At 43.1% G+C, this 121,896-nt stretch overlaps 2 protein-coding genes across 4 annotated transcripts; one reads left to right on the top strand and one right to left on the bottom strand.

The window, feature by feature from the left end:
• The first annotated feature begins 22,681 nt into the window (after positions 1 to 22,681).
• On the top strand, positions 22,682 to 92,152 carry nmt2 (N-myristoyltransferase 2). 3 transcript variants are annotated; one of them, XM_068012873.1, is made up of 12 exons: positions 22,682 to 22,823; positions 32,378 to 32,516; positions 36,654 to 36,798; positions 40,158 to 40,276; positions 50,778 to 50,869; positions 50,966 to 51,082; positions 52,534 to 52,704; positions 61,026 to 61,134; positions 61,613 to 61,783; positions 79,517 to 79,684; positions 81,344 to 81,481; positions 90,497 to 92,152. In XM_068012873.1, the coding sequence occupies exons 1-12, from the start codon at positions 22,711 to 22,713 to the stop codon at positions 90,515 to 90,517; spliced, it is 1,503 nt and encodes a 500-aa protein (XP_067868974.1). In that variant the 5' UTR covers positions 22,682 to 22,710; the 3' UTR covers positions 90,518 to 92,152. The 3 variants fall into 3 exon arrangements, with proteins under 3 accessions (XP_067868974.1, XP_067868983.1, XP_067868989.1); XM_068012882.1 differs by having other exon boundaries at positions 32,381 to 32,516; XM_068012888.1 differs by lacking the exon at positions 61,613 to 61,783.
• Positions 92,153 to 105,952: 13,800 nt separating this feature from the next.
• On the bottom strand, positions 105,953 to 114,354 carry rpp38 (ribonuclease P/MRP 38 subunit). The gene is made up of 2 exons (XM_068012902.1): positions 114,247 to 114,354; positions 105,953 to 107,122 (listed from the first exon to the last, which is right to left on the bottom strand). Exon 2 carries the CDS (start codon positions 107,085 to 107,087, stop codon positions 106,143 to 106,145), a length of 945 nt encoding a protein of 314 aa, XP_067869003.1. The 5' UTR covers positions 107,088 to 107,122; positions 114,247 to 114,354; the 3' UTR covers positions 105,953 to 106,142.
• Between the last annotated feature and the right edge of the window lie 7,542 nt (positions 114,355 to 121,896).

A 121,896-nucleotide genomic window follows, 5' to 3' on the forward strand; every position in this document is an offset into this window, starting at 1 on the left:
ATGCGCGATGCCAATATCATCACCCTCTATAAGAACGAGGGTGACCACGGTGACTGCAACAACTACCGTGGAATCTCCCTGCTCAGCATAGTGGGGAAAGTCTTCGCTCGTGTCGCTTTACACAGGCTCCAGAAGCTGGCCGAGCGTGTCTATCCTGGAGGCACAGTGTGGCTTTCGAACAAAGAGATCCACCATTGACATGCTGTTCTCCCTTCGCCAGCTACAGGAGAAATACCGTGAACAACAGATGCCTCTCTACGTTGCTTTCATTGATCTCACCAAAGCCTTTGACCTCGTCAGCAGACGTGGTCTCTTCAGACTACTGGAAAAGATTGGATGCCCACCAAAGCTACTAAGTATCATCACCTCATTCCATGACAATATGAAAGGCACAATTCAGCATAGCGGTGCCTCATCAGACCCCTTTCCAATCCTGAATGGCATGAAACAGGGCTGTGTTCTCGCACCTACACTGTTAGGGATCTTCTTCTCCCTGCTGCTCTCACATGCGTTCAAGTCTTCAGAAGAAGGAATTTTCCTCCACACAAGATCAGGTGGCAGGTTGTTCAACCTTGCCCGTCTAAAAGCGAAGACCAAAGTACGGAAAGTCCTCATCAGGGAATTCCTCTTTGCTGATGATGCTGCATTAACATCTCACACTGAAGAGCATCTGCAGAGACTCATCGACAGGTTTGCGGCTGCCTGCAATGAATTTGGCCTAACCATCAGCCTCAAGAAAACGAACATCATGGGACAGGACGTCAGAAATGCCCCATCTATCAATATCGGTGACCACACTCTGGAAGTGGGTCAAGAGTTCACTTACCTAGGCTCAACTATCACCAGTAACCTGTCTCTCGATGCAGAATTAAACAAGCACATGGGAAAGGCTTCCTCTGCTATGTCCAGACTGGCCAAGAGAATGTGGGAAAATGGCGCACTGACACAGAACACAAAAGTCCAAGTGTATCAAGCCTGTGTCCTCAGTACCTTGCTCTATGGCAGCGAGGCCTGGACAACGTACGTCAGTCAATTCATTCCATCTTCGCTGCCTCCGGAGAATCCTTGGCATCAGGTGGCAGGACCGTATCTCCAACACAGAAGTCCTCGAGGTGGCCAACATCCCCAGCATATACGCCCTACTAAGCCAGCGGCGCTTGAAATGGCTTGGCCATGTGAGCAGCATGGAAGATGGCAGGATCCCCAAGGACACATTGTACAGCGAGCTCGTCACTGGTACCAGACCCACCGGCCGTCCATGTCTCCGCTTTAAAGATGTCTGCAAACGCAACATGAAGTCCTGTGACATTGCTCACAAGTCGTGGGAGCCAGTTGCCAGCGATCGCCAGAGCTGGCGGGAAACCATAAAGGCAGGGCTAAAGCGTGGCGAGTCGAAGAGACTTAGCAGTTGGCAGGAAAAAAGACAGAAGCGCAAGGGGAGAGCCAACTGTGTAACAGCCCCGACAACCAATTTTATCTGCAGCACCTGTGGAAGAGCCTGTCACTCTAGAATTGGCCTTTATAGCCACTCCAGGCACTGCTTCACAAACCACTGACCACTTCCAGGCGCTTACCCATTGTCTCTCGAGACAAGGAGGCCAAAGAAGAAGAAGATTAGAACTAAGTTGTGGACTTTGTGTTTAGAATCATGTTATTAAATGAAATGTATATTGGTATACTGTAGAGGGGAGAAGGTGGAAGACAGTGTTATTTTCACAACCACGCCAGAAGTAGCATTGCTATGAGACCGGATGCCCAATGTGCATTTCAAACTAAGACAGATTCAGTCACAATAAGGATAAACTTGGTAGGCCTCACGAAAGATGATAATGCAAATAAAGATATTCAGAGACCATTCAAGACTTGAATTGACTGCAAACATTGCCCTTTGTGTGACAATGACTGGGCCATCAAGCTGTCTGCAGAGACAATGTACAGAGGATAGGGTCATAAATGCTGTAAACTGATTACTATAAACTAATCAAGAAGAGACAATGTACAGAAGGTGAGGTTAAACCTGACCAATCAAAGGGTTAACTAAAACAAGAAATGCTGGAAATACTCAGCAGGTCTAGCAGCATCTGTGAAGAGAGAAGCAGAGTTAACATTTCAGATCTGTGACCTTTCATCTGAGTATTTCCAGCATTTCTTGTTTTTATTTCATATTTCCAGTATCTGCAGTATTTTGCTTTTAATCAAAGGATTAAGGTGGACAATAATCTAACATGGAAAGAAGGAACCCTCGGAGGGGGCCATAAATGACAGGTGCTGGGACAACTTGGGGTGCACTGATTCTAGAAACCAACCTACAGTCAACAGAACACCTCAAGAAAGAAGACGACGCCACTGCAGCTTGGAAGGCAAGGACCGAGGACACCCTATATCCTGCTGTATAACTACTGCCGTTGGTTAATTATTGCTTGTATATTCATGCTGTACTTAATAAATTCTCTATCTTGATTAAGAAACCAGAGTTTGTACCTTGTGGGTCAAAAGCTAGTTAACAACCCACCTAAACACAAAAATCTTACAGTATGTCAGTGCAGATCAGGGGTGGGGACGTAGACCTCAGACCTGATACTTGCAAAGTGATGCTACATGCTTATTGGAAAATGTTGACAGCTCACTTGTCTAACTCTTTTCAGGCTTTCAGCAGAATAAATGAAAATACAAATTATTGAAGGGAGAACATCAGGTTGGAGCTGAAGAACAGAAAGCATTAAAAGAGGCACGCACGTGCACTCTCTCTCACATACACACACATACATGACAGAAAGATTGAAAGGCAAAGATAGGAATAGAATAAATAGAGAATTAGCAAAAAAGAAATGACACAAACTGAGAATCACAGACAAATAAAACAGAATAAAAAGGGAACTAAATATATATAGAGATAAATAGATAAGGAAACATAATATAAATAAATAAAGGAAAAAAATTGTAAGCAATCGCTGCAGGGAAATCCTCTGACCTTGGCTTTATCATGAGACAATTAGTGAACATTTGGCATAAAATAACAGGAGAGGAGGCAAGATTAGCATGTGAGTTCACAAGCTGTAAGAGTATAGCAGGTGAAATTAAATTGTAATAATATATACAGCAAAGGAAATGGGTGCAATGTTTCCAATATTATGCTGCAACAAAGATAAAAGGTCACTTATATTAGTGGGCTATATAAATTAGTGGGGTATATAAACAACAGTTTTATTTTTGAGAGTACCCAGACTGAATTCTGATTAATCACAACAATTTACCGTTAATGGGCTTTGAGAAGGAATACACCAAAACAGTCATCTCAGATGCTACCTTTATACTGCAGATATTGGTTTGATTCTTTACCTCCTTCTATGTACCGTGTTATACTGGCAGCTGCGCTTCGCTCAGTATTCAGGGAAGTAAAAGCTCTGTGTATGGTTCTGGCCTTAGTAGCTCTTTACTAACATTAAAAGTATAAAATTGATACAGCAGATTACCCAAGATCATTTTAAACTCCTAAATTTAAAAAGATGTCTTTTAACCAATTGCTGTAATAGCGGACCTGGTGCAAAGCCCAAGTTGTGAGACTATCACCTCAAAGTGTTACAGTGATGCAGAAACTGCAACATAACCACTTCAACTCTTTGTAATAAATTTGAAGTCTTCTGTTGGCAAAGTCTACAGTATGAACTTCCTTTTGCTAAGTTTTTATTATCGACCATTGTGGGCAGGAAATGTGAAGAGACTACTTCCCTTGGCAACAGATACTTATTGTCCAAAAGCAATTGAAGGGAGGGAAGAGAAAAATTGGACAAAAGAGGGAGACAGGTGATAACTGACGTGCCCCATTTATATCACAGTCCTGTAATATAACCCAATTCCCCTCGCGCAGATTCTATTGTTTATACCCTGGCTTATTCCCAACAACAGATAATGGCACATATTTGAGACTCAGCATATACAGTTGGCAAACTCATGACTGGAACTTTGGGTGAGAATTCCAGGCCATTTTTGGTGTATTTTCCCTGTATAATTAAGGGAAGGAATTTACTTTCATACAAAAGGGGACAAAAGCCATTTAGAATACAGAATGTTACAGCACAGAAGGAGGCCATTTGGCTCATCTTGCCCGTCCTGGCCCTTTGAAAGAGCAGTCGTGCATAGTCCCACATCTCCGCTTTTTGTCTGTAACCCTATAAGTTTGTCATCCTCAAGTACCTATCCAAATCCCTTTTAAAATTATTTATGGAATCAGCATCCACCACCTTTGTGGGTAGAATGTTGCAGAACGCAACAACTCTGAGTGAAAAATTTCTCCTCATCTTCCCTTTCTATCTTTTTCTAATAATTTTGAATTTTTGATCCACTCGCCAGAGGAAATAGTTTTTCTCTAATTACTCTATCAAAACCACTCATCATCATCTTGCAAACCTTTATTCTTAATCACTTCTTAATCTTCTCAGTTCCAAGGAGAACTGTCCTAACCTTTACGACCTCTTCTCATACGCCAGTTTTCCAACGCAAAATCTATTCCCACTATTCCCCTCACACTTTTTGTCTCTCGCTTACTGAATGAGATAATTTGCATGTACTAAAAGGATAGTCAGTGTTGCTACAGCTCTGAGTTACTTGCTTTTACACTCACGAAAATTAGGGAAAATTAGCCTCAGAATTATAGGGTGCAGCTGTTGCCAGGATGAGATGAGGCAGGCCAAAGTGAGGACTTTATGAGCCTGAAGAGTGCGAAGTGTTTACTAATGCTTTTTGCAGCTATGAATCATATTTTACAGACATTCTGACAGTGTGAGACAACCAAAAGATTTTCACACACCCCTATTCCCAACCCACAGTGAGGGCTTCTCAGAAGCCTATCTTTGTATGCTGTTATGATGGAGGAGAAGAGGAGTTGGGAAACATTTAAGGATGATTGATTCCACCAGATATTACGCCCCTCCCAAAGAATATACAGGAAACACAGGTCACATGAGGACCTTGGTGAGGAGATTTATATAAGAAATAGCAGTACACCAAACTGGCAAATGGGCAGCTCTGCCAGTTACTGCATGAGGATCTGTAGCTACAGCCATCTATCTCTACTGCTTTCTGAATGAAAGATTTGCATTTCTATTGCACCATTCACAACCTCAGGAGATCCCAAAGAGCTTTCAATGTTGTTGTGCTCCTGGTTTGGGCTCTGAGATATCAGGTTCATGGATTCCTCAAATATGCAGAAATTGCAGCATGCTTAATTGAGTCAATGCCAACGAATGAACTGACATTTTTCCAATTACTCAGAAACATTGAAAACAAGTAACGGAAACCTGTACCCAATGCGCAAACACATCAATCAGAAGCTTCCTCCAGGGGTCACTCTACTGTTGGAAAATTCAAGTCCCGTATGACTTATACTTCTGCCTCAGCATGGGAAAAAAGACTGTGGTGGCAGCTGCTTCCATTTCTTGACAGCCATGCTGCCATCTATGTTTTCAACTCAAGCAGGAAAAACTGAGGGCTGAAGACAAGCAAGTGCCATGTTGGAGCACCTGAGCTTAGCGCCCATTGCTGGCCCTGAAACAGACATTGAATAACAGTGCAGCATTGAAACACAAGCCCCCTCTTCTGGTTGAAGACAGAAAAGAACATTCAGCAAAAAAGAACACTCTAGGCTGTGAAATGTTATGTTAAACACATGAAGCACCGCTGTAATACCTAGCACTTAGCAGTAATTTTTAAAATTATTTATTCTTTACTGTAAAATAATTTTGGGAAATAGATGTTCTGCTTTATCTAGTGATAACTATTAATTGCTAGGAAGAGATTATGTGCCATTTTTATACCACATATAAGTAACATTATTTCTACTTTTCTCCTATTCCATGGAAGTAACACCGCCATATTGCAGCTTTTGGACCTGTTTTTGAAACTAATTTGAAGAGAATTTTGCAAGCACAAAGACTCTCAACTTGTATCTTGTAGCAATATGTAGTTTCCATTGCCCTGGGACAAATCTTCTCAGCATAAAATATGTAGCATGAAGTCATACCTTTTCATTTTTACTCAAATAACTTTACAAAATTAGTTTTCTCTGTGTTCATATTTTTCCTTTCCTCTCCTGAAAGGGTGGTTGGGGGGAGGGGACTTCTCTTCACTACAAATTAAGGGGCAAAACAGCTAGGCATGCCTTAGTATTTTGGATGAGTGGGAGTGAAATGCACCTGGACCCAATTTCCCAGTCCCTGGCTCACTCAAATTCTACCAGCAACAAAGATCTACTAGTCAGACACTCATATCTTTTATATAAACATTACCCAAGGTGGCGGCACAGTGGTACACAGTCAGAAAGGAGTGGTCCTGGGAGTCCTCAACATTGACTTCTGATGCCATGAAGTCTCATGGCGTCAGGTAAAACATGGACAAGGAAAACTCTTGCTGGCTGATAACCACATACCACCCTCCCTTGGTTGATGAATCTATACTGCTCCATGTTGAACACTACTTGGAAGACACACTGAGGATAGCAAGGACACTGAATGTATTTTGGGTGGGGGACTTCAATGTTCACCACCAAGAGTGGCTCAATAGCAAAACTATTGATTGAGTAGTCCAAGTCCTGAAGGACATTTCTGCCAGACTAGGCCTGCGGCAGGTAGCGAGAGAACTGACACAAGGGAAAAACCTACTTGACCTTGTCCTCACCAAGCTACCTGTTGCAAATGCACCTGTTCTTTACAGTACTGATAAGAGTGACCACCGCACAGACCTTGTGGGGACAATGTGCCGTCTACACACTGAGGATACCCACCATCATGCTGTGTGACAGTACCACTGTGCTAAATGGTATAGATTCAGAACAGATCTAGCAACTCAAAACTGGACATCCATGAGGTGCTGTGGGCCATCAGCGGCAGAATTGTATTCCACCACAATCTGTAACATCATGGCCTAGCATATCCTTCACTCTTCCATTACCATCAAACCAGAGGACCAAACCTTGTTCAATGAGGATGTAGGAGAATATGCCAGGAGCAGCACCAGGCATACCTAAAAATGAGGTGGCAACTTGGTGAAGCTACAACACAGGACTGCATACATACTAAACAGTGGAAGCAACATGCTACAGATAGAGCTAAGTGATCCCACAACCATGGATCAGATCCAAGCTCTGCAGTCCTGCCACATCCAGTCAAAAATGGTGCTGGACAATTAAACAGCTAATGGGAGGAGGAGGAGACTCCATGAACATCCCCAATCCTCAATGATGGGGAAGACCAGCATGTCAGTGCAAAAGACGAGGCTGAAGCGTTTGTAACCAGCTTCAGCCAGAAATGCTGAGTGAATGATCCATCTTGGCCGCCACCTGAGGTCCCACCATCATAGATATCATTCCTCTGTTAATTCAATTCATTCCACGTGCTATCAAGAAACGGCTGAATGCACTGAATACAGCACAGGTTATGGACCTTGACAACATCCTGGCTCTATTGCTGAAGACCTGTGCTCCAGAGCTAGCTGCACCTCTAGCCAAGCTGTTCCAGTACAGCTACAACACTAGCATCTACCTGGCAAAGTACAAAATTGCCCCAATTTGACCTGACCACAAAAGACCGGACAAATCCAATCTGGCCAATTGCCACCCAATCAGTCTACTCTCAATTATCAGCAAAATGATGGAAGGTGTCATCGACCGTGCTATCAAGCAGCACTAACCCACCAATAACCTGCTCACTGATGCTCAGTTTAGGTTCCGCCAAGACTACTCAGCTTCAGACCTCATTACAGCTTAGTCCAAACATGAACAAAAGATTTGAATTCCAGAGGTGAGTTGAGAGTGACTGCCCTTGACATAGAAAGCAAAAGTGGACTGGAAACAGCTACTTGAAGGTAAATCAGTGTCAGAGCAGTGTGAGGCATTCGAGGAGGAGATAGAAAGGATTCAGAACAAATATGTTCCCTATAAGAAAAAAGGTGGTACTCCTAAATCTAGACCCCACCAGATGTCAAAGCACTTACAGAGCAGGATAAGGCAAAATAAAGAAGCATATGTCAGATGCCAAGAGCTCAATAGTGCAGAAAGCCGAGAGGAGTATAAAAAGTGCAGGAGTGAAAATAAAAAGGAAATTAAGAAAACAAAGAGAGGGCATGAAAAAAATATTGGCAAGTAAAATCAAGGAAAACTCAAAGATGTTTCATAAATACATAAAGGGCAAAAGAATCACTAAGGAAAGAGTAGAGCCAATTAGAGACCAAAAAGGTAATTTGTGTGTGGAGGCGGAAGAAACGGGTATGGTTCTTAATGAATACTTTGCATCTGTTTTCACAAAAGAGAAGGGAGAACCAGACATTGTAGTTAAGGAGGAGGAATGTGAAATATTGGATGGGATAAACATAGCAAGGAAGCAACTATTAAGGTGTTTAGCATCCTTGAAAGTGGATAAATCAGCAGGTTGAGATGAAATGTATCTCAAGATGCTATCATTTCCAATTCACTCTGGTTACTGGCATGCTGGCAGAGGACTGGAGGACTGCTAACGTTGTTTAAAAAGAGAAGAAGGAATAGCCTAAGTAGTTGCAGGCCAGTCAGCCTAACATCCATAATGGGCAAATTATTGGAAAAAATTCTGAGAGACAATATAAATTATCATTTGGAAAGCCGCAGATTAATCAAAGACAGTCAGAATGGATTTGTTAAGCAAAAACAAAAAGTGCTGAAAAAACTCAGCAGTTCTGGCAGCATCTGTGGAGAGAGAAGCAAAGTTAACAATTCAGGTCTGTGACCTTTCATTAGAACTGGCAGAGGTTAGAAAAGAATTAGGTTTTAAGCAAGTGAAGGGGAGCAGGGTGGGGGAGAGAACAAAGGGGAAGGTGTTTGATAGGGCAGAGGGAGATTAAATAACAATGATGTCCCGGGACAAAGGCAAAGCGTGTGTTAATGCTTATGGTGAAAGACAAAGCATTAGTCCAGAGAGACTGTTAATAGCAGAATAATAAGCAGCTACATGACTTCGTGAAAAGCAGCACATGGTTAAAAAATAAAATATTAAAAAAAGACCAGTTATGCTCTGAAGTTATTGAACTCAATGTCCGCAAGACTGTAGAGTGTCTAATCGAAAGATCAGGTGCCACTCCTCGAGCTTGCATTGATGTTCACTAGAACATTGGAGCAGGCCAAAGACAGAAATGTTGGCATGCGAGCAGGGGGGAATGTTGAAATGACAAGTGACTGGAAGCCTGGTTGGATCCAAAATTGACTTCGTGGCAGGAAACAAAGGATAATGGTTGACAGGTGTTTTTGTGACTGGAAGTCTGTTTCCAGTGAGGTTTTGCAGGGCTCAGTACTGGATCCCTCTCTCTACACCTCCATCCCCCACCAGGACGGTTTGAGGGTTCTCCGCTTCTTCCTTGAACAGAGGCCCAACCAGTCCCCATCCACCACCACCCTCCTCCACCTGGCTGAACATGTTCTCACATTGAACAACTTCTCCTTCAACTCCATTCACTTCTTTCAAGTAAAAGGTGTTGCTATGAGTACCCATATGGGTCCGAGTTATGTCTGCCTTTTTGTGGGATATGTCAAAACATTTCTTGTTCCAGTCCTACTCAGGCCCCCACCCCCAACTCTTTTTCTGGTACATTGATGGCTGTACCGGTGCAGTAAAGAAGTCAGTGGAGCAGCACAATTAACAGACATAGGCTGAGAGCGACATATCGAAGGATTAAATGATGGCAACTGATTATGCGTCATTTTTGAAAGTAATTATGATAATATGTGAAAGCTCAAACATGAAAGGTTGAAAAGAGAATGATGCACAGGTCAGGGAGCTCCAATCAAACAACAAACTGCCAGTCAGCAAAATGGTGCAGCATAGGCATGCTGGGCCCATAACAAAGCAGTCAATAAATTGCAACCATTCTCTACTGTAAATCCAGTGAGGTTGGCTTGTGTTTCTTGCCAAAGGGACTCCTGGAGCTTGTATCAAAAACAGCAGAAATGATTTCTTTGCAATGAAAAGCAATTGATTTTGTGATATAGTTTCTATCCACTTGTCACATCTTGTCAATCAGAGTACATTCAGTTACCCTGATTCTCTGAATCCTGCCTCTCATAAATTACCAACCTATGGCACAAGGTTATCTCCAAATCTGTGCATTTTCATTTTTGCCAGTAAGGACTTGTGTGGAACCTTATCAAAAGCCTTCTGGAAATTCATAGAGATAACATCCATAGACATTCCATTACAATACTCATTGCCTCAAAAAATTAACAAGTGTGTCAGCTGTAGCTCAGTTGGTAGCACCTGTGTCTCTGAATCACAAAGTTTGGGGCTCAAGTCCTACTCTAGAGCTTGAGCGCAAAAATCAAGTTTAACACTCCGGGGCAGTAATGAGAGAGCACTGCACTGTTGAAGGTGCTGTCTTTCAGATGAGAAGTTAAACTGAGGCCCCAGGTCCTTGCTCAAGTGGATGTGTAAGATCCTGTGGTACTTTTTGGAGGAAGACCAGGTACTGATCCATATTGTCCTGACCAATATTTATCCCTCAATCAACATTACAAAAACAGATTATTTGGTCATTATCACATTGCTATTTTGGGAGTTTGCTATGCGCATGCTGGCTGCCAGATTAATTGAATTAACTCAGTGGCTACGCTTCAAAAAGTACTTCATTGGCTGTAAAGCGCTCTCAGACTTTTGGGGGTCATGAAAAGGGCTATATAAATGCAAGTCTTTCTTTTCTATTTTTAAACTAGGTTAGACAGACACGACCTATCCTTCACAAATTTATGATCCCTCATCAGTCCGAGAGCTCAGTTACTAGATTACAGTAACTTCCTGTTATGACTGCTGGACTTTGTAACATGATTAATATTTTAAAACTGTGATTTTTAAAAGTTTAAGATGGAATTTGAGAAGTCAGGTGACCTCAGAACAACATAATAAAAGCAAAATACTGCGGATGCTGGAAATCTGAAATAAAAACAAGAAATGCTGGAAATACTCAGCAGGTCTGGCAGCATCTGTAGAGAGAGAAGCAGAGTTAATGTTTCGGGTCAGTGACCCTTCTTCGGAACTGGCAAATATTAGAAATGTCAAAGATTATAAGCAAGTAAAGCGGGGATGGGGCAAGAGATAATGAAGGAGAAGGTGTAGATTGGACAAGGCCACAGAATAGCTGACCAAAATGTTATGGAGCAAAGGCAAGCAATATGTTAATGGTGTGTTGAAATGCAAAGCATTAGCACAGATAGGGTGTTAACAGACTGAAGATTGAACAGCAGCAAGTACAAACATGAAAAAAACAGTGGGTAAGCAAACTGAACAAACTAAGATGAAATGAAATAAACATACAAAAAAATGTAAAAAAGAAAAAATAACTAAAAATAAAAGTAAAATGGGGGGCCCGTCATACTCTGAAATTATTGAACTCAATGTTCAGTCCGGCAGACTGTAGTGTGCCAAATCAGTAAATGAGATGCTGTTTCTCGAGCTTACGTTGATGTTCACTGGAACACTGCAGCAAGCCCAGGATAGAGATGTGAGCATGAGAGCAGGGGGGAGTGTTGAAATGGCAAGCAACCGGAAGCTCAGGGTTCTGCTTGCGGACTGAGCAGAGGTGTTCTGCAAAGCGGTCACCCAGTCTGCATTTGGTCTCCCCAGTGACCTCACAACAACTCTGCTTAAAGACAAGACAGAAATCTTGGTTACCAGGACAACAGAGAACACAGATCAAAGACTTTTTCTGAAAAACAGAAATTGCAGGGTATTAGCACCTGAAGAACAATGGGTTTCACCCTCCCAGACTTTTGGATCATAAATAAGGAGTCAATGATTCTGAGGATGCAAATGTGCATGGCAGCTGCTAACACCTAAAAACAATGGAAAACCTGGGTGGCGCTGCTGAAACCAGAGTTGTGGACTTGCACATTGGAAAAGGACAATAGACTATTGACTTTTGATTCCAGATAAATTTTCTGAAGGCAGACAAGCTGTGAGAAAGGAAGACAACCAGCGGTGGCAGCTTTAAGGGAGAGAAAGGGAACACCTACTCTTAGGAAAAAAAACTGATACAGCAAAAGGCTGTGAAGACTTGAACCTGTTTTGAAAGTCGAGGTTCGTGGAGAAGTAAAAGACTGACAGGATCACCTTATTCACAGACGTATAAACCGAAAGTGCTTGGAGAAGTGAGCGAAGAGGACAATGACTTTAGAAAGGTCTGGGAGATCCAATCTATTGCAACTGGGAAGAGTTTGGGACTTTTAACTGCAAAGATTTTGTCATCAAAGAAACTGTAATGTAAAAATGTGGTGTGAGATTTTTAAGTATTTTAATAAGTAAAGAAAATATCTTTCTTTGTCATTTGGGGTATCAGCTACTTTCAAAGTTCTATTTAGTTAATAGGGTGTCTTTTAGTTTAGTTGTTGTACTAAGAGTCTTAAAACGTGAAATCTTGTTGTGCAATTCCTAAATTGATCTGGGGGTTCATATCTTGTTTTTAAAGTTAATGATCTCACTGAGATCATAATGAAGTGGATTATAATCCTAGCCCCTTTTTGGGGCTATCCTGGATCAGGTATACTTCTCAAATGATCACTCTCACTTAAGATTGAGGAAGATAGATCTCATAGACACTTGAATGGGTCTGAATAACTTATCTAACTCTCCCCAAAGGAAAAAAAAACAGCTGAGCATATTACCATTCTGCAGATCGCCTTTTGAACAGGTTTTAGCCATATTATAACAACCTGGATATTATAAGGATCCATGGATCTCTCCTCAGCAATGTATCTCCGCACCAAAGAGTGTATGGAGGCAATTTCGAGTTAGTGATACAGAAGATTATGGGAAACAATAGAATTTCTAAATTATATAAAAGTTTATTAAAGAACCGAACATGCAATTCACAATTGGCAGGACTGTTATTCACAATGTTAATAGTTCTAAGAAAAGAAAATATAATCTTGTTTCTAGTATAGAATCCAATTTTTAAATCTAAACATTGTTACAGTAAAATATTTAAGATATCCATCAACATTTAAAGTAACATTTACCTTAAATCCCCGGGTAGAAGGCTACAGTGTTTAGTGAGATACCTGTGTCCCAGTAAAGGGGAGAACTATAGTCGCCTCACCGTAATAGTTGTACCTTTACCGTGAGACCCATTGGAGCAAGTCCAATGAATCTAAAGATCCCTGTGTGGTTCCAATATTTATACTGTTTCTAAGCTGCATAACTATTTTTTTTATGTAAGGGGGTGTTACCTCTTTTGCTTACCCCACTCGAGGGGTATGGGGTCACTTTTCTGTGGGAAACAAAATCCTGGTAACTTTCAGGGATTTTGTTAAATTTTCCAGCACTCACAGCAGTAGGTTTACTGGGTCTTACTGCTACAGTTAAAGTCACAGCCTGCTTTGCTGTGATTTCCATCAGGGCCCCTTCTCCTACACTGGTCTGGTGTGCCTTGATTAATCCTACAGGTTTTCCCTGTAATTTCCAGCAGTCAGCATGAAGGTGACCTGCCTTGTTACAATGGAAACACACAGATCTACAGGTGTCACTCCTGCTCTCAGTACTGTCCTTTTTGGCCTGAGGAGGGGCCCGTTCTTGCCCAGGGCTGTTCGGGCTCTTATCACCCTCTCACCTTTTACCCTTTTTGGGTTTGTGGGGGTGACTAGGGAAGGGTTTCCCTTGGGGTAAGGCTTGTGTACAAGGGTAAATTCAACTGCCAGAATGCAGCTCTTTGAAACTTTTGTTCCTCTACATGGGTTTTAATAGAAAGGGGAAGTGAGTTTTTAAACTCTTCGAGAAGCATTACCCCTTAGAGGTTTTCATAGGTGGGCTGTACCTTAAGTGCCCTTATCCACTGGTCTAAAGCAAGCTGCTTAATTCTTTCAAACGCGAGGAAGTTTGGTCAGGCTGCTTTTGGAGGGTTCAAAATTTCTGGTGGTACGCTTCCAATACTAGCTCATGTGCCCCGAGGATAGCATTTTTAGTCATCTCATAAGCTGATGAACTTTCATCTGGCAACAGTGAATAAACCTCATGGGCTTTTCCTGTTAGCTTGCTTTGTAACAACAGAGTCCAGCTCTCTGCTAGCCATTTCAGCTGTCTTGCATGCTTTTGAAAAGTGACAAAAATGCTTCCACATCCCACTCATTGAACTTTGGAATCAAATGGGAGAACTTTAAGAGTTCAGCAGATGGTCCTGAGCTAGGCATAGCTTTGTCACTAGCCGTGCCTTCACTGGGTGTACAGGGTCTCACCAAACAAAGAGCAATGAACAGTACACAACAGGAACAGGCCATTCGGCCCTCCAAGCCTGCACCGATCTTGATGCCTGCCTAAACTAACACCTTCTGCACTTCCGGGGCCCATATCCCTCCATTCCCTTCCTATTCATATATTTGTCAAGATGTCTGTTAAATGTCGCTATCGTATCTGCTTCCACCACCTCCCCTGGCAGCAAGTTCCAGGCACTCACCACCCTCTATGTAAAAAACTTGCCTCGCACATCCCCTCTAAACTTTGCCCCTCGCACCTTAAACATATGTTCCCTAGTAACTGACTCTTCCACCCTGGGAAAAAGCTTCTGACTATCCACTCTGTCCATGCCGCTCATAACTTTGTAAACCTCTATCATGTCGCCCCTCCACCTCCGTCGTTCCAGTGAAAACAATCCGAGTTTTTCCAACCTCTCCTCATAGCTAATGCCCTCCAGACCAGGCAACATCCTGGTAAACCTCCTCTGTACCCTCTCCAAAGCCTCCACGTCCTTCTGGTAGTGTGGCGACCAGAATTGCACGCAATATTCTATGTGTGGCCTAACTAAGGTTCTGTACAGCTGCAACATGACTTGCCAATTTTTATACTCTATGCCCCGACCGATGAAGGAAAGCATGCCGTATGCCTTCTTGACTACCTTATCCACCTGCGTTGCCACTTTCAGTGACCTGTGGACCTGTACGCCCAGATCTCTTTGCCTGTCAATACTCCTAAGGGTTCTGCCATTTACTGTATACCTCCCATCTGCATTAGACCTTCCAAAATGCATTACCTCACATTTGTCCGGATTAAACTCCATCTGCCATTTCTCCGCCCAAGTCTCCAACCAATCTATATCCTGCTGTATCCTCTGACAATCCTCATCATTATCCGCAACTCCACCAACTTTTGTGTCGTCCGCAAACTTACTAATCAGACCAGCTACATTCTCCTCCAAATCATTTATATATACTACAAACAGCAAAGGTCCCAGCACTGATCCCTGCGGAACACCACTAATCACATCCCTCCATTCAGAAAAACACCCATCCATTGTTACCCTCTGTCTTCTGTGACTGAGCCAGTTCTGTATCCATCTTGCCAGCTCACCTCTGATCCTGTGTGACTTCACCTTTTGCACCAGTCTGCCATGCGGGACCTTGTCAAAGGCTTTACTAAAGTCCATATAGATAACATCCACCGCCCTTCCCTCATCAATCATCTTCGTCACTTCCTCAAAAAACTCAATCAAATTAGTAAGACACGACCTCCCCTTCACAAAACCATGCTGTCTCTCGCTAATAAGTTTGTTTGTTTCCAAATGGGAGTAAATCCTGTTCCGAAGAATCCTCTCTAATTGTTTCCCTACCACTGACATAAGGCTCACCGGTCTATAATTTCCTGGATTATCCTTACCACCCTTCTTAAACAAAGGAACAACATTGGCTATTCTCCAGTCCACTGGGACCTCACCTGTAGCCAATGAGGATGCAAAGATTTCTGTCAAGGCCCCAGCAATTTCTTCCCTTGCCTCCCTCAGTATTCTGGGGTAGATCCCATCAGGCCCTGGGGACTTATCTACCTTAATGCTTTGCAATACACCCAACACCTCCTCCTTTTTGATAATGAGATGACTGAAACTATCTGCACTCCCTTCCCTAGGCTCATCATCCACCAAGTCCTTCTCCTTGGTGAATACTGATGCAAAGTACTCATTTAGCACCTCACCCATTTACACTGGCTCCACACATTGATTCCCTCCTCTGTCCTTGAGTGGGCCAACCCTTTTCCTAGTTACCCTCTTGCTCTTTATATATGTATAAAAAGCCTTGGGATTTTCCTTAATCCTGTTTGCCAATTACTTTTCATGACCCCTTTTAGCCCTCCTAACTCCTTGCTTAAGTTCCTTCCTACTGTCTTTATATTCCTCAAGTGCTTCATCTGTTCCTAGCCTTCCAGCCCTTACAAATGCTTCTTTTTTCTTTTTGACTAGGCTCACAATATCCCGTGTTATCCAAGCTTCCCGAAACTTGCCAAACTTGTCTTTCTTCCTCACAGGAACATGCTGGTCCTGGATTCTAATCAGCTGACGTTTGAAAGACTCCCACATGTCAGATGTTGATTTACCCTCAAACAGCCGCCCCCAATCTAAATTCTTCAGTTCCTGCCTAATATTGTTATAATTAGCCTTCCCCCAATTTAGCACCTTCACCCGAGGACTACTCTTATCCTTATCCACAAGTACCTTAAAACTTATGGAATTATGGTCACTGCTCCCGAAATGCTCTCCCACTGAAACTTCGACCACCTGGCTGGGCTCATTCCCCAATACCAGGTCCAGAATGGCCCCATCCCTAGTTGGACTATCTACATACTGTTTCAAGAAGCCCTCCTGGATGCTCCTCACAAATTCTGCCCCTATCCCAGTCAATATTGGGGAAGTTAAAATCACCCACCACTACAACCCTGTTACCTTTACATCTTTCCAAAATCTGTCTACATATCTGCCTCTCTACCTCCCGTTGGCTGTTGGGAGGCCTGTAGTAAACCCCCAACATTGTGACTGCACCCTTCCTATTCCTGAGCTCCACCCATATTGCCTCGCTGCATGACCTCTCTGAGGTGTCCTCCCGCAGTACAGCTGTGATATTCTCCTTAACCAGTAATGCAACTCCCCCACCCCTTTTACATCCCCCTCTATCCCGCCTGAAGCTTCTAAAGCCTGGAACATTTAGCTGCCAATCCTGCCCTTCCCTCAACCAAGTCTCTGTAATAGCAACAACATCATATTTCCAAGTACTAATCCAAGCTCTAGGTTCATCTGCCTTACCTGTTATACTTCTCGCATTGAAACAAATGCACTTCAGACCACCAGTCCCGCTGTGCTCAGCAACATCTCCCTGCCTGCTCTTCCTCTTAGTCCTACTGGCCTTATTTACTATGTCCTCCTCATTTACTTCACTAGCTGTCCTACTGCTCTGGTTCCCACCCCCCTGCCACACTAGTTTAAACCCTCCCGAGTGACGCTAGCAAACCTTGAAGCCAGGATATTAGTGCCCTTCCAGTTTAGATGCAACCCGTCCTTCTTGTTCAGGTCCCATCTGTTCCTGAAGAGAGCCCAATGGTCCAGATATCTGAAACCCTCCCTTCTACACCAGCTGCTCAGCCACGTGTTTAGCTGCACTATCTTCCTATTTCTAGCCTCACTGGCACGTGGCAACGGGAGTAATCCAGAGATTACAACCCTGGAGGTCCTGTTTTTTAACTTACTACCTAACTCCCCAAACTCCCCCTGCAGGACCTCATCACTCTTCCCGCCTATGTCGTTGGTACCGATGTGTACCACAACCTCTGGCTGTTCACCCTCCCCCTTCAGAATGCCCTCCGTCCGTTCAGAGACATCCTTGACCCTGGCACCAGGGAGGCAACATACCTTCCTGGAGTCTCTTTCACATCCACAGAAGCTCCAATCTGTGCCTCTGACTATATAGTCCCCTATAACTATTGCTCTTCTGCGCTTTGCCCCTCCCTGCTGAACAACAGTGACAGCCGTGGTGCCACTGCTCTGGTTGCTGCTGTTTTCCCCTGATCGGCCATCCCCCCCAACAGTATCCAAAACGGTATACTTGTTAGAGAGGGGGATAGCCACAGGGGATTCCTGCACTGACTGCCTGCCCCTTCTAGTGGTCACCCATCTATCTGCCTGCACCTTGGGTGTAACCACTTCTCTAAAACTCCTGTTTATGACGCTTTCCGCCACCTGCATGCTCCTAAGTGCATCCAGTTACCGCTCCAACCGATCCATGCGGTCTGTGAGGAGCTGCAACTGGGTACACTTCCTGCAGATGTAGTCGCCCGGAACGCTGGAAGCGTCACGGACTTCCCACATCTCACAGGTGAAGCACTTTACCCCTCTAACTGACATTTCTATCACTAATTAGTTAATTGATATAAAATAAATAAATACTTATTAAATCCTTACTAAATTATGATACACTTCACTATGTGGTCCCTAGTGCTAGATTTCTACAATAAATACTAAATGCTATCTAAATACAGTAATCTCCTCCCTCTGGTTTCGTTACTCTACTTATTAATTAGTTAATTAGTGTTTTAATCAATTTTTATCAGTTTTATTTTCAAATTCGGTACAGATTCCCTACCAGCCAATCAGGTCACAGCTTTCCTGTGACGTCACATTTTCAGTTTTTTTCCCACCCGAGGTATCTTACTCTGTATACTCACCGCTCCGGAACTCCGCCCTCCGAGTCTGCTCCGAGAATCCCCGAGGTAAGTTTTTTTTATATACTCACCGCTCCGGAACTCCGCCCTCCGAGTCTGCTCCCGAGTTAATTCAAGCCGCTTTAGTTCTCTTTCCTTCTTCTCCTATTGGAAAGCTCTCTCTTCTTCCCTTTCTACCCTTTTTCCCTTCCTTCCCTTTCTTTTTCCCTTTCTTGACATTCTCTCTGCTCTTTCTTTCTCTGGCATTCCAATTCTAGTCTCCTCTGTTCTAATTGTATTTTTAGCGAACATTATCCTGTCTGTTTCTGACTCTAACCCTGTCTCTGAATCCTCAAGTTCAAGTGAAAAATGGTTTGCCACATGTCTTAGGATTTCAGATTCCTTCGTTTTTGAATGGAAGGTAATACCTAACTGCCCAGCTACATTCCTCAAATCATCAATCGATAGGGCTTTTAACCTGTCCCAAGTTACTTCACCCTGGCTTAGGAAGGTACTGGCCTCGAATGTGGAGAAGTTAGTATTCTAGCAGTGAAAACCACAAGAAAACCTGTATTGAAGTTTTAAAAGTTTTTAATGGGGATCAATTTGCTTTCCCACTTCCAATTACTCGTTTGTTGTTGGGTTATGGTCCCAGACGAGCCCCCACATTTCTGTTATGGCTAAGGTGAGGAGGGGGTCACATTCGCCCCGCTTACCCTTCTTCTTATTTGACTGCAACAGAGTTTATTCCTTTTAAACATTGGTTGTGCTTACCACCTCAGTGAGTGTTTTACCTTTTACCTTTAATGTGATCGTGAAAGAACTAATCGGACAGGTTTTCTTGAGTTTAAACAAGAATGAGGTAAGTTTATTATACTGAACAAGCTAAACCCAATCTAGAAATAATAAAAAAAATACACTACACATTCACACAAATAGATTACAAAGTGTAAAGTAGATTTTTTTGGTTGGATTAAAATCCAGAATAAATAAAAGATAAATACACAGTCTGAGGTTGTATGATTCAGTGGTCTTCAGGCTGGAGTTGTATTCTTGAAGTCTTTGGCTGGTCAAAGTGCAATTTGTGGTTGGCCTGCTTCGCTCAGTGTTTTCTTGGAGGCAGAATTGTAGGTGGCTCTCTTCCCCTGGTCTCTGGCTCTAACAATTTGTAGACTTGGAGGGTCCACCATTGCAGATGGTTTTCAAACTTGATGTTTTCTGGAGAGAGAGAAAGAAAGAAGGGGGGGGGGCACACAACATTCTCTGCTGCTGCAGTCTCAGTTCCTGTTTGTCTCTTTGTGTGTAACAGAACTCCCAGTTTCACACAGCCGTGGGAGATGGTCACATGGTTCTCTAAATCCCCTTTGTTTTTAATGCGGTTCAAAGACTAAAACCCAAAACCTTTTTCAGGTGGTATTGTCAGTGTTTACTCCCTGGAGGGTCATCTCCACTTATGAATGCCTCGAGATGGCTTTTAATGTCCTGCTAACAAGGGTGATCTGGATAATCTACTCAGTTAGCCAAAGCATTGTCCTGGCTGGGCTTCTGGTTAGGCTTCTGCATCCAATTCGATCTCCTGGTATTTCAGTTGCAAATTGCAGTGGCCTTCTTGGTTGACAGCTTTTTTAAAAACGTTAACTGTTGGATTTTTTTTCCATTAAAAGTTTAATGTAAGTTTCCAACTGATGAAATAATATTTCTCATTTGGCATATCGTGTTTTCTTGACAGTTTGTGACACTCTTTGCCCTCAAATTTAATATCAAATTTGAAAATATTTTGATCAATGGTCAAAAGATGCTCCAATACTGTCAGATTGTTAACCGTTTCTGGTTTGTTACTTATCCCTAAATTTGGTATGGCATGTTCCCTTGTTGATTTCAAAACTGTTTAGAAAATTGCCCTAAATACACGCTAGAAACTCACTGTCTTTACAGCTTGAACTGTTCTGCTTCTCCCAATCCATGTGAAAATTAAAATCACCATTATACCTACATTGTTTATGCTTCCTTTTAACACCTCTTGACAACAACCAATTTATCCAGGGCTTAGCTGTACACACAGTGGAAATGTGCAGGATCAGCTCCTCACTTGCACTGAAGTAGACACCTCTGAGTGGCAACAAATTCCAATAGCCATATTATTCTGGGTCTATAGTGTCTTCTCCTCCCCTTAATGTAATAAAATAAGACTTGCAGCTGAAGGCATGGCAGCTAATGATACAGCAGATAAAATCAAGGATGCTTAAGAACCCAGAATTGGAGCAGCACAGATACCACGGAGGCTTGTAGAGCAGGAGGAGATTACAGAGCTGGGGAGGGGCAAGGCCAAGGAGGGATTTAAAAACAAGAATTTTAAAATACAGGCTTTGTTTAACCGGAAGCTGATGTAGACGAGTGTAGGTTAGCAGACTGAGGGGTGATGGGTGAACAAGAGTTAGGACGTGGGCAGCAGAGTTTTGCATGACTTCAGCTTTACACATGATAGAAGTTGAGAGGCCAGCCAGGAATGCATTGGAATAGACATGTTTTGAGGTAACTAAGGCAAAGATGAGGTTTTCAGGAGCAGATGAGCTGAGGCAGGGCAGAGTCGGGCAATATTGCAGAGGTGGAAATGAGCAGTCTTAGTGATGGTGTGGATATGTGGGTTGGAAGCTTCTCCACACAAGATTAGGTGGCAGGTTGTTCAACCTTGCCCATCTAAAAGCGAAGACCAAAGTACGGAAAGTCCTCATCAGGGAACTCCTCTTTGCTGACGATGCTGCATTAACATCTCACACTGAAGAGTGTCTGCAGAGACTCATTGACAGGTTTGCGGCTGCCTGCAATGAATTTGGCCTAACCATCAGCCTCAAGAAAACGAACATCATGGGACATGACGTCAGAAATGCCCCATCTATCAATATCGGCGACCACACTCTGGAAGTGGTTCAAGAGTTCACCTACCTAGGCTCAACTGTCACCAGTAACCTGTCTCTTGATGCAGAATTAAACAAGCGCATGGGAAAGGCTTCCTCTGCTATGTCCAGACTGGCCAAGAGAGTGTGGGAAAATGGCGCACTGACACAGAACACAAAAGTCCAAGTGTATCAGGCCTGTGTCCTCAGTACCTTGCTCTACGGCAGCGAAGCCTGGACAACGTATGTCAGCCAAGAGCGACGTCTCAATTCATTCCATCTTCGCTGCCTCCGGAGAATCCTTGGCATCAGGTGGCAGGACCGTATCTCCAATACAGAAGTCCTCGAGGCAGCCAACATCCCCAGCATATACACCCTACTAAGCCAGCGGCACCTGAGATGGCTTGGCCATGTGAGCCGCATGGAAGATGGCAGGATCCCCAAGGACACATTGTACAGCGAGCTCGTCACTGGTACCAGACCCACCGGCCGTCCATGGCTCCGCTTTAAAGACGTCTGCAAACGCGACATGAAGTGCTGTGACATTGATCACAAGTCGTGGGAGTCAGTTGCCAGCGATCGCCAGAACTGGCGGGCAACCATAAAGGCGGGGCTAAAGCATAGCGAGTCAAAGAGACTTAGCATTTGGCAGGAAAAAGGTCAGAAGCGCAAGGAGAGAGCCAAATGTGTAACAGCCCCGACAACCAATTTTATCTGCAGCGCCTGTGGTCTGTCACTCTAGAATTGGCCTTTCTAGCCACTCCAGGCGCTGCTTCACAAACCACTGACCACCTCCAGGCGCTTACCCATTGTCTCTCGAGACAAGGAGGCTGAAGATTTGGATATGTGGGTTGGAAGCTCATCTTGGGGTCAAATATGACACCAAGATTGAAAAGAGTCTAGTTCAGCCTAAGTTTTCAGCCAGGTTTCCCAGTTTGGATGCGGGAGGTGCAGGTTTCCCGGAAGCTGTGGGTTGGGTGTGGGTTTCTTTGGAGATGATGATTTGGTGCCAGTTGGATGTGGAATGTGTGGGTTGAGTGGCGGTTTCCTGGGAGGAGTGGGTTTCCCAGGAGATGCAGGTTGGGTGCAGGTTTCCCAGGAGGTGCGTGTTTGGTACCAGTTAGATGTGGGAGGTGTAGGTTGGGACGGGGTTTTCCAGTAGATAAATGAGGTACAGGTTTGCCAGGAGCTGTGGGTTATTTGTGCGTTGGGTGCTGGTTTTTTGCAGGCTATGTGTAGGTTATTTGCGAGCTGGGTGCTGTTTTTTTTTTGCAGGCTTGGTGCGGGTTATTTGCGGGTCATTTGCGGGGAGCTGTAGCTGCCGCTCGGAGGCGCTGTTTGCGGCTCCGCTCGGTGGCGGTTGAATGATGGCGGAGGACAGCGAGTCGGCGGCCAGTCAGCAGAGCCTGGAGCTGGACGATCACGACACCTGCGGGATCGACGGAGATAACGAGGAGGAAAATGAGCAAACGCACAGGTACCGACCCCAGCCGGGCGGGGGGACGGGCCTAGGGCCCGCCAGGCAGCAGGCCGGGGATAGGGCGGCAGTTAACGGGCGGCGCGGGGTTTGGGGGGGGGTTCCGAGGCAGCGAGAGCCACCAGGCCAAACCTAAACTCCCGCTGCAAGTTAAACAGCACTGGAGGAGCGGGAGCTGCAGCCCTGGCAGGTAAAGCAGGAGAGGGGCTGAGCCCCTGCACCAGACAGGTAAAACAAAGGGGGAGGTTGGTCAAGACCCTACACCAGGCAGGTTTGACAGGTTAATCAGGAGATGGGGGTCATTACCTGCGGGTTGATCCCCTAGCCTTGCAGGTTTGTCATGTAAATTGGCAGGCGTGCCCCAGGCTGAGTGAGGTTCAATCCTCTACCCGCTGAAGGTTTGGCAGGTAAATTGGGATGAGAGTCAATGCCCTGTGTAGAATTGGCAGGTAAATGGGGTTGATACCTGCCAAAAGGATTGGGCCTCTGGGCTTGGCACATAAATTAGTTTGGGGTTCCTTGCCTGAGGCTTAATCCCCTGCACCATGAAGGTTTGCAGGTAATGGGGATGGGGGCTTGATGGAGTGAGATCAGGAGATCACTTGCACAGCTTATCTGAAAGCTTGAAAGGTTAAAAACATCGATATAGCTTTTCATTTCAACATCTTCCTCTTGTGTCCCAGCCACTGCCTCCAGCCTGCTGTTCGTGTGTTTTTAAATTCTCGAGGTATTATCTGCTTAAAATGTGCGGTTATTTTATGTGAAAATATTTTGTGTCCAATATGGTCATGAAAGTGAACATGAGGCGATCTAACTGGAAACTGACCCCACAAATACAGATAATGTTGCCAAGCAGATGAAGAAGTGGTGGGGGCTAAGAATAGATCCTTGGGAGATTCCAGAGATAAGTGTACGGTAGGGAAGAGAAGCCGTTGCTGGAAATGCTTTGCCTATGATAGGTAATCCAAACTAGGGGAGTTCCACTGAGCTGAGTCATGGAAGAGGATAGTGTCAAACTGGGATCTGCTATCACTGGAATCACTAATTCTGGTACTGCCCTATTAAAAAATATTAGGTTTAATATATTTTATAATTGCATTGTATTCAATATCATTTGAATAGTGTTAGTAATATTACTAATTTTTTCTTTTGCACATATAAACTTCTGATAAGTGAGGCAATTTTTTGCTAATGTAACACTGAACTGCATGCTGGTTTGATTGTTAAATATGATATCTCTAAACTGGGATTAAAATCATGAAAATAAGTTAGCATTCAGAAATTATTTCTTCCACAACTGAATAAGTAAAGCTACAGTGTAGTTATGTATCCAATATTGTATTATTTTGTGTTGGTGAAACTCTTGGTGGAAACGGCACTTACATTTTTTAAAAGTCTACTGTAGTGTGTTCACCATGTACATTTATTTCTTAACTGTAGTCAAATACGTGGTTAGCTTAGTGTTTTGTAGAGAGCTTTGGTCAAAAGTCACAACTGAATTACGTGACCTGGTTGTTAGCTGTATATCGAACACAAAAGATGAAACCCTTTCAATGACTATTGTAAATACACCCTCGATAAGTACAGAATAATAAAAATGCTTGAAAATGTAGGGTTCTGTATTTCATGTGGGTGAGAAGAGCAGGGGGTTGAGAGAGTATGCTTGAAATACTGATTGTTGGGACTAATTAATCTAATCAAGAGGTTTAAGTAATGTCATGAACTACCACAAATAACTGCCATCTGAAAGACAGGATTGAATTCTTGGTTTGAAATTGCCCTTGTTTGTGTCATGCCTACGTTTATATAATTTACATGTTATAGAGTGATTGTTTTTACTTATATTCACTTTTATGAAGGTTGCTGATCCATCCGATTGCGATGCAGAAGGATTCTTGTTCCACAACTTATCAAGAAATAATATGCAATTGAGTGCCGACTTAAATATAGTCAATTAATTATGACTTCTTTGTCACTAAGATTGAGACCATCCTTTGAGCTTCCTCTGCTGCTTTCCTTTGCCCACCAAACCAAACCTCCCGCTAGGCATTTCCTGACCCATGCTTTTTCAACTGTCTCTCTCATGCTATCGTTGAGTTCATCTCTGCTGTGATGTCAAGGAGCTTACAGGGTATGATAAGACAGAAAAGGAAAGCTTATGTCAGACACCAAGAACTCATTACTACAGAAAGCCGAGAGGAGTATAGAATGTGGATGGATGAAATCTAAAGGAAATTAGGAAAGCAAAGAGAGGGCATGAAAGAATATTGGCAAGTAAAATCAAGGATAACCCAAAAATATATTAAGAGGATAATTAAGGAAAGAGTAGGGCTAGTGAAAGACCGAAAAGATAGCCTATGTGTGGAGGTGGAAGATGTGGGTATGGTTTTTAATGAATACTTTGTATCTGTCTTCATAAAAGAGGGAGACGAGGCAGCCATTGTAGTTTAGGAGGAGGAATGTGAAGTATTGGATGTGATAAACATAGGGAGAGAGGAAACATTAAGGGGATTAGCATCCTTGAAAATGGATAAATCACCAGGCCAGATGAAATATACCCCAGGCTGTTAAAAGAAGCCAGGGAGGAAATGCTGGGAGGTCTGACCTTCATTTTCCAGTCTTTGCTGGATACAGGTGTGGTGCCAGAGAATTGGAGGTCTGCTAACATTGTATCTTTGTTTAAAAAGGGAGGGAGGGATAGACTGTATAATTCCAGGTCAGTCAGTCTAACCTTGGTAGTGGGCAAAATATTGGAATCAATTCTCAGACAGGGTAAACTGTCCTTATGCACAGATTAATGAAGGATAGTCAACATGGATTTGTTAAGAGAAAGACTAACTTCCTCAAAAAATTCAATCAAGTAACAAGGAGGATTGATGAGGGTAATGCACTTAAGAGGTCTATATGGATTTTAGCAAGGCTTTTGACAAGTTCTCGCATGGCAAACTGGTTTTAAAAAAAATAAAAGCCCATAGGATCCAGGGGAATGTAGCAAGCTGGACACAAAATTGGCTCAGTGACGGGAAACAAAGGGTGGATGTTGGTGGATGTTTTTGCGATTGGAAAGCTGTTTCCAGTGGAGTTCTGCAGGGCTTTGTTCTAGGTCCCCTGCCTTTTGTGGTATAAACAATTTGGACATCAATGTAGGGAGAATGATCAAGAAGATTGCACACAACAAAAAATTGGTTGTGTGGTTGATAGGAGGATAGCTGTAGTCTGCAGGAAGATATCGACTGGTCAGGTGGGCAGAAAAGTGGGAAATGGAATTTAACCCAGAGAAGTGGGAGGTGATGCATTTGGGGTGGTCAAACAAGGCGAAGGAATACACAATAAATGGGAGGTAACTGAGAGGTGTAGAGGAAATGAGGGACCTTGGAGTGTATGGCCACTGAAGGTAGCAAGACAAGTTGATAAGCTGGTTAAGAAGGCATATGGAATCCTTTCCTTTATTATCCGAGGCATTGAATATAAGAGGGAGGTAATGCTGGAAGTATATAAAACATTAGTTAAGCCACAATTTGAGTACTGTATGCAATTCTGGTCACCTCATCACAGAAAGGATGTAATTGCACTAGAGAGGGTACAGAGGAGATTTACGAAGATGTTGCCAGGACTGGCAAAATGCAGCTATGAGGAAAGATTGGATAGGCTGGTGTTGTTTTCCCTGGAACAGAGGAGGCTGAGGGGAGATTTGATTGAGATATACAAAATTGTGAGGGGCCTGGATAAAGTGGATGTGAAGGATCTATTCACCTTAGCAGAGAGGTCAGTGTTTAAGGGGCACAGATTTAAAGTGATTGGTAGAAGGATTAGAGGGGAGATGAGGAAAAGTTTTTTTTTAAACTCAGAAGGTGGTGAGGGTCTGGAACTCACTGCCTGAAAAGGTGGTAGAGGCAGAAAACCTCATCTCATTTAAAAGTTGCCTGGCTGTGCACCTGAAGTGCAGTAACCTGCAGGGCTGTGGACCAAATGCTGGAAAGTGGGATTTGGCTGGATGGCTCTTTTTTTTGGCTCAAGTAGGCAGAATGGGCCAAGTGGTCTCCTGCTCTCTCGACACCATTGCTGCTAAATGCTGACCACCAAACTTAACTTCCTGGTTAAGATGCTGCCAGACCTGCTGAGTATTTCCAGCATTTCTTGTTTTTATTTCAGATTTCCAGCGTCCGCAGTATTTTGCTTTAATTAACTTCCTGGTCTCCATGCCAGTTGACATTCTAAATGGACCCTCTCAACTTTTCTTCCCCACCCTTTCAAAACCGCTGTCATCACCCCATCCTTAAAAAAAAACCATTCTGTTCTTGCAAACGACCATCTCATTTCCAACTTCCCTTTCCTCTCCATAGTCCTTAAACATGTCACCTCCCAAATCCATACCTCAAACTCCAGGTTCGAATACTACCAGTTTCTGCTCTTGCTACAGCACTGAAATGGCTCTAATCAAAGTCATACAAAACATGCTCTGCGACTCTGACAATGATGCATTATTCTGCTGGTTATCTTTGACCTCCAGCCTTTGATGCAGTCGATGTCACTATCCTCTTTCACAGTTCAGCTCAGTGGAACACCCTTAGTTTGGATGTGCTCTTTGCCCATCATAGCCAAAGCATCTCCAGAAATGGCTTTTCTTTCCTATCCTGCACCACTGTCTCTGGAGTCCCCCAAGTCTTAGCTCCATCCATTTCCTTATCTGCTTGCTACTCTTTGGCAACATCATCTTTATTTGTGGGGCCAGCCTCCATATACGGACAACATTCAGCTGTACCTCTGCATCACATTTTATGCTTTAATACTAATTTAGGTGTAGCTTGTGAACAGTCTTGATGGGACTTAAGTAACACGTGACATAAAATGTCTGTTTCCAGGATAGCTTGCAATGTCAAAGTATAAGGTGCGTAAGTACACAATAGTAACACAGATATTGTACAATATTACTATTTTTGCTGCATCTCTACTTGATTATGTGATTAGCTGATAGTCTTAATGTGCTGATTTTTCAGGAGTATATTAATACTGGCACCTGCATTAACCTTGATTTCAACAATATTTTGATAATTAAGATTCTGTCTGCTAAACATGCCAAGTATGAGGAAACTGATTTGCATTATGGCATTATCCTTTCACTCTGGGACTTGGATCGCGATTCAGCCCAGTCTGATGGGATTCATGTTTCCGCTCCTGTTGGCTGTGAACAACATATTTGAATGATTTCAACCCAGTTCCTAGTAGGCATAGATCTACATCATGAATTGGCACTAATGATTCATTTATACTTGAGGAAGAGGAGCTGTTTATAGGTGATATTTAAAAGCAGTGCCAGTGAGCAGCCATTGCTATAATGTTGGCTTGCATTTTTTTCTGGGAAATTGGCATAGTTGTAGGTGTTCATCCTTAAACATATGTGTAGAGCTCAGCTAGCCAACCATAGTAAAATTTTTAATTGAACAAAGCTGATACAAGAGTTCCAGTACTGACCAATAATAGCTTAGCCAGGACTTTAAATTATGCAAGTAAATTTGTTATTTATTGTAGTACATAGTACATCGATGAAATCTGAAAATGCCAGCCCTTGGCTTTTAAGAAAGTTGAGTCTAATGGCACATCATATATTTTCAGTCTTAGACACCTCCTGTTAGCTCTATCAGATTTCTGCCCCTGCCACAGTACCGAAACGGCTCTTGTCAAAGTCACAAATGACATCCCATGTGACTGTGACAAAGGTAAATTATTCCTCCTTGTCCTTCTCGACTTGTCTGCAGCCTTTGGCATGGTTGACCACACCATCCTCCTCCAACGCCTCTCCACTGTTGTCCAGCTGGGTGGGACTGCTCTTGCCTGATTCCGTTCTTATATTATTATAGCCAATGTATCACTTACAATGGCTTCCACACCTTTACCTCTGGTGTCCCCTAAGGATCTGTCCTTGGCCCCTACCTATTTTTCATCTGCATGCTGCCCCTTGGCGACATCATCTGAAAACACAGCATTAGTTTTCACCTATACACTGATGACACCCATCCCTACCTCACCACCACCTCTCTCGATTCCTCCACTGTTGCTAAATTATCAGACTGCTTATCCAACATCCGGTACTGGATGAGCAGACATTTCTTCCAGTTGAACATTGGGAAGGCTGAAGCCATTGTTTTCAGTCTCCACTAGAAATTTTGTTGCCCAGTTACCAACTCCAACCCTTTCCCTGACAACTGTTGAGACTAAACCAGACTGTTCATAACCTTGTTGTCATATTTGACCCCAGATGAGCTTCCCACTACATATTCGCACCATCACTAAGACCACATATTTCCACCTCTGTAACGTCATCCAGTTTCACCTATCTCAGCTCATCTGCTTCTGAAAACCACATTCATGCCTTTGTTACCACTAGACCTGACTATTCCAACACACTCCTGGCTGGTCTCCCACATTCTATCCTCCGTAAAGTTGAGGTCATCCAAAGCTCTGCTGCCCGTGTCCTAACTCGTACTAAGTCCCTTTCCGCTATTACCCCTGTGCACAACTTGCATTGGCTCCCGATCAAGCAATGTCTTGATTTTAAAGTTTTCGTCCTTGTTTTTAAATTCCTTTCTAGCCTCGCCCCTCCCTCACTCCATAATCTCTTCTAATCCCACAACCCTCCAAGTTATCTGCGCTAATCTCTACTCTCATCAGCATCCCCGATTTTAATCGACCCACCATTTGTGGCTGTACTTTGAGTTGCTTGGGCCCTCAGCTCTGCAATTCCTTCCCTATACCTTTCCTTCTTTAAAACGTTCCTTAAAATCTACCTCTTTGGCCAAGAATTTGGTTATCTGACTTAATATCTCCTTATGTGGCTCAGTGTCATATTTTGTTTTATAGTGCTCCTGTGAAGCACCTAGGGACATTTTATTATGTTAAAACTTATATAAATAAGTTGTTGTTCTATCAACTAGTATTAAACTTTATACCAGTGCATTAATTCTTTTAAAAACTCATTGCTTCTGGCTGTGAGCTTTGTAATATTATGGCACAAATGTGAGAAAAGTTTGGAAGAGGTTGCAGAGCTGGGGTGAGATGTGGCAGTGGAGGGATGTGTAAACAAGGATAAGTATTTTGATAAATTGCATTGGGGATTAGGTAGCTGTGCAAATCTTAGAGGACAGTTTGGAGGTAAATGGGACATGGTACAGGTTAAGATTCAGGGGAAGAGTTTGAGCAAGTTGAAGTTTGTATTGGGTGAAGCTGGCAGAGAGAATGTTGAGAAATGAAGCCTGGAAATGATGAAGTTTCAGTCGCTGCATGGGTGAAGTGGGAAAAGGGATAAGTGATTTTCTGTAAGTGAAAATAGATGATGGTGATGGGATGTGAGATTGGAAGCTCAGATCATGGTTAAAAGTGGCATGAGTTTGTTTATCCCCATTGCGATCAGCCTATGAATCGCTGGGAAGATCTATTAATTGATTAGGTGTGGTGTTTTCTTAGAGACTTGAAATGGTGCATAGTGCTCTTGAGTTTTGGAAGATGATACATTGGCTAATGTATGAAACCTCTTCCACTGTGCTACATATATTGAGTCTAACCTCTGGTGAGAAGGCTGACAGTAATATACTAACAATTTCAGGCAGGAGAAAATCTTCAGTCCATCTATCCCATATATATGTAGTATTCCTAGGGCACGTTTCTAATAACCCTGAATCTGTCTAGTTCCTTCATGAAACCCATTAACATTTCTTGTTCCACCACCCATGAGGTAATCTGTTCCACTCTTCCAGGTTTTTAAAAAAAGTTCCTTTTTTCTTTTTGTATCCTTTATTTTTAAACATGACCCCTTATGCTTAAGATCTATACACGGCACTAAAACTTACTTGGATACAATGCATTTAAAATTATAAAAGTTTGGACATCTCTATCATATGTCCTCTTAGTCACTGTTTTCAAGATAGAGATCCAGGGTCCTTAATTATACATTGCATCATTAAGTTCTGGGATCAACTGCGTAGCCTTTCTTATACCCGCTCCAATAACTGAATGACCCTTTTTGAATAGGAAGACCAAAATTGCACATAGTACTTCAGGCAGGTTCGTATGGTGATGAAAAAAGCATATGGGTTACTTTGGTTTATAAATAGAGGTATAGAATATAAAAGCAAAGAGATTGCTCAAGAACTTTATAAATCACTGGTTAGGCCCCATCTGGAGTATTAATGATTTTAGGCACCACACTTTGGGAAAGATGTAAAGCCCTTGAGATACAGTAGCAGTTTACCAGGATGTTACCAGGGCAGAGAGACTTCATTTATGAGGAGAGATTGGAAAAGTGGGGACTATTCTCCTTAGAACATACAAGATTAAAGGTTGACCCAATAGAGGGCTTCCAGGTGATGAGCAGTTTTGATAAAGTGGTAGAAAAATACTATTTCCTCTGGTGAGTGGGTCAATAACTTTAAAGCAGTGGTAAACAATCTAGAGGAGAGATGAGGAGAAATCTTTTACTCAGAAATTGGTCTGGATCTAGAACGCTCTACCTGAAAAGGTGATGGAAGTTGATTCCTTAAATAATTTTCAAAGGGTGTTGGATCTTGGGTTACAGACAAAAAAAATGGAGATGTGGGACTAAGCACGACTCCTCTTTCAAAGAATCAGTACAGGCACAACAGGCTGAATGGTCCCTTCTGTGCTGTAAGTTTCTGCGATTCTATGATATGGCCTCAACAGGGCCAAATACAGTTTCACAGCTGTATTTATGTGTTGGATCCCTTGCGATGCATCCCAACATTCTGTTTGCTTTTTAGCAGTGTGGAAGCATTGTGCTGATGATTTTAGCAGCCTGTCCATTAAAACCCACATTTCTCTTTCTTGCCTCACTACCTCAAATACATTCCCATTTTGCACGTAACCCACATCAATTTTCTCCCAGCCAAATCACATAATTTTACACTTCCTTGTATTAATCTGTACTATTAAATAGACAGACTCATTTAACAATGAACATCAAGAGGTGGCTTCCAATGAACTATGCACACTTCACTTGTATTGGAGTCAGTACAATGCCACTGAAATATAGAATTGCTTAATTCACAGGCAGAATATATGAATAGAAGTGCAATTCAACTGTTATACTTGGGTTCCCCGTGGAATTTATCCCATTGCCAGTGTGGATTGAGCAGGAAATGTTGGGGAATATGAAGAGATATAATCAAAGATAGGTAGATGGAATACAATTTTATATTTAAGGGAAAATTTGGATAGAAATGTAATTTTGGGAGTATTATACATTTTGGGTTGCACAATTGAAGTATTCAGAAAGGAAATGAACAGTTTTTTTGGCTGTGCAGGAGGAGAGATGAATTTGGTGGCAAGGCAAGATACCAGTGAAAATGGTTGATTTTTGAATCCTGAACGAAGAATACAACAATAGAAACTTGATGGACTAATTAGCCTCATCTCATCCTTGCTTTCATCTGTGTCAATAGAGCATTGATATATGTAATAATGAATTATCATATCACTAAGTTTATAAAATGTACCATTATAATGTCTATTTTTCCCCTTATATTTTCTAAACTTGCTGGCAGAAGTCCTGGAGGGGATACTGGAGCCAGAAAGAAGAAGAAAAAGCAGAAAAAGAAGAAAGAGAAGCCCAGTTCTGCTAGCACCAAGTCAGACTCTGCTTCAGATTCGCAGGAAATCAAAATTCAACAGCCTCCTTCAAAAGTGAAGTCATTTTTTAAAAATTTTACTAATTTGTTTACAATGTGTGCAGAACAAAGAAGAACTCAAACACTCGATTTCTTAAGTAAAAGTACCTATAAATGTGATTTCAACTTTTAGTATGAACGCAGTTTGCTAAACTTCAAAACCGACCAGTGCTTAGAACTGAGATAATTTATCTGCTTCTTGAATCACTGCAGTCCATGTGAGGTAGGTACATCCACAGTGCTGTTGGGGAGGGAGAGCCAGGATTTTGACCCAGCGACATTGAAGGAACGGTGATATATTTCCAAGTCAGGATGATGTGTGACTTGGAGGGGAACTTGCAGGTAGCGGTGTTGTCATGTGCCTGCTGCCCTTGATCATCTAGGCGCTAGAGGTTGGAAGTTTGGAAGGTGAAGTGAAAGAAGCCTTGGTGATTTGCTGCAGTGCATTTTGTAGATGGTACACACTGCTGCCACAATACACTGGTGATGGAGGGAGTGAATGTTTCAGGTGATTAAATATTAAACAAACATAAGGTGATTAAACCAATGTAATTTGTTGTCCCAAATTTTCTGAGTATGTACAGTGACAAGGAAGCTTTTCCACTGCCAACACACATTGGTAGATTTTGGGCACACTGTTCGGATTGGAAAACTGCAAATGTAACACCTCTGTTTAAGAAAGGAGGGAGACAGAAAGCAGGAAACGACAGGCCAGTTAGCCTAAAGTCTGTCATTGGGAAAATGCTAGAATCCATTATTAAAGAGGTAGTAGCAGGACATCTAGAAAATCAATACAAACAAGCAGAGTCAACATGGTTTTGTGAAAGCGAAATCATGCTTGACAAATTTATTAGAGTTCTTTGAGGATGTATTAAGCAGGGTGGATAAAGGAGAACCAGTAGATGTAGTGTATTTGGATTTCCAAAAGGCATTTGGTAAGGTGCCACATAAAAGGTTACTGCACAAGATAAGAGTTTGTGGTAATGGGGGTGATATATTAGCATGGATAGAGGCTGGCTAACTAACAGGAAACAGAGAGTCAGGATAAATGGGTCATTTTCAGGTAGGCAAACTGCAACTAGTGGATGGCTACAGGGATCAGTGCTGGGGCCTCAGCTATTTCCAGTCTATATTAATGACTTGGATGAAGAGACCAAGTGCATTGTAACCAAATTTACTGATGATATGAAGATAGGTAGGAAATCAAGTTGTGAGGAGGATGCAAAGAGTCTGCAAAGGGATATTGATGGGTTAAGTGAGTGGGCAAAAATTTGGAAGATGGAATATAATGTGGGAAAATGTGAAGTTGTCCACTTTGGCAGGAAGAATATAAAAACAGAATATTATTTAAATGGAGAGAGACTGCAAAATGGTGCAGTACAGAAGGACCTGGATGTCCTTGTACCTGAATCGCAAAATGTCAGCATGCAGGTACAGCAAGTAATTAGGAAGACAAATAGAATATTGGCCTTTATTGCAAGGGAGATGGAGTATAAAAGTAGGGACGTCTTGCTACAACTGTACAGGGCATTGATGAGACCGCACCTAGAGTACTGTGTACAGTTGTGGTCACTTTATTTAAGGAGGGATATACTTGCATTGGAAGCAGTTCAGAGAAGGTTCACTAAGCTGATTCCTGGATGAGGGAAGGATTCTCTTATGAGAAAAGGTTGAGCAGGTTGGGCCCATACTCATTGGAGTTTAGAAGATTGCGAGGTGATCTTATTGAAACAAACAAGATCCTAAGGGGGCTTGACAGGGTAGAATCTGAGCGGATGTTCTCCCATTTAAGACGGTGATGAGGAGGAATTTCTTCTCTGAGAGTCATTATTGTTTGGAATTCTCTTCCCCAGCAGGCAGTGGAGGCTGGATCATTGAATATATTCAAGGCAGAGTTAGTTTTTTGATTGACAAGGGAGTCAAACATTATGGGGGCAGGCAGGAAAGTGGAGTTAAGGCCACAATCAGATCAGACATGATCTTATTGAATGGTGGAGCAGTTTCAAAAGGCCAAATGGCCTCCTCCTCCTATTTCTTGTGTTCTTATGTCTGACAGACTTTGGATTTACATACTTGTTTGATTTTCCTTTTGAAAGCCTAAACTTAAGTATTTTTGAACTTGCAGTTGTTCAAAATGCATTTCAGTCGTATCCTAATCCTGAGTTTGGCATTGCAGCAGCCTTTGGGGAGCAAATTAAATCCCAGGTTCCAAAATATATAGCATACCCTCCTATTTCACCTTCCCTCCTTCCCAACACTCAGTTAACTTCGCTGTGTATGGGCATCAGCTGCTGAAATATGCATCTATGAATACTACGGGCCGAATTTTAATCACGCGCCGTGTTCCTTGGCGGCGCACTTTCAACTTGGCGGCCTTCAACACGGAAGGCCCGCCGAGGAGCCCTCCCCCTCGCCCCGATATTTTATGCGGGGGCTCATTTAAATAGTGGGGGCGGAGCGCCCACCCTCGATGCGTGTAGGGGCGGCCTCCGCATCCCCGGCAATGGCATCCGGCGCCACCATGCAGGTGCCGACGCCATTTTTAAAGGGCTTTAAGCCCTTAAAATTACTTTAAATTTTTAAATGGGCAACAATGTTAAATTTTTATTAAACAATAGTATGTGGATGGCCCTTCCCCAACCCTCCAATGGTCATTTCAATGCTCGAAATGCCTTTTTCCCTACTCGAACTTTACCCTCTAAACTTCTAACGTTTGGCCTATAACCCCTTCCCACCATCCCCACATCCAAAAAAATTGATTTCCCCCCCCCACCCGAAATTTTTATTACTCCCCCCTCCCCGCCAGGTTTTCACCTTGGAATTCATTGCAGAGTTCCGAAGGCGCTTGAAGGCCAAACGGAGGCCGTAAAATCAGCGTGGGACCGCAGCTAAGTTCATTTGAATATAATTACTGTCAATTTAAATATCCAGATGAAGGGCCTACCGCCAGGTGGCGGGGGTGGCCGCACCGAGGTCCCCCTTGCTGCTGGTAATATGCGACGGGCCCTTCTCAATGTCACGGGTTGAGGTGGGCCTCTCCCTGCAATATATTACTGGCCCCCATGCTGGGACCGGCGGTGTTGAGGGGCTGGTAAAATTCAGCCCTATGTACGATATCTCTCATTCAGTTTTATAACTTTCCTCCCACTTTCCTCCCCCACTGTGCCGTGGGCGGAACAGTGGCGCAGTGGTTAGCACCGCAGCCTCACAGCTCTAGGAACCCGGGTTCAGTTCTGGGTACTGTCTGTGCGGAGTTTGCAAGTTCTCCCTGTGTCTGCGTGGGTTTTCGCCGGGTGCTCCGGTTTCTTCCCACATCCAAAAGACTTGCAGGTGATAGGTAAATTTGGCCATTGTAAATTGCCCCTAGTGTAGGGAGGTGATAGGGAATATGGGATTACTGTAGGGTTAGTATAAATGGGTGGTTGTTGGTCAGCACAGTCTCGGTGGGCCGAAGGGCCTGTTTCAGTGCTGTATCTCTAAAAATAAAAAATAAAAAAATAATCTCTTTTGAATGGAGCAGAGTCATGTTAAAAATGGTTTCAGAGGCAATAGTGATCTCCCAACTTAGCTAATGTGTTCATTTTTCAATAGTGAGCTTATTAGGACAATGGGACCAAAGTAGTTAAAGTAGTTGTGTGACCATTACCTCACCTAACGTCTGGAGCGAGGGAATAGAGAAAACTGTTGTTGAATAGTGACCAGGAAAGGGAAGAAGGCTTTCGCTCCTGCCATCTCAGGGTTGCTGAGCCATTTATAGTATTCCATTTCTGTTCTGATGAGGACCAGTTAATTCAGATAGAGATTGAATTTGTGGTCTTCCAGATTATTTAGTCCAGTAGAGGATTGGCATTCATGCAAATGTATCTGAATAGGGTTTGATCAAAGTGCATTCTGTGCAGCTCAGTCAGCTCTGTGTTGGCTGTATTGCTGTTTGTTTTCATTGATGATTTAAATGAAGTCATTAATGGAACTATTTATAAATTTGCGATAGCACAAAAATGTATACGGGGTAAGTTAATATAGACAAAATAAGTAGATTGCAGGTTTATTTGGATAACAAGTTGCATTTGTATGGTGCCAATAATGTAGGAAAATGTCCCGAGGCACCACTTTTTTTTAAACGTTTTTTTAAACTGATGTTCTTTCTCACTAGAATCCCTCCATTCCAATGCAAAAACTACAGGACATTCAAAGAGCTATGGAATTGCTTACTGCATGCCAAGGCCCTGGCAAGAATCTGGAGGAGGCAAGTCAACACAGATACCACTTCTGGGACACTCAACCGGTACCCAAACTTAGTACGTTTAACACATATTCTGACTGACTACAGTACATTTAGGAGTCTTCTGTTGTTGCGAAGGGTGCAGTTTCAACTCAGGAACCTTTAGAATAAAAGGAGGATTCCTAAGCAAGTATCACAGAAATGGTCCAGCATTTGGCTGGTTAAAACAAGTTATTTATTTTTTCTTTCATAGGATGTGGGCATCGCTGGCAAGACCAGCATTTGTTGCCCATCCCTAATTGCCGTTGACAACTCAGTGGCTTGCTAGGCCATTTCAGAGGGGAGTTAAGAGTCAACCACATTGCTGTGGGTCTGGAGTCACATGTAGGCCAGACCAGGTAAGGACGACAGATTTCCTTCCCTAAAGGGCATCAGTGAACCAGATGGGTTTTTACAACAATGATAGTTTCATGGCACCATTACTGAGACTAGCTTTCAATTCCAGACTTTTAAAAAATTAATTAATTGAATTTTAAATTCCATCAGCTGTCATGGTGGGATTTGAACGCATGACCCCAGAGACTGGGATTCTGGATACTAGTTAACAACTTAAAGTTACTGGACTATTAATTCAGAGAAAAGGAATACAAATCCCACCATGACAGTTTGAGGATTTGAATTCAGGTTTTAAGAGGTTTTCAAAATCTGAAAATAAAAAGCTGGTGTCGGTAATAGTCACCATGAAGCAGTTGGATTGTTTTAAAAGCCCAAGTGGTTTATTAATGCCCTTTAGGGAAGAAAACCTGCAGGGTTTGGTCTATGTGCAATTCCAGTCTCTCTCCAATGTGGTTGACTCTTAACTCGCCTCTGAAATGGCATAGCAAGCCACTCAGTTACCACCACATCCTCAGGGCAACAATGAATGGGCAGTAAAAGCTGGTATCAATGCCTACGTCTTGAGAATGATTTTTTAAAAGCAAAAATAGTGGCATCTGCTGCAGAAATATGTGGTTTAATGAGGGATAAAATTTTAGTGAAGCAAAAACAAATCAGTGGACTTTCTGTACAATTCATATGATTACTTACATGACTGGACTTTAATCCCAACATCTGTTTGGTTCAAATATGTCGTCGTTCATACTGCATACAGAAGTTCAAAACCCAGGATAATTTAATAGACGAATGACAGGTTTAAAAAAAAACCTTGACTTGCCAGATTTGCCAATTCAGGTTGTTTTTGCAATATTTTGCTGCATCTTTTCAAAGACTTCTAGAATTACTAAGCCTTATAATGGGAACATCCGCTATGACCATTCTAAGAGAGCCACTCTGGACTTATGTTCCACATGTGAATTTAAGACCGATTCAGTGGCATATCTAGCTTGGCAGTAGCCTATCAACAAAACAACGTTAACTGAATAGCAATCAGTTCCAGATCTCATTATATCAAAAAAATTCCTCCTAAATGCCAGCTTAATTAATGATTTTCTAATTTGAACTAATGCTTTAGTCCTGCTTCCACTTGTGACTTTTCTAAATTCTGCCTTTCAATCAAACCTCAACTTTCATTATATAATAGAACAATTGAAGTTTATAGAACAGGAAAAAGAACATTCAGCCTGTTGAGTCTGTCTTTTTTCTCCAAAGAACTAAGTACTTAAAAGAGCCCTGCTCTCCCCATATCCTGTAACTTTCCCCTTTTTAAATATTTAATTTGATTTTTCCCTCAAAAGGTACAAAGGTTATTGCCTTAATTATGCCCTATGGCAAAGCATTCCATGCCCCAACAACCCCTTTAAGCAACAGAATTTGTCCTAAATTTTCTCCTCATTCTCTTAGTGACTATTTTAAATTGATGGCCTTTCATTACAGACTCTCCACCAGAGGAAATGGTCTTTCCCTATTCAGTCTATCAAAACTTTTCATAACTTTGAAAACTTTTATTAAATCTCCTCTCAATCTTCTGTGGACTAGTGGGAATAGCAGCAGTCTTTCAAGTCCCTTGTCATAGCTATAATTATAGTTTCCCGTCCCTGGAACCCTAGTAAATTTACATTGTAAGTTCTGCATATCTTTAATACCTATCTGCAATATGTTTAACTGTTTCCTCCCAAAATATATTACCTCACATTTCTCCACATTAAGTTCCTTCTGTCAATTGTCTGTCCCATTTAGCTAACCTTCCTGTGTCCTCTTGGCCTGAATCTTGTCACATTTCAATCTTGTCCTCTTTGTGCCATCTATCTTTGAGTCTACCATTGTAGCAGTATTTGGAATCCAGAAGTTTTTTTTTCTCTGGTGCTTGCTTTCTTGTATTTCAAGTGTATTAATAGTCTTTATTTGGGGGTGAAACAACAAAAACTGGTTATATTCCACATTGAATGACTAAACGAACTTTCTTGGAATTTAATGCAATGCTGCTGTTAACAAAGCTTAATACTTGGTTTCTGATGAAGGGTCACTGACCTGAAACGTTAACTTTCCTTTTCTCTACATAGATGCTGCCTGACCTGAGTATTTCCAGCATTTTCTCTTTATTTCAGATTTCCAGCATCTGTAATATTTTGCTTTTGTGTTAATACATGGTTTCCTTTATTAACTAAGATTTTGTGCCCTTTGGCTTTTAGTGACTGGTTTATTACCATTCTTACATTATTTTCTCATTCCTTATACTCTAACATATGACAACGTCAAACAGTTATTTTATAATTATGATTTAATCTTCATGTACTGAGTTCAGAAATGTAAGATACAATATATACATTTAAATACTGTAAGATAGTTATAGGAAAAGTGAAAATTCTTCATTTCTTTTCTGTAAAGTATAATTATGGGTGACCTCATGTATTAATTTATATGTTTAGCTCTCCACAGCTTCATGAGCTATGGAAAGCTTATATGAACAGAATTGACTTTTGGTACTTCTGCAATTCGGGCAACAGGAAAGTGACATCTGCACACTGATTCCCTTACATTGATTATGTTACTAAAATTACTGCCTTGATTGCAATATTGTAGATCCACACAAGAAGGGGTCTGTCATTCAATCTTCTGGTTAAGGGAGCTAATTTTAATGCTGAACAAGGTGGGGAAAAGAAGGAAGTGACACTTGAGTGCCACTGTCTCCCATCTGAACTACAGAAGCACAGAGTGTAGACACTTTAAAAAAAAACTTGCCGATGCTACCAAATTGAGCATTCTACTTTGTAAAATAGAATTAAAAGCCTGTTGATTGGGGATATTTAATTGTGTGAAATTCACCTGTACAAATTTAATTTTATGATTGAACAACTTGTCTCAGAAAGGTTGCCCATTTGCCTAGTCTCCATTACATCGCCATCTAAATACAGTTGATTTATGTCAACTGCATTAAATTACTGGTACATTGTGTTTGCAATGCATTTATGAAAGAGATTTCTGTTTTGCTCCCTGTAGATGAAGTTGTGACAACTCATGGTTCTATTGAACCAGATAAAGAGAATATCCGGCAAGAGCCATATTCTTTGCCTCAGGGCTTCATGTGGGATACTCTGGATATGGGCAGTTCTGAACAGGTTTGTAGTTCAAACATTTTTTAACTGTACAAGGTCACTGCTGGTTTGGTTTTGTTTTCTTTTATAAATATGATTTTATCGAAAATTCAGTTGCATATTATTTGTACATTTCCTTCTGTTTCCTTGTATGCTGTGCGAGCAAGACAATGGGTTGGATTTTACTAAGCCCACGATGTTGGGCTCCGTGGCGGGGGGAGAGGCGGGTGGAAGACTGTTATGGCAGTGGCCCGCCATGGAGGTCAACGCTGGGTGGGCCTGGCCCGATCCTCCCGGCGGCGGTGAGGCTCGGTGGCGCACCCTGCTGCCACTGGGTGACAGGAACTGAATTACAATATTTAAATGAACGGAATTAATAAATTTTAATAAACTTACCTTTGATCTTCCAGGCCTGCACCTTCAATTCTCCGTCTGGGGAAAGCTGGCGTGACACTGGTGGGGAGGCAGCAGGAATTATGATTTTCAGTGCAGGGAGGGGGGACAGAGTCAAACAAACATAATGTGTTTAGGGGATGGTGGGAAGGGATGAACTTTAAACTTTGTACAGTCCTGGCGGTGGGGGGGGGGGGTGGGGCAGGTGGGGGGTGGGGTGGGGCAGGTGGTGGTGGTGTGGGAAATGTAACATTCAAAAGGTGTGTTTTTTTGGCGGGTTGCGGGGAAGGGCAAATAGATAATGCAGTTGTTATTGGGATGGTGAGAAAGTGGCATTAGAAACTTATTTGATAAATTTTGAGAGGGATATCTTTAAAAATGTAAATATGCCGGCAGGGTTGGCTGCCTTTTAAAAATGGTGCCAGTGCCTGCGCATTTGCGGGCTGCCATTTTTTGAGCTCGCCACCAAGATCGGCGGTGGGCTCTTAAAATCTAGTCCAATGTGGATAATTTACTTTGCCAGTCTTCATCAGCTGGGAGGGGCATGGGACTGGATATTGTAGTGGGTTAGACTTGGAAGAGGTGTGGTAAACAATTTGCATCCAATACAGATTGTTGAGACAAGAGTCCTGTTGAAATGAGTTAAAGAATTCGCAACCTATGTTTTTTTTATTCATTCATGGGATGTGAGTGTCGCTGGCTCAGCCAGTATTTATTGCCTATCCCTAATTTCCTTTGAGAAGGAGGTGGGGAGCTGCCTTCTTGAACAGTCCATGTGAGGTAGGTATACCCACAGTGCTGTTAGGAAGGGAGTTCCAGGATTTTGACCCAGCAAAAGTGAAGGAACGGCGATATAGTTCCAAGTCAGGATGGTGTGTAACTTGGAGGGGGACTTGCAGGTGGTGGTGGTGTTCCCATGCATTTGCTCCCCTTGTCCTTCTAGTTGGTAGAGGTCGCGGGTTTGGAAGGTGCTGTCTAAGGAGCCTTGGTGTGATGCTGCAGTGCATCTTGTAGATGGTATACACTGCTGCCACTGTGCGTCAGTGGTGGAGGGAGTGAATGTTTGTGGATGGGGTGCCAATCAAGCGGGCTACTTTGTCCTGCATGGTGTCACGCTTCTTGAGTGTTGTTGGAGTTGCACCCATCTAGGCAAGTGGAGAGTATTCCATCACACTCCTGACTTGTGCCTTGTAGATGGTGGACAGGCTTTGGGGAGTCAGGAGATGAGTTACTCGCCACAGGATTCCTAGCCTCTGACCTGCTGTTGTAGTCATGGTATTTATATGGCTGCTCCAGTTCAGTTTCTGGTCAGTGTTAGCCCCTAGGATAGTGGGGGATTCAGCGATGGTAATGCCATTGAATGTCGAGTGGAGATGGTTAGATTCTCTGTTGTTGGAGATGGTCATTGCCTGGCACTTGTGTGGCGCGAATGTTACTTGCCACTTAACAGCCCAAGCCTGGATGTTGTCCAGGTCTTGCTGCATTTCTACACTGACTGCTAAGGAGTCGCAAATGGTGCTGAACATTGTGCAACCATCAGCGAACATCCCCACTTCTGACCTTATGATTGAAGTAAGGTCATTGATGAAGCAGCTGAAGATGGTTGGGCCTAGGACACTACCCTGAGGAACTCCTGCAGTGATGTCCTGGAGCTGAGATGATTGACCTCCAACAGCTGCAACCATCTTCCTTTGCATTAGGTATGACTCCAACCAGCGGAGAGTTTTCCCCCTGATTCCCATTGACTTCAGTTTTACTAGGGCTCCTTGATGTCATACTAGGTCACATGTTGCCTTGATGTCAATGGCAGTCACTCTCACCTCACCTCTTGAGTTCAGCTCTTTTGTCCATGTTTGAACCAAGGCTGTAATGAGGTCAGGAGCTGAGTGGCCCTGGCAGAACCCAAACTGAGCGTCACTGAGCAGGTTGCTTGCTGGCACTGTTGATGACACCTTCCATCACTTTGAGATTAGACTGATGGGGCGGTAATTTGTCGGGTTGGACTTGTCCTGCTTTTTGTGTACAGGACATATCTGGGCAATTTTCCACATTGCCGGGTAGATGCCATTGTTGTAGCTGTACTGGAACAGCTTGGCTAGGGGTGCGGCAAGTTCTGGAGCACAGGTCTTCAGTACTATTGCCGGAATATTGTCAGGGCCCATAGCCTTCGCAGTATCCAGTGCCTTCAGCTATTTCTTGATATCACGCGGAGTGAATCGAATTGGCTGAAGTCTGGCATCTGTGATGCTGGGGACTTCAGGAGGAGGCCGAGATGGATCATCAACTTGGCACTTCTGGCTGAAGATTGTTGCAAATGCTTCTGTCTCATCTTTCGCACTGATTTGCTGGGCTCCCACAACTTTGAGGATGGGGATTTTCGTGGAACCACCTCCTCCAGTTAGTTGTTTAATTGTCCGTCCACCACCATTCATGGCTGGGTGTGGCAGGACTGCAGAGCTTAGGTCTGATCTGTTGGTTATGGGATTGCATAGCTCTATCCATTGCATGCTGCTTACGCAGTTTGGCATGCAAGTAGTCCTGTGTTGTAGCTTCACCAGGCTGACACATCATTTTGAGGTATGTTTGGTGCTGCTCCTGGCATGCCCTCCTGCACTCTTCATTGAACCAGGGTTGGTCTCCTGGCTTGATGGTAATGGTAGAGTGGGGGATATGCCAGGCTATGAGGTTACAGATTGTGGTTGAGTACAATTCTGCTGGCACTGATGGCCCACAGCGCCTCATGGATGCCCAGTTTTGCATTGCTAGATCTGTTCAAAATCTATCCCATTTAGCATGGTGGTAGTGCCACGCAACACGATGGAGGGTATCCTCAATGTGAAGGCGGGACTCCATCTCCACAAGGACTGTGCGGTGGTCACTCCGACCAATACTATCATGGACTGATGCATCTGTCGCAGGTAGATTGGTGAGAATGAGGCCAAGTATGCTTTCCCCTCTTGTTGGTTCCCTCACCACCTGCCGCATATCCAGTCTAGCAGATATGTCCTTTAGGACTCGGCCAGCACGGTCAGTAGTGGTGCTACCAAGCCACTCTTGGTGATGGACATTGAAGTCCCCCACCCAGAGTACATTTGGTGCCCTCGCCACCCTCAGTGCTTCCTCCAAGTGCTGTTCAACATGGAGGAGTACTGATTCATCGGCTGAGGGAGGGCGGTAGCTGATATTCAGCAGGAGGTTTCCTTGTCCATGTTTGATCTGATGCCATGAGACTTCATGGGGTCTAGAGTCAATGTTGAGGACTCCCAGGGCAACTCCCTCCCGACTGTATACCACTGTGCTGCCACCTCTGCTGGGTCTGTCCTGCCGGTGGGACAGAACATACCCGGGGATAGTGATGGCAGTGTCTGGGACATTGTATGTCAGGTGTGATTCCGTGAGTATGACTGTGTCAGGCTTTTACTTGACTAGTCTGCGGGACAGCTCTCCCAACTTTGGCACAAGCCCCCAGATGTTAGTACAGAGGACTTTGCAGGGTCGACAGGGCTGGGTTTGCCATTGTTGTTTCCGGTGCCTAGGTTGATGTTGGGTGGTCCGTCTAGTTTTATTCCTTTTTATTGACTTTGTTATAGTTAGATACAACTGAGTGGCTTGCTAGGCCATTTCAGAGGGCATGTAAGAGTCAACCGTATTGTTGTGGGTCTGGAGTCACATGTAGGCCAGACCAGGTAAGGACAGCAGATTTCCTTCCCTAAAGGATATTAGTGAACCAGATGGGTTTTTTACAACAATTGACAATACTTTCATGGCCATCATTAGTCTAGCTTCTGTCCCAGAAAATGTGTGCGAACTGCAAAATTGAAGAGGCCATTGGGATAATTGATGCTGGAAGCTGAAATGCAACACTTGTGAAATTGTATAAGTGAAGTTGGATCAGGATTTGCCATTTATGTTGAGCACTGTGAACAGTGGTAGTTAAAATGGCTTTGCAAATTATTTCAAGAAACTGTCATAGCCAATATTATGCAGGATTACTGAATTACATTTGTCCTGAATTACTTTTGAATTGCATCATCCTTTAACCAACATCACTAAAGCAGATTTTCCGATCATTAATTGCATTGCTGTTTGTGGAGCTTTGCTGTACACACATTGGCTGTCACATTTCCCTAAATATTCAGGAGCTCAAGAGGAAGTTTAAAAAGTAGGACCTCGAAGATTGTAATCTCTGGATTACTCCAAGTGTCATATGTTAGTGAGAGTAGAAATGAGAAGATAGGGAGGCTTGAAGGATGGTGCAGGAGGGAGGGCTTCAGATTCTTGGGTCATTGGTACCGGTTCTGGGGCAGGAGGCACCTATTCAAAAGGGACAGGTTGCACCTCAACAGCATTGGAACCAGTGTCCTCAGGGAGGTTCACAAGTGTGGTTGGGGAGGGTTTAAACTAAATTGTCAGGAGTTGGGCACCAAGATATAGAAATAGAAAAGAGGAACAACGTGCATCAAGGAGTGAGAGTTTTGGATAGTACTAGAGAAGGAACTGGTACCATATTAGATAGGAGCAGACTAAGAAAGACTATGAGGAATACAAAGACATGTTTATAATGCATGTATGTAAATGCACAAAGTGTGATGAATAAGATTGGTGAGCGAATATGATGTGGTGGCAATAACGGAAACATGGTTTAAAAATGATGAGGACTGGCACTTAATGTTCAATAATAAAAAGCGCTCAGAAAATATAGAGAAGGGAAAAAGGGAGGTGTGGTGGCAATACTGATTAGGGAAGACATTGTAGTGTTGTAAAGAGATGTCCTGTGAAGGTGGTGGAAGGGAGGTGGTGAACAAAGACAATATCCATTTGGTTAGAGTTTATAAGAAAAAAGGCGATGGTCACACTATTTGGGGTATTCTATAGGCCTCCAAATAGTGAGAGAGATAGAGGAGAAAATCTGCAGGGCGGCACAGGGGAACAGTGGTTAGCACCGCAGCCTCACAGCTCCAGCGACCCGGGTTTGGTTCTGGTACTACCTGTGCGGAGTTTGCAAGTTCTCCCTGTGACTGCGTGGGTTTCCTCCAGGTGCTCCTGTTTCCTCCCACATGCCAAAGGCTTGCGGGTTGATAGGTAAATTGGCCATTGTAAAAAAAAAAAAAATTGCCCCTTGCGTAGGTAGGTGGTAGGAGAATTGAGGGGATGTGGGAGGGAAAATGGGATTAATGTAGGATTAGTATAAATGGGTGGTTGATGGTCGGCGTGGACTCGATGGGCCGAAGGGCCTGTTTCCGTGCTGTATCTCTCTATGGCTATGAAATCAGAGATGTGTCAGAATTATAGAGTGGTGATATTGGGGGACTTGAATTACCCAAATATTGATTGGTATAATGTTAAAGTAAAGGGAAAGGGGGGGGAGGAATTTCTGAAATGTGTTCAGGAGAACATTTATGCAGACCAGTATGCTCTCAGTCCAACTAGGAAGGAGGTGTTGCTGGATTTAGTGCTGGGGATGAGGTGGGCCAAGTGGACCACGTGTCTGTGGGGGAACACTTGGGTAAGAGTGATCATTGTATTATAAGGTTTCGATTAGCAATGGAGAAGGGCAAGAAACAATCTAAAGCAGAACTTTGAAATTGGAAGAGGGCTAACTTCAATGGGATGAGTGGGGATCTAGCCAGGGTAAAATGGAACCAACAATTGACAGGAAAAACTGTAATGGAGCAATGGTGATCTTTAAGGGGGAGGTGTTTCAGGTACAGGCTAGGTACATTCCAACAAGGGTGAAAGGTAGGGGAACCAAAGCCAGGAGTCCTTGGATAATGAAGGAGATAGAGAATATGATGAAACCAAAAAAAAGTGTGTATGATGCATGTCAGGTGAATTCTTCAAGTGAGAACCAGGCCAAATATAATAAATTGAGAGGGGAAGTGAAGAGGATAATTTGACAGGCAAGAGAGAATATGAGAATAGAATGGCAATTAACATAAAAGGGAACCCAAAAATCATCATCTAGCATGTAAATAGTAAGTGGGTAACAGGTTGGGTGAGGCCTATTAGGGACAAAGAGGGTGATATATGCTTAGAGGCCATGGCAAGACTAGAATTCTTAATGAGTACTTTGTATCGGTGTTTCCTAAGGAAGAGGATGCTGACTAAATGAAGCAGAGATGGTAGAGGTAATGGCTGAGGTTAAAATTGATAGGCGGATGTACTGGAAAGAGTGGCTATGCTTAGAGTGGATAAGTCGCTTGGTCTGGATGGCTTGCATTCCAGGTTGCTAAAGAAGTGGTACTGGAGCTAGTGGAAGGGCTTGCCATAATCTTCCAATCTTCCCTAGATACGGGAGAGGAGCCAGAGGATTGGAGAGTGGCAAATGAGACACCCTTATTCAAGAAAGAGTGTTATGACATTCTTAGTGACCACAGGCCAGTCAGTTTAACATCTGTGGTAGGTACGGTTTTAAAGACAATAATCCGGGGGAAAAAATCAACAGGCAGTTGGAGAGGTTTGAGTTAATTAGGGAGAGTCAGCACAGATTTGTTAACGGCAGATCGTGCTTGACTAATCTAATTGATTTTTTTGATGAAGTAACAGAGAAGCTTATTGAAGGAAAAGCAATGGATGTCATATATGAATTTTAAGAAAACATTTGATAAAGTACAATGTAAAAGGCTGGTTATCAAAATGGAGGCTCATGGAATAGGAGGGTCAGTGTCAGCTTGGATTAAAAAAAAATGGCTTAGGGACAGAAAACAGCAAGTGGTGGTAAATGGTTGTTTTTCAGACTGGAGCATGGTAGACAGTGGTGTTCCCCAAGGTGCAGTGCCAGGACCACTGCTTTTTTTGAAATACATAAATGACTTGGATATTGGAATGCAGAGTAAAATTTCAAAATTTGCAGATACCAAACTTGGAGGTGTGGCAAACATGGAGGATGATACCAATCAACTGTAGCAGGACATAGGCTAGCAGAATGGGCAGGCAAGTGGCAGATGGAATTTAATACAGAGAAATTTGAGGTGTGATGCATTTTGGCAAAAGGGATAGGGAGAGGCAATATAGACTAAATGGTACAGTTCTAAAGAGTGTACAGGGACAGAGACACCTGGGGGTTCATGTGCATAGATCTTTGAAGGTGGCAGGACATATTGATAAAAAGGTTACTAAAGCATGTGGGATTGTGGGCTTCATAAATAAAGGTATTGAGTATAAAAGCACAGAAGTTTTGCTGAATCTTAAAAAAGTCTGGTTAGACCACAACTAGAGTATTGTGTCCAGTTCTGGCCACCACACTTCAGGAAGGATATGAGGGTCCTTGAGAGGCTGCAGAGAGATTTGCCAGAACGGTTCCAGGGATGAGGGATTTTAGCTACAAGGTTAGGTTGGAGAAGCTGGGGTTGTTATCCTTGGAGCAAAGGAGATTGAGGGGAGATTTGATAGAGGTGTACAAGATTCTGACAGTTTGGATAGGGTAGATGAAGAAAAACTATTCCCATTAGCTGATGGTACAAGCAATTTGAGGCACAGATTTAAGGTTTTGGGCAAGAGATGCAGGAGGGATGTAAGGAAGAACTTTTTTACGCAGCGAATGGTAATGACCTGGAAGTTGCTGCCTACAAGGATGGTGGAAGCAAAGACGATGAATGATTTCAAAAGGAAATTAGATGGGCACTTGAGAGAAATAAACTTTCAGGGATACCCGGATAGAGCAGGAGAAGTGGAATGACTGGATTGCTCTCGAGAGAACCAGCATGGACTCGATGGATCAAATGGTCTCCTCCTGTCCTGTTATGACTCTATGACTCATTACAACAGTGATTCCCTTCAAAATACCTCATTGGGTACTACATTCTAACAACATTTAAGGCAATATGACCAATTGCATCAAATGGATCCAATTCTTGTACATTGTTTGCAATATTGTTCATTTTATAAATGTTCTATAAATATGGCTGTGAAATTACCTTTATCTAAATAGACTTCCCACCCATTTATGTATTTGTGTGCATTAGTAGGAGGGTATGCTATTGCTGATATATTTTTTCTCGAAGGTTTTAATACACAATATTTTTGGCCACGTGAACAGGGAGAATAAATCTCCTTGACTTAGTTATATCGTTTGCTGATTATTCTTGACAGCACAGCTTTAGTTTTATCTGGCTATTGTGTAAACAGCAATTGAAGGAATTTGGAAGAATTCACCCTACAATGTGAATTTCTTCCTATAATTTTATGGGCAGTGAAGAGAGTATTATCTGCACCATGTCTGATATTGCATTATCCTCGCATTAATGCACCAAGTAGAAATTGTATAATTCCCAGTACTGGGATTCCTTGTTGGGTCTAAAACCAGGGGACACAGTCTCAGAATAAGGGGCAGGCCATTTAGGACAAAGTTGAGGAGGAATTTCATCACTTAGAGGGTGGTGAATCTTTGGAATTCTCTGCCGCAGAGGGCTGTGGAGGCTTAGGCGTTGAGTATGTTCAAGACTGAGATTGATCGATTTCTACATATTAAAAACATCAAAGGTGTTCCGGGGACAGTGTGGGGACAAAATGATGTTGAAGTAGAAGATCAGCCATGATCTCATTGAATGTCAGAGTAGGCTTGAAGGGCTGAATGGCCTACTCCTGCTCCTATTTCTTATGTTCTTAACGGATCTTATAAAAATCAACAAGACCATCTGTAATATTAGCTCAAGCATCAATAATAATATAACAACATAAGAAATAGGAGCAGGAGTAGGCCATTCGGCCCCTCAAACCTGCTCTGCCATTCAATAAGATCATGGCTGATCTGATTGTGGTCTTAACTCCACTTTCCTGCCTGTCCCCCATAACCCTGGACTCCCTTGTCAATCAAAAATCTGTCTAACTCAGTTTTGAATATATTCAATGACTCAGCTTCCACTGCTCTCTGGGGAAGAGAATTTTAAACACCAACGACCCTCGGAGAAGAAATTCCTTCTCATCTCTGTCTTAAATGGGGAGATCCCTAAATGAAGGTTCCCCTTTATACACCCTGCTTGTTACATCCTCAAAGAACACACATAAATTTATCAAACATGAGTTCCATTTCACAAATCCATGTTGACTGCCTGATTGTATTGTGATTTTCTAGATGTCCTGCTACTACCTGTTTAATAATGGATTCTAGCATTTTCCCAATGACAGACTTTAGGCTAACTGGCCTATCATTTCCTGCTTTCTGTCTCTCTCCTTTCTTGAACAGAGGTGTTACATTTGCAGTTTTCCAATCTGCTAGGACCTTTCCAGATTCTAGGGAATTTTGGAAGATTACAAGCAATGCATCCACTATCTCTGCAGCCACTTCCTTTAAGATCCTTGGATGCAGGCCATCAGGTCCAGGGGACTTGTCAGCCTTTAGTCCCATTAGTATTCCCATTACTTTTTCTCGAGTGATAGTAATTTTTTTAAGTTCCTCACTCCCTTTTGCCTCCTGATTTTCTGCTGTTCTTGGGATGCTTTTTGCATCTTCTACTGTGAAGATGGATACAAAACGCTTTCTCAAAGCCTCTGCCATTTCCTTGTTTCCCATTATTAATTCCCCAGTCTCACCTCTAAGGGACCAATGTTCACTTTAGCTACTCTTTTCCTTTTTATTCGTAGAGCTTTTTACTGTCCTTGAATTTCTTGCTAGTTTTCTCTCAGTCCAGTTTCTCCCTCTTTTTTTTGTCATCCTTTACTGGTTTCTGAAATGTTCCCAATCTTCTGGCCTTCCACCCATCTTCACAGCATTGTATGCCTTTTCTTTCAATTTGATACTGCCCTTAACTTCCTTAGTTCGCCACAGATGGTGCATCCAACTCATAGAGTCTTTCTTCCTCAATGGAATAACCCATAATAAAAACAGATTTGGCACCCCACCTTTCTCTACAGGACCCAGGTTTGTAGTAGTGAGCATGACTGTACCCAGCTTTTTTGCCATAAGTTTACATAATTATACATTTCAGCTGCCATCATGGAAAATATTTATCCAGTTAATTTTTAAATGAAACCTGAACTTGTCCCAAAGTTTCTAACCAGTGTTAAGAAATTGTTGCATCAGAACATTTTTCACAAGTTTTAAAAATTGAACATTCAATGACTGGTATGAGGCATAAATAATAAATGTATTCTATTTCTGAATTAATCTTTACCCAGCTATTTTTGCTTGCAGCTGAAAGAATTGTATACGTTGTTAAATGAAAATTATGTAGAAGATGACGACAATATGTTTAGATTTGATTACTCTCCTCAGTTTTTACAGTGGTGAGTACAGAATTCTATTAATGCTGCCTTTTGTGACTTTTATTTTGATTTGAGATTAATTAGGATTGTCTATCTAAGAGATGCATATTGTTACAGGGCTCTTCGTCCTCCAGGCTGGTTACCACAGTGGCACTGTGGAGTTCGTGTATCTTCAAACAGAAAATTAGTGGGGTTTATTAGTGCCATTCCTGCCAATATTCGTATTTATGAAATGTAGGTTCTCATTTTAATGTTTAATTGTTTCACAGGCTATTTTATTTGTGAAAGCATCTTTTTACTATTGAACTAAAATTTGATTGCTGTAAAGTTGCCATTTTTTATTGTTGAATTCCTTTTTTTTATTTTTATTTACTTTTTGGGAGTTGAAGTAACTTGTTTATTGAAAAGTTTTATAATGACCTCTTCAAGCTAGGGTCATATATTCCTTATGGTATATAGAACATTTCCTAACATGACTATTTTCCACATTTTCAAATGTATTAGCCCTTGATATTAGGACTCCCTCAAATATCAACCTGCTGCAATTTTTATGTTGCTGTTCAGCTCTTTTTGATATTGGAACCTGCTCGATTGTGATGTTCCTAATGCTTCCTTGCATCTAATGTCAGATCCTGGCCAGTGCCAGTTTGTGACTACGTTTACCCAACTGACAAAAGCCTCTGACCAATACATGAACTGATTTGATGATAATTTGCTTGCAATCATTTGGGGATGGTTTCTCACTCCAACATTTCCTTGCAATACTGTCTTTAAACTCAGTAAATAACTACACCACAACATTCTTGAACTTGTGTTGGCTGCAGAGGATCTTTTTTTTTTACAGAGATACAGCACTGAAACAGGCCCTTCGGCCCACTGAGTCTGTGCCGACCAACAACCACCCATTTATACTAATCCTACATTAATCCCATATTCTCTACCACATCCCCACCATTCTCCTACCACTTAACTACACTAGGGGCAATTTACAATGGCCAATTTACCTATCAACCTGATGATCAAATGTAAATTATTCACCTTGCGTAAATTCCCTTTCCTCTGCATGCACCAAAGCTGGACCTTTTTATATATAGATATGTAGTAATTAAAAACATATTTCTTAAAGGTGAGCATGTTGCCCTGAGCCATATTTGCAGTATGGCTAGCAAGGCAACAGTAGCACCATTGTTGCTACAAGAAACATTGTTATTACCTTGCATTGCCAATATTCAGCACATAAATACATTTTAAATGATCTGCAACAGTACAAATTATGCAGGTTGTAATTCATTGGAAAGAATGCATTGATTGGTTGTTTAGAATGCTAAGCTGTACAATATCTATAAAATGGTTTTCATTGGCAATACAGTAGTCCAGTTGGTGCTCATGTCTTGATGTACACTTTTCAGTTTTCTTTGAAGAGTAAATGAAATGAATGTTCTAATTCCATACATTCATTTAATCCTACTTTTAAATATTTATTCATTATTAGAAGACACCTCATTTTTTTTTTCCCCAAGTTGATTCAAAATAATGCTGCACGGAATATTTCCACTGAGGAATATAGTCTAGCATTGTGTTATATAAGTGTATATTTATATGTGGTGAAGGCAATTTTATGGTCCGTTTCCTAATCCTTTTTACCTCAAATGCATAATTTAATGTTTTGTAATTATTTCTGTCAGTGAGAAGAAGATGGTAGAGATCAATTTTCTTTGTGTGCACAAGAAGCTGCGTTCGAAACGTGTTGCACCAGTTTTAATCCGTGAAATTACACGAAGGGTGAATTTGGAAGGGATCTTCCAGGCAGTGTACACAGCAGGAGTGGTTCTTCCAAAGCCTATAGCCACATGCAGGTATCATTATTTTTGTTAATCTAAATTGTACTTCAAAAATTAATAACTATAAGTGGTATGTAAGTACCTTTGTTAAACAGCGCTGACATTACTGATCCTTCTTTAAACTTTTTTGTCTATATGAAAGTTACTGATTTTATTTTCAGTATTATTAAGTAATGGATTTTACATCTTTTACATCAAAACATCTTAAAGTGAATGAATTTCTGAAGTGCAGTGATTGTTATGTAGACAAATACATCTATTCTTCTCTAGCAACCCCACAAACAAGTATGAAGTGAATAAACTAAATATAAAGAATAATCAGTCAATTTATCTTTGATTGAGACCAGGCGTATTCCCTACTCTTCTTTGGCACCACAGGATCTTTAATGATCATCAGAACAGACAAATGGTACCTAACTTTAATATTTCATCTGAAAGGTGGCATCTCTGAGAATGCAGCATTCCCTAGGTGTCAGTGTAGATGATGTGTTCATCTCCTGACATGGGCTTAACAACCAACCTTTTGACCTAAAATAAAAGCAAAGTACTGCAGATGCTGGAAATCTGAAATAAAGACAAGAAATGCTGTCTGGCAGCATCTGTGGAGAGAGAAGCAGAGTTAACGTTTCAGGTCAGTGACCCTTCATCAGAACTGGCAGAGGCTAGAAATGTAATAGGCTTTAAGCAAGTAAAGCAGGGGTGGGGCAAGAGATAAAAAAAAAAGGTGTTGATAGGACAAGGTCACAGAGAATATCTGACCAGAAGGTCATGGAGCAAAGACAAACGGTATTTTAATGGTGTGGTGAAAGACAAAGCATTAGTACAGAGAGGGTGTTAATTGACAGAAAACTGACCAGCCTGTCTCCAAGCACAAATATGAAAAAAACAGTGGGTAGTCACAGTAGAAACAAACTAAATAAAATAAAATAAACACATAGAAAAGAATAAAGAAAAATAACAAAAATAAAAAGGGGGGCCCATCCTGCTGTGAAATTATTGAACTCCATGATCAGTCCGGCAGGCTATAGCATGCCTAATTGGTAAATGAGATGCTGTTCCTCGAGCTTGCTTTGATGTTCACTGGAACACTGCAGCAATTGCAGGACAGAGATGTGGGCATGAGAGCAGTGGGGGGAAGTGTTGAAATGGCCAGCAACCGGAAGCTCGGGGTCATGCTTTTGGACTGAGCGGAGGTGTTCCACAAAACGATCACCCAGTTTGCATTTGGTCTCCCCAATGTAGAGGAGACCACATTGTGCGAAGCCAATACAGTATTTTTTTTTAAATTCATTCATGGGATGTGGGCGTCACTGGCTATGCCAGCATTTATTGCCCATCCCTAATTGCCCTTGAGAAGGTGGTGATGAGCTGACTTCTTGAACCGCTGCAGTCCATGTGAGGTAGGTACACCCACAGTGTTGTTAGAAAGGGAGTTCCAGGATTTTGACCCAGCGACAGTGAAGGAACGGCGATATAGTTCCAAGTCAGGATGGTGTGTGACTTGGACGGGAACTTGCAGGTGGTGATGTTCCCATGCATCTGCTGCTCTTGTCCTTCGAGGTAGTAGAGGTCGTGGGTTTGGAAGGTGCTGTCTAAGGAGCCTTGGTGCGTTGCTGCAGTGCATCTTGTAGATGGTCCACACTGCTGCCACTGTGCGTCGGTGGTGGAGAGAGTGAATGTTTGTGGATGAGGTGCCAATCAAGCGGACTGCTTTGTTCTGGATGATGTCGAGCTTCTTGAGTGTTGTTGGAGCTGCACCCATCCAGGCAAGTGGAGAGTATTCCATCACACTCCTGACTTGTGCCTTGTAGATGGTGGACAGGTCCTGGGGAGTCAGGAGGTGAGTTACTCGCCAAAGGATTCCTAGCCTCTGACCTGCTCTTGTAGCCACGGTATTTATATGGCTACTCCAGTTTCTGATCAATGGTAGCCCCTAGGATGTTGATAGCAGGGGATTCAGCGATGGTAATGCCATTGAATGTCATGGGGAGATGGTTAGATTCTCTGTTGTTGGAGATGGTCATTGCCTGGCACTCGTGTGGCACAAATGTTACTTGCCACTTATCAGCCCAAGCCTGGATATTGTCCAGGTCTTGCTGCATTTCTACACGGACTGCTTCAGTATTTGAGGAGTCGCGAATGATGCTGAACATTGTGCAATCATCAGCGAACATCCCCACTTCTGACCTTATGATTGAAGGAAGGTCATTGATGAAGCAGCTGATGATGGTTGGTATACTAAATTGAAATCTCTGCTTCACCTGAAAGAAGTGTTTGGTAGTGAGGCGAGAGGAGGTAAATGGGCAGGTATTACACCTCCTACAGTTGCAGGGGAAGGTGCCGTGCAAAGGGGACGAGGTGGTGGGGGTAATGGAGGAGTGGACCAGGGTGTCGCGGAGGGACTGATCCCTTCAGAATGCTGACAGGGGAGAGGAAGATGCTTTAGGTAGTAGCATCACGCTGGAGGTGGCGGAAATGGCAGAGGATGATCCTTTGGATGTTGAGGCTGGTGGGGTGGAAAGGGAGGACAAGGGGACCCTGTCGTGGTTCTGGGAGGGAGGGGAAGGGGTGAGGGTAGAGGTGCGGGAAATGGACCGGACATGGTTGAGGGCTCTGTCACTCACTGTGGCGGTTGGGGGGTGGGGGGGGAGATCCTCAGTTCAAGAAGAAGGAAGACATATCAGAAGTGCTGTCATGGAAGGTTGCATCATCAGAGCACATGCATCAGAGACTAGAGAAACTGGGAGAATGGCATGGGGTCCTTACAGAAGGCAGGGTGTGAAGAAGTGTCGTCGAGGTAGCTGTGAGAGTCGGTGGGTTTATAATGAATATTAGTAGACAGCTTATCCCCAGAGATGGAGACAGAGAAGTCGAGGAAGGGAAGGGAAGTGTCAGAGATGGACCATGTAAAGGTGAGAGAAGGGTGGAAATTAGAAGCAAAGTTGATAAAAAAAATTTCCAGTTCCGGGCGGGAGCAGGAAACGGCACCGATGCAGTCATCAATGTACCGGAAAAAGAGTTTGGGGAGGGGGCCTGAGTAGGACTGGAACAAGGAATCTTCGACATATCCCACAAAAAGACAGGCATAACTAGGACCCATATGGGTACCCATAGCAACACCTTTTACTTGAAGGAAGTGAGTGGAGTTGAAGGAGAAGTTGTTTAATGTGAGAACAAGTTCAGCGAGGCGGATCGAGACTGATTGGGCCTCTGTTCAAGGAAGAAGCGGAGAGCCCTCAAACCATTCTGGTGTGGGATGGAAGAGGAGGCGGTTGGGGCCAGGAAACTGGAAATTGTCAAAATGACGTAGGGCGTCAGAAAAGTCACTCATGTAGGTGGGAAGAGACTGGACCAGGGGAGAAAAGATAGAGTCAAGATAGGAAGAAATAAGTTCAGTGGGGCAGGAACAGGCTGCAACTATGCATCTGCTGGGGCAGTCATTTTGTGGATTTTGGAAAGGAGGGAGAAGCAGGCTGTCCGGGGTTGCGGGATTATGAGGTTGGAAGCTGTAGAGGGAAGATCTCCAGAGGAGATGAGGTCAGTGACAGTCCTGTGGACAGTCGCTTGATGTTCGGTGGTGGGGTCATGATCCAGGGAGAAGTAGGAAGAAGTGTTTGAGAGTTGGCGCTGAGCCTCTGCAAGGTAGAGGTTGGTATGCCAGACAACAACAGCACCATCCTTGTCTGCAGGTTTGATCACAATGTCGGGGTTAGACCTAAGAGAACGGAGTGTGGCAAGTTCAGAGGGGAACAGGTTAGAGCGAGTGAGGGGGGGCAGAGAAATTGAGACGGTCGATGTCTTGCCAACAGTTTTCAATGGGAAGATCAAGAGCGGGTAAGAGACCAGAGGGAGGGGTCCAGGTAGAGGAAGAATGCTGGAGGCGGGTGAATGGGTCTGCTGATCGGTGGGAGGTCTCCTGGTCAAAGAAGTGAGCCTGGAGGCTCACCTAGGTGTGTGACAAACAATAGAAAATGCTGGAAATACAGAAGGTTCATGGCTGAACTTGTCTTTTTTTCCTTGCAGATGCTGATGGGTTTGTTCTGTATTTCTAGCATTTTCTGCTGCAATTTTTTTTTTTTTGTTTTATCAATGAACTTATATGTCTTATACAAGATGATTGATATTGTATACACTATTCCAAATTAGTAAAATAAAGGTAAGTCAGTTCAATTAGAAGCAAGTGATTTGTATTGAAGGTTGCAAAAGTGACAAAATGATAAAGAGAGAGTGCAGCAGAGTCACAGAGGATCCTGTTTGTGACTTTGGTTAGGGCCATTTCAGTGCTGTGGCAGAGTGGAAAATGAAGATTGGAAGTGACAACATGTTCAAGGATTTTGGAGAGGAAAGGGAAGTTGGAGTTTCAAGCAATAGTTGCAAAGTCACAAGCGTTGAGGATGGGTATTTGAGAAGGTGTGTGATGACTGTGGTTTTGAAAGGGAGTTTTTTTTTCATGGGAGGTGAGCATGGCCTGCAAGGCCAGCATTTGTTTCCCACCCCGGATTGCCCTTGAAAAGGTGGTGCTTATATGCTGCCTTGAACTGCTGCAGTCCATGTGGTGTAGGTAGACCCACAGTGCTATTACTGGAGGGAGTTCCAGGTTTTTGACCTAACGACAGTGAAAGAGCAATGATATAGTTCCAAGTCATGATGGTGTGTGGCTTGGGGAGGACCTTCCAGGTGTTGGTATTCCCATGCGTCTGCTGGGTCTTCTAGGCGGTAGAGGTTGCAGGTTTGGAAGGTGCTGTCAAAGGAGGCTTCAAGTTGCTGCAGTGCATCTTGTATATGGTACACGCTGCTGCCACTGCTAGTGGTGAAGGGAGTGAATGTTTAAGGTGGTGGATGGGTTGCTGATGAAGCGGGCTGCTTTGTCCTGGATGGTGTCATCCAGGCAAGTGGAGAGTACTCCATCATACTCCTGACTTGTGCCTTGTAGGTGATGGACAGGCTTTGGGGAGTCAGGAGGTGGGTTACTCGCCACAGAATTCCCAGACTCTGGCCTGCTCTTGTTGCCACAGTATTTATGTGGCTGGTCCAGTTCAGTTTCTGGTCAATGGTAACCCCAGGATGTTGATGATGGGGGATTCAGCGATGGTAATGCAGTTGAATGTCAAGGGGAGATGGTTAGATTCTCTCCTTGTTGGAGATGATTATTGCCGGGCGCCGATATAGCATGAATGTTACTTGCCACTTATCAGCCCAAGCATGAATGTTGTCCAGGTCTTGCTGCATGTGGGTACAGACTACTTCAGTATCTGAGGAGTATCAAATGGTACTGAACACTGTGCAATCATCAGCGAACATCCCCACTTCTGACCTTTTGTTAGAGATGAGATCATTGCTGAAGCAGCTGAAGATGGTTGGGCCTAGAACACTTACCTGAGGAACTCCTGCAATGATACCCTGGGTTTTAGATGTTTGGCCTTCAAACAACCACAGTCATCTTCCTTTGAGCTAGGTAAGACTCCAAGCAGTGGAGAATTTCCCCCCAATTCCTATTGACTTCAATTTTGCTAGGGCGCCTTGATGCCACACTCGGTCAAATGTTACCTTGATGTCAAAGGCAGTCGCTCCCACCTCAGGCCCAGATGAGATGTATCCCAGGCTGTTATGTGAGGCATGGGAGGAGACAGCAGGGGCTTTGACACAAATTTTCAAATCCTCTCTGGCCACAGGAGAGGTACCAGAGGACTGGAGGACAGCGAATGTGGTGCAATTATTCAAGCAGGGTAGCAGGGATAAACCAGGTAATTACAGGCTGGTGTGTCTAACATCAGTGGTTGGGAAACTCTTGGAAAAATGTCTGAGGGACAGGATTACTCTCCACTTGGAGAGGCAGGGGTTAATCAGAGATAGTCAGCATCGCTTTGTCAGGGGGAGATCGTGTCTAACTAATTTGATTGAATTTTTCAAGGAGTTGACCAGATGTGTAGTTGAGGGTAAAGCACTAGATGTAGTATACATGGATTTCAGTAAAGCTTTTGATAAGATCCCGCATGGGAGATTGGCAATTTGGCAAATTGGATCCAAAATTGGCTTAGTGGCAGGAGGCAGAGGGTAATGGTCGAGGGCTGTTTTTGCGATTGGAAGCCTGTGACCAGTGGTGTACCACAGGATCGGTGCTGGGACCCTTAATGTTTGTAGTGTACATTAATGATTTAGACGTGAATATAGGAGGTATGATCAGTAAGTTCGCAGATGACACGAAAATTGGTGGTGTAAATAGTGAAGAGGAAATCCCTAGATTACAGGGAAATATAGATGGACTGGTAAGATGGGCAGAGCAGTGGCAAATGGAATTTAATCCTGAAAAGTGTGAGGTAATGCATTTTGGGAGGACTAACAAGGCAAGGGAATATACAATGGATGGTAGGACCCTAGGAAGTACAGAAGGTCAGAGGGACCTTGGTGTACTTGTCCATAGATCACTGAAGGCAGCAGCACAGATAAGGTGGTTAGGAAGGCATATGAGATACTTGCCTTTATTAGCCAAGGCATAGAATATAAGAGCAAGGAGGTTATGATGGAGCTGTATAAAATGCTAGTTAGGCCACAGCTGGAGTACTGTGTAACAGTTCTAGTTACCACACTATAGGAAGGATGTGATTGCACTGGAGAGGGTGCACAGGAGATTCACCAGGATGTTGCCTGGGCTGGAGCATTTCAGCTATGAAGAGAGATTGAAAAGGCTAGGGTTGTTTTCCTTGGAGCAGAGAAGGCTGAGGGGGGACAAGATTTAGGTGTACAAGATAATGAGGGGCATTAATAGGTTAGATAGGAAGAAACTTTTTCTCTTAGTGGAGGGGTCAAGAACCAGGGGGCATAGATTTAGGGTAAGGGGTAGCAGGTTTAGGGAGGATTTGAGGAAAAATGTTTTCACCCAGAGGGTGGTTGGAATCTGGAACGCACTGCCTGAAGAGGCGGTTGAGGCAGGAACCCTCAACATTTAAGAAGTATTTAGATGAGCACTTGAAACACCATAGCATACAAGGCTACGGGCCAAGTGCAGGAATATGGGATTAGAATAGTTGGGTACTGGATGGCTGGCATGGACACGATGGGCCGAAGGGCCTGTTTCTGTACTGTATAACTCTGATTCTATAACATCTGGAATTTAGCTATTTTTGTCCATGTTTGGGCCAAGTCTACAATGAGGTCTGGATCCAAGTGGCTTTGGCAGAACCCAAACTGAGCAACGGTGAGCAGGTTATTGCTGTCTTAAGTGCCGCTTGATAGCACTGTTGACTACACCTTCCATCACTTTGCTGATGTGGGTCAGTGCCTGAGGAGAGTGAAGCATTTACATTGTCGGGGAGCATGGAGGTCAGGAAGGGATATTGCCTAGTCAGTAGTTTATTAGGAATGGAGTCAAGATTGTGGGAAGTAAATCTCGTGCACAAGATGAGCTTAGAGCGTACATGGACGGTGATAGAGAAACTAGAGAAATATGTTGGTTCAGGGCTGCAGTATGAAGGAAATGGATGGCAATCTTGGAGGAGGTTTGGCAGGAAAGGGGAATGTGACAGGTAGTTGGACACATGTTCTCAATATCACTAACACAGAACTCCATGCATCCTCGCATTTGTTTTGGAGGTGGTGGAGTTATCAGGGGACAGATGATAGTGGAGAAAACAAGCTGGGGTTATCTTTGCTTTTCAGGATGATCCTGGAATAGTGAGTGGTTTTGGCAGAGGAGAGCAAGGCCTAATGGTGCTTGATGTATTTCAGCCAGAACTGGCAGTGGATGACTAAATCGGTTGTGTGCCAGATATGCTCAGGACTGCACCCTTGGAATTGCGAGAGCAAAGATCGGTGGTCATACCAGTGGGAACAGCCAGCATGGAAGAGAGTAAGGATGGGCATCAGTGGTGAAGGTTAAGGAGTGATGGAGCAGATTGCCATTTGTGCAGTTGTCAAACATTAAACAATTGGGAGTTTGTAAGTGGCTTGAGGGAGAGTTTAATCCTGGGGAGAAATTATTCCAAGGCAGACACAGAAGCAATTGGGATTGGAAGGGATTAACTGAATATGGATGATGAGGGGATACAAAGAAATGGCCACAGATAATCTTGGCTGTGACTTCAAGTTGTACAAAGTGGCTTGGGTGACTTTCCCTACAATTTATGATGAGGTGCATGGACTCCGCTCAACTTCTTTCTGCGACCAGGTTCAGAACTTTACATCTGTGGTTAGAAACCCTCAACCTACCATTCGGGCACAGCACCAGACTGTATTTAATTTGCTGTTAATACACTTAGAAGCTTGTGGTCCAAGTGCCATTGGTATTAGGACATTACTGAGTATCATTTGATTTAAGATTAATATTGTTTTATTCCAAGGTACTGGCATCGATCTCTGAACCCCAGGAAGCTGGTGGAAGTGAAGTTCTCTCATCTCAGCAGAAACATGACTTTACAGAGAACCATGAAGCTATACAGGCTACCAGATGTAAGCAGCTCAAATCACTTGCATCCTAAAATAGATGCTATGGAGATAGTGAAGCTCTTTCTCAATTGGCTTATTTTTGTCCCTTTCCTACAGCATTTGTTTCGGTGAGAGAAGAATTGAACACTTTCAGATCAATAATACTTAGCAACATTGCCCATCTTAAATTGTATTGTACCCTGCAATATTTGTTGTGTCAAATTATTAGGAAGAAAAATTCCTTGTAGCTAAAAGAATTACCATTTAAAAAATATTCTGTGGTGCAATTGTTGGAAAGTCAGTATTTGTTTTTTTTATTAAATATAAAATATACACTCATTACAGTTAGTGGCTTTGCTTATTTTGGTATGGCATGGGTTCAAATAAAGGTAGAACATAGACGGATGGCATAAAGGGAGGCTAAACTGCATTTTCACTACAAGTGGCAATACCAAATTCTGTTTATCTTATTGACAATTCCATTATATTTCTTTTCTGCTAGACCCCCAAGACAACAGGTTTGAGGCCAATGGAGCAAAAGGATATAAAAAGAGTACAAGAGCTGCTCTTTAATTATCTAAAGCAGTTTGAGCTTGCTCCAGTGATGAGTGAGGAAGAAGTGGTCCACTGGTTATTGCCCCGTGAAAACATTATTGACACTTATGTGGTAGAGGTAATGCAAAGCTGTTGTGTGTCTGTATGCGTAATGACATTCTGTTTTGAAAAATATTATAATTTTTACACCCACCCCTCAATCCCTTGGCAGTCATCTAGGCTGAACATGAAAAATGGCCACTTGGGTGAGAGTTTGAGGCCTTTTTATCACCTGCGAAATGTTATCCTAGCACCAGTCATGGTCTTTTTAAGGCAAAGGAAAGAGAAATTTTGTTGAAGTTAATCAGAATTTGTTTTGTTGAAATAGGAACTTCGTTTTTGAAAATTGTAAGTTAAGTACTTGAAAAGAAGGCAGGCTTATTATTGTGCTTCATATGTAATGTTTAGAATAGAATCAAGTAAGTGTTTATTCAGAATTTGTTTCAAAAATGTGAACATGACTTAAACTCATGCGGAGAACATTTGTAGGAAAGCAAGCTATGTTGTCAATATACCATTGTAGAGCAAGCAGAAATATTATCAAGTAAGCTTTAGCAATATATTTTAAAAGCAACCACTTCATTTGATAGGGAACATGGAGTATTCTTAGAGAATTTTCTGTTTTTCGCCATCTTATTGTGTCAACAATATTGAAATGAAGTGAGTAATAAATTGTGTATTGATGGGTCAAGAATGCAGTAACATTTCTGCAGAAGCATGGAAAATACTAGAATGTTATGTTAGCTCAAATAATTTGAATGGCGCCTCTTACATGCAGAAAATAATTTATTACAGATGAACTATACTTTTGTAATATGTTTTGTTTGAAAGGGGAAATGAACTTACCACCTTCATTGGTTTAGTAGTAAAACCTAGTAGAATGGATTAGTAAATTTAAGACCCTTTTGATCTAGGTATGTTTCCATAATTAAGAATATTAATACAAGCTTGGTTTTATCTTTATGAAGTATCTCCATATTGAACATAGCAACACTAATTGTTACTGAGAAATAAACTCAAGACATTGGGACTTAATTTCCTATTGGTGGACTAAAATATCAGGAGGTGGGTAGGGCAAGTGAAATGGCTGCTTGGCTGTCCTAGTTTCTGATTCATCCCTCATTTGCATGGTTGAAATGGGCTATCAGCATGGAACAGCTGCCCATAGGCAACATCTCAATTAGGTTGGAAATCAGGTGCTGCTGCAGGTTCTTGAAACTGAGCAGCAGCTTAAGGGAAGGTGTAGATCTACACCTTCTCCTTTGTTATCTCTTGCCCCACCCCCAGTTTACTTGCTTATAACCTCTCACATTTCTAATATTTGCCAGTTCTGTAGAAGGGTCACCGACCTGAAACGTTAACTCTGCTTCTCTCTGCATAGATGCTGCCAGACCTGCTGAGTATTTCCAGTATTTCTTGCTGTTATTTCAGATTTCCAGCATCCACAGTATTTTGCTTTTTTTTTAGCTTAAGGGAAGGTGTGTTTTTTGTGGCCAACACAGAAAAGCACTCCTGTGGAGTTGCAAGGTGATGAGAGGGGAGGAAGAATTCTAGCAGGGCCCTCAGGTTTTCAGATACAGTTGTGGAGATTCTCGTGGAGGAAGTTGGCAATAGAAAGGAGGTCCTCAGGCCCTTCAGATGGTTGGTGGATACCAAGACATATCTTTGGAACAGACTCCCTAGGAAGGCCATGGAGCAGTTAGTATTTTTGGATGGAATTTCTGAAAATAATATTTTGGGATACAGTATATGAATAATTTGAGACATGTGAATGCTTGGTAGGAGAAAGGTGACTTTGGACATTCTCTCCATTATTGGATTTTTCTTTGTGCTATTATGAGATCCATTGATTGGCGGGTGGTGGACGTCTGGAATTTGCTGCCCGAATCAGTGGTGGGGGCAGAAACCCTCAACTCACTTGAAAGGTACCTGGAACTGCACCTGAAGTACTGTAACCTGCAAGGCTATGGATCAGGAGCTGGAAGGTGGGATTAGATAGGCAGCTAGTTTTTTCAGTCAGCGCAGAAACAATGGGCTGAATGGCCTCTTTCTGTGCAGTAACTTTACTATGGTTCTGTGGTTGCTATGATTAGTCGACAATTTAATTATCATTGTATCGTGCGACTGCCAGGACAATAGAAGATGAAGTAGATGGTCCTTGGCCTATTTTTATCTAGCAATTGCAAATTGGTGAGTGTGATCAACTTTTTATCCAGGATCTAGCTGCCATGCAGAAAGAAATATAATGGTGTCACCAGAAATATCAAAGTGAGACTTCTACACGGCCCCACAGGACCCACTCTTAGCTTCAGCACTGTCAATCCTTCCCTTCTTTTGCCATGGCTGTCCATAATCAAAGACTAAGTCAGCAGCGAAATCTTTACTGCACCTCCTTTCTACTTGGACTCTTACGAGTATTGCTACTAACCTTACAGCTACTTCTCCATTGTGATCTCGCTTTCTGCTTCTTCCTGTCATCATGCACTGTATGATGAGATGACTGTTTGATGCTAAAGGTTGAAAGCCCTTGCCCAGATCACACATTAACCCGCTTCCACTCTATAAACTTCTTTAAAACAAAAACAGGAGGGAGACAACCAGCAAAGGAAAACGTCTGGCCATGATGCAAACATTCACTCCTACGGAAGAGGCCACCTATCATATCATAGGAAAACACAGCAGTCAATATTGGAGATGAATAGGCTTGAGGCCTGACAGAGCAGGGGTTGTTGACATATTCCCTTTCTCTTCTCAACTAATGCTTTCATTCACACTTGCATATCATACACTGAATATAAAAACCTAGTGTTACAGTACACTGCCACTGATCTGCTAGTGTTTACCCTCCCAACTACATATGATCATACCATACAAATTAGGAGCAGAAGTAGGCTATTCAGCCCGCCGAGCCTGCTCTGCCATTTAATAAGATCATGGCTGATCTGTTTCTGTCTTGAATTCCATACTTCCATCTACCCCGAAGAATCTTTGATTCCCTTGCCTAACAAGAATCTACCTACATTAAAAATATTCAATGACTCTGCCTCCACCACATTTTGAGGCTGACAATTCCAAAGTCACACAACCCTCAGAGAAAAAAATTCTTCTCGTCTCTGTCCTAAAAGGGCGATTCCTAATTTTAAAACAGTGCCCCTTAGTTCTGGATTCCCCCACAAGAGTAAACATCCTCTCCACATCCACCTTGCCAAGACCGTTCAGGATCTTATATACTTCAATCAAGTCTCCCCTCACCCTTCTGAACTCCAGTGAAAACAAGCCCAGTCTGTCCAACCTTTCCTCATAAGACAACCTGCTCATTCCAGGTATCAATCTAGTAAACCTCCTGTGAACCTCATCCAATGCATTCATATCCTTCCTTAAATAAGGAGACCAAAACGGCACACAGTATTTGAGATGTGGTCTCACGAACGCCCTGTATAACTGAAGCATAACAACCTTACTTTTATTTCCAATTCCTCTCGTAATAAAGGATAGCATTCCATTAGCCTTCTTTCTTTCTTGCTGTACCTGCATACTAACCTTTTGTGACTCATGCACTGGAACACCTAGATCCCTCTGCACCTCAGGATTCTGCAGTCATTCCCTGTTTAAGAAATACTTTGTTTTTTTTATTCTTCCTGCCAAGGTGAACAACTTGACATGATCCCACATTATACTCCATCTGCCAGATATTTGCCCACTCGCTCAACCTATCTGTATCGGTCTGTAACCTCCTTATGTCCTCTTCACAACATACTTTCCTACCTATCTTTGTGTCATCTGCAAATTTAACTACCATGGCATCACTTCCCTCACCTGTCATTGATATAAATTGTAAAAAGTTGAGACCCCAGCACAGACCCCTGTGGGACTTGTCACATCCTGCCAATCAGAAAAGGACCCATTTATGCATACTATCTGTTTTCTGCCAGCCAGCCAATCTCCTATCCATGCTAATACGTTACCCTCTACGCCATGAGCTCCTACTTTGCACAGTAACCTTTTTATGTGGCACCTTGTAAGATGCCTTCTGGAAATCCAAGTACATAAGAACATAAGAAATAAGAGCAGGAGTAGGCCATTCAGCCCCTCAAGCCTGCCCCGCCTTCAATAAGATCATGACTGATCTGTCCCAGGCCTCAACTCCTCTTTCGGGCCTGCCCGGCATAACCCTCGACGACTCGAGATTTCAAAAATCTATCCACCTCCTCCTTAAATACATTTAGTGACCTAGCCTCCACAACTCTCTGAGGTAGAGAATTCCAGAGATTCGCCACCCTCTGAGAGAAGAAATTCCTTCGCATCAGTTTTAAATGTGTGCCCCCTTATTCTGTAACTATGTCCCCTAGTTGAAGATTCCCCCACTAGTGGAAACATCTTCTCAACATCTACCCTGTCAAGCCCCCTTAAAATCTTATGCGTTTCTATAAGGTCACCTCTCATTCTTCTAAACTCCAATGAATAAAGGCCTAACCTGTTTAGCCGTTCTTGATGAGACAACCCCTTCATCCCAGGAATCAGCCTAGTGAATCTTTTCTGAACTGCCTCCAATGCTAGTGTATCCTTCTTTAAATATGGGGACCAAAACTGTATGCAGTACTCCAGGTGTGGCCTCACCAACACCCTGTACAATTGTAACAAGACTTCCCTATTTCTAAATTCTAACCCCCTAGCAATAAAGGCCAAAATTCCATTTGCCTTCCTAATTACTTGCTGCACCTGCATGCTAACCTTTTGTGTTTCATGTACAAGAACACCCAGATCCCTCTGCACTACAGTATTTTGTAGTCTTTCTCCATCTAAATAATAATCTGCCTTTTTATTCTTCCTACTAAAGTAGATTACCTCTCCCTTTCCCACATTGAATACCATCTACCAAGTTTTTGCCCACTCACTTAATCTATCTATATCCCTTTGCAGATGCTTTGTGTCCTCATCACAACATGCCTTCCCACCTATTTTTGTATTGTCAGCAAATTTGGATACACTACACTCTGCCCCTTCCTCTAAGTCATTAATATAGATAGTAAATAGTTGAGGCCCTAGGACCGATCCTTGTGGCACCCCACTAGTTACGGCTTTCCAACCTGAAAAAGACCCATTGATCCCAACTCTCTGCCTTCTGTGTGTTAGCCAGTCCTCCGTCCATGACAACACATTACCCCCAATACCCTGAGCTCTTATTTTGTAAATAACTTTTTATGTGGCACCTTATCAAACGCCTTCTGAAAATCCAAATACACTACATCTACCGGTTCCCCTTTATCCACTCTGCTTGTTATATCCTCAAAGAACTCTAACAAATTTTTCAAACATGATTTCCCTTTCATAAAACCATGTTGACTCTGTTAGATTGCATTATGTTTTTCTAAATGTCCTGCTATTTCTTCCTTAATAATGGACTCTAGAATTTTCCCAATGACTGATGTTAAGCTGTCATAAGCTGTCTGTAGTTTCCTGCTTTCTGTCTCCCTCCTTTCTTGAATAGGGGTGTCGCATTAGCAGTTTTCCAATCTGCTGGTACCCTACCGGAATCCAGTGAGTTTTGGTATATTATAACCAATGCCTCCACTATCACTGCAGCCACTTCTTTTAAAACCCTTGGATGCAGGCATTCAGGTCCTGGCGACTTGTCTGCCTTTAGTCCCATCAGTTTGTCCAGCACCTTTTCCCTCGTGATAGAGATTGTACAGCAGTACGTCAACGGGCTCTCCTTTATCCACAGCGCATGTTACTCCTTCAAAGAACTTCAATAAATTGGTTTAACATGATTTCCCTTTCATAAAACCATGCTGACTGTTCCCGATTACCTTGAGTTTTTCTAAGTGCCCAGCTATGGCCTCCTTAATGATCGATTCTAACAACTTGCCCGACAGACGTCAAGCTAACTGGCCTATAGTTACCTGTTTTCTGCCTCCTCCACCCCCACCCCCCCGCTCCCATTTCTTGAATAGAGGGGTTATATTTTCTACTTACTTGTCTGATGGAACCTTTCCAGAATCTAGCAAATTTTGAAAAATTAACACCAACGCATCTACCTCTTTTAAGACCCAAGGATGAAGCCCATCAGGACCCGGGGACTTGCCAGCCTGCAGCTCCATCGGTTTGGTCAGTACCACTTCCCTGGTGATTGTAATTTCACTAAGTTCCTCTTTTCCTTCCACCTCCTGATTTACAGCTATTACTGGAATGTTTTCTGTATCCTTCTGTACATTGGAACCCTGTGTCATTTAGTAATTTTGAAAGGACTGCATTGTGAATTTGACCAGGCATAAGTTCAAAGATGTAGGCAGCAAAAATGACTAAGGTAACTGGAGGGGCAGCTCATGTCCTAACTTTGCTGAAGAGGACAGAGATGAAGATTTTTCTTAAATATCATTGGCCTCCCTGATAATATGGTAGAGTCTACTATCTTGTATGTGGTTCTGATGCCTGGCATCAAACACTCTACAGTTAACCATGGAGCTTATGATCACCTCAGTAGCCACTGCAGCTGCGCCTCTACCCCTTGCAGGAGTCTAACACCAGTAATAGCATCTCTCAGGGATGCACATTCTGGGGCCATGCAGGATTGGGGTGCAATATCGCCTCCACCTTGAACAGCCTGGATTTTTTTTTTATTTCATGGAATATGGGCATTGCTGGCAAGGTCCTAATTGCTCTTGAGCTGAATGGCTTACTAGGCCATTTCAGAGGGCAGTTAAGAGTCAACTACATTGCTGGGGGTCTGGAGTCACATGTAGTCCCGACCATGTAAGGATGGCAGATTTCCTTCCCTAAGGGACATGAGTGAACCAGATGGGTTTTTATGACCATCAATAGTTTTGTGGCACCATTATTGATACTAGCTTTCAATTCCAGACTTTTATTTATTAATTAAATTTAAATTCCATCAGCTGCCATGGTGGAATTTGAACCCGTGTCCCCAGAACATTAGCCTGGGTCTCCAGATTACTAGTCCACTGACATTAGCACTTTGCCACCATCTCCCCCTATGAATGAATAGGGCCTTCACTTGTATTGCCAGTCTCGTAGAGTTTGAGATTCTGCTGAGCACAGCCTGGTTGCATTATGTGAAGGAGCACCCATGGTGATATGGGTGCAGTCAGTGACATGCTGGACTTGGGCGGTATCCTGTAATCTGTGCAAACTTTCTTCAGCAAACTAGGCATCAATCACTTGTTTTATACACTGCAGACTGACTGATGTTGTTGATACCTCTTACGATAGTGGAAAGGAGCCAGAAGCAAAGAAGCACAGGGCTGTAGTGACCGAGATTGTAATTGGCAGTGCTGTGCCGGTTGGTTGCAGGAGGTGGCACAACTCTTGTGAGTCTCCGTGAAGAACTGAAGGCTCTTTATGCACTGCTCCTTAGAGAATTGCAGGTAAATTCTGGGCTTATAAACTTGGTTGGGAGAAAAAGATTTCTGTAAGCACACTTCCTTCTATTTGCTCTCTCTCCAATTGTATCTCTGTCTGCTTCTTCCTCCAGCTCCTCTCCCTCCTCCTCGTAGAGTAGGATGCTTAGAAGGACCCCTGTCAAGAAATAATTGCAATGTTAGAACATAGTAGCAACTATAAGCATTTTCAAATCCTTTAAGGTCAAAAAATCCACACACTACTTCAAAAAAAAATTTCAAAAAGTTCTATTCCACTTTATCTGAGGATTGCTTTAAAGAGCATTTGAAATAGGCACTTCAGAATTTGAACTTCCCATGGTTGATGGGTGGGAGCAAGATTAGTCAGATGATAAGGTTGCAAAATGACTGGTGTCAAAATGATGTTGGTGTTGCAATGGCCTCACTGAACTGTAAGTTGAATATATTTACAAAGCCCTGCCTATTTCACATGGGAGTTCTGGCTGCCAGTAATGACATCCCTTTGAAAATCAGGCATGTTGTTAAAGTAGCAGCAACTGCGTGGGAGAAATGAACACTTTGGAACATTAGAAATAGGAGTAGGCCATTCATTGTGCTGAGCCTGCTCTGCCATTCAGTTCATTCATGTCTAATCTGCACCTCAGCTCCTTTTACCCACTGTTGCTCCAATCCCTTGATACCTTTACCCAACAAAAATCTTAGTTTTGGAGGCTCCAATTGTTTTGGCATCCACACCGCTTGGTGAGAGAGTTCCAGATTTTTACGATCCTTTGTGTGGAAAAAGTGCTTCCTGGTTTCACTCCTGAATGGCCTAACTCTAATGTGAAGATTTTGCGCTTTATTCCCCTACCAGAAGAAACAGTTTCTCTGTATCTACTCTTATCAAATCCATTTAACATTTTAAGCACCTCAATCAGAACATCTGTTGATCTTTTATTCTCAAGGGAATAGAAGCCAGGTTTATGTAATTTTTCCTCATAATTTAATCCTGAAAACCTGTTCTTGTGAATCTGCATTGCAGCCCCTCCAACGGCAATATATCTTTCCTAATGCAAGTAGCCAATACTGAACAGAGAACTCCAGATAGGATCTGATCAAGGCTCTATACAACTGCAGCATAACTTCTTTATATTCCAGCCCCCTTGAGATAAAGGCTAACTTTCCATTAGCCTTTTTGATTGCTTTTTGTACCTGTCTACTAGTTTTTAATTTGTATTCTTGGGCTCCCAAATCTCTCTGCTCCTTTACAGTTACTGTTTTCTCACTATTTAGAAAATACTTCGATTTACCTTTCTTTGGATCCAGGGTGTATGACCTTACTCTTGCCCACATTAACTCTATTTGCTATAGTTGCCTACTCACTTAATCTATGCCGCCCTATAACTTCCTGCCCACCATCTGCACTACTTATTGTCCCTCCTAAATTAGTGACATCTGCAAACATGGACAAACAATTCTCTATTCCTTCATCCACGTCATTAATAAATAAGGTGAAAAGCTGAAGCTCCAGACCAGATCCCTGGGGAACACCATTGCCACATTGCTCCAATTAGAGTACAGTTGCATTAGACCCACTCTCTTGCTTCCTATCTCACAACTGATTTCAGCAACAGAATAATAAAATATGGGGGGGAAATTAAAAAGTTTTTTTTTGAGAAATCAAGTTAGCTCTTAAAAACAACACAGCATGCGTACTTCATTACCGACTGGGAGTACCAGAATCGACTGTCATAAAATGCTGGATAGTGATATTTAAATGTCAATGTTGCCTTCCACATTTCATTATTACCCTAGCTTAGAGCACTGACCAGTAACTGATCAGCTCTTGTTGTCTATCAGCATTACTTTTGAAGCACTATGAAGGCAGGTTAAGTTTATTTATTGTTTCCATCCTCCCCTTGTTAATACCTAGTTGGAGATTGAGAATCGAGGTAAGTGTTTCTCCAGGAAAATAATGTGGGAGTGAGTATTGATCATACTCTGAAATGAATATAAGAAAATGCAGTAACACTTTAAAAGAATGATGTGCTTCTTTAAATATCTTAGTTTCTTCGTCGAAATGCCTGTATATGTAGCAGCATGACGATTACACCTGGTTCACATGCAGCTTTACATTTCTGAGTTGGTGACCCTTTGATATGAGTGAAGCTGACTCAACTTTCAAACAGCTTGTTATCTACCTTTCTGCAAACCTCTCTACACCATTTTAAACTAGTTTTAATGAGCTTAGTACCATATAAGTACATAAGTCGGAGTAGGCCATTCAGCCCCTGGAGCCGACTCCATCACTCAATGAGATCATGGCTGATCTTCTACTTCAGCAGTTTTTTCCTACACTATTCCCCATATCCCTTGATGTTTTTAATATGTAGGAAGCTATCAATCTCAGTCTTGAACATACTCAATGACTGAGCCTCCACTCCTGTCTGGGACAGAGAAATCCAACGATTCACCACCCTGAGTGAAGAAATTCCTCCTCATTTCCACCTAAATGACCTGCCCCTTATTCTGAGACTGTGTCCCCTGGTTCTAGACTCCCCAGCCATGGGAAACATCCTTCCTGCATCAGCTTGTTGAGCCTGTAAGAATTTGGTATGTTTTAATGAGATCACCTCTTGTTCTTCTGAACTCCAGAGAATAAAGGCCTAGTCTATTTAATCTTTCCTCATAGAACAATCCCTCCATCCCAGGAATTAGTTTGGTGAACCTTTGTTGCACTCCCTCTATGGCAAGTAGATCTTTCCTTAGGTAAGGAGACCAAAACTGCACACTGTACTCCAGGTGTGATCTCACCAAAGCTCTATATAATTGCAGTAAGGCATCTTTATTCCTATACTCAACAACTCTTGTAATGAAGGCCAACGTACCACTTGCCACCTTAATTGCTTGCTATACCTGCATGTTAGCTTTCAATAATTAGTGTTAGTAATTAGCTTCCAGTAATAAGGATATTTTCAAGTTTTAGAGAGTGCAAGTGGAATCTGTCTTTGAAGAATGTTGGTAAGGCTGAGAATTGGATCTTTTGGCTCCATTTGTGTGCTATTTCTCTAGAATATTGGAGTCAGCATTCTACATTATAACCCTTGTTCACCCATGTCCTCTAACAAGGAGACAAAGGTTTGAACTAATAAAAGGCAAATTTAGGGATGATATCAGGAAGTTCTTCTTGCAAAGTGATCAATGTATAGAACAAACTACCAGATAAAATAGTGGAGGTGAAATTCCTGAAAACACTTAAGGTATAATTGGGTGCTGCAATGTGGAGTTGGTAGGATGTTTTTGGATGGCTGAATTTGAATGAACATAGGAACATAGGAGCAGGAGTAGGCCATTCAGCTCATCGAACCTGCCATGCCATTAAATACGATCATGGCTGATCATCCTCTTCAATGCCTTTTTCCCCACACTATCCTCAATATCCCCTTATGTCATTGGTAAATACATTGGGCTGGATGGATGAGTTTATGAGCTGAATGCCTTCATCATCGAACTATTTTGAGATTGTTTGTTTGAAAGCATCTGGTCAAGCAAATCAGGTTCTGAAGAGCATTGGACTAAAATCAAAACAAGTTATACTGATATCATACAGTCAGTGGTGAGACCAGTTCTGGAATATGAGGTGCAGTTTTTTTTAAATCATGGGATGTGGGCGTCGCTGGCCAGGCCAGCATTTATTACCCATCCCTAATTGCCCTTGAGAAGGTGGTGGTGAGCTGCCGCCTTGAACCGCTGCAGTCCATGTGGGGTAGGTACACCCACAGTGCTGTTAGGAAGGGAGTTCCAGGCTTTTGGCCCAGCAACAGTGAAGGAACGGCGATATAGTTCCAAGTCAGGATGGTGTGTGACTTGGAGGGGAACTTGCAGGTGGTGGCGTTCCCATGCATTTGCTCCCCTTGTCCTTCTAGGTGGTAGAGGTCGTGGGTTTGGAAGGTGCTGTCTAAGGAGCCTTGGTGCATTGCTGCTGTGCATCTTGTAGATGGTACACACTGCTGCCACTGTGCGTCGGTGGTAGGGGCAGTGAATGTTTGTGGATGGGGTGCCAGTCAAGCGGGGTGCTTTGTCCTGGATGGTGTTGAGCTTCTTGAGTGTTGTTGGAGCTGCACCCATCCAGGCAAGTGGAGAGTATTCCATCACACTCCAGACTTGTGCCTTGTAGAAGGTGGACAGGCTTTGGGGAGTCAGGAGGTGAGTTATTCGCCACAGGATTCCTAGCCTCTGACCTGCTCTTGTAGCCACGGTATTTATATGGCTACTCCAGTTCAGTTTCTGGTCAATGGTAGCCCCTAGGATGTTGATTGTGGGGGATTCAGCGATGGTAATGCCGTTGAATGTCATGGGGAGATGATTAGATTCTCTGTTGTTGGAGATGGTCATTGCCTGGCACTTGTGTGGCGCAAATGTTACTTGCCACTTATCAGCCCAAGCCTGGATATTGTCCAGGTCTTGCTGCATTTCTATACGGACTGCTTCAGTATCTGAAGAGTTGTGGTGCTGAACATTGTGCAATCATCAACGAACATCCCCACTTCTGACCTTATGATTGAAGGAAGGTGCTTGTTGAAGCAGCTGAAGATGGTAGGGCCTAGGACACTACCCTGAGGAACCCCTGCAGTGATGTCCTGGAGCTCAGATGATTGACCTCCAACAACCCCAGCCATCTTCCTTTGCGCTAGGTATGACTCCAGCCAGCGGAGGGTTTTCCCCCTGATTCCCATTGACTTCAGATTAACTAGGACTCGATGCCATACTCAGTCAAATGCTGCCTTGATGTCAAGGGCAGTCACTCTCACCTCACCTCTTGAGTTCAGCTCTTTTATCTATATTTGAACCAAGGCTGTAATGAGGTCAGGAGCTGAGTGACCCTGGCGGAACCCAAAAGTTGTGGTTGGACTACCTCAATCAAGATAGTGTCAAGAAAACATGCTATACCAAATGAGGATTTTTAATTCATCGCTTGGAAACCTACATTTAAACTTTTAAAAAGGAGCTGGGATTCTACAGTTAACTTTTAAAAAGCTGACAGCCAAGATGGCCATTACAATTTGTGTTGAAATACCTCACATTCCAGGACATCGAATTGGAGATGCATGTCTAATGAGGTTGCATCCAGGACAATGCCTTATGAATTTGGAATCAGATAACAGCTTCACTTATAATGGCAAAACATTCAAAGTCTTCTTGGAACATTAACAGTGGAGTCATAGCTCTAGGGGGTGAACATTGAAACATACTCGAGAGAGATTGAAAATATTTAGACTCGAATCTAATTCAACTGCAGACGAGGCCACTGGATAATAATGTGACTGCCTCCCCATCTGAGGAAAACTAGCAGTCTTTTGCAAAAAGTCCTGAGACTTTGAAGTGGACAGGCTTTGCATGCTAACCAGACAAGATCTCAGTGGGGCTGTGTGCGTGTCTTTCTCCCGATAACATTGCAAGTTTGAAACCTGTCTGTGACTGTGGAACACCCAAGACTACCATTGCTACAGACAGAGACCCTGGGAGGAAAGCCACCTACAACTGTTTCCAAGAAAAACCCTGAACCAGGTGGGCCAGCCAGAAAGTGTACTTCTTCCCGCCAAAGACTTCAAGATCATAACTTCAGCCAGAAGACAGCAGAATTACTAGATCCCACAGACTGTGTATATTATTTTTATTTATTCTGGACTCTAATCCAACTCACTATCCCTTATCACTCTGTAACCTGTTTGTGTGTGTGTGAGTGAAAGTGTAGTATAGTTTTATTAGTTTTAACTAGATCGGGTTTAGATTTTTTTTTTTAAGTACAGTAAACTCACCATTTACTTGTTTAAACTCAAGAAAACCTGTCCAATTGTTTCTTTTATGAACTAACTTTTGACTTTGGAAATTAGGTTGTGTTATCCAGTTAGACCGTATTTAATGTGAAATGGAAATAGGAAGGTAATTTTGAACATTAATGCTTTTCCTGCTAGAGTTGGTCAGACTGATAATTGTACAGGTATTTACACAATAAATTAGCTGTTAATTCAGCAAATTAAGATTTATGGGAATTTTTGGCAGGCAGCTGGTAGAGAATCTTGTTATCTTTTTTAGATAGTTGAATGTTGGTATTTTCCAGAGTTATGCCCTTAACTTGAGACAAAATGGTCTGGCAAGTTTTCAGTCTGAAAAATAAAACTATCAATGTTGGAAAGACTGAATAAAAAAATTGAACTACAGAGTAAGTGAGCTAGCATCTGTAAAGAGAAAAGATGGCTTATGATATTTCAGTTGGGTAACCTGAAAAAATCCTTCATCAGAATTGTGTTCCAATGAAAGGTTATAACACCTTTCTCTTTACAGAAACTGACTGATATCCCTACTTCCAGATATTTGAATGTGGTTTAATTTAAATCTAGATATATCCTTTTTTGCCCATGACATTCTATTGTTGCTAAAATATGCCTATCACCACTTTGTACATCAGAACAGATAATGGTGGCATATTTATAAATGACTGCCAATTTGTTAAATTCATAGCCATATTTCAAATCTGTTTCGGCTTTTATAGCTCAGCAGTACAGAAATTGTCGTAAAAAAACTTCTCTTGACTTTTAGCACAAATAATCATTTATGCACCTACATTTCTGGTTTGGTTCCGTTCTTTCCATACATCGCAAACCAGGAAAGTAGTCTTTCTTAACTTGACTTTACCTGTTATAAAATGTGTGCTAGGAATATCTCTGTGCCACTAAAAGCATTGTGAATTTCATTTCAAAAATTACCAGTTTTAGATATATCTTGGACTGAATTTTACTGGGGCGCCACTGTCTGTGGCAGCGCCCTTTAAACTTGGCGGCGTGCCCGCATTCACCGGCTGCCGCTGAGCCCCCATGATATTAATCGCGGGGCTCATTAGAATCATGGAGCTGAGCCGCCCTCCCCATATTACGCGGGGAGAGGCGGGACATTCGGCGCAGTGAGTGTTTTTGACAGCTGTGCAGCAGGTGCTGGGTCCCTATTTTAAACTGAAGAGTGGGGCTGCTGTCAATCTAGCAGCAAAGCAGAAAGTCCTGCAGAAATCTAGCAGGTCAGGCAGCATCTGTGGAGGGAGAAGCAGAGTTAACTTGTCCAAGTTCACAGACCTGAAAGTTAACTCTGCTTCTCTCTCCACAAATGCTGCCTGACCTGCTGAGTTACCCCAGCACTTTTCGCTTTGCTGCCACATACTTACCCTGCTGTGTCCCAGTATCCTGTGAAGTTGCAATCCCCTTCTCCCACTCAAGTGTAGCATTTCTTCCACACCTGGGTGAATAATAATTTTGCACATTCCAGGACGTGAGACTTAAATAGACCATAAAAGGTTATTAGAGGTTTACAGAGAACACACTGACACAAATGGGAATGCACGGGTGTCACAGCAATGTAAATACATCTTTCACTAAATGTTCCTCACCTGCTTGCGTGTCCTTTTCTCTGTGTGAATGATGTGCCAGCATGTAGTGCCAATGTCACATCCCTTTGCACCATTGGCCCTTCAGGAGACCCAACATATGCAATAACAGCATTGCCATGCCACCATTACTCATGAGTGTTTCTATGAACTCAGTGACATGGACATTAGCTCAGTCAGCTGCTGCCTCTAATGGTTTACACAGGGATGCTGCAGATGTAGACTGGTGCGCAGCAGGTGAGCGAGTGTGATGTGTGGCTTGCAGAGCTCATGTTGGTTCCTATGGAGCAGACAGCCTTTGTCTGATAAGCCACTTCCGTACGTCCCTAGCTCACTGCTAGCACTGCGTGCAGAGCCTGGGTTCCATCTGTCCTCCCATGCGTCTTTCATGTTGTAGGTCCTCAGCGTCTTCATAGTCCGAGGAGGAATCCTGTTGACGTCTCTCCTCATCATGCCAGGCCTGGCCCCTATTGGGTGCGTAGTTGTGCAAAGCAGCAAAGAAAGGAGCTGGCCTTTTCGGCCCGTAGTACAGAGCATCACCCTATCCATCCAGGCATTGGAGGTGCTGTTTCAGCATGCCGATCTCCTGCTCTGTGGTGGCTCATGTAGCTCAGTGACTAGCGTTGTATCTCTCCTCTGCAGCAGTAGTGGAGTCTCTCACTGGTGTTGGGAGCCATGTCTGCAAAGGATAGCCCTTCTCTCCAAGAAGCCACCTCTCCATCTGAACCAGTTCAGTGAGCAGCGGTGGCAGCCAGGACTGGCGCAAGACCCAGATGTCATGGCAGCTGCCTGAGAAGTGGTCACATATTCGCTGCAAGCATCTGCGGTGTTCACATACCAGCTTCACCTAGATTGACAGGGCTCCTTTAATGGTGACGTCTGCAGGTGATAGCCTGGCAGTAGGCCTGATGGCCACATGTGTGCAGTATATGAACATTATAACCTATTGTTCTCCGGCAATGGTGCCAGAACCAATGGCCCTCTGGGTCTGGCTGTGAGAGTCCGTCCTGAAGCGGACATCCTCACTGGCCCTCCGGTGCAGGACATTGGTGCACTGCTGACTGTGTGACCCCACAAAGGTCTCTGGTGGGCCCCTAAAAGGCTGCAGAGGCACAGGCTTGAGAACCACTGCCACTATGAGGAACAAAGGCATGGGGTGCCCATTGGAACCCATGGGCTGTAAGTCATCCTTGAGCAGGGCACAGAGACGTGTCACCACCCTCTCTATATGCACAATCTTCTCTGACACTGGTGCTCTGACATCTGATGGCATGTCATGTGGGGCCTGTAGATGCACGGCAACCGTAATGGCAGGCTGCCCTTGGGGACTGCTGCTCACAACCGGGGGCCTCTACATGGATCGCACCTGCCTGTTGGTATTGCCTCTTGCGCATACGGATCCTCACGTGCAGAGGATCACACAATGTAGGATAAGCCATACCTATTTCCACGTGATTAATAAAGTTGAACCCTGCATGTATTCGAAGGTTCCTAACAGGGCATGGATTGATGTTGAAGGGTACATCAGCTGCTTTCCTGGATCAACTATGTGGCGTGCCATGGCATTGTCCACCTTGGCCAACACTCAGTGGCACAGCATGACCACATCAAGATCCTACCAGCTGAATCGATTGCCCCCACCATTCATAAAGCCTTAATGCTCCTGCCCTTTCTGTCACCCTCCCCACACACAGGGTGCCTAGTGTGCCATTGCTCCCTCACAAACACCGAGCGTACACTATTAATGGAGGGATGGTACACGGTACCTCCCTTCATGCCAACACAGCTTTCCTTCTAGTAATCCCAGCCCCCATCTCTTTCAGAATGCAGAGTGACCCCTGCATATCCCCCCTCCCTCCTCCCTTTAAGAATGCAGAGACCCCCGCATATCCCCCCCTTTAAGAATGCAGAGTTAGACCCCTGTGTATCCCCCCTTCCTCCCAGAATGCAGAGTTAGACCCCTGTGTATCCCCCCTCCCTCCTCCCTTTTGTCATGCAGCATGAGGACCTGGCGGCTTGTCAGATCGTGAATGGGACAGCACATGACGGCTGCCAGTTAACGAAAAATCCGGCAGTGTCGGTAGAGAGGCGGTGGGCTGGATAATCAGCAAAGGTAAGTAATCATTACCATATGTTGATTGTGGTGCCGCCGCTGTGCGGTGGAGGCGGCCGCACCGAGGTCCTGCCGCTGCCAGTAATATGCGGCGGGCCTTTCTCAATGTTGAGGCAACCCTCTCCCCGCAGCATTTTACTGAGCCCTGTGCCGCGATCTGCAGCGTCAAGGGGCCAGTAAAATTCAGCCCCTTGTGTGGTATTCTGATACCCCACTGAAAAAGATGTACAGTTTTTGAGTGTTCTGGAGAAACTCCTTATTGGTAGAAAGGGAAAGGACTTGTAGAGTGGGTGTTTTTTTGTTTCTGTATTAACTAGATGTAATGTATGATACTTGAAATCATGGACATGGTATATCCAAAGTTCATTATAGAAGGATCTCTGTACATTTTTGTAAATTGCTTTGAATTTTAGTGTCGTTTAAATTACAAAACTGCAAATTCTTGCAACATTAAGCATGCGTTTGACCAAGAACGATGTCTAACAGACCTTTTTCTATTTTATTTTCAAATATTTCTCAAATATTTATAATTTAACAAATTCATTAATAAATAATTAATTCATAATTAATTAAGGATTCATCTTTGGGAAAGTGACTGAACAAAATAACTTATTCAGCAATCAGGTATTTGTGTAAATGAATTCAGCTTCCTCACAACATCAATCACAGTAACTTCACAGTATCTGTGGTGCTCCTCCCTCTGTCCTGTGATTTGAACTCATTTGCAATTGTAATTTTAATTTATATTAATTAGCTATTGTATCTGTGACTAATTTTGGATTGTCCATGTATTTGTCGACAACTTTTGTCTTCAACTTTGATATTTAGAGATGATCAAACTGATATTCAAAATGTTTTATTTTAACATTTCTTCAATTAATTCCTTTAAACAACTTTTTTTTTCAGGGGTCTGATGGTGAGCTGACAGACTTTGTGAGCTTCTACACTTTACCTTCCACAGTTATGCATCATCCTATTCATAAAAATCTTAAGGCTGCCTATTCGTTTTATAATGTTCACACTGAGACCCCACTGATCGATCTTATGAATGATGCACTAATAATTGCAAAATCGGTAAACTTTTCATTATTTAATCTCTTAAAGTGTAACAATATATACAATGGTTGCAGCATAATAAAATGATTCATGGGTAACTGAGTTACAAAGGTTTTTTGAGGCCAGTACAGTAGTTATAGAATGAATTGTTTATGTGGGTTGTGTGCTTCTGAGCAACTTTCCAGTTAAGTGCAGTAATGTAATTCATATTGTTTGTTTCTAGAATGAATGACATTTTATGAGATGACGTATATGCCAGAATTAACTGTCACTGAACAAAGGGTCTCAAATCGGCAGATGCAGTTTGCTAGACCTGCAACTCTGTATATGCTGCTGGTTCATGCATGGCTGGAGCTTTTAACTGTTCTCTTTAAGAGAGAGCTCTTCACATGCCTAAATACATGAAGGAGCAGAGCCCAAAGCTTAACATTTAAATGTTTAGAGAGTAGTGAAGGATAAGAACTTGCAGTGCCGGTGCTCTCTAAAGTGGTCTTGATATGGTTTTCCATTTTAGATTTACTTGAGATAACACAAGTTCTGACTACTAGGATTTGAAGATACCTGTACATTTGCACTTAAAGCTATACACATCTGTTGAACCATCAAAAATTTCTTGCTGTTATGGAAGTGGGTGCTGATGGTTGGGGAAAAAGCATAAGGGCATTTTAAAAAAAAATGATAACTGGCACAATGTGTTTCAACGTCACCTGCCAGTTGGCGGTCATAAAATCTGACAGACCTCTGAAAGTGCTAAGCACTTCAGGCAAGCAAGACACTGATGAAGAGTGATAGGAATCTTGACAGACATTGACGGGAATGTAACACCAGCATCCATGCTGCTCTTCCAGCTGGGTGCGATCCCAGCAATGGCCACTGCTCCCAGTGGCGCTGCTGGGACTGAAGAGCTGCCAGTCCTCTGATTGGCCAGCAGCTCTTGGAAGCGGGGCAGAGGCGGGCTTGCCCTCGGCTTTCCGGCTGGTGGACGCGGCCACCACTTCATTAAATTCCAGCCAATGCATTTATGTGAGATTAGATGAAGGCAGGATTAGGCTACAATCCCATCCAGTAGCCTGCTGGCAACCACTGTCTAGACTCATGCAAAGAACAGCTGCTTGGGTGAGCTACTAGAGAATGGCAAATAGCTGGCTGGCACCATAGAACTGTACCCTAGCAAGAGTGAGCATTTTCAGGACAGGAGTATAATTATTATGCATTCTAATATGTTTTTCTTAATTAACTTTCACAGTACAGTATTCAAATTCAGTAAATATATTGGCTTACCGTTCCCTTAGAATAATGCGAATAACACCGAACAAAAGTGCCTTGTTTATGTAACAGCAATTGGAAAATTCCTCTCCTATCTACTCAGTTGTGAGATATTTTCAGGCTTGAGTTGAAAAACAGAATCTCACTAGGTTTCAAGTGTTATAATCATATTTAGTCCTTCATTTTGTTTTCTGCTTTCTTTCTACACTTAATTCTTTGTGGACTGTTGCAGCTCTTACATACCCTGCTAAATAGTTGCTCATCAATATCTAAAAAAGATTTGTGGCAAGTGAAAAATTATTTAGGCAACTTGAAAAAAAGTCATCAGAAAAAAAATTTCTGAAGATTTTATTTTTCTGACACTGTCAACTCCATCTATTTCCTAATAAATATTTTATTTTCCCTTCACAGAAAGGATTTGATGTGTTGAATGCACTTGATCTGATGGAAAACAAAACATTCCTAGAAAAATTAAAATTTGGTATAGGTGATGGCAATTTACAGTACTATTTGTACAATTGGAGGTGCCCAGATATGGAACCTGAAAAGGTGAGAAACATTGATATCTTCATTATAAACACAGGTCTCAAATTCTTGAGCCTTCTCTAACCCTGCTAGAGAATTCAGAGTTAGAGTGGGTTCAGCTATTTAGATATCGCCAGCAGACATCTGTGTCAGTATGGGTCAATTTGGGCAGGAGACGACGATGAGGCATTGGCTTAGGGTGGCCGGTGTGAGGTGAGAGGAGGGGAGAGGGCACAAGCCAGTTGTTGGCTTAATAGTCTTTTCTGAGTGTTAGCATCTCTCACTCCCCTTTGTAAGAGGGTTGATTTTTCTGATCGTGCCATCAGTCTTCTAGGGTGTCCATATGAGATCCAAGAATTTGGATGGCGGAGTCCCATCCGATTTTCTGTCACTTTTATGCCAGCATTGTACTTCAGACCCTGAGGTAATTCATGCATTCGTGCATTAATATTTAGTTTGGTACACCCACTGCCCCTGTCTTTGCTGACCTATGTTGGCTCCCGGCCGCCCCATGTCTTAAATTTAAAATTCTCACATTCATGTTCAGTTCCCTAGCTGGCCTTGTCCCACTATTTCTGTAATGTCCTGCAGTTCTACAGCACTGCTAAACTCTCCATTCCTTTGACCCTAGTCTTTTTTGCATCCCCCTCCATTCTCACCAGCATTGGTGTCCATGCCTTCACCCATCTAGCCCCTGTGCTGTGGAATTCCCTCCTAAATCACTCCTCTCCAACTCCTGCTTCCAAGCTCTTTGGCCAAGTTTTTTTCACCCTTTCTAACATTATCTTCTGTGCCTTAGCATTTATTTATGTCTGATTACGCCTATGTAGCACTTTGGGATGTTTTCCTATGTTCAAGGCGCTATATAAATGCAAGTTATTGTTGATATACGAATAAGCATAATTGTTTCAGTGGTATTAAGTATTACAGAGCAAATATGTTATTTATTGAGACATTTCACAGTAATAAGCATCTTTCATAAGAATTGTTTGAGGATCTGAGTTATACGGTGAAGTCATTTGGTAAAGCAGTTAAAATAACTCTCCATTAACCAATTTGAATTTGATGATGAAGACATTCAGCCGATCTTAATCATTCATACAAAAAGGTCTTAAAGTCCAAAGCTTCATGTAATTGTTTCTTAAGTGATTCCAAGGTGGTCTTCACTATTCTATTTTGAAGTCCATTATAAATTTGTAACATATTGAAGTTTTTGGAGGTGAACAGAATTAGGTAACCAGTTAACCTTCTACATCAAGCTAATTTTTGTTTTGCTGAACCTGAATAATATAGCAGCCAGATTGAAGATGGCAACACAGTTTTTTTTTCAACTTTTACTTATTTTAGGCAGCCTATATATACATATTTTGAAACATGATAGTTAGGGACAGAGAATAACAGAAACAATTGTTACGACCAGATGAGGAAGGGGTCTTAGGCTCCCCTTTTGCCCCTTTTCTGGTTTGACCGCAACAGGGTTTATCCTTTTAACACAGTGATTTAACTTACCACCTCAGTGAGCACTTGTTCCTGCTCCTGTAATTATAATTGTAAATGAACCAATCAGACAGGTTTTCTTGAGTTTAAACAAGAAAGATGTAAGTTTATTAACTTTATCACTCTAAACTGGTTAAAACTACTAAAATACCGACGCATCCACACTCACATTCATACGAGAGGCACACACATGCAAATAGATACAGAGGGGAAAAAATAGAGTTGGGAGGTTGGAGTAGAATCCATAATAAAAATGGAATTTAAATATGGAAGTGTAGTCCCAGTGTCCTTAGTTGAATTTGAAGTCTTGAAGTCCTTGCTGGGTCACATGCACAATTCGTGTTTGCTTCTCTGGTTCTGGATGGCTGAAGAGAGACTTTATCTGTCCTCTTTTGCTGACTGAGAGGATCAAGAGATTTGAGATTTAGCTGCAGCCGAGGCTCCCCGGGGACTTTGCTAGAGAGAGAGAGGTGTGCTTTCTCCCTTGGAGTTCAATTACTGCCTGCTTTCAGAGTCTTAATTCACACTCGCGTTACACAGACAGGCATGTCATGTGGCCACCTCTTTGCTTGAAACAGAAGTTTCTGGAAGGTTTTTTTAAAATTCAAAGTTCTCCTCTCAAGCTTTGCAAACATACTTGGTGGGGTGGGTGGGTTTGGCTCTTTCAAAGTCAATGGGTGTCGATGGCTTTTGACGATCAACATTGACAAAGCCATTCTAGGTAATTTAATCAGAGAGCGCCCACATTGTTCTGGCTAGACTGGGCAATCACCTTTGTCTCTAGTTGGCCTTTGGCTTTTCATGTGCAAATTCGTGTGTGGCCATCTTTGCTGCTCTTTTCTTTTTTTTAAGTTATTTGGATAATTTCAGTAAATGTCTCAAGCAAAATCCCCTATGACGAAATTAATAATTTCCATTTGGCGTGTAGGATTTCCATGTCACAATACAATAGATTTTTTTCTAATTTGTTATCCAACTGTTAATATTAGATTGAGATTTAATATTTACACTACTAACTATAAATCTTAATTAATTAAATAAATAAAACTAAGTTATATAGGGAGGACAGTGAGGGTCCTGTGCTGCAACTGCAGAATGTGGGAGTTTGTGGAGAGTATCATGATCCCGAACAACAATCTCTGCAGTAAGTATCTGCATTTCAAGGAGCTTCAGCTCAGAGTTGTTGAGCTGGGCTCTGAAGCACCGACATTGCTGTGCACGGGCAGGGGAGAATTCCCTGGATAATTTAATCCAGGAGCATTCGCGCACTTTAGGTTCGGAAGTGGTTCCGGCCTGGTTAGTGATCAAGGACAAGAGGGTGTGACTGGGAGTCAGGCAGGTGTAGGGACCCCAGGTGCAGTACTGGAGGAACCTCAGCCTTTTTCCTTGTCCAACCAAGTATGAGGTTCTTGCTGTCTGTATGGATAAGGACAAAGCAGAGGGAGTCAGGGAGGGACAGAGAACTTAAAAGATTTTAGAATTAGAATTAGAATATTACAGCGCAGTACAGGCCCTTCGGCCCTCGATGTTGCGCCGAGCTGTGAAACCATCTGACCGACACTATTCCATTTTCATCCATGTGTCTATCCAATGTCCACTTAAATGCCCTTAAAGTTGGCGAATCTACTACTGCTGCAGGCAGGGCATTCCACGCCCTTACTACTCTCTGAGTAAAGAAACTACCTCTCACATCTGTCCTATATCTATCACCCCTCAACTTGAAGCTATGTCCCCTCGTGTTTGCCATCACCATCCGAGGAAAAAGACGCTCACTATCCACCCTATCTAACCCTCTGATTATCTTATATGTCTCTATTAAGTCACCTCTCCTCCTCCTTCTCTCCAACGAAAACAACCTCAAGTCCCTCAGCCTTTCCTCGTAAGACCTTCCCTCCATACCAGGCAACATCCTAGTAAATCTCCTCTGCACCCTTTCCATAGCTTCCACATCCTTTCTATAATGCGGTGACCAGAACTGCACGCAATATTCCAGGTGCGGTCTCACCAGAGTCTTGTACAGCTGCAGCATGACCTCGTGGCTCCGAAACTCGACCCCCCTACTAATAAAAGCTAACACACCATATGCCTTCTTGACAGCCCTATTAACCTGGTTAGCAACCTTCAGGGATTTATGCACCTGGACACCAAGATCTCTCTGCTCATCTACACTAACAAGAATCTTCCCATTAGCCCAGTACTCTGCATTCCTGTTACTCCTTCCAAAGTGAATCACCTCACACTTTTCCGCATTAAACTCCATTTGCCATCTCTCAGCCCAGCTCTGCAGCCTATCTATGTCTCTCTGTACCCTACAACATCCTTCGGCACTATCCACAACTCCACCGACCTTAGTGTCATCTGCAAATTTACTAACCCACCCTTCTACACCCTCTTCCAGGTCATTTATAAAAATGACAAACAGCAATGGCCCCAAAACAGATCCTTGCGGTACACCACTAGTAACTAAACTCCAGGATGAACATTTGCCATCAACCACCACCCTCTGTCTTCTTTCAGCTAGCCAATTTCTGATCCAAAGCTCTAAATAATGGAACATTAGTGACTAGGCTGACAGGGAATCATGAAAACAAAAAATAAAGCCAGGCATTACATTTGAATGCATGAAGCATTCGCAACAAAATCAATGAATTAATAGAACAGCTATAAATTAATGGGTTTGATCTAGTAGCCATTATGGAGACATGGTTGCAGAGTGACCAAGGTTGGGAATTAAATATTCCGTGATACTTGACCTTTCGAAGAGATAGGCAAAATGGAAAACTAGGAAGGATTGTATTGATAATAACAATGGGATAAAGACAGTGGAAAGAGTCTTAGTTTAGAAAATTAAGATGTAGAATCAGTTTGGGATGGAGCTAAGAAACAATAAGGGGTAGGAAACAATAGTGGGTGTAGTTTACAGGACCCCCCCCACCCCCCAACAGTTGTTGAAGTGTTGGGCAGAGTATAAATCTGGAAATTAGTAGGTGCATGTAACAAGAGTAGTAGAATCATCATGGGTGGGGGGTGGGGTTAATGTTCATACAGACTGGGCAAATCATATTTGCTGTAATGGTGTGGGGGAGGAGTTCATGGAATGCATTCATAGTTTTCTAGATCAGTACATCAAGGATCCAATTGGAGAAAGGGCTATTTTAAATCTAGTTTTGTGCAATGAGACAGTGTTATTTAATAAACTTGTAGTAAAGGACCCTTTGGGAAAGAGTGATCATAACATGACAGAATTTTATATTGTGTTTGGAAGTGATCTACTCAAGTACAAAACTAGGGTCTTAAATCTGAACAAAGGAAACTATGAAGTATGAGGGACAAGTTGGTTAAGGTAGATTGGGAAACTAGATTAAAAGATATTGGCGGGGCAGTGGCGCAGTGGTTAGCACCGCAGCCTCACAGCTCCAGGGACCCGGGTTCGATTCTGGGTACTGCCTGTGTGGAGTTTGCAAGTTCTCCCTGTGTCTGCGTGGGTTTTCGCCGGGTGCTCCGGTTTCCTCCCACATCCAAAAGACTTGCAGGTGATAGGTAAATTGGCTGTTGTAAATTGCCCCTAGTATAGGTAGGTGATAGGGAATATGGGATTACTGTAGGGTTAGTATAAATGGGTGGTTGTTGGTCGGCACAGACTCGGTGGGCCGAAGGGCCTGTTTCAGTGCTGTATCTCTAAATAAATAAAAAAAAAAATATGGCGGTAGGTGGTGGCAAATAGTTTGCAATAATTATACATTCCTATAAGGATTAAAAAACCCCACAGGAAAAGTGGTCTAACCATGGATAAAAAGAGAAGTTAAAGATGGTATTGGATTAAAGGAAGAGACTTATAATGGTACCAAAAGAGTACTAAACCTGAGGATTGGGAGGATTTTAAAATTCCGCAAAGACTGACAAAAAAATAGAAAATGGGCTATGAGAGTAAACTAGCTGACGACATTACACCAGATTGTAAAAGCTTCTATTGGTATGTAAAAAAAAAAAGAGACTAGTAAAAGTAAATGTGGGCCCATTAGAGGCAGAGATAGGAGAAATTATCATGGGAAATAAGGAAATGGCAGTGATGTTAAATGAATACTTTGCATCTGTCTTCATGGTAGAAGAGACAAAAAAACACTGGAAGCAACGGTCTAGTGAAAATGAGGAACTGAAGGATATTGGTATTAGTAAACAAATAATATGGGAGAAATTAATAGGACTAAAAGCCAACAACTCATCTGGACCTGATGGCCTACATCCTTGGATTTTAAAAGAGGTGGCGACAGAAATAGTGGAGTTATGGTTTTGATCTTCCAAAATTCCCTAGATTCTAGAACGATTCCCATGGATTGGAAGATAGCAAACTTAACCCCATTATTCAAGAAAGGAGGGAGAGAGAAAACAGGGAACAGTATGTCAATTAGCCTGACATCAGAGGGAGGAAAAAGTGCTAGAATCTATTATTGGAGGCTTGAAAACGGGGTACTGAGAAAATCATATGATTGGGCAGAGTCAGCACGGACTAATGAAAGGAATATCATGTTTGACAAATCTGTTAGTGATTTTTGAAAATGTAGCTGGCAGTGTAGATAAGGGGGAACCAATGGATGTAGTCCATTGAATTTTCAAAAAATATTCGATACGGTGTCACAAAAGAGGTTATTATACAAAATTAGGGCTCATGGGATTGGGGGTAATATGCTAGCATGGATTGCGGATTGGTTAACAGACCGACAACTGAGTAGGAATAAGCGGGTCATTTTCGGGTTGGCAAGCTGTAACTAATGGGATGTCGCGAGGATCAGTGCTTGGGCCTCAGCTGTTTACAATCTATATCGATGACTTGGATGAGGGGATCGAGTGTAATGTATCCAAGTTTGCTAATGATACAAAGTTAGATGGGAAAGTAACCTGTGAGGAGGATGCAAAGAGGCTGCAAAAGGATTTAGACAGGTTAAATGAGTGGGCAAGAACATGAAAGATGGAATATAATGTACAGAAATGCGAAGTTATTCATTTTGGTGGGAAGAATAGAAAGGCAGAATATTTTTTAAATGGTGAGGGACTGGGAAATGTTGATATTCAGATGGATCTGGGTGTTCTTGTACACGAATCACAAAGTTTATAGGTACAGTAAGCAAGTAGGCAGACAAATGGTATGTTAGCCTTTATTACTGTGGGATTGGAGGATAAGAGTAAAAAAATCCTTACTGCAATTGTATAGGGTCTTGGTGAGATCACACCTGCAGTACTGTGTATAGTTTTGGTCTCCTTACCCAAGGAAGGATGTACTAGCCCTAGAGGGAGTGCAACAAAGGTTTGCTACACTGATTCCTGGGTTGAAAAGATTGTCCTATGAGGAAAGATTGAGTAGACTAGGCCTCTGTTCCCTAGAAGAATGAGAGGTGATCTCATTGAAACATAAAATTCTTAAGGGACTTGACAGGGTAGATTCTGGGAGGGTGTTTCTTCTCCTTGGGGAGTCTAGAACACAGTGTCACCATCTCAGAATAAAGAGTCTTTTGAACCAAGATGAAAATTTTTTCTCTCGGAGCTGAATTTTATCAGCCCCTCAACGCTGTGGGTTGTGGCGGGGATGCCAGTAAAATGCTAGTGGGAGCAGCTCGCCATGACCCAGGATGCCGAGACGGCCCCGCCAGATATTAGTGGCAGTGGCGGGGCCTCGGTACGGCCCTGACAGTGGGGCCTTCATTAAAATATTGAAATTATATACAATAACATTCAAGTGAACTTGCCTGCCACCGCCGGCTGTCCCACGCCGATTTTATGACCAACCGGCTGCAACTCGCGTTCCTTCGGAACTCCATTGGCGTTCCAAGGTGAGACACTGGTGGGGAGAGGGGAAGGAATATAATTACCAGGGCGTGAGGGAGAGGTGTGGGAAAAACTATTCCTATTTGTTATGGGGATGGTTGGAAGGGGTTGAGGGTCAAAGATACTGAAGTTGGGGGGTGGGGGAGAGGAGGAGTTCAGAATTTCAAAATGTGTATTTTTGGGGGGATAGGTTAATTTATGTGCTGAGGACTCAGTGGGGTGGGAGAGGGAATTCAATGTTAAATTAAACATTTATTACATTTTTAAAACACACCGGCACCTTTAAATATGTTAATATATCCTGAAGGGCTTGAAGTCCTTTAAAAGTGGCGGCAGTGCCTGCGCGGTGTTGCCGGACATCATTGCTGGGGACGTGGTGGCCACCCCTTCTATATCATCAGGGGGCGGCCGCTCCACCCCCTCCATTTAAATGAGCCCCCACATGTAATATTGCGGGGGCTCTGCGGCAACACTTGCCTCGGCGGCGTGCTGATAAAATTCAGCCCAGGGTTGTGAACCTTTGGAATTCTATACTGCAGAGAGCTGTGGTTGCTCAATCTTTGGGTATATTCAAGTCAGAGATCAACATATTTTTGGATACTGAGGAAGTATTGGGAAAATGTGGAAAGGTATAGCTGAGGTAGAAAATCAGCCATGATCTGATTGAATGGCAGAGCAGGCTCGAGGGGCCGAACGGCCTACTCATGCTCCTATTTCTTATGTTTAGTTTAGAGATACAGCACTAAAACAGGCCCTTCGGCCCACCAAGTCTGTGCCGACCATCAACTACCCATTTATACTAATCCCACACTAATTCCATATTCCTACCACATCCCCACCTGTCCCTATATTTCCCTACCACCTACCTATACTAGGGGTAATTGTTAATGGCCAATTTACCTATCAACCTGCAAGTCTTTGGCATGTGGGAGGAAACCCACGCAGACACAGGGAGAACTTGCAAACTCCACACAGGCAGTACCCAGAATTGAACCCGGGTTGCTGGAGTTGTGAGGCTGCGGTGCTAACCACTGTGCCGCCCATGTTCTTATACTCTTAACTGTGAGAGGTCCAAAAGTCGCTTCTGGTGTGACAATTCATTACAACTGGAACAAGTAGCTGAAATGTTGAGCAGTTCCAGAAGTCACCTGGTGAATTACTGGAATGTAATAACAAGATCTTAATAACAAATCTTAAAGTTCAGAACATAGTTTACTTGTTTTGCAGTGATTTTAAGAACTAGTTGGCAAAGGGTTTATATAAGAAATATGTTTACATAGCACTCTGAACTTAAAAATTTAATTTTATGGCAAACAGGGAGCTGTTGGCGTCTTACAAATATTGGTGGATAGCTAGAATAATAAAAAAAGAATGCAAAAGTCCACAAATTCAGTGTGATAGCCCTCCATTTTAGTATCCATCTGCAATGAAGTGTTTTACCTCTACTACCCTGCATGACAAATTATTCTAGATATTTACCACTCTGAGTAAAGAAGTTCTTTATAACTTTTAAAATGTACTTCTGGTTCTACTTTCCTGACCTTTTTAAAAGAAATACTGTGGGTTTACTTTGTCATTTAATACTTTTATATGTTTCAATGAGGTCCTCCCTTAATTATTGCATTTTCAAACTGTTGAGCTTGAATTTCGACAGTCTTATCCATCAAAGTTCGTCTATCTTCCCCCTACTTTTACTGAAAGTTTTGATTTCCTTTTCTGTAGGTTGGTCTAGTGCTACAGTAGAACACTCTACTACTGCTGTAGAAGCCTCTTCATTGAAGCCCAGGGTCCAATATCACGCCTTTGTTCAGTCACAAAAATCTACTAGTTCAACACAGAATTCTGTAAAAGGAGCTAGTAGTTCCAACTGCGTTTTGCTTTCAACAGAATGGAGACCATTGGTTTTTCTTTAGAATTTGATTTTACTGTGCAGTGAAGTATTGCATAATTCCATGGTGTTTTGTTGGGAGTTTAAACCACTAAGAATTTTATCTATTAACTATTTGCAACCTGAATGAGAGTTCTCATAAATGCCTAAGATGATTTTGTATGCACTTTGTTTTGTTAATTTCAAGAGGCAAATCGACATTTAGACATTCATGAAGAACGTGTTGCTGCTATCTTAGGTAGTGAGGAACTGAGGCTTCTTTTGCAGAATGACAACTCAGTCTTTTGTACAAATGAAGTGCAGTAGTAAATTGTGTGAAGAAGAAAATTGTTACTGTTATATCTAGTGGGTGGTCTTGTACTGCCAGACAGATTTCTATTTATTGACCAGTGTTTTTTCTTCAGTGTTCACTATGGGAACATTGAAGGACCTATGGTACAAACTGACTAATTTTTACCCATTTGTGTAACGTTTGCAACAGTGTGTGGGAATTTTTGCAATAATGCATTAGTGCAAATTTCAGAATTTCCAGAAATGCAAATAAATTGGAAAGTGGCCCACTCCATTCGTATGCACCCTCAATGTCAACAATGCAATCTGGCTGCTCATCAATCGTGTTCATGGCTTATTTGTGAAAGAGGCTACATTCCCCATATTTTTTTATGTAAGGCTGGAACAAAGCTTTATTTGTCAGTTAGTTTTTAAGCTTTTTTAAATGCCACCTGGTGTGGCCCAATGGCAGTGGTAAAAGTGCTTGCTTTACACTTCATAGATCAGGGATTGAAGTCCTAGAGCTGCTTGACATTTGAGATGTGAGCCTAGTTTGTGACCAATTTTCAGGTCTCTGGGCAAGCCATAACAGGAGTAGCTGAGTTGGTGGCAGTTAAAGAGAACAGCAGCTGAAGAAGGCTGCATGTAGAGGCAACCACACAGATACATGTAGATTTAATATTATTAAAAAAATCATGACAGATTAGCATCTTTCTCCTGCCAAATCTTTTTTCATTCTTTACACATGAACATTTGGGTATTTCTTTTTCTCCAGACATCTGGATATGGAGTCGGGTATGTATGTTTTTTTTAGCATAAACTGCACATGTGAATACCTGACAAAACTAAATCAAAGGGAAATACTTTTTTTTTTAAAGTGAAAGCTGAAAGCTTTGTTCTGTGTTGTGTTTTGCACAAATTATGTTAAGAGGAAGGATTTGGGCCTTGTTTGCTAAAGCATGTTTAGCTGTTCAGCAGCTTAAAACTTTGCCTGGTCAAGTGACAGGTTATGTACAGTTTACCATTATTGCTATGCATGCTTCACTGAAAAGGCCCGACACTAGAAAATGTGAGCAAGAAGTTACCATTCCTAAATCGGTTCTGGAATGGTTTAAATGTTGCCAGAGGAAGAATGTACTTTTTGTTTTCAGTAATATTTTAAGGTCACCAGCATGACTGTTTTGATGTCTGAATTAATAAAAATCATTACAACTTTGTAATTACTTGTGCATGCTTTAATTCTTTCAATTAGTGTAAGTTTTGATGACATTTAATGATGTCGCTTGGAATATATAAACTTTAGACAGTTTAATAGTGATCCTATCAGAAAAACCTAACTTTTCCACCATTTGAATATATTTCCAAATGGATGTTTTTTTCACTCCTATTTTCTAGATCTCCCTTCATAATTAACTGGCCTAGCTGACAGGGCAGATTGCCCTGAGTTTGCTGATTTTTAAGCATCTTGGCTGTGATATAAATGAGATTGGAAGATTGAGAAGAATTGTGGACATAAACTTGCATCCTCTCTGCATGTTCTGTTCAGTTTCTATTTTACTATTCAGTAAAACCAGCAGGAAAATTATATTCTAGAGTTTAGATGAGGGCAGGATTAGTCTTTGATGCCATCCCTTAATAAATAACCTGCTAAAAATTTTAGTTCACAAATGTAAGCTGTCTGTCTCCGTGAGATGCGAGGGGGCTGGTGGATCTGTGACACCAGAAACCAGCAGAGTGTTACTGGCTGCAAAAAATGTTGGAAGTATGGGATAGGGAAATGTGAATAGAATGGAAAACTAAGGAATAGTTTACAAATCAAATAGGATATTTTTTAGAAGTGGTGGGAGAAATTAGATCCAAGTATATGGGTAACAAGTTTTATTTTGAGGTTTTTAGTGGCGGTGAGGAACTGTTTTTACTTTGTATTGTAGAATATTATGTTGACGTGAAAGTTGAAATTATAGAAAAGATTTTATGCAATTTGGTGCATAATGAAATTATAAAATAACATTTCAGACAAGAACTTCAATGAAAGCAGGAAATTGATTTTCAGTGATCATGCAGAGGATGAAAAATTTATAGATAATTTGAACTGGTGCTTCTGAACTTTGCTTTCTTATAATCCACACCTTGTGAATTCTGAGTGAAAGATTTGACATTTATTTATTAAAAGTCAATCATTGTTGAGCAGCTGTCATGTATTTTATTCATGTGATTGAACATACAAATTGTAAATTTAAAAATCTATTAAAATAAGTGCTAGAATGAACAGTATTTCCTAAAGCAGTTCTTATCTGATTTCCATTGGAACAGCAGGTTCTTATTCTACATAACTGAAAAAGCAGGAATCTGAATTTGATTTCCAGCATTTGTAGATTTTTTTTTTTCCTCTTTCTGTAAGAACTTGGAAGTCAAGGTTCAAGTTTATAAGGGGTGGATAAAGTTACCTCCCCTCCTGCTCCAGAAATGCCATAACTTGGTCCCTTCAAATCCTTCATATTTCTAGTAAACATTTTCCTGCAATATGGTTTAAGTTGTCTGATCTTAACTCATTCCAGTATGCCTTTTCGAATGGAAATGTTACCTAGCAGTTAATACAGTATAACTACACAAAGTAATGACTGAATAATTTTTCTTTATACTTTACATTGATTTATATATACACGATTTAAAATGAGGTTTCTGCCACTTGTGGATTTTTAAAGCCCTGATTTCCCTCAAATACATATCTTAACTCATTAACTGTCTTTTTTTTTGTATATGTACGGGGTTACCTGTTTGTGTAAGTGCCCATTGCACTAAATGGTCCAATAGCTGTGCTGAATAGACTTGAAAATAGATATTGCAGGTGAAAAGTTACAGGAAAACTTACACATTGCGACACCTGTAGGTTTACAAATATTTAAGTTTAAGAAACAGCATTTAGGCACAATGTCAACAGTGCCATGATGTCAGATCTAAGACAATCACTAAGCATCTGGCTAATTTAAGTAAGGGTATGGTAGTATGGTTCTGGACTAGTAAATTTATTAGAAGTTCAAATCCTACCATGGAAAGTTGGTAGCTCCACTAACACTTGTGGGGGTGGGGGTGGTGTTGGAAATTAAATAAGGCTAGAAAACTGGCATGTGGATATGATGAGCAATTAACTCACACCCATTCATAGTGATGCAGGCAGCATGCAAACGTCAATGCTGCCTGCTAATGTAAATGATGGCACCCGGCATGCCACTACGCTTGGTGCAGAAGGTGGACAGGACAAGAGAGGTCCAATTCCTTCAGGAGACCCTCCACAGACTCTACGAAGGCAGTGGGAGCAAGTAGCTCTCGCGTTCAATGCCAGCAGTCCAGCTTTGAGGACCTGGATGCAGTGCTGCAAAAGTTTCAATGACCTCAAGGTCAATGAATGCATCTTCATATGCTGCATCCTTACAAATGAACCACTTGCCTCACACGTTTCTCCATTCACTACATCCCCCTTTACTCACCTACCAACGATCTCTATCAAGCACGACACATGCCTCTCATTTATAGCCTCACCTTCACATACTTGGCACTGCTGCAAGCCTCAAACTCACAGCTTGCACACACTACCGATTAGTCAACTCTGACAGGCACATCACCTAAAGATATTGCACCACACTCACTGACGCTTCACTATCTTGCAGAACAGTGCGTCAGTGATGAAGGGAGTAAATGTTGAAGGCTGTCGATGGGGTGCCAATCAAGCAGGCTGCTTTGTCCTGGATGGTGTTGAGCTTCTTTAATGTTGTTGGAGCTGCACCCATCCAGGCAAGTGGAGAATATTCCATCACACTCCTGACTTGTGCCTTGTAGATGGTAGACAGGCATTGGGGAGTCAGGAGGTGAGTTACCGCAGAATTCCCAGCCTCTGACCTGCTCTTGTAGCCACAGTACTTATGCGGCTGCTCCAGTTTAGTTTCTGGTCAGGGCCAGGATGCTGATGGTGGGGGATTCAACAATGGTAATGCCATTGAACATCAAGGCAGGTAGTTAGATTCTCTCTTGTTTGAGATGGTCATTGTCTGGCACTTGTGTGGTGCGAATGTTACTTGCCACTTATCAGCCCAAGCCTGGATATAATCCAGGTCTTGCTGCATCTGGACACTGACTGCTTCAGTATTTGAGGAGTCGTGAATGGTGCTGAACATTATGTAATCATCAGCGAACATCCCCACTTCTGACCTTATGATGGAGGGGCGGTCATTGATGAAGCAGCTGAAGATGGTTGGGCCCTGAGGAACTTCTGCAGTGATGTCCTGAGACTGAGATGATTGACCTCCATCAATCACAACCATCTTCCTTTGTGTTAGGTATGACTCCAACCAGTGGACAGTTTTCCCCCTGATTCCCATTGACTCCAGTTTTGCTAGGGCTCCTTGATGCCAAGGGCAGTCACTCACCTCACCTCTTGAGTTCAGCTCTTTTGTCCATGTTTGGACCAAGGCTGGAATGAGGTCAGGAGCTAAGTGGCCCTGGCGGAGCCCAAACTGAGCATCGATGAGCAGGTTATTACTGAGCAAGTGACACTTGATAGTGCTGTTAATGACCCCTTCCATCACTTTGCTGATCATCGCGAGTAGACTGATAAGGCAGGGTTGGATTTGTCCTGCTTTTTGTGCACAGGGCATACCTGGGCAATTTTGCACACTGCTGGGTAGATGCCAGTGTTGTGGCTGTACTGGAACAGCGTGACTAGGGGTGTGGCTAGTTCTGCAGCACAGGCCTTCAGTACTATTGTTGGAATTTTGTCAAGGCTCATAGCCTTTGCAATATCCAGTGCCTTCAGCCATTTCTTGATGTCATGTGAAGTGAATCAAATTGGCTTAAGACTGGCATCTGTGATGCTGGGGACCTCAGGAGGAGGCCAGCATGGATCATTCAGTTGGCACATCTGGCTGAAGATGGATGCAAATACTTCAGCCTTGTCTCTTGCACTGATGTGCTGGGCTCGTCCATCATTGAGGATCGTGATATTTGTGGAGCCGCCACCTCCTGTCAGTTAATTGTCCACCATCATTCACGACTGGATATGGCAGGACTACAGAGCTTCGATCTGATCCTTTGGTTGTGGGATTGCTTAGACCTGTCTATTGCATGCTGCTTCCGCTGTTTGGCATGCAAGTAGTCCTGTGTTGTCGCTTCACCAGGCTTCCTGGCATGCCCTCCTGCACTCTTCATTGAACAAGAGTTGGTCCCCTGCCTTGATGGTAATGGTGGAGTGAGGGATATGCCGGGCCATGAGGTTCTGGATTGTGGTTGAATACAATTCTGCTGATGGTCCACAGCCCCTTCTGGATGCCTAGTTTGAGTAGCTAGATCTGTTCGAAATCTATCCATTTAGCACGGTGGTAGTGCCACACAACACGATGGTGGGTATCCTCAATGTGAAGACGGGACTTGGTCTCCACAAGGACTGTGTGGTAGTCACTCCTACCAGTACTGTCATTGACAGATGCATTTGTGACAGGTAGATTGGTGAGGACGAGGTCAAGTAGGTTTTTCACTCTTGTTGGTTCCTTCACCACCTGCTCCAGACCCAGTCTAGCAGCTATGTCCTTTAGGGCTCAGCCAGCTCGGTCAGTGGTGGTGCTACTGAGCCACTCTTGGTGATGGACATTCAAGTCCGCCCACCAGAGTACATTCTGTGCCCCTGCTACCCTTAGTGCTTCTTCCAGTTAGTGTTCAACATGGAGAAGCACTGATTCATCAACTGAGGGGGGCAGTAGGTGGTAATCAGGCAGGAGGTTTCCTTGCCCATGTTTGGCCTGATACCATAAGACTTCATGGGGTTTGGAGTCAATGTTGAGGATTCGCAGGGCAACTCCTTCCCGACTGTTTACCACTGTGCCGCCACTTCTGCTGCCTCTATCCTGCCAGTGGGACAGGACATATCCAGGGCTGGTGATAGTAAGTATGATTCCGTGAGTATGACTGTCAGGCTGTTGCTGGACTAGTCTCTGGGATAGCTCTCCCAATTTTGGCACAAGCCCCAGATGTTGGTAAGGAGGGCTTTGCAGGGTCGACAGGGCTGGGTTTGCCGTTTTCATTTCCAGTGCCTAGGTCAATGGTGGGTGGTCTGTCCAGTTTCATTCCTTTTTTTAGACTTTGTAGTATTTTTTATACAACTGTGGCTTGCTAGGCCATTTCAAAGGGCATTTAGAGTCAACCACATTGCATGCCCTCAATCTCATGGAGATGATGCTGGCCATCATTGGAGTAGCCCCAACTGAGGCTGTGGCCAGCAGTGGAGTTGAAACCACAGAGGATGACAGTATGTTCCTACCTGAACCACCTCCTCATGCCACTTACCCCTCAACCCACAATCGGTTCTGATTTACAATCTGCAAATGAACCTCTTGCTTTCCCCTCACCCTGACCCTATACTTGTTCCTATATCCTTTCAGATACCCAAAAACTGCCACCTAGTCATGCACTGGTGCAGAAGACTGAGGTCCAAGAGACTGATGAAGAAGGAACACCGTTATTCATACTCACACTCATAAGCACCATCTCAGATTCGGACATTGTGTGCATTTTGGAGCGTAGCACAAAGGCAGGATCTGAGTGTCATTGGGCATGGGTAGTGCAGGTGCTAGCTCCCAGAGAGTGAGGTTGCATACACGTTCTACGGCAGAGGATTCCAATCAGGACTCTGATGGGAAAGCGTACACAAAAAGGCTGATCAGCATGCACACAGAAATGTTCGGTGCATTGACAGACCTGCCTGAAAGCCTGATGTCACTGTTAAGGAGCATGGAGGAGTCCAGCTTCAACTTGGCACCGGGCTTTGCACAGAACTTGGATCCCATCCTTTCCAGTGTGGAAGTGGTGGACGACTCCATGAGAACACTTGCGGACCCAACCATGACGCAGTGTCCAATGGCTGATGTTTCAGCTTCCATTGCAGCACAAGCAGTAGCCATCCAATTTCTCAGTGCTACAATGGAAGATTAGACAGGTCATGAACTCTCAATTTGTTGCCATGCAGGTTCAGACTGCTGCTATCATGGCTCAAAGGGGCTTTCAAGGTCTTAGTAGTGCAACAATCTGTGCTCCAGCAGATTGCTAGGACTGCTGAGGTGAAGTCCCGGGGAGCAGCAGTGGCTCTGTGGAGCACAAATCTGCTGTCTTCTCAGGATGACAACATTTGTGCTCAGCACTGCTACTCAGTCAGCTGGCCCAGACTGCTGCCAAGATGGTGCAGGCCTTCTAGCCCCTGAGCTGCTCAAGGGAATGCTGCAAGACCATCTGCAATCTCCCCCAGAGTCAGCAGCTGTCACGGGGATAATACTGTGTAGGAGCACTAGGCCAGGCAAAAGCACCCAAAGACAGCCATTAAGGGCGAGTGAGTTGAGTTTTGAATGAAATGTTGGATGTTTGCTGGAATGGTTGTGTTGTGGTGGTTTTTATTTCAGTGTTGTGGCCAAGAGGTCATTGTGATGGTCTGTAACAGAGGGATGGTAAGGCATCTGATTGCACAATGGGCTTATGTTCAGTGGAACCATAGTTGAATGAGGTGATCACAGACAGCCTGATCCATAAGGGGACGTGGTGGCTGCTTCCTCCTCCTGAGCTGTTTGCTGTGTTCCTGGTGGCAAGGGCTGTGTTCTTGTGATGGCCAGGTTGTGGACGATGTAGCCGATCACCACGAATTGGGACAACCACGCCAGCAAGTACCAGAGGATTTCTCTAGAGCAGTGCAAGCAGCAGAACCAGTGCTTCAACACTCCAATGATCTGCACTATGATGTTCTCTGTGGCATTACGGCTTTCATTGTACACACGCTGGCCACGTGTAGTTGGGTTGTGGAGCGAAATTGTGGACCAGGTGTTAAGGAGATGGCCCTCATCACCCAGGAGCCACCCTCTGGTTTGACGTGGAGTTTCAAATACTGAGGAACAGCAGACTGGTGCAGAATGAAAGCATTGTGACTGCTGCCAGGATAGTGGACATTCACCAGCATAATATGCTGAACATAGTCACACATCCACTGCACAGTGAGTGGAAAGCTTTGCAGTTGTGGTACATCTCACTATTTTGATGCAGTGCCCGCAAAGCCATGTGTGTGCTGCTGATACCATGAGGAAGCCTGCTTTCTCTCTGGACAGCAAAAACACAATGAATTCTCTCATGGCATATAAAAAAAAAGTCACCTCTCTGATGCAGCAATGGACAGTAACTGGGAGATGTCACGTGCTTCAGCATGGAAGGATCCCAACGTAAAGTAGTTCAGGGTCACAGTCATCATCACAGCCACCGGTAGCCCTATCCTCGACCTAATCTGAGGTTCCAGGTCTGGTTGTAGAGTTCCGCGAGTACCTCTTTCATAAAATGAAGATTGCTCCTGGCTTAGGTGGTGGCAGGAGAAATGTCTGCAGAAGATCCTAAATGGATAAGGCCTCCTACTGAGAGCCCTTCTCCCCCTCTCCTGCGTGGAGCAGCTTGTCCTCTTTCTTGGTACCTTTAGTCCATCTCCCTCATGCTGCAGCCCTCAGGGAATAGTAACTACAACTACTGGGATTATGTGTACACTAGAACAAAGTCAAAACCAAGGCCTTCTCCCTGTGCACCACCACTTCCTGTCAACGTCACTAACTTTAATGAACTCTGCAAACCGCCATGCACTTCCACAAACTCCGAGCTAGTAGAAATTAACCTACAAGTTATTGATGACCCTTTTAAATGGGGCAGTGGGGGTTCCTTTCTGTTGTTACATGTTCAGCTGTGCATCTTTAAGAAAGGGCGTTCACTTCTGCAGCAAGGTAAAAAGTGGCAGCGCTAGCATCAAATCAACCTTACATACTGACTGATGTCACGATCTGCCTTCTGATGCTTGCTCCAATGCCCACACCAAAGTGTACAAAATCATGAGAGGTATAGACAGGGTGGATAGCAAGAAGCTTTTTCCCAGAGTGGGGGGATTCAATTACTAGGGGTCACGAGTTCAAAGTTTAGGGGAGAAAAGTTTAGGGGGGATATGCGTGGAAAGTTCCTTACGCAGAGGGTGGTGGGTGCCTGGAACGCGTTGCCAGCGGAGGTGGTAGACGCGGGCACGATAGCGTCTTTTAAGATGTACCTAGACAGATACATGAATGGGCAGGAAGCCAAGAGATACAGACCCTTAGAAAATAGGCGACATGTTTAGATAGAGGATCTGGATCGGCGCAGGCTTGGAGGGCCGAAGGGCCTGTTCCTGTGCTGTAATTTTCTTTGTTCTACCACGACGCCATTCAGCACAGGTCATACTGAAAGCCTGCATGCGCATTGCATACAACGTTGTGGTATCATTACGATGAAACATCCAAATGCACTTTACAAGATAATAGTAATTGAATATTGAGTTGAAAAGGAAGCTTAGGATGGGTGACAGAAGATTGGTCAAAACCAAAGTAGAGGCAGAGGGGTTGAGAGGGAATTCCAGAGAGCAGGGCCAAGGTGGCTAAAGCTCTGCCACCAATTTTGGAGGAGGAGGATGCATAGGAGCTGCAAATCAAGACTGAAGATTGCAGGAAGGAAATTAAGTCTGGAACAGGGTGCTGCAAGGCCCTAGAGGGATTTGCATCAACGTTAAATTGTAGACTTGCTAGAATGGAAGTGAATAGGGTTTGGTAATGGACAAGATAGGGACAGAGTTTAGGGGAGAGGGGATCAATAGAGCAGGAAATGAGTTTCATGAAAGATGAGGAGTTTGGGGGAGGGGGTGGGGGCAAAATAGTGACAAAGGATTATGGCTAATCCATAAAGGGAGGAGGCAGCTGCACAGTCTCACTCAAAGATATTTTTTTGTTTAAATCGATTAGCTTCTCAATTAGTATTGGAAATGAAATTGGAAGGAACAAGAGAAGAAATTTTGAGGAAATTCAAAACTACTAAATTTAATTCTTGTTAAAAACATATATAATTACCATCAGTGCTCCAAGAGACAGCAACAATAAAGATAGAGAAATTTTCAGAAAATTAAAATCTAAGGTTTTTAGATATGAGTTTTTTTTTATTCATTCAGGGATGTGGGCGTCGCTGGCTAGACCAGCATTTATTGCTTGAGAAGGTGGTGGTGAGCTGCCTTCTTGAACCGCTGCAGTCCATTTGGGGTAGGTACACCCACAGTGCTGTTCGGAAGGGAGTTCCAGGATTTTGACCCAGCGACAGTGAAGAAACGTCGATATAGTTCCAAGTCAGGATGGTGTGTGACTTGGAGGGGAACTTGCAGGTGGTGGCGTTCCTATGCATTTGCTGCCCTTGTCCTTCTAGGTGGTAGAGGTTGCGGGTTTGGAAGGTGCTGTAAACTAAAACATTTCAGTTAACCACTTTAAAATAAAGTGATGTCAGCACAAGAAAAACAGCTGATTGGTGAGTATTAGACTATAAAACTTAACTAAAGTAAAGAGGGGCATGGCAGAACAACTCGGACGCGTGGAATGTGCATCCATGTGGGAACAGCAGGTCACGACAATCAAGTGCAGAAAATATAAGCTGCACCACCTCAAGCTCCAGGTTTCGGAGCTTGAGCAGCAGCTGGTGTTACTGAGATGCATCTGCAAGGTTGAGAGTCATGAATAGCATGTAATATATGTGATCACCCCACAATTTAAGGGTATGCAGGTAGAGAGGGAATGGGTGACCACCAGGCAGTCAAGGAGTGTCAGGTAGGCAGTGCAGAAGTCCACTGAGTACATCTCACTCTCCAACCAGTATTTAATTCTGAATACAACGTGCTTTGTTGACTGATAATTTTCTTTAATCCACTGCCTGGAGGTCTGAATTTATATTTTTTAAAGAAATGTAAAAAGGAACAGATTAAAAGATGACTTTGCTAGCAGCTTAGGATGGCCACCCAATTTGCAACTCTGTATCCTACATTGCAAGGCCTGTGAGAGGGAGGCGAAATGTCTGCTCATCCAAGAACCAAGACCCAGGAAGTTTAAAGGAACTGCCTGTTCTTTTTAGCAAGAAGAAATACACTGCTAACTACCATGCTTGAATCACTGGGTGACACATGCGACAAGCCCCCTAGCCCTGTGGTTTTAAGCTGGTGTTTCTCTGCAGCAGCAAGGAGAAGGATCTGGACTCTGACACGTGCAGACCCAAGTGTGTACCCCTCCTCTCTCTCCATTCCAGCTTGCAAGCTTTGAACCCTGTCTGTTGACTGAACACTTCTGCATACCGCATACGAATTAGGCATTCACATCGCTGTCTCTAAGAGACCCACCAAATCAGTCATCTCTATCTTCAAACAAAAAGCCTCAGGCCCACTGAATTCAGCTAGAAGCCAGCTGAATCACCAAACTTTACAAACTGTATACCCCTTTTTTCTACAGATGCTAACTCAATCAATCTACCCATCCCCACTCTATAACCTATTTGTTTGTGTGTGTGTGTGTGTGTGAACCTCTAGAGTGTGTAAGTTTTAGCATAGTTTATTATTTTACTTAGTTCAGTTGAAGTACAATAAAGTTAACCACTTTCTTTGTTAACATCAAGAAAACCTGTCCGATTGGTTCTTGTTATGATCATTCTTTAAAAGTGGATGGACTGACAAATTCAGTACGTGTTTGGTTCTTGTTACGATCATAACAAGAACCAAACACATACTGAATTGGCCAGTACATCCACTTTTAATTCTTTAAAAGTGGTCAAACAGGAGAGGGAAAAGAGGGGAGCCCTTCGACCCCCTCCTTCGACCCGTAACAGGTGGGGTCAGAGTAAGAAAGCATGAAATAAGGTCTAAATTAAGTTTACTGTGCATGCATGCGAATGCATGGAGTGTGGTAAATAAGGTCGTCAAGCTGGAGGCGCAGATAGCTACACTGGATTATGTTGTGGCAAAAAAGGAAAGAAAGGAGGTGGAGTAGCGGTACTGATTAAGGCGAGCATTACAGTGATGGAGAGATTGGAATGGTAGAGGGAAGAGTTTATGAAGTGCATTCAGGAGAATTTTCTACATCAGTATGTTTCTGGCACTTCAGGATCTGGTTCTGGGAATGAAGTGGGACAAGTGGAGCAAGTGTCAGTAGGGGAACAGTTAAGGGACAGTGATCATAGTATCAAAGTTTAGGTTAGCTATGGTAAAGGACAAGGAGTCTTCCAGAGTAAAAATAATTAATTGGGGGAGGGCCAACCTTAATGGAATGAGAACAGATGTGGCCCAGGTAAACTGGAATCAGATTGGCAAGTAAAACTATAATGCAACAATGTGCTGCCTTCAAAGAGATAATTCAGGTATAGTCGAGGTACATTCCCATCAGGGGGGAAAGGTAGGATAATCAAATCAAAAGCTCCCTGGCTGACCACAGTGATAGAGAGTAAGATGAAGCAGGACAAAGGGTGCATATGACAGATGTTTTCCAAAATTTCCAAGATTCAGGGAAGGTTCCATTAGATTGGAAAATAGCCAATGTAACTCCTTTATTCAAAAAGGGAGACAAAGCAGGAAACTACAGGCCAGATAGCTTAACATCTGTCATAGAGAAAATGTTAGAAGCTATTATTTAAAGACATTATAGCAGGGTACTTAGAAAAATTCAAGATAATCAGGCAGAGTCAACATGGTTTGGTGAAAGGGAAATCACGTTTAACCAATTTATTGGAGTTCTTTGAAGTAACATATGCTGTGGGTAAAGGGGAACTGGTGGATGTACTGTATTTAGATTTCCAGAAGGCATTTAAGTGCTACATCAAAGGTTATTGCAGAAAATAAAAGCTCATGGTGTAAGGGGTAACATTTTAGCATGGATAGAAAATTGGCTAGCTAACAGGAAACAGTAGGCAACATATAACGTGTGGTATGCCGCAGGGATCAGTGCTGGGGCCTCAACTTTTTACAATTTATAAATGACTTGGATGAAGGGACCAAAGGTATAGTTGCTAAATTTGCTGATGCCACAAAGATAGGTAGGAAAGTAAGTTGTGAAGAGGACATAAGGAGGCTACAAAGGGATATAGATAGGTTAAGTGAGTGGGCAAAGATCTGGCAATTGGCATATAATGTGGGAAAATGTGTAATTGTTCATTTTGGCAGGAAGAATAAAAAAAGCATATTATCTAAACAATGAGCCTGCAGATGGATCCAGGCGTCCTAGTGCATGAATCGCAGAGTATGCAGGTACAGCAAGTAATCAGGAAATCGAATAGTACAGAGGTTATGCTTCAGTTATACAGGGCATTGGTGAGACCACATCTGGAGTACTGTGTACAGTATTGGTCTCATTTAAGGAAGGATGTAAATGCTTTAACAGTTCAGAGAAGGTTTACTTGACTAATGCCTGGAATGGGCAGGATGTCTTATGAGGAAAGGTTAGACAGGCTCGGCTTTTATCTGCTGGAGTTCGGAAGAGTAAGAGGTGACTTGATTGAAACATACAAGATCCTGAGGGGTCTTGACAGGGTGGATGTGGAAAGGATGTTTCCTCTTGTGGGAGAATCTAGAACTAGGGGTCACTGTTTAAAAATAAGGGGTTGTCCATTTAAGACAGAGCTGAGGAGAAATTTTTCTTTGAGGATTGAGTCTTTGGAACTCTCTTCCTCTAAAGGGAGTGGAAGCAGAGTCATTAAATATTTTTAAGGCAGAGGTAAATAGATTCTTGATAAGCAAGAGGGTGAAAGGTTATTGGGGGTAATCAGGAATGCGGAGTTAAGGTTACAATCAGATCAGCCACAATCTTGTTGAATGGTGGAGCAGGATTAAGGGGCTGAATAGCCTACTCCTGCTCCTAATTCATATTCACGTATGTATGTTCGTATGTCAGGTGGATAATATAAATAAGAACCAGGCTGAATATAAGAAAGTTCAGGGGGAAATGAAAAAAGAAATGAGAAACAAAGAGTATGAGAAGAGACTGACATCTAACATAAAAAGGAATCCAAAAGTCTTCTATAAGAGTGGTAAAAGGAGTGGGACAGAGGTGGCATGGAGTCGATGGGCTGAATGGCCACCTTCTATGCCATAAATGACTATGATAGATAAGAAGAACAAGGAGAGGCAATATAAAACAAATACAATTCTGAAGGGGGTGCAGGAGCAGAGGGACTTGGGGGCATATGTATATAAATCATTGAAGGTTGCAGGGCAGTAGAGAAGGTGGTTAATAAAGCATGTGGGATCCAGGGCTTTATAAGTAAGGGCATAGAGTAAAAAAGCAAGCAGGTTATGCTGAACCTGTATAATACCCTGGTATGGCCTCAACTAGAGTATTGTGTCCAATTCCAGGCACCACACTTTAGGAAGGATGTTCAGGTATTAGAGAGTGTGCAGAGAAGATTCATGCGAATGGTTGCAGGGATGAGGGTGAGGAACTTCAGTTATGCGGATTGGAGAAGATGAGGCTGTTCTCCTTGGAGAAGAGACGATTAAGCGATGTGATGAGTTTTTCAAAATCATGAAGGGTATGGATAGAGCAGATAGGGAGAAACTGTTCCTGTTGGCAGAAGGATCGAGAACCAGAGGACACTGATTTAAGGTGACTGGCACAAAAAAGCAGCAATGATGATATGAGGAAAAACATTTTACACAGTGAGTGGTTAGGATCTGCAATGCTCTGCCTGCAAATGTGGTGGAGGCAAATTAAGTGGTGAAAAAATTTGCAGGACTATGGGGAAAGGGTTAGGTAAGTTGCTCTTGCAGAGAGCCAGACTGTACTGCAACCAATGATTCTATATTCCAACAAATTTGAAAACTATGTAATCCATTATCATATAAATTTTAACACTGACAATGACATTTCTGATAGAAGAAAGCCACACTACAAATCAGCAGTTTTACTTATTAAATTTAGCACGCTTAAGAATTACCCTCATTAAAATGGGAGAAAATAAATCTCTTTGCGTGACTGTCTCCCACACATTGTCAGTGTTACTGAGCAAATTCAGAAGGGAATAATTTAATATAGCAGTCTTTAAAAATGCAATGGTTGGCAAAACAAGTATGTAACATCAGAGTGTATGATTTTAAAATCCATCCACCATACATATAGGAAAGAATGAATTTCAGATTCGCATGATTGAAAGAGCAATTGCATGAAATATTTATTTTCAAAACAAAATCATAATATACTGTGAAACTCCTTGCCTTTGTTCTGTTCTTTTCTAATCTGCAATTTACTCCACTTCTGACTAAGGATTTACAACAGATGCAACTCCTGAGTGTTTCCAGTATTTTCTCTTGATTTCAGAGTTGCCAGCCTCTGACATTTACTTATTTTTCTTTTTTTTTGGCTTCCGAATTTTATTTGGATTTGGAACTATCTTCTTTATTTTTAGAGGTAGCAACGCCACTCCTATTTTCTGGCTTTTTGCACTACCCAATTCTAAAGGAAAGTCACTTGATGCTACTTCATAGAATTTACGCTTCTGACCCTCAGCACCTACTGATTTAGTCTTTGGCACTTCACTGGTGGTATCTTGCGGTTTTGTCTCCAATCCTTCAGCATTCTCAATTACTTTACTTTGTTGTATCCATGAAACATTTAAAGGAGGTACTTGTGGGATAATGGCATTAACTGTCTCAATAAAAGCCTCTGAATTCTTTTTAAATCCCAGTGAAAGTGTAGATTTTAAACCCAGCACAGGTGCCAAAGTTTCACTCAGGCGGGGAACTTGACATGCAGGTACCGCCCGACTCGCACTCAGTTGAATGAGATGGTGAGTCATCAAAGTAGGTTTCACTGACTTACACACCAGAACCAAACACAATGCGTCTTTCTCCAAAGCCCGAGTGACTTCATTGATTCCAATGGCCAGCTGTTTCCTAAGTTCCACATTAGTCCAACCTTGTTTAGACTCCTGAATCCTGATCATCGTATGGTCTTCCTTCACTTCTTTGATCTCCTCAGCCTTCTGTTGGTCTTTATTAATTTCTTTGACATTCCCTTCCATATTCTTCTTTTTCTGATCTTTTGGTGCCTTGGAAGCTCTTGGATTCCTGGGCCTTTCAGAAGGTTCTATTTTACACAAGCCAGTCTGTTGAAACGTTTCCTTTAACTTCTCCAGGATGAATGCCATGCTTTCCCCCTCCAAAGGTCTCCATCCTATACTGTAAGGATTGTTGAAAGAAGTCTTAACAGGTGGAGGTCTTGCTTTCCGTACCCCTCCTCCTTTCACAACTTGTGCTGGAATTTCCATGTTTCGATTTACCATGAATACGATACGACGTAAAATAAACTCTTGCCGACCTGTAAAAAGATACTGAGTACATTAGAGCGGCAAGCAAACTAACAGACCAATATTTTGAATAACCAACTGGAATCAAAGGCAACACTTAGGCTATCAGCCAGCATAATCTACCAACATTCCTCTCTATCACCAAGTCAGCAATACAGAATAAGTTGCAGCTTGGGAGTATACAAAACATCTCTATCGTTGCAGTTAATTTTTTCTTACATGATCCGAGTTTTTGCCTGATTTTGCTCTCATCGCTCTGAAGAACTTCCTGATGTCTATCCTAAAATGAACCTTCAGCTAGCTTCAACTTATGTCCCCTACTTCTACTCCTACAGTTTAATTGAACATAAGCTTTTCTACATTCTTAATAATCTTCATCTCCATAATCATCTCTCTGCTACAAATCCCCAAGATTCCTCAGCCTCTCATAACTCATACCTCCGACACAGTGCAGAGAAGAGACAAGGGGCTGATGCCCAGTCTTCAGAGTATATCTCTCATTTCTTGGCAACTAGAACTGTATGCATTCTTCAAATGCTATAGAATTTGACAACTACCTCCTCTGATGCATATTCTACTGTTTTCCTGTACAGTTCAACATGTCATGAGCTTTGCTGATTGTTATTCTGCACTGGTTGGATATATTAAGCATTAAGTTCACTAAGAATCAACATAATTCATAGAACTGGAACTATTTCCTCTTTCCTATGTGTTACACTGTACAATTATCTGTATTAAATTTTATCTGCCATTCTTTTGCCAACGTATGTATTTTGTTCAATTAATTTCTGAGCTGCTTCTTTCAATTCCACTGCCCTTCCAAGATTGGTATTATCTGCAAATTTGATCCCTTTGTATCATGTTTCTGAATTAGAAGCTAGCTGAGACATATCATTCAGTATTTCCACCACCTTTCTCAACAAACTCCTTTAGCAAGAGTACCTACTAACCTCCAGTTTCGCATCTGTTCCCAGGATTTACCCTGAAGCTTTTGCTTTGAGTTTAATTAATAGCCTTTTGTGGGGAACTTTGTTAAAAGCCTTGTGCAAGTCGAGGTAACGACATCATAGGCTTACCACAATATACTTGGGTCATCACTTCCAGAGTCAAGCAGAATCTTCACCTTCAATAACCATGTTAACTAGGTCATTGTCATTATGTTTAGTCTTGATAATTGATTCCAAAGGACTCTGGTGTGTTGATAAGGCAAGCTTTTTATTTAAGAAGTTCTGTCCATTGGATTGCTAACCTAACAAGTTTTGACTTTTTGTTTTTGGTTTTTCAGTAGATTTGTTGGGAATTTAGAATAGTGGGAATGGAGGTTAAGGCAGTTGTATGTTCCTCCTGCGGAATGTGGGAGGTAAGGGTCGCCAAGAGTGTCCCTGCTGACTGCATCTGTGGGAAGTGCACCCAACTCCAGCTCCTCGAGAACCGCGTTAGGGAACTGGAGCTGGATGAACTTCGGATCATTCGGGAGGCGGAGGAGGTTATTGAGAGGAGTTATGGGGAGGTAGTCACACCTCAGGTAAAAGAAGTAGGTAGATGGGTTACCGTCAGGGGAAGGAGAGGGAACCAGCAGGCAGTGCAGGGATCCCCTGTGGCCGTTTCCCTCAACAACAGGTATACCGTTTTGGATACTGTTGCGGGGGACGACTTACCAGGGGTAAGCAATGGGGTACCGGTATCTGGCACAGAGTCTGTCCCTGTTGCTCAGAAGGGAAGGGGGAAGAGGAGTAGAACATTAGTCATTGGGGACTCCATAGTTAGGGGAACAGATAGGAGGTTCTGTGGGAACGAGAGAGACTCATGGTTGGTATGTTGCCTCCCAGGTGCCAGGGTTCGTGATGTCTCGGATCGTGTTTTTGGGATCCTTAAGGGGGAGGGGGAGCAGCCCCAAGTCGTGGTCCACATAGGCACCAACGACATAGGTAGGAAGAGAGATGGGGATTTAAGACAGAAATTCAGGGAGCTAGGGTGGAAGCTTAGAGCGAGAACAAACAGAGTTGTTATCTCTGGGTTGTTGCCCGTGTCACATGATAGCGAAGCGAGGAATAGGGAGAGAGAGGAGTTGAACACGTGGCTGCAGGGATGGTGCAGGAGGGAGGGTTTTGGTTTCCTGGATAATTGGGGCTCTTTCTGGGGTAGGTGGGACCTCTACAAACAGGATGGTCTTCACCTGAACCAGAGGGGTACCAATATCCTGGGGGGTTTAAACTAATTCAGCAGGGGAATGGGAACCTAAATTGTAGTGCCAGTGTACAGGATGTTGAGAGTAGTGAGGTCAGGGATATGGTTACAAGGACGCAAGAGGGCACTGGCAAGCAAGAACCTGGTTTAAAGTCTGTCTACTTCAACGCCAGGAGCATCCGGAATAAGGTGGGTGAGCTTGCAGCATGGGTTGGTACCTGGGATCTCGATGTAGTGGCCATTTCGGAGACATGGGTAGAGCAGGGGCAGGAATGGATGTTGCAGGTTCCGGGATTTAGATGTTTCAGTAAGAACAGAGAAGATGGTAAAAGAGGGGTGGGGTGTGGCATTGTTAATCAAGGAGAGTATTACAGCGACAGAAAAGACGTTTGAGGACTCGTCTACTGAGGTAGTATGGGCCGAGGTTAGAATCAGGAGAGGTGAGGTTACCCTGTTGGGAGTCTTTTATAGACCTCCGAATAGTTCCAGAGATGTAGAGGAAAGGATAGCGAAGATGATTCTCGACAGGGGCGAGAGTAACAGGGTAGTTGTTATGGGGGACTTTAACTTTCCAAATATCGACTGGAAATACTATAGTTCGAGTACTTTAGATGGGTCAGTTTTTGTCCAGTGTGTGCAGGAGGGTTTTCTGACACAGTATGTAGACAGGCCAACCAGGGGCGATGCCATATTGGATTTGGTACTGGGAAATGAACCCGGCCAGGTGTTAGATTTAGATGTAGGTGAGCACTTTGGTGATAGTGATCACAATTCGGTTAGGTTTACCTTAGCGATGGGCAGGGACAGGTATATACCGCAGGGCAAAAATTATAGCTGGGGGAAAGGAAATGATGATGCGATTAGGCAAGATTTAGGATGCGTAGGATGGGGAAGGAAACTGCAGGGGATGGGAACAATCGAAATGTGGAGCTTATTCAAGGAGCAGCTACTGTGTGTCCTTGATAAGTATGTACCTGTCAGGCAGGGAGGAAGTTGTCGAGCGAGGGAGCCGTGGTTTACTAAAGACGTTGAAGCGCTTGTCAAGAGGAAGAAGGCGGCTTATGTTAGGATGAGACGTGAAGGCTCAGTTAGGGCGCTTGAGAGTTACAAGCTAGCCAGGAAGGATCTAAAGGGAGAGCTAAGAAGAGCAAGGAGAGGACACGAGAAGTCATTGGCGGATAGGATCAGGGAAAACCCTAAGGCTTTCTATAGGTATATCAGGAATAAAAGAATGACTAGAGTTAGATTAGGGCCAATCAAGGATAGTAGTGGGAAGTTGTGTGTGGAATCAGAGGAGATAGGGGAAGTGTTAAATGAATATTTTGCATCAGTATTTACAGTAGAGAAAGAAAATGTTGTTGAGGAGAATAATGAGATTCAGGCTACTAGGCTAGATGGGATTGAGGTTCACAAGGAGGAGGTGTTAGCAATTTTGGAAAGTGTGAAAATAGATAAGTCCCCTGGGCCAGATGGGATTTATCTTAGAATTCTCTGGGAAGCTAGGGAGGAGATTGCAGAGCCTTTGTCCTTGATCTTTATGTCGTCATTGTCGACAGGAATAGTGCCGGAAGACTGGAGGATAGCAAATGTTGTCCCCTTGTTCAAGAAGGGGAGTAGAGACAGCCCTGGTAATTATAGACCTGTGAGCCTTACTTCGGTTGTGGGTAAAATGTTGGAAAAGGTTATAAGAGACAGGATTTATAATCATCTTGAAAAGAATAAGTTCATTAGAGATAGTCAGCACGGTTTTGTGACGGGTAGGTCGTGCCTCACAAACCTTATTGAGTTTTTCGAGAAGGTGACCAAACAGGTGGATGAGGGTAAAGCAGTGGATGTGGTGTATATGGATTTCAGTAAGGCGTTTGATAAAGTTCCCCACGGTAGGCTATTGCAGAAAATACGGAAGTATGGGGTTGAAGGTGATTTAGAGCTTTGGATCAGAAATTGGCTAGCTGAAAGAAGACAGAGGGTGGTGGTTGATGGCAAATGTTCATCCTGGAGTTTAGTTACTAGTGGTGTACCGCAAGGATTTGTTTTGGGGCCACTGCTGTTTGTCATTTTTATAAATGACCTGGAAGAGGGTGTAGAAGGGTGGGTTAGTAAATTTGCAGATGACACTAAGGTCGGTGGAGTTGTGGATAGTGCTGAAGGATGTTGTAGGGTACAGAGGGACATAGATAGGCTGCAGAGCTGGGCTGAGAGATGGCAAATGGAGTTTAATGCGGAAAAGTGTGAGGTGATTCACTTTGGAAGGAGTAACAGGAATGCAGAGTACTGGGCTAATGGGAAGATTCTTGGTAGTGTAGATGAACAGAGAGATCTTGGTGTCCAGGTGCATAAATCCTTGAAGGTTGCTACCCAGGTTAATAGGGCTGTTAAGAAGGCATATGGTGTGTTAGCTTTTATTAGTAGGGGGATCGAGTTTCGGAGCCACGAGGTCATGCTGCAGCTGTACAAAACTCTGGTGAGACCGCACCTGGAGTATTGCGTGCAGTTCTGGTCACCGCATTATAGGAAGGATGTGGAAGCTATGGAAAGGGTGCAGAGGAGATTTACTAGGATGTTGCCTGGTATGGAGGGAAGGTCTTACGAGGAAAGGCTGAGGGACTTGAGGTTGTTTTCGTTGGAGAGGAGGAGGAGGAGAGGTGACTTAATAGAGACATATAAGATAATCAGAGGGTTAGATAGGGTGGATAGTGAGCGTCTTTTTCCTCGGATGGTGATGGCAAACACGAGGGGACATAGCTTCAAGTTGAGGGGTGATAGATATAGGACAGATGTGAGAGGTAGTTTCTTTACTCAGAGAGTAGTAAGGGCATGGAACGCCCTGCCTGCAGCAGTAGTAGATTCGCCAACATTAAGGGCATTTAAGTGGTCATTGGATAGACATATGGATGAAAATGGAATAGTGTAGGTCAGATGGTTTCACAGGTCGGCGCAACATAGAGGGCCGAAGGGCCTGTACAGCGCTGTAATGTTCTAATTCTATATTGAATATAGTAAAATTAAGGGGACTGTAGTTGTCAAGTCTCTGTTTTGTCCCCATTTTCAAATATGGGCTCCACATTAACCAGTCTCCAATCTTCAGGAACAGCCCCAGTATTTAATGACTCTCTCAATGATAGTCAATGCCTCACAAATCTCCTCCCCAATATCTTTTTAAGACCAAATTCCACGATTAGGCATCTTAATTAGAATGCAGTCATTACATTTTACTTGTATATTTTGTCTGGCAACAGCATATTGCTCACTTCATTCCTTGTGACTACATGGAAGTAATCATTCCCATATTTACTACCTTGTGATCAAACTCAGTATCAAGCTGATTTGCATGTTTTATGATTTTCACGTCTTCTTGCAGTTGTGGTACTGAAAGAATTTTGTTATCCTTAGCTGCAGTTGCTATACCTTTTTCAGATCTTTCTTTGCTCCTCTGATCACACCCTTTGAGAGTATCAGTAATAGTATGCTCACCTCTTGAGGCAGTAGGTCATGAGTTCAAGGCCCAATCAAGTATGGAGCACATAATCTAGGCTAACACTTCAGTGCAGCACTGCTGTCTTTCGAATGAGATATTAAACTGATAGCTTGGGGGATATAAAATATCCAATGGCTCTATTCCAAGAGAAGCAGGGAATTCTTTGTATGTCCTGGCCTAAACCATCCTGGACCAACAGATTTATTTACCTTGTTGTCATGAGAGATTTTGGTCTGTGCAAATTGGCTACTCTGTTTCTCTAGATTGTTATATGCTTAACATGTAATCTATAGTATAATATGTGTCAGCTGTGGCTCAACTGGTAACACTCTCACCTGAGAGAGAAGGTTGTGGGAACTTGAGCACAAAAATCAAGGTTAACATTCCAATGCAGTACTGAGGGAGTGCCAAAGGTGCCATCTCTCAAATGAGACATTAAACCAAAGGCCCCATCTGCCCCCTCAGGTGGATCTAAAAGATTCTATGGCACTATTTCTGAGAGCAGTGGGAGAGTGGTGGTGGTGCCTTGGCTAATACTTACTCCTCAAATCAGCATCATTATCACGCTAAAATAAAAGTAAAATACTGCAGATGCTGGAAATCAAATAAAAACAAACTGCTGGAAATAGGTCAGGCAGCATCTGTGGAGACAGAAGCATAATTAACCTTTCAGGTCTGTGACCTGCATTCTGATGAAAGGTCACAGACGTTAACTCTGCTTTCTGTTTTTATATTATCACACTGCTGTTTACAGGAGCTTGATGTGCACAAATTGCCTGCTGCGCTTCAGACATTAAAATAGCAGCAACAGTTATATACTTATATACTTCATGGGCTGCAAAGTGCATCCAGTGATTGTGAAAGATGTTATCTAAATGCAAGTCTTTCTTTTATAGCCTACCCCAAGTGCTGACTTCAATTTTTTTAAAAGCATTAGTGATGTCTATGCAAAATGTGTTGGCATACTTCCATCTACGAAAGATGCAAATAGTTCGTTTTAATTTTGTAATTTTCTGCAATTGTTTGGGGCCAAGGCCGTGAGGCGCCCACGGCGAAGCAGCAGTGGGAGTGCGGGAGCGAGAACCCTTGCCTCAGTTTCTGGTCGAGTCTCCACAAGTCGGCGCAGTCAATAGAAAGTGATGCATTTCCATTGTAAAGCTGCAAATTAAACCCAAATCAACGACCACGGGTCCAAGTGCTCCAATCCCCTTCCAATACAACGTGAACTGTATGTTGAAGTTTAAAATGGTAGAATAATACTAATAGGGAGGTATAGCCAACAAAGGTTACTATTTTCAAAACGGGAATTTCCAGATGTTTAACATTAACAGCACTTAAATATCTCCCGTCACCCCCTAAACACCAAATTATGGTACCGTGTAATAGTAGTTTTAAAAAATCATCTTAGGAAGCCTCTCCCAAATTCCCGGGTCTGAGTGACACGCTGCTGTTTGTGGAACCAGTACTCACCCGCCAAGTCCGACCTCACAGCATTCCATCCGGCGCGAGGGCCTCACGATCACGTGGTCCAGCCAACCCAGCGTTCCAAATAGGACCCGCTACACAAGTGCGGCCTCACACCAACCACATAACACCGCGCAATGATACGGAGGCGTGGAAGCCCCGCCCCCCGCATCCTTTCCTGGTCACTAAACAGGAAAAAAAGAGCAGGGGCAAGCATACGGGAAAGTTGCAGATCTGAAATTAAATCGCAACAGCTGCAACTGTGCAGGAGCTCAGTCAGAAGTAACTCCTCTGCTGAGCACTATATCTCTCAAAACGACAAGCTGGGAAAATAGTTAAAATCAGGAACACTGATTAACATGAATATTATAACGTCCATATATTTTCATTTTTTCCATAAACGTTTCTATTTATGTGTTATGGTTTCCACAATTCCAAATGCAAAATGCATCCAATGTGTAAAGGAAGAAAGGAACAGGGGAGGTGGTGGTGTAGTGTAATAATAAAATATTGGCTGATGGTGAGACGAGCCCTCCCCGTCAGATCCTTCCTGCACGCCCAGAGTCTCATCCCCTCCGTACAATGCCCTCAAGGTGGCTATGGTGGGGAAGAGATGGTTATCCACCTCCTTCTGGAATGTGTCTTTGCAAAGCAGGTGTGGAAAGAGATGCAGTGGTTTTTGTCGAGGTTCATCCCAAGCAGCTCTGTAACACAGAAGTCTGTGTTCTCCAAGCTGTTCCCATGGACGCATGCCAAGATAAACCTCAGCTGCTGCTGGAGGACGATCAATTCGGTGAAAGACCCTCTTTGGTCTGCCCGAAACTTGCTGGTCTTCCAGCGCAAAGAGTTGTCCACGACCGAGTCTTGCAGACTGGCACATTCCAAGGTCCAGGACTATGTGCTGAGGGACGCACTAAAGCTTGGGGCAGCCACGGCAAAGGCTCAATGGAGAAGACCACGGTGTAAGGTCCCCCCACCAAGGTGAACTGAGGGGCTGGATCCATGGAAAACCCTTTGGGCTGTATCCAGAAAATATGGGTTTGCTGCAAAATGTACATGAAATGTAAGATGAAATGGAAGGGTTGTGAGGCAACTCACTCCTGTATTGAAGGAAACTGATCTCCTTTGCACTCTTTGTATTGTTGACTTGGTGCGGTTTTGAACGGTTTTGTAATATATTTTTTTTTTTAAACAGATTTTTATGAATAAAGTATATTTTGGAAATAAAAAAAGTAACATCACTGGACTAGCAATCCAGAGGCACAGGCTAATGATCAGGGGACACAGTTAAAATCCCACCATGGTGGAATTTAAATTCTTAGTCTCTCCATGAATACATTGTCGCAAATTAATGTTCTTTATGGAAGGAAATCTGCCATTGTTACCTCGTGTGGCCCACATGTTAACTCTTAAATGCCCTCTGAAATGGCCTAGCAAGCTACTCAGTTCTACCAAACCGCTAGAGAAAAGTCTGAAAGGAATAAAACCAGATGGACCACCTGGCATCAACCCAGGCGCCGAAAATAACAATGGCAAACCCAGCCCTGTCGACCCTGCAACATCTTCCTTACTAACATCTGGGGCCTTGTGCCAAAATTAAGAGAGCTGTCCCACAGACTAGTCAAGCATAGGCCTGATCTAGTCTTACTCACGGAAACACACCTTACAATGTCCCCAACACCACTATCACTGTCCCTTGGTATGTCCTGACCCCCTGGCAGGACAAACCCATCAGAGGTGGCACACAGTGGTATACAGTAGGGCGGGATTTGCCCTGGGAGTCCTCAACATTGACTCCAGACCCCAAGAAATCTCATGGCATCAGATCAAACATGGGCAAGGAAACCTCCTGCTGATTACCACCTACTGCCTCCCCCATCCTCCGCCCCCTCGGCTGATGAATCAGTACTCCTCCATGTTAAACACCATTTGAAAGATGCACTGACGGTAGCAAGGACACAGAATGTACTCTGGGTGGGGGTCTTCAATGTCCATCACCAAGAGTGGCTCGTAAGCACCACTACTGACCGAACTGGCTGAGTCCTAAAGGACATAGCTGCTAGACTGGGTCTGCAGCAGGTGGTGAGGGAGCCAACAAGAGGGAAAAAACCTGCTTGACCTCGTCCTCACCAATTTACCTGCCGCAAATGCAGCTGTCCATGATAGTATTGGTAGGAGTGACCACTGCACAGTCTTTGGGGAGACGAAGTCCCGTCTTCGCATTGAGGATGTGTGTGTGGCCCTACTACCGTGCTAAATGGGACAGATTACAAATGTATCTAGCAACTCAAAACTGGGCGTCCATGAGGCACTGTAGGCCATCAACAGCAACAGAACTGTATTCAACCACAATCTGTAACCTCATGGTCCGGCATATCCCCCACTCTACCATTATCATCAAGCCGGGGGATCAACCCTGGTTCAGTTGAGAGTGTCGGAGGGCATGCCAGGAGCAGCACCTGGCATACCTAACAATGAGGTATCAGCCTGATGAAGCTAAAACACAGGACTATTTGCATGCCAAACAGCATAAGCAACATGCGATAGAGACAGAGCTAAGCGATCCCACAACCAACGGATCAGATCTATGCTCAGCAGTCCTGCCACATCCAGTCATAAATGGCGGTGGACAATTAAATAACTAACAAGAAGAGGAGGCTCCACACATATCCCCATTCTCAATGATGGGGGAGCCAAATAAATCAGTGCAAAAGACAAGGCTGAAGTATCTGCAACCATCTTCAGCCAGAAGTGCTAAGTGGATGATTCAACTCAGCCTCCTCCTGAGGTCTCCCCGCATCACAGATTCCAGTCTTCAGCCAATTCGATTAACTCCACGTCATATCAAGAAACGGCTGCAGGCACTGGATTGTGCAAAGGTTATGGGCCCTGCCATGCAGACCCCCTACCTGCCAAGAATGAGGCACATTAATTTTGTCATATGAACATTGAATTTAAACTTTTGCTGGAGCAAGGAAATGACTTGTTAAACAGTTCAGCCGTGGCTGGAAAAAATATTTGCAAACTAACAGACAGTGCTTGGAGGGACAAAGGGGCTATTCCCTGCTTCAATTTAACCCACAATGGACTTTGAGCATCAGGTATTGTAAGAAGAGACATTCCAGGGTCGGCTAAGACGAGAATCCACAAACTGACGTGGTCAGACCAGCTAGTCACATGACTAACCTGCTTGGCAACCTGGGTTTTTCTGAATTGGACAAAGAGTTTGAACTGAAGAAAGACTGTTTGCTCCTGGAGTGAGAAGACAAAAGAACAAAGAACAGTACAGCACAGGAACAGGCCATTCGGCCCTCCAAGCCTGCGTCGATCTTGATGCCTGCCTAAACTAAAACGTTCTGCACTTCCGGGGTCCGTATCCCTCTATTCCCATCCTATTCATGTATTTGTCAAGATGCCTCTTAAACGTCTCTATGGTACCTGCTTCCACCACCTCCCCCGGCAACAAGTTCCAGGCACTCACCACCCTCTGTGTAAAGAACTTGCCTTGCACATCCCCTCTAAACTTTGCCCCTCTCACCTTAAACCTGTGTCCCCTAGTAACTGACTCTTCCACACTGGGAAAAAGCTTCTGACTATTGTACATGCCGCTTATAACTTTGTAAGACCTCTCCTGTCTGCTTCCATCTCTTTCTCACAAGCCTCTGGACCCACTGAGGACACATGAACTTCGAGAGAAAAGTCTCCTACATCGAACAAGGTTTAAGAAGAATCCTGGGCCCCAATGAAAAGCAAGACCTACCTACAATCAAGGACTTTACAGCGAGCTCGAAGAACAGTAACCAAAACCATCTTCAGATATTACCTCAAACTTTCCACTTTATTTCTTCTGCTTTTTTCTGTCTCTATTTGCATGTGTGTATCGCGTATGCATGCGAGCTTAGGCGCGTCGCTTATCCGTAAGCGTTAACTGAATTAGAGTTTAAGTTTAATAAAGTTCAACCTTTTTTCTTTAAACCTTAGAAAACCTGTTTGGCTAGTTTCTTTGTCTTATAATTGGAAGTTAGTGAACAAGGATTCACTAAGGGGGAGCTAATAATAAAGGTGTGTTTAAAATAAAACCCTGTTACGGTAAGACAAGGTGAAGGCTGAGAGGGAACCCTAGACCCTTTTCTCACCTGGTCATAACAGCCCTGACAACATACCGGCAATAGTACTGAAGACTTGTGCTCCAGAACTGGCCATGCCCGAGCCAAGCTTTCCAGTACAGCTACAACACTGGCATCTACCCAGCAATGTGGAAAATTGACCAAGTATGACCTGTACACAAAAAGCAGGATCAATCTAACCTGGCCAATTATCATCCCATCAGTCTGCTCTCGATCATTGGGAAAGTGATGGAAGGTGTCGTCGACAGTGCTATCAAGTGGCACTTACTCAGCAATAACCTGCTCACTGATGCTCAGTTTGGGTTCCACCAGGGCCACTCAGCTCCTGACCTCATTATAGCCTTGGTCAAAACATGAACAAAAGAGTTGAACTCAAGAGGTGAGGCGAGAGTGACTGCCCTTGGTGGCACAGTGGCGCAGTGGTTAGCACCGCAGCCTCACAGCTCCAGTGACCTGGGTTCAATTCTGGGTACTGCCTGTGTGGAGTTTACAAGTTCTCCCTGTGTCTGCGTGGGTTTCCTCCCACAGCCAAAAGACTTGCAGGTTGATAGGTAAATTGGCCGTTATAAATTGCCCCTAGTATAGGTAGGTGGTAGGGGAATATAGGGACAGGTGAGGATGTGGTAGGAATATGGGATTAGTGTAGGATTAGTATAAATGGGTGGTTAATGGTCGGCACAGACTCGGTGGGCCGAAGGGCCTGTTTCAGTGCTGTATCTCTAAATCAAATCAAAAATCAAGGCAGCATTTGACCGAATGTGTCATCAAGGAGCCTTAGCTAAACTGGAGTCAATGGGAATCAGGGGGAAAACTCTCCACTGGTTGGAGTCATACCTAGAACAAAGGAAGACGGTTGTGGTTGTTGGAAATCAATCGTCTCTGTACCGTTTTGGATACTGTTGCGGGGGACGACTTACCAGGGGTAAGCAATGGGGTACAGGTATCTGGCACAGAGTCTGTCCCTGTTGCTCAGAAGGGAAGGGGGAAGAGGAGCAGAGCATTAGTCATTGGGGACTCCATAGTTAGGGGAACAGATAGGAGGTTCTGTGGGAACGAGATAGACTCACGGTTGGTGTGTTGCCTCCCAGGTGCCAGGGTTCGTGATGTCTCGGATCGTGTTTTTGGGATCCTTAAGGGGGAGGGGGAGCAGCCCCAAGTCGTGGTCCACATAGGCACCAACGACATAGGTAGGAAGAGAGATGGGGATTTAAGGCAGAAATTCAGGGAGCTAGGGTGGAAGCTTAGAGCGAGAACAAACAGAGTTGTTATCTCTGGGTTGTTGCCCGTGCCACGTGATAGCGAAGCGAGGAATAGGGAGAGAGAGGAGTTGAACACGTGGCTGCAGGGATGGTGTAGGAGGGAGGGTTTTGGTTTCCTGATAATTGGGGCTCTTTCTGGGGTAGGTGGGACCTCTACAAACAGGATGGTCTTCACCTGAACCAGAGGGGTACCAATATCCTGGTGGGGGGGGGGGGGGGGGGGGGGGAGAGATTTGCTAGTGCTCTTCAGGGGGGGTTTAAAGTAATTCAGCAGGGGAATGGGAACCTAAATTATAGTTCCAGTGTACAGGATGTTGAGAGTAGTGAGGTCAGGGATAGGGTTACAAGGACGCAAGAGGGCACTGGCAAGCAAGAACTTGGTTTAAAGTGTGTCTACTTCAACGCCAGGAGCATCCGGAATAAGGTGGGTGAGCTTGCAGCATGGGTTGGTACCTGGGATCTCGATGTAGTGGCCATTTCGGAGACATGGGTAGAGCAGGGGCAGGAATGGATGTTGCAGGTTCCGGGATTTAGATGTTTCAGTAAGAACAGAGAAGATGGTAAAAGAGGAGGGGGTGTGGCATTGTTAATCAAGGAGAGTATTACAGCGGTAGAAAGGACGTTTGAGGACTCGTCTACTGAGGTAGTATGGGCCGAGGTTAGAAACAGGAGAGGAGAGGTCACCCTGTTGGGAGTCTTCTATAGACCTCCGAATAGTTCCAGAGATGTAGAGGAAAGGATAGCGAAGATGATTCTCGACAGGGGCGAGAGTAACAGGGTAGTTGTTATGGGGGACTTTAACTTTCCAAATATCGACTGGAAATACTATAGTTCGAGTACTTTAGATGGGTCAGTTTTTGTCCAGTGTGTGCAGGAGGGTTTTCTAACACAGTATGTAGACAGGCCAACCAGGGGCGATGCCACATTGGATTTGGTACTGGGTAATGAACCCGGCCAGGTGTTAGATTTAGATGTAGGTGAGCACTTTGGTGATAGTGATCACAATTCGGTTAGGTTTACCTTAGCGATGGGCAGGGACAGGTATATACCGCAGGGCAAGAATTATAGCTGGGGGAAAGGAAATTATGATGTGATTAGGCAAGATTTAGGATACGTAGGATGGGGAAGGAAACTGCAGGGGATGGGCACAATCGAAATGTGGAGCTTATTCAAGGAGCAGCTACTGCGTGTCCTTGATAAGTATGTACCTGTCAGGCAGGGAGGAAGTTGTCGAGCGAGGGAGCCGTGGTTTACTAAAGAAGTTGAAGCGCTTGTCAAGAGGAAGAAGAAGGCTTATGTTAGGATGAGACGTGAAGGCTCAGTTAGGGCGCTTGAGAGTTACATGCTAGCCAGGAGGGATCTAAAGGGAGAGCTAAGAAGAGCAAGGAGAGGACACGAGAAGTCATTGGCGGATAGGATCAGGGAAAACCCTAAGGCTTTCTATAGGTATATCAGGAATAAAAGAATGACTAGAGTTAGATTAGGGCCAATCAAGGATAGTAGTGGGAAGTTGTGTGTGGAATCAGAGGATAGGGGAAGCGTTAAATGAATATTTTTCGTCAGTATTTACAGTAGAGAAAGAAAATGTTGTCGAGGAGAATACTGAGATTCAGACTACTAGGCTAGATGGGATTGAGGTTCACAAGGAGGAGGTGTTAGTAATTTTGGAAAGTGTGAAAATAGATAAGTCCCCTGGGCCAGATGGGATTTATCCTCGGATTCTCTGGGAAGCTTGGGAGGAGATTGCAGAGCCTTTGTCCTTGATCTTTATGTCGTCATTGTCGACAGGAATAGTGCCGGAAGACTGGAGGATAGCAAATGTTGTCCCCTTGTTCAAGAAGGGGAGTAGAGACAGCCCTGGTAATTATAGACCTGTGAGCCTTACTTCGGTTGTGGGTAAAATGTTGGAAAAGGTTATAAGAGACAGGATTTATAATCATCTTGAAAAGAATAAGTTCATTAGCGATGGTCAGCACGGTTTTGTGAAGGGTAGGTCGTGCCTCACAAACCTTATTGAGTTTTTCGAGAAGGTGACCAAACAGGTGGATGAGGGTAAAGCAGTGGATGTGGTGTATATGGATTTCAGTAAGGCGTTTGATAAGGTTCCCCACGGTAGGCTATTGCAGAAAATACGGAAGTATGGGGTTGAAGGTAATTTAGAGCTTTGGATCAGAAATTGGCTAGCTGAAAGAAGACAGAGGGTGGTGGTTGATGGCAAATGTTCATCCTGGAATTTAGTTACTAGTGGTGTACCGCAAGGATCTGTTTTG

This window comes from Heterodontus francisci, chromosome 2 (assembly GCF_036365525.1).
Source record: "Heterodontus francisci isolate sHetFra1 chromosome 2, sHetFra1.hap1, whole genome shotgun sequence".
Taxonomy (NCBI): domain Eukaryota; kingdom Metazoa; phylum Chordata; class Chondrichthyes; order Heterodontiformes; family Heterodontidae; genus Heterodontus; species Heterodontus francisci.

Excerpts from the sequence above, each read along its gene's own strand:
- nmt2 (XM_068012873.1), top strand. The coding sequence starts at position 22,711 with ATGATGGCGGAGGACAGCGAGTCGGCGGCCAGTCAGCAGAGCCTGGAG. Across the intron at positions 36,799-40,157 it reads TCAACCGGTACCCAAACTTA|ATGAAGTTGTGACAACTCAT; the intron begins GTACGTTTAACA and ends TGCTCCCTGTAG. Across the intron at positions 61,135-61,612 it reads AGCTATACAGGCTACCAGAT|ACCCCCAAGACAACAGGTTT; the intron begins GTAAGCAGCTCA and ends CTTTTCTGCTAG.
- rpp38 (XM_068012902.1), bottom strand. The coding sequence starts at position 107,087 with ATGGTAAATCGAAACATGGAAATTCCAGCACAAGTTGTGAAAGGAGGA.